The sequence below is a fragment of the Oenanthe melanoleuca genome, chromosome 2, assembly GCF_029582105.1.
Source record: "Oenanthe melanoleuca isolate GR-GAL-2019-014 chromosome 2, OMel1.0, whole genome shotgun sequence".
NCBI lineage: Eukaryota > Metazoa > Chordata > Aves > Passeriformes > Muscicapidae > Oenanthe > Oenanthe melanoleuca.
Window position 1 is genome coordinate 100,198,847 of NC_079335.1, and position 121,896 is coordinate 100,320,742.

At 38.4% G+C, this 121,896-nt stretch overlaps 2 protein-coding genes across 7 annotated transcripts; one reads left to right on the forward strand and one right to left on the reverse strand.

The window, feature by feature from the left end:
- Window positions 1-32,424: 32,424 nt before the first annotated feature.
- On the forward strand, window positions 32,425-84,819 carry FBXL2 (F-box and leucine rich repeat protein 2). Of its 3 annotated transcripts, XM_056485327.1 has the most exons (15): window positions 32,425-32,546; window positions 45,846-45,907; window positions 61,421-61,475; window positions 62,917-62,991; window positions 65,128-65,222; window positions 67,405-67,473; window positions 67,560-67,655; window positions 67,962-68,088; window positions 68,277-68,351; window positions 71,539-71,669; window positions 75,441-75,501; window positions 76,916-76,960; window positions 77,253-77,309; window positions 81,744-81,956; window positions 82,939-84,819. In XM_056485327.1, the coding sequence occupies exons 1-15, from the start codon at window positions 32,544-32,546 to the stop codon at window positions 83,044-83,046; spliced, it is 1,272 nt and encodes a 423-aa protein (XP_056341302.1). In that variant the 5' UTR covers window positions 32,425-32,543; the 3' UTR covers window positions 83,047-84,819. The 3 variants fall into 3 exon arrangements, with proteins under 3 accessions (XP_056341302.1, XP_056341303.1, XP_056341304.1); XM_056485328.1 differs by lacking the exons at window positions 32,425-32,546; window positions 45,846-45,907; window positions 61,421-61,475; window positions 62,917-62,991 and having other exon boundaries at window positions 65,134-65,222; window positions 67,541-67,655; XM_056485329.1 differs by lacking the exons at window positions 32,425-32,546; window positions 45,846-45,907; window positions 61,421-61,475; window positions 62,917-62,991; window positions 65,128-65,222 and adding an exon at window positions 65,352-66,313 and having other exon boundaries at window positions 67,541-67,655.
- Window positions 84,820-85,043: 224 nt separating this feature from the next.
- Window positions 85,044-121,073, reverse strand: UBP1 (upstream binding protein 1). 4 transcript variants are annotated; one of them, XM_056485323.1, is made up of 16 exons: window positions 120,424-121,073; window positions 110,785-110,936; window positions 104,675-104,751; window positions 102,390-102,495; window positions 101,720-101,826; window positions 100,382-100,534; window positions 100,115-100,225; window positions 99,473-99,580; window positions 92,891-92,994; window positions 92,142-92,196; window positions 91,864-91,954; window positions 90,500-90,590; window positions 89,737-89,843; window positions 88,259-88,401; window positions 87,634-87,685; window positions 85,044-86,919 (listed from the first exon to the last, which is right to left on the reverse strand). In XM_056485323.1, exons 1-16 carry the CDS (start codon window positions 120,534-120,536, stop codon window positions 86,882-86,884), a joined length of 1,608 nt encoding a protein of 535 aa, XP_056341298.1. In that variant the 5' UTR covers window positions 120,537-121,073; the 3' UTR covers window positions 85,044-86,881. The 4 variants fall into 4 exon arrangements, with proteins under 4 accessions (XP_056341298.1, XP_056341297.1, XP_056341301.1 ...); XM_056485322.1 differs by having other exon boundaries at window positions 91,864-91,957; window positions 120,424-121,072; XM_056485326.1 differs by lacking the exon at window positions 99,473-99,580 and having other exon boundaries at window positions 120,424-121,072.
- Window positions 121,074-121,896: the final 823 nt, after the last annotated feature.

The window sequence follows — 121,896 nt, forward strand, 5'->3', positions numbered from 1 at the left end:
AGCCCTTCTCTAAGGCTTCTTGCTTAATTCTTGACTAATTAGAGTGTAGATTTCCCTTGTAATTCCATCATCAAGTCCAAAAACTCATGGTTCAACTAGAGCATGTCTTTTCAACATGCATCCAGTCATGACTGAATGCCTTCAAGTAATGGAGAATTTATAGCACAATTTATAGCAAACTGTTCCAATGGTTCATTACTTTTACTCTACCTTATTTCCAGCTCCAAATTTTGCTAAACTCAGCTTCTAACAACTGCTCCTCATAACGCTTTCAAGACTTAAGAGTCTTGAAAGCATTACTCTACAATGAGATCCTCAGTGCAAAAAAGGAGTTCTTTAAAAATAAAACCAGTCCAAAAGCTGTTTCTTCATATTTAATGGAAGATAACTGGGTTTAACAGAATTCTATTGATTATCAACAATAGAGTTTGGCTTATTTACACTTTTGCACTAACAGACAGAACAAGTTCATCTGAGGTGCACAGGCACAGTTCAATACCCACTGAAATGGGTTCAAATTTCTCCATGTCTTCAGCAGGATTTGCATTGTGCTTGAAGAAGGAATATAAAACTGCATAGTCAAATATGCTTTAAAGTAAGAACATCCCTCAATAATAATATACAAAGAAAGCACTTTAAAAGGCATGCCCAGTGTGCTGACCTCACAACATGACACTTCTTATTTAAAAAAATAAAAATTAATCTGTTTCAACAAAACAAATTTGGTGGAACATGTGCAAATGTGGAGTCCAATACATTTTCACTTGAATGTTAAAAATTTCAAATTGACGTAAAAGAGAGCAGAGGAAGGGAAGGTCACTTCTGTGCTTCAACAGAAATTTAACATTCATTTCTATGGATGTGTGTAACAATGTAACTTGATCACAAGTGTAAAGGTGGAGGATCCAGTAACTCTAAAACTGCAGATAGAGATTTGGCTAATTACTAGTTCTACTTAGTGTTCTTGAATGTGGAGTTTATTTCTCTGAGGAACAACAGTGAATGATGTCTTCTTCAACTCAAAAAATACTATGTCATCAGAAAAATAGCAAAATCAAGATGTCACCTTTGAGTTCCTCCTCAGCTAAACTCAGCTTGAGTTTAAATTTTTATTTTACTGAACACTTTAGGATCAAATAGTTGGAATTGTTCATGCAAGAATGTGTGTTATTTTGCAAGCAGGAGAATGAAATGTGTAGATGCCTGCTACTGAAATGTGAGAGTCTAGAGAAAGCAGAAGAGAAAAAAAATATGTTTTTTCCTTTACTTTAAAAAAGGGATGCAAAACAAGCCAAATTAAATACTTTAGAAGTGGGGTTTTCTTTGGACATCATCAGTTTCTAGTTAGAGGCATGTCTCTCAGGTTCTATTTGTGCCCAGCTTCCTGGAATCTGTACCATTTCACCTGCAACCTCTGCAGTCACTCTGCACTATGCTCACTACTGATGACTGGCTTGATCAATAGGGCTTAATGTAATCCAAATTTAACTAAGATACCAGCTCGATTTTGCACAATTAGTAAAGCTTTGAAATCAGCACATTTTTCATTCCAGAGGTGTCTCAGTAAGGCAGATGAATCGCCATCACCCTCTCCTAACATGCTCTGTCTCAGAGCAAGTACTTGGCAGAAAACTATGGCTGACACGTGTGGATATTTTAGGAGTTGTGAAAAGACAAAGGAGAGAGGCAAAAAAAGTGGAGGCAACTCCTGTGCAGGATTCAGGAAGTCACATCCTTGTTCTCCTATTCCAGTGCAAATGGAAAACAATTTAAACCCCCAGAATTTGCACTGATACAATAGAAAACTGCCACAACACGTATTACACTCCAGTAACTGCACTAGCAGTGGCACACCATGGTACCTCAGATCATGAACAAGCCCTTGGGGGAGCCTTCTGTCCATCTGACCTGGACCTGAACAGCTTTGAGCAAGCACATTTCAATTGGGGAAAAAAAAAAGCTGCAAAGTGGAACAAAGCTATATTTTATTTCTGCATTTGCCTGGGTATTTCTGAAGCCTATTTGTGCTACAGCAATATGTGCCATGGTAAGTAACGGTCAAAAGAGATCAATTAAGTTCTGAGGCTTAACACCTTCACCAGACCTCGACAGCAGTCAGTTTTATTGCCTACTCTCTGTCATTATTATTGTGTGAGATAATAAAGTGAAAGTCTTCCTTAGGGAAATATGCTGCAACCTGTTTCAGACATTTGACTGTAACAGGGGCCAGTCCAAATTTCACAGTTTTTTTACTGGACATATTTAAAATCTTTTTGACAGTTTGCAACACAGTCAGATACCTTCAGTTAAAAATAACAAATACACAAACACGTATGTGCCAGTCTGAATAGTCTGTTGGCACTTAAGTGACATTTACATGTATTAGAAACTAGCACAATTATCTTTTTACCCACACCTTAAAAAATGAGAAGGTGGTTTCTGACTGCATCAGGACAGAATCTGCTATAAAAGAAAGTATTAGTCCTGTTTCATACTCTCAAATCTTCTTAAATACATAATGGTGAATTTTAAAGCTGATATACAGCGTTTTCTTCTGTTTTAACCCAGATGGCTTATAGGAGAATGTTACAGTTGTTTGCTGAAATATTAATATTAGGAGAACCCACTGAAGATCAAGTTAATAGCAGAGTTACACATCTTTCACAATGCTCTTTGGAAAAATTGAAAACCACAGTATTATAATAATGTTTGACAACTGTAAAGTACTTTAGATATTCTGCCCTTTCATTCTATAAATGTTTTTACCACATGTGAAGTAAACTTGACAAACTGTTGAATGGCAATTAAAATCTGTCATGCCCTCTGCCTTAAAATGTTCTACAACTTTTTTTTTTTTTTTTTTTTCTTTCTCTTTTAGAAAATGCTTGTTTAGGAATCAGTAAGTTAGTTTAGTTAATTTTATGGAAATAATAAAAATTGGATTGTGTCCCTGAAAAAAACAAGGCGATCTTCAGGTGAAGCATTCTTAGGAAGGGAAATTATGATTCCTGCCCTGTCCTTAAATTCTGTGAAGAATCCTTTTTCATGGATACGCTTTTCCTCCCTCTTCTCTTTTCAAAGGCAGTTTGCTAGGGAAGGCGTACATACTAAAAACAGAATCACAGTTTTGCCTACTGCAACATAGTGCAGTTGTCTGACACATTTCTTTTCCTTTATTCTTAATGAAATGCAACTCTCATAAACTTTACAAGACAGGGTTCTGTTGTATAAATGGTATGCATTTATACATTCTACCCGAAGCAGTAGAAACATACAGGCAGGATTAATTTTCTCCTTTTCCTTTGCCATACTTTGTCATCAACTGAAAGAAATTTTAAGTTAAACAGGAAAAATATTCTGAGAACAAGCAAGAAGAGATTTTTATTACCCTATAATGTTTGAGTTCTGTTCTCTGGAATAATGCAACAAACATCAATGGTAAAGGATTAGGGTATTGAAATAAAAAAAATCCTGAGACTGGGCATAAATCTATCACAGCTGTGAAAGTGGAAAAATGTGACCATTCAGCATTGCTGTCCCAGGAAAAGACAGAGTGTTTCAAAAGTAAGTCATGTTTTGGTTTAGACAAGTTGAATTGTCATTATCACAAGCTGTATCATTAAGAGGATGTTAGGCCACCGGAAACTTTCAAGGGATGAAGCATATCAGGATCACTATCAGCAAGTAAAAAGTCCCTTTTCAGAGTAACTGGTAGCTGGTGCTTCAGCCAAACCTGTGTCCTGACCATATCCCTCAGCAGTGAAGTGCAGATGAAGCTCATGTGCAGAAAGGTGAGCAGTCAGTTTCAGTGTGTGTGGCACTGAACAGAAGAGATTATCTAAGTCTTTCACTTCTTGGATTCCCTTCCTCAACTACCTGCATAAAGTAACACATCTGATGTGGGGCAATGGGAAAGTTCTTTGGAGAAAAGGTACTTTTAATTATAAGGAAATGTCTCCTAAAATATAGCTGAGTCTTCTTAATCATGTTCTGGCTCTGTTTCATTATTCTTATTTCCTCTGGAAAAGTTCACTATCCTATCATTTTGTTGTAATAAAATAATCTTAGCCTTCTGGGATCTTATTTCCTTTCTCTGCTTAACCCCAGGATATTAGTAAAGTCTCAAAAAGCTCTGAATCAGAAGTTTCCTAATGCAAACTGGGGCGTGCATTTCAGCTTCTTATTTAAGAAAAAAAAAAAAAAAAAAAAGGTTGGTTTGGATTTTTTTTTTTTTTTTTTTTTTTTTTTGGCAATAACACATTTCAACACACAGCTCTTATTCCAGCCATAGCAACCCAGCCCAAACTGAATGGGAGACTCACCATCAGCCTGAACAGAGATGATCTGAAATATGAAGAAGACAGATCCTACTCCCTGGAGAAAGGTGAGAAAGAATCTCTGAGAGCCTGGAGCCATTTCCCTGATTGCAAAGCCCTCAGCTGCAGGGGGTTGGCTGCTGAGGCTTTTTCTATCTCCTCCTCTGCACTTTCGTAGCGGGGTCTGTGGTGATGATTTCAAGGAGCACTCTCCCTCGGCAGGATCCTTCGTCTTGGGTTTGCACTGAAGGCGGGAGGGGTGGAAAAAGAAAGAGGCAGGGAGAGAGGAATCCTTGGCTTGGCTAGTGTGAAGGGGAGGGGAAGTTGGGTGGGGGAGATGTCCAACCAGCTGGGATTGGAGAGAGGCTTTATCCAGCCCAGTCTGCAGGGCAGCGCACACAGAGAACTGGTGTGAAAAGTCACATTATCCTGCCGGTAAATACCTAATGGATCACGGTGGAAGAAATGCAAAAGCCAGGAGGGGGAGAGAAGGGGGGAAAGGACAAGCGACGAGCAGCAGTAATCACTGTCTGAGAGGAGAACGGCAGCTACACAGCTGGTGGTGGTACACGGTGAGTTTAGCTGTGCATTTCCAGACGGATGGGTACAGGCGTGGGGAGCATTTTCCTCTCCACAATACAAAATCAGCCAGCAGTGCCTTGCTGAGGTCAGTGGCTGCTGCAGCAAGAGTGATGGTGCTCAGGTGAGGGCTGAGGTGAAGCGCCAAAAGGCACGGGACCCTGGCGACCCTGAAGATCAGCACTGGGATGGATTAATCCTGCTGTTTCAGATTCCAGCTTCATGATGGGCATGAGGAACTGGAAGTTGAAGTGGGGGTCCACCAGCTGATCTCTGTCAGCACTCCTGGTCCAGATGAATGGTCTTGGTAATTTTTGAACACTCTGAAAGCAGCTGATGAAGTGAGTTTCCAGTTCCCACTAGCACTTACAGAACTGACATCTGTCCCTCATTCTCATTCATCTTGTATTTGTCTCAACACAAGTCAAAAGAAACCCCCACAATGAGAGGAAACATACTTCGGGTGATGCCAAGATTTATTTAGCTAAATATATAAACAGAATAGTTTTGTGTTGCTGTTGGAACTCAGCAGAGCACAGAAATGTTGTTTTCATATTCCCATCCTATTTTGCTTTTATTTCAGCTTCTTAAAATTTTTCCCTTAGAAATTTGAAGTTGGGCAGGAATGTTCAGTCTGGCAAGAAACTATAAACCACCAGGAGTAGAAATAAGGAGCTGACCTTTCTCACTGCTGGAAGCCCTGGTGTCCTACAAGGCCAAACGCTGGTAGGCAGCTACAGGCATGGCCTGAGACTGATGAACTGCAAGGTTTCGGTCTCACAGAAATGACTAGCTCAGGAGCTCCTGTCTAAGAAATTTAAGGAAGCAGGTAACATGCTAGCAAAAGAAGTTTCTAAAATACCTACATTTGATGAATTTGGGGAGATGATGCTCTGATCCTGTTGACTTTTAAATAATTGTAGCCTTCTTCATCTTCTGTATACCCATAACTGGGATATGAATATACATGCTAAAAACTTGCAGTTAGGTTTTATGTAGCTTTGAATTTTACATTTATCTGGAGAATAGGAAGGGCAGCAGGGTTTTGGGATTTTTTTTTTTTTCTTTTTTTTTTTTTTTGCATTGCCTTCCCAGCCTAACAAGAATTGCCTCCAAAATTAGAAGGATGGGAAGTTTCTTTCTGACTTTATCCTTAACATAGGATGGTTGGCATAACGCAACTACAAAAGTGCATTTCGTTTCAACAGAAACTCCATGCTCTGTGTAACAGGAATGAACATACAATGTGACAGAAAGGGAAACAGAAAATTGTAACATGCTTTGAGTTTATGTTTCTTTTACTAGCAACATAGCTTATGGCATAAAATGCATTTTAATACTCTGATACACCAGTAGTTCTACCCCTGTTTTAAAAAGTGGTGGACACTTCTAGTGAAACAGCAAAGAGATTCCATGAAACTGAGTAAGTAAATACAGCAAGACTCACAGACATTAACAGAGACCTGACCTTACCACACAATGGCTGCAGGTTTCCCTGACACTTGTCACAGCAATGATGACTTTGTTGGCCCTTCGCTGTCCTTAGGAGTTTGGCCAAAGCAGACTGAGGAAAGGGCAGTATCTTCTGGATTTCCATCTAAAATTCCTAAAGCCTGTTGGGTTAGTTTTTCTATAATTTGCTCATTTCCTTGTGTTGTTATATGTAAAGGCATGTTGCCACTCTGGCTCCTGTCTTGGAAAATCTCAGCTTGTATTCTTGAGTAGAACATCTTATTGATTTTAAAGAATTACCACAAAACCACAAGATCTGTTTCTCTTTGAAGGCATGACCAGTTTGTAGAATGACCTGGCTTTTTCCTGCCATCCCATCTCAACTGTAAAGTAAGTCTGTAAGTTTGGAAAAGTGTGGATATTTACCAGTTATTAATTCCTGGAAGGTAAGTATTTCACTGCCAAACAGTTGTCCTTCTAGTCTTATATTTCTATCAGCAAAAATTCCAGATCTTAGTGTATTTTGGAAGACTTTTATAAAGCTCAGCAGAGTTTTTATACTTAGAGTTTTATACTTAGAAGATATGCATGGTTTTATATGGAAATCAATATTAACCAAGAAAAAAAATCCTGCTTTTAGAATCAAATCCCTCTTGGAACCAAAATCTCAAAATAAGATCTGGAAGTTAAGATGCTTAGAAAGAGATATAACCTTTTGCTCAGAGCCTCTGGCATTCATGGCACTATAGTAACGCATCAGTCAGACTATCCAGTGTATAAAATACAATGTATTATGACAGATTACAAAAGATTAATTGTGCCTGCAGCTTTACACCACTGATAGATTGTGCCTGCCTTGGGAGCAGTGAAGGTGCCAATGGGGATATTTTATAAAACAGTGCTTCCCTGTGTGCAAACTTTCATGTAGTAAGGCACGGGAAGGAGCTGGGTTATAAAGCATGTACATGCACATATGAATGCACACACACAAGACACTTGTGTGCTAAGAAGCACACAATAATGGTTCGGTCATCTACTACTTGAACAGCATCTGTGTACATTTGCATCTGGAATCTGTCATTCAAGTTAGAGTAATTTTTAAATAAAACACCTAAAAGAAATAAAAGTGAATAGAGACACATTTGCAAACAACTACATATGTATTTATAGTAGATATTACTGTATTTGTTCTCTTCATATCTACAACTAGGAATATTTACTTTCTGCCACTGAAAATTTATATATTGTAAACATTGCTCCAATTCTGCAAATTCTAACACATGATCTTGAGCCTTTTCAAAATAAAGACTACAGTCCTAAAGTCTTGAGCAAGTAGACACTCTGAAACATTTGCTTTCTCAAGCCAAACTGGGCAGATGTTGGGGGATTTGCTAGTGCCGCAGCTGGCCAAGAAACTGGTCTTTGAAGAATGCTGGAAGGTCATAGGAATGGTCACTTTTCATATCAGAATAAAGCACAATAGAAATAAAGATTCTGTTCAGAAAAAGATACCTCTGTCTTCCGTCACTAAAGCATGAGATTCTCTGCATAATGCAACAGATTCAGATGTTGACGATCTACATAATTTAGCTTGAAGAACTGAATTTAGAGGGTATCTAGGCTTTAGGTTTACTTATCATCCTAAATTTTCACTACTTTGTTTTCAAGAAAGATATCCAGATTAATATATGAGCAAGGTGGTGACTAAATTGCTCTAACCAGCATGATTATTAAAATTTACAAAATGGTATGGAAGTTCTGAAGTCCTGTCTTGAGCTGAAGTTGAAAGGAGCTAAATGCAGAAATAACTGAGGCATACAGTTTGCTCAGTGCCCTACACTCAGCTGCAGCGTCTACACAGAATTATGGCACTATAGGATAACTGTAACTATTTGTGGTGATCCATGCCCAGGTATAAGTTACCACTTCCAAACTTTCAGATACCAGTTGATCTATGCAACCAAATAACTGGTTTCCTATGGGCCAGACATGCTGAAAGTGGCTCTCTCTAGATACAGTGGAAACCAAGAAGATTTGGGTTCTGCAGCTTAGTAGCACTTCAACTTGTAAGTCTGCATAGCCTCTCCAGACTCTGTCTCTTCACATATTTACAGAGAGAACCAATTTTACACACCATTCTGATATGCTCTTATTAAATCAACATAGATTCTTTATAGATCCTTTCATAGTATCATATCATTATAATGGGGGAAGCCTACACCTTGTGCCCCTGCTAGAAAAGGGACATAAAGAATTACGACTTGGCTTCCCAAGGACTGTGTAAAGGGATCTGAAATACCTAATAGATTATATATTTATTTATTTTACATACAAGCACTGCAATGGCATCTCCTAAAGGATATGGAGTCTGTGTGACTGAAATGCAGGCAGGGAACCTTGGTAGTACTGTACACCTATTGTTTTCATGGATAGTGCACCTACTGTATACTGGGATCCAAACTTATTCTGCAGCTGTGTCCAAGCTTCTAACCCCCAAAAGCTAACTGGAAACATGAGAGAAAAAAGCTGGAGAGAAAGATTTCTTTGTTTATAAAATGTGAATTATTAGGCAATGGCAGCATAGACAAATATTTTTCAGTATCTGGCAGTCTACAACAGTCTACTAGCTGCAGGGAACTTTTAATTTTATTTATACAGAGTGTTTGCACCTAATTAAATGGAAAAGTAGAAATGTGAAGAACTACCTGAAAGTAATTCAAGGAGCTGACAAAAAAAGAGAAAATTAAAAAAAAAGTAAAAAGACGTATTTCCCCCACTTTGTGGATGGTGGGTTGAACACAGGGACCTGTGTCATGGAGCTGCTGACCTTGAGAAAGAGTGTGATTCTTACACTTACATCATGCTGTGGGGTCAGGCGTTGTCATGTGACAGGCCATGACCCTCATATAAATCATTGCCATGTAAAATGTAAAAATCATACTTAATTTGTTGGAGACTGAGCATCTCAAGAAAAGAATGAAGGTATCTGGTGATAAAATAGCAGCTGCAATATTAGTGATATACAAAATTAATTCAATTTTTTTTCTGACAAACAAAGGCAAACCGAACTTTTGGCTGCTCTTGATTCTGTTGTTTAGCTGGGGGAATGTGGTAAAATTTACTTTCTTCTTTTTTTAAGGCCTTGTAGTGGTTTAATAGATGGAAGTTAGGTAGCAGTGTAGAAAATTATGCAATTTTACCCAAATGGTTTATCTTTGCTCTTTGTGGGCATCTGTAGAAGTCTAGGTGGGTAAGAATCTAATACCTTGCCTAGATTGCTGTGTTTAGCCTGCAGACAAAACACTCCCACTTTACTATTTCATCCAGTTTCTCACACTCTCCAGCCTCCAGCCATGATCTGCAGCTAGATGAGAGAGAGCAATTAAATTCAAGGCTGCCTGCATCTACCCAGTCTATAGCTCCTGAATGCCTTACACTGTGGATATGTGGCATGGCGTGAGCATGGAGTGTGGCTCATCTTCTCACAGACCCAGAGCAACAGCCAGATAAAGGACAGTCCCTTCCTGAGGTCTAACTGATGCTGTGAGTCTCCTCCAAAGCAGGCTGCTCACGCCAGCACCTGTACCTGCATCAGCAGGTGCTGTGCTGCATGACCTGGACACACAAGGCCAACAGGGACCAACACACAACAGCTGATCTTCAGTATTTATCACAAAACCTCACACTATCTCCATTCACTCCCTTAGTGCCTCCAACTACCTGTGAGCCATGCTGTGTGGAGACAGGGCCAGTGGCAGGAGGACTCTGGCCCCAGAAAACTTGCCACCTCCCTGGCAACAGCAGGTAGCATGGAGTTTCCTTACCCTTGCAGAATTGTGCTCCAGCAGCTCTGCTCTGGTTTTCAAAGGGATATGTCCAGTCCTGCCATTTGCAAACAGGTCCTTACAAATATGGAAGAAGGAGGATTCTCTCAGAGCTTCAATTGCTCCCAACCAGCTGTGGGGAATAAGGCTATGGTTGTAGTGCTTGTCATGCTTCCAGCATAGCAATTAATTTGACATTTATTTCACCAGTCACCTAATATTTTGACATTTCTGTCTTAGCTTCCTTCTCCAGCTATTTCCTAGGAGTTCATTTAACTGCATTCTAAGGTATGCTCTCCAGCCTTAAGGCATCCTAATTTCTCTGCCCTCTAGTGCTGTGTACGACACAGGGTGCTGTGGCACAGAGCCATGACTGGTATTCAAAAGATGACTGGTCAAATGCTAAACTGCCAAAAACATACAAGTTGACTAAACTGATTTGACTTTTTTGTGCCTCCTGGGAATGGGTCACCAGTCTATTTCTAATAATTTAAACAGCAAACCTCTTAAACACAGCCTGCCTAAACCCCAGCATTTTACAGCACCAACTGGTTCAACTAAAATCTATTTATTGCACGTTTAAGTGGCTCAACCTGTGGCGCTGATCCACACCCTACAGGTTCTCAGCTGCTGGGGGTATGACCAAGTGCTGTGTTGAGCAAAGGCAACTGAAAAAGTTCTTTGCCTCAGTGCCCGGAATTAAACATCCCAGTGAAAGGAACAGCTGAGCCACAGCGAGTACAGGGCTCTGCTGAAGCAGATTTTCATGGCACACTGTCACAGTAACCAGCCATGGTATAGTCATGAAATGTGAGTATTGGCCTGGATGCTTTGCAGTTTGCAAACCTTATGCAAGAACTTGTGATAGTGCTTTGTGCTAAGCCAGTAGCATTTTTAAGTAGAGTTTTATGCAGACTCTAAAGTGCTGTGTCTTCCTAATTCCACATGGGGAAAATGATCCTGCTCAAAGGCATTGTAGCAGTTAGGATAAAGCTGTCATGTTTCCTAACTCAGCAGAACTGAGTACAGGGAGCTGAAGGCAAGGCTGTTGATATCAAAATTTGAAATGCCTTCCCTTCTTGCACAAGCCAAGCATGCCATTATTAAGGTCACTATAACTTTTGGTAAGACAATAAAGAATTAGGAAAAAGGGAAATGCTGAAGAAGTTTTGAGTCATAACTGCTCATCTGTACTTAGGAAGAAAATAACCTTCCACAGTCCTCATCTTCCCTGTAACCACACAGCATGCTTTCAGGTCAGACCTCTTTCACATCTCTCCATGATCTTTCCAATATATACAAGTACTTGAGAAGCATGGAACTGAAGCATTTGGGAGCATAAGGCTTCTGAGTGATATGTAAAGAGTATTGGAAGAATTAATATAACAGAGAGTAGATTAGAAAAGCTCATGCAGATGCAGATGTTTCCAAGCTACTGTGGGAGTTTGGAGAATTGAAGCATGGAGAAGAGAATAGAAGGAAAGTTCTCAAACTCTCTTGCTCTTAGTCTAGGGAAACCTAATTTCTGTTTTCTCAATTCCCCCACCTCCATCTTTTCAGAAAACATCAGGTTCCTCTCAGTCTCTTCTCCTGCATATTTTTGCATCTTTCCTCTATCACTTCAGCTTCTGAGTCTCATGGTGACACTCAGCTCTTCGGGTGGGATGTGTGGGTGGGGGTGTGTGTCAAACACCCAAGAAACTTATATCAGCAGACCTACCTGCCACTAGTTTTACAATACTTAGGGTGCACCTTGGAAGCATCACCTAGCATCTTCTCCCTTTCGAAGCACCCTTCACTTTGTGTAAGAAAAATGGATACACAACATCCAAACCGCGTTCACACTACCTGCCAAATACCATCCAAAACAAGTGAAGTTAACTGCACTTCCATCCTTGCAGTAAGTCCAGTCATCAGGAGCTGACTAACAATTGAACAACTGTTAAAGCAAACCCTGCAACACCCTAATGGTGATGGAGGCTGGGCAGTAAGATAATTTGTGTACCAAAATATGGTCTTAAAAGCCTATGAGTTACTGTCAATCCCTTGAACTGGTCAGCTCTTGCAAATGGGTTTGAGTTGAATAAGGTAAGAAGCTGTAATTGGTGTGCCCACAAATGCCAGGCTACTAACGTTGCAACCACTGATTTTTATTACTCACTACAAAAATACTAGTGGATTATTATTAGCTAAAAAACCCCTGAAAATAGAAATACGTTGTTACATTAAATTTAAATGGACACCAAAACATCTTTTTTAGCAGTGGAAGTAGCCAGGATATTTTTGATATTAAAATATTTATTTAGAAAAAAAGAGACCTCTTATCCCTCATTCAGTTAAGTAAAAAAAAACAACAAGAAGAAAAATCAACACTGTGCGTCCTCAAAGAATTGATCATTTTAACTCCATAATTAGAAGAAAATGTGTATTTACTCTGTACTCCTATTGAGAAGATGAGTAAATTTTTTAACATATTAATAATGTATTTTATTTGCAAACAAATTGAGCACTGCCCTAAAGTTTGGAACATCTGCAATTTGTAATTGTAAAAAGAAGCTGGGAGAAGGGAATTGAAACAGAAGCTTTTTGTTTGTACGTGCATGCATGCATGCACACCCACATGTGTGAGTGGGTGTGCTCATGTGGATGTAGAGAAGGCGGGTGGGAGGGAGGGAAGGGAAAAAAGAGAAATATTTTCCTTGTTTCTTTATTTTTGCAACTCAGGAGCTGGCAATTAGGTGATTTCCAGGCACGGATCTGATGTTGTAGACTTCATCATACGCTGATACCGCCAAAATTACAAATGCGGCTAAGGCTTCCCACTTGGAAAACTTTTGTATTTTTTCTGTGTGCCTCATAAGCATTAAATGAATGAAAAAGATACTCAAAATAATCAAATTAAGTTAGATTTAAAGTTCAATATTAGCAAGAAAAAAAAAGTCAAAGGGATAAGGAGGTTAAATAGCGAGCTATTTAAGAAAGAAAGAAATAAATATTTTGATAAATGAACCAGTATTTAATTATACAATAAATGTTATCTAATTTTAGTAGCTGAGGTATTGCAGAGCAAGTTACTTTACTAAAAGCCAATTTTAAATCAGCAATGAATTATTGACCAACACATAATGCCTGAAATAAGTCCTGTCTCAATCTTGTTTGGTGTTTAGTCATAGCATATTTATCATCCATCTTTTTATTTGCCTGATCTTTTTTGGTCTCTTTCAGCCTATTTGTTGCCTTTGCAGAGCATAATGAGTACTTATTACTAAGCCAAGCAATCTTAAGGGAGGAGAGATGAGAGAGAGCTTTGCATGTGAATGCCAAGTGCAAACATTCTGTGCCTTCACATGCAATAGAAAGAAGTTCATGAAAATTCAAGTTTTTTCTGTGTTTCAACCTTTTACTGGTCAGAGTTGTATCACAATAGCCATCTAAACTTCTCATTCAAGTCACAAAATCAATTCTTCTTTGGTGATATTCATCACTCTGTGAGAACACTCCCTTCCAGGTAGATGGTACACAAGGAGCATTATTATAATTTGGCTTTGCATTTGAAATTGGGATGGCAGGGGGGAAATCCTGACATTTAACAAGATTAATTATGGTTCACCAACTACAACAAAGCTAAATCCAACATCCCTATCTAATAACACATTAATTACTCTTCATTCCACAGGGACACAGGATATGGGGAGGGGCTAAGCAGGTACTAAATGTGACACATCTATTTCACAAGCTGTAAGAGTAGATGATTGCAAAGAGAACATGTTATGGTTCATGTTACAGAAATCTGGCAAACTCACTGAAAGATTTAGAAGAATATGGGAGGCCGTTCAGCACATTAATTAGAACGTCTCTGATTTTTGGAGCAGAGAGAGAAACATAAAAGAAAGCAATGGAAAGACAATTCAACATCACATGAAAGGGATAAGAATGCTACAGGAGACACAGTAGCAAAAATATACAGAAGAGTGAAGGGGGAAGAAATACTAAAGTAGAGAAGAACCTTTTACTTTGAAGAAATAGCCAGACTTGTGTGTTTTGTTGAATTGTTCCTTCAAATCTTCTGCAAGTCATGTATCACATATACTCAGGCTATCAAAAATCAAACTGTGATAGCCCTCATCAGAGTTGCATACCTGCTAAAGAAATTTTGCAGATTTCTTTTCAGACCTAAGAATTTTAAGTGTCCCTCCAACCCAACTCTCTAAAGATCTCTGAATTTCAAGTTAACATGGCCCTGTAGAAGACTCATAAATGCAGAACTACATAAGTGTGTAGCATTTGGAAATTTGTCCAAGGTCCACCTGCTGCTGCCCATTTGCTTTGGCAGCACCAATTCTTGCTTAAATATAGGCACAACTTCAAATAATTAATTACAAATACATAGCTGTTTATAGCCCTGAGAGATTCCAAAGCTCCAAAGCCGCTGTGATACAAAAGGGCAGGTATAGCCAGAATTATCTTTGCTCTTTGTTAGCTTTGCTTTCTCCTAAATCTTTCCCATGGTGAATTTTTCCATCCTCCAGCTTCATCTTTCCACCAATGCCCTCCTTTCTCTTTTTTATTTCCTTAAGTTGCTGCCTCTCCTTCCCTAACTCTCCATTCTTATGTTTTAATTCATACTAACTTGTCCACTTTCTTCTTCCTCTGCCCTAGTCTACAGCAAACAAAACAAAACACAGGGTGAACAAGATGAATTATTTCACCTGCAGTAAGCTTATTGCACAACTTATGCTATTTGGTACATGAAACCTTAGCATAGGGCTAGGCTTGGGAAATAGTAATTTTTATTTGGAAAAGAGAAAGCAGCTTTCTAGCACACACGGTTTCTGAGAAAACATTATCTGAGCATACCCCTGTTGGGGGTTGGGGTTTGTTCCCTTACTGTTCCACCTCTTTTGGAAAATTTTTCCCATTATTATGCAAAGGAAGCCTGCCGGGTTGCACCTAAGCTCTTCATGGCTCGAACAAAGGGGTGAGCGGGAGCTGTCTCCCGGGCGTTTCACTCGCTGGCAGGGCTTGAGGGAGTCTGGACTGCTCGTTTCCAGCCCACGCCGTCCGAACGCCGGGAAGCGAGCTTCTCTCCAGTGGGACACTGCCCGGCCACCTGCTCCGCTCCAGCCTCCTACCTCTGAGGACACAGGTGAGCACCAGGACCCAGACGGCGAGCAGAGAGCCTTTCCTCCACCCTGCTCCCGCCTGGGCCTCAGCGCGGCCGCTGCCGCCTCCCCGCTCCCGCCTGCGCTCCGCAGCTGCACAGGCCCTGCCCCGCCTCCACCGCCGGGACCAGACGCAGGCACAGCGTGTCTGTGGCTGAGAAAGGACTAGAACTGAGTTATGTGTTCTGTTTTGTTGTTAATTTCCATAGTTGCTGTTGTTTCTGTTCGTCCAATTAGATATATTAGTGAAGAGCTGTTATTCCTACCTCCACATCTCTGCTTGAGGGTCCCTGATTCAAAAATTACAATAATTTGGAGGGAGGGGGTTTACATTCTCCATTTCATAGAGAAGCTTCTGCCTTTATTGGCAGACACCTTTCCTTCAAATCAGGACAACCCTGAAGCCTAAGAAACCAAAGCCAAATAAAAGGAACCTCAAATTGATTATTTTTAATCCAGAAAACAAATAATAAGCAGCTCCAAATTAATTATTTTTAAGCCACCCTCATCATGTATGATTCTGGAACATTTAGAGCTGGCAATAGTGCAGCACAGATCAAGCAGAGGATTTGCTAAAAATCAGTCTGAGCTTTTTCATACATTTGTTTCCTCTTCTACTCTTACCTTAAACCTTTGTGCAGGATTTTTTAGGGCTGGCAATTAAAATCTGTTGCCTGCAAAACAGCAGTGTGTACCCTGAAAATTGGTGAAAAGAAGTGATGATTGAAATAAGGAATAGCGGAATTTTGTGACTGTTGTGCTTCCTCCTTTCTCAATTCTCAAGTGTGGATGGGCTCTGAGTTTGGCTCTGGAGACAATGTATCTTCTGCCTCATTTCTGTGACTTATCCCTGTCTTAGCTTGCAAAGCAGGATGTAACTAAAAGTATGTATTCTATCATCATCTGTTGAAACCAGGTAGTGTAATGATCTTTATCTCTGGGGAAGATATCTTCTGTTAATGGACCACCTGTTAATACCAGGTGGGGCAGTGCTCTTTATCTTTTCCACAACCCATCCTTTCTTCAGGGAGAAATCTTCGATTAAGGGGCCACTGAGTCCCACCTCACAACTGATAAAATTACATTATCCCATTGTGAGATACTCCACCAAGGGGGAGGAGCCAAGCACTTCCTACCTAGATAAAATCTGAGATTTGGAACATCAGATCAGCCTTTTTCCACTGGACTCCAGGGGAAAACCAAATCTTTCCACATCATCACAGGACCTTCAGAGGAAAACTGCACCCTTCTACAGGACCATTGCTTTAACAGAACCACATCTGTCATGCCAGGAGGGCTTCAGCCACTATTTAATCAGACTGCTACCAACATCCTGACCAACAGGGTGTTAGGTTGTATTCTGACTCTGTCAGTGTTTTGTTTCTTTTTTTTTTTTCTTTTGTATTACTGTACTTTTTAATTTAATTTTTTCTAGTAAGAACAGTCACTCCTATTTCCATATCTTTGCCTGAGAGCCCCTTAATTTCAAAATTATAATAATTTGGAGGGAGCCTTTCAAGAAAGACACCAGTCTTTCAAACCAAGACAGTCCTCTGGGCCCCCTGTCCTCTTGCAATCACAAAGACCGAATAATGGCAAAGAAGAGTGGCGGTGTGACAACACTGGCAAGTGGTGAGCAGTTTCCCAGGAACGAAAAGGGAATCTGCTAACCCACAGAGTCATCTATCTTCACCTTGGATGTGAGGTGTATTGCTCAGCTTTGTTTATAGCAGCCTCAAAGATGTCTCAGTAACAGCTTATCTTACATAAGAAAACTTTTCCAAACTTTACCAGATCTTTGTGTTGTGTGTTTAGCTACCATCAACCTTTGTATTTTCTATTTTGCCTTCTTATGAGAGGGACCAGAAAAATTACAAACCTGTGGCGATGTACCTAGTTCTCAGTTGTTTCCTTCTCTTTGTGTAGACAAGGTGTCTGGCACCTTGGTCATACAGGAAATACCCCACGACATGTGTCTCTCTGTGCAGCTGCTATCCTATTTTTCAATCACATCCAGGCATGAATTTTCTCTTCCACTCTGAGCTGATTTAAAGCTCAGAAATCAGAAATTTTGGAATCCATAAGGGAAATAGCACACAAAGGAGAAAAGCAGCTATTTACAATTACAGCGACAGGGTTTTTTCCAAGAAATTCTTATTTTGTGTATTCCTCTGCCCACAGCGTTTCAGTTTCTGCGGTGGATAGTTTGATGGGTCTGAATTGGAATTATGTGCAACACTGTCACGGCAGAAACCAATGCAGAAACCTTGGCAGTGCTGCTGTTGGCTGCCTGCTGGGGTTGAGCATATGTAGGCTAATAGGCAGTGTAGCTCAGGACACGGTGAGTTAGGACTCGACAGCTGAGAGCGAGCCATGGAAGGGGTTCAGGGGGTCCTGTCCAAGCAGGGCCAAGCATGAGAGTTTTGTGGGTGCACTGCAGAGGAGCGTGCCTGCCATGATTGCATACATGGTGTGAGGAAGACGAACATCTCTAAAGCCTCACCAGTGCTAGAAGATCACAGATTCAGGTTCACCTTTCCAGAAGTGCACCAAGCTCTTTCTGAATGTTAACGCCGCCCTGTTCCTCCTCTATGTGCAGGCACACCTCTCCCCTTCCTAAACATTCTTGCCATGTCTAAGTTTTCGCCATACTGAGTAAATGGGAATAAAACAGGCTCTAAATTTACTCTGCTTCTTTCCTGAGCTGCACAGAAAGATAAGGTGCTTAAAATCTGCAGTAATATCCAAGGCTGATTGGTGCATTTAAAAGCTGGCAGAAAGTGGCCTTTGAAGCAGCACCTTTTCAAGTGTCAAAGGGTCTCTCAGAGATAGAGCCAAGCTGTTAGAAAAATTCCTGACTGTAACACTCATTTGTCCAGTTCATAAATCTGTCTCCCTATTCTTCAAAGAGCCAAAAGTTATCTAGCCAGACATCCAGCTTTTATAAGACAGTCTAACAAGCTGTCTGGCTCAATTAGTTGAACTCTGATGGTGCTCCAGATTTTCGATCAGCAGACCACTTTGTAAGGAAAATACCTACTCCCAGACCCAGTTCCCTTCCAGTGTTGGTAGCTTAACCTACAATGTTACAGTTCTTAAATGTTTCTTTCAATGAACCACAAAAAGAAAAGCTCTGCAGTCCATACATAAACCACAGTTCCAGGTTCTCCATTCTTCAGCCCCTTTTTTTCTTGGCCTTCTTCCCTGTAAATGGTGGAAGCAATATTTTCTATGGTCTGGTTGTGCAAAACACATTGTGAAAAGATAAAAAAAGCTACATGCTTTTTTTATGTCTGAAAAATTCTGAGTACAAAAGTACTATTTGGGGTTTCTTCAGCCTGAGCTCACTCTGTTCTTGGATAATCCTGTAACAGACTGTTCTATATGACCACAGATGTAAATGGCCCCACAGAAGCTGGGCTCTATTATCAGGTTAGGCTGTATAGCCAAGTTATATCTAATTTCTGTTTCCATTATGACTTTTAGTACACAGCTGATATGGCTCAGTTAAACAGAAGCAGTCCTTATAGAAACACAGTTGGGACTTTTGATCAATAAAGAGAAAAATAACTACTAGAATTACAGACATGATGTGATGCCTCTTTCTAAAAAATGATGCGTGAAAGAAAGTAACTGTTTTCACTAGTTACCCAATTAACCTAATCTTTCAAGTTTTGCCTTTGTCAGTCAGCATACATACTGAGAGATTCACTGTCTCTCCAGGCAGACAAGCGGCAGAGATATTTTCAGCTTCTTGTGTTTCTACTGTTCACAACTAATGACTTCAGGAATATTCCCACCAGTGGTCCCAAGAACCCTTCTGCTCTGCTGGTGATCCCTCATTAGCCATGTAGGCATATATAAGGCAGCCACAGAGGCAAAACTTTAGGGTACAAAATCCAACCAGACACCTGAAAATTTGGAGTTTCATAATGAATCATTCCCCATCATTTCATGCACGATTTCCCTTTTTTCTTTTTAAATGTAGGCCGTGAAAAGCTTATTCAAATATGTTCTATCCTCTGACTGAAAGTTGACAGCGATAAAATTCTCAGTCATGCAAAACACAAAGGAAAAAGGTAAATAGACAGTAGGAATGCAGTGTTATTAGAGCATTTATATGTTCAAGATTTACTACATTTTAGCAAGAAAATTCAGCAAAATAATTTGGATTAATTTTTTGTCTGTGTTTAGTTTTTGAATTTTGAACAACCTTTAGCAATACAAAATGAATCCAAATAAGATGATACTTCTGCATAGTACATCGCTAACTTAATTCTGAACCAATTTTTCAACTAAAGGCTTAAAGTATAAGACAATGATTTATGATCCTGTATGAAGAAAATATCAGAAAAAATATCAGAAAAGCTATTTTTAAACTAGTTGCATTGACTTCAACACATCCTACAGCAGACCATATTTTCATAAACTTCACAAATCAATAATGTATTTATATGAGAGATAATCAGCAGGATTACGTGGAAAGATGTTGGCACTATAACACACACAGTAAAACAATTCTCAAAATACTAGTCACTATCTTCAATTTTGTTTTCTATATGATATTTAGGAGCCAATCTTGTTGATCCAGCAATATACACTTGGCTTTGCATCCACTGTTATTGCTTACTAAAGTCTTGGGAAATCCTGTGTCTTTGAAACTCCGCACAAATCATCTAAAAGGAGCCAACATTTACACTCAGGCTGAATTAGAAAATAGAAAAATACACGAAGAAAGTTGTTTAAGGACAAAGTTGTCTCCAGCTAAAATTAAGCACTGATTCACAGTGACATTATGAAAACACTGAACTGTACATTAAAATTCCTAAACATTGCTGCTATTCACAACAGGCCAATGCAAACATTTGTTACTTCTCTGTCTGAGAGGGAACTTGTAAGTTAGGAAAATGATGTCAGTACAAAAGAATTCAAAACTAATTTTATCTGATTGGCAAGTGAGTTAAAGTACTGAGATACTAAATAAATATTTGACAGCACCATTCCATAGCATAATTCATTTCACAAATGCACTAAATTAAAAGGAAAGCCTTCCTAAGCTGCAAGCAATTTCCAGGCAAACCACTAAGCAGAATGATGGTGATCACTGCCATTGTGTCATGGCACAGCACCTTCTTACCCTTGCAAAATTCACCAGAGTTTTGATCAAGCAATCAAAACCACAAGGCAGAGAATGGTACAGTAGGTTCAGTTTTGTCACACTTGTGACTGGAAACTTAATTTTATACCACTAAGCATTTCTGCATATGAGGATGAGGAAACAATGCTCAATGCTTGGCTTGTATTTGTCAGTAGGGCTATTGCTATTAATCAGGAGTTCAGAGTTTTGCCTAGCAATGGGAATTGCTGGGAAAATTAATTCCGGCATGATAGGGCTGTTGTTAATATCATATTTTAAAATTTTGATGTGTCTCAGTAAGGGAGTGCATGGAAATATGTTATTCATGCAATGACCAGTTCCCATGGGCACAATGGCACAGGGGAGACACAAGAGGTGTGCAAGAGCTATTAGATGAGATGTACAAAACAGACCTAGAACTCAGAAATATTTTCAGAGAGTGTTCCCAAGTACAGTGTGTGCCATTTCTTGTTGTCTAGCAAAATGGAAGATGAAGAGATGCTACATGTTTAGGTCCCCACAGTTTTGGCAAGGTCGATCTGTTCAGTGGTTCCTTCCAAAGTAGGTTTTCTATTAAAAGTTTGGTGATCTGAGAAACAAGCAAAGAAGGAGTCTCACATCATCACAAGGGTATAGAGCTGCATTTGTAATACTGTAATTATGGAGACATATTCAGCCTGGTTTAGACTTTGCTGAAATGCTAGGGTCAAAGTTAGAACTGAAATTCCCTGAAACGGAGAGGCTTTTTGCAGGATTTTTATTAAATCCCCTGTAGAGATAAGAAATAGCTGCAAAGTTCATCTGGTTTATACCCCAGAGGACTTGTCAAGGGCAAGGCTTATAACTAACTATGGGGAAATATAGGTAACACTTAAAAAACGCAATAGCTATATGTTATAGCTATACATTAGCTATATGTAATATAATATGGTTTGTAATATCATATGCTTTTAAAATTGCTGTACACCTTACGACAATGTTTTGGATACTAAATGCAAACCAAAAAGCATTCAATGCTAATTTCACTTACAAAACAATCACCATAAAATCTGCTTTTTTTTTGCGCTTTACAGAAAAAGGAGAGTTGTAGACATTTATTGTCAAAAAACCCAAAAGAAGTGAAAGGCAAATGAAAACCCGATTTATATGGTGAGATTAAATTCAGAATGGCAATTTTTCTTTTTTTTTTCTAAGTACATTTTACGGTTTTTATTTCATTTTCTTCCTTGACTTAGAGAAGCCAGGAATATCTACTGATTATCCTACAAATCATGAAACCTTAACTAACATGTCTTTAACATGCTTGAAGTATTAAAAGGAAAGTGAATACAGACAGCATTGAAGGTTGTGCATTAATATTCACTTTTGATCTAATAATTTATATAATATCTAAATATACATGCTCTCCTCCTCTTGACATACTTTCTGTCATGTACACAGGGTCATTTTTCTAGAGAGTGCTAATACAGAAACATGCATTTGTTGTGAAGCTTCCCTAATACAATGCTGGTTTTGTATGGCACTTTGGCATTGTTCTGGGTGAAAAGCATTACATGCACGTAAGCTGTGTCATTAAAAAAAACCACAATTTGGGAGATCAGAAAGCATGAACGTGAGAAAGAAATTGGTGATTCAAAATAACCCCAGTGGTCCTAAGAAGTCAACATTTTATCTTCCTAGGCTTGCAGTACAACATGATCACCAGTCTGAAGTAGCTGTTCACTTTATTAGCCACCATAAAATAAACTCTCTTTGTGTGCACATAGGCTGTTTTGCGCTTCGGAACTGACTACAAATCATATCTATGGAAACACCAGCAACAAACCATTTTCTAACAATGAGCAGGAGTCAGAAGGTTGACTCATAAGTCAGCACTTACTCAGTTACCTACTACTAGCCTTATTTCCAATCTTCAGAGGTCTCAATGTCTTCTTTTGTAATTTTTCCTGTTTTAAAACTTTTAGCCTAAATGTCCAGGTACAGCTGCCCTACATGCAATCTTATGGGCAAGTACACCAGTCCCCAAACTGGACACAGACTGGATACAACTGTTTGGTTTGTAGAATTTGAAAGAGTTATTTGAATGAGAGGTTTAGGTAATTAGATGTATAATTTATGGCAGATGTTTGGACTGTCTGTATTACCTCTAACTACAAGGAAAATAACAACTGTTAAATTTAATAGCATCTCTTGAGACTACGATTGCATGGTAAAAAGTTGTGGCATACTGAATGAGAGTTGTTTTAGTAACATTTTAATTAAACAGCTACTGCGAATGCCAAATCATGTGAGTGTAAATTGGTGAAATCCAATGAAAATATATTAAAGCTATATCTACCTGTGAACACACCTAGTGTGAGCTGAAGTATGATATATTCTGGTATCTGACTGGGCTAAAGTGCCACACAAGACCTGACTTATTCTTTGGTTACTATACAATTTTCAGAAAACATCTTGTTTTAACAAGAAATAACTTTAATAAAGGATATTGTCACCACAATACCTCACTGTTTTCAATGTAAATTTTACTGAGAAACACATTTTTGGTAGGTGAAAAATTTTACCATGGAATCTAAAAGCAATTGCCCTGCTCTTCTTTCTCTGATCTTTAAGTACACTGACTCCCAGCTTTTCCTTCATTGTTCATTCCTGTCATGACCCCAGTACAGTGCTGGGTAGTCCATCAAATTGTGCCAGTCTCTCTTCTGGCCTTTTTCTGAGCACAGGCTTCACTTTCTGCTGATCTACACAGTGCTTGGAGAACCGGTTCATTTTGAAATAAGGTTGGTTTACCAACCTGTGTTGTAAATGTCACTCTAAACAGTGCAAACACATCCATTGGTTTGGCTTATCCATTCTTTCAAATCCTCCATGTTATGCTCCAGTAAATTTCACCACAGAACATTTGCAGTAGGCACATTCCACTCACCCAAAGCCTAATTCTCTACAAGTATACTAATGCAAATGCTTTGCTTCTCAGTATCATTTCCTAGTCCATTTCTGTAGCTTGGCCATTCTTGCTGCCAAGTGTCATTTTCATCTAGAAAGGGTAAAAAGACAAGCGAAGAAAAACAAATATGCCTACAAAATTAAGAAATTGATAAAGCAACTGGGACTGATGTTTGTTTGTTAGTGATCTCAGTTTTGCAACAAGGGTGTGAAATTAAGATTCTCAGACTTTTTATCAGCTGAGGAAAACCAAGTGGTGGGAGCAAAGGCGTTGCTAAGAAAAATAAAGAGTCAGTGCCTCACTCCTGCTTCACTGAACAAGGAACCTGTCTGTCTCCATTCATTACAAAGGGAACACAGACACTGTGTTTGTAGAACTAACACAAGCAAAACATGTACTTCTGTGGCATCCATTACACAAAGGTTGCAGCTCATGTGGCAGTATCTGCAGCCCTAAACTATCCTTACCTTTTCTGAGAAGAAACGCCTTTTGATTCATCCATCTGCAGGACAGCTGGAACCTTCTGGCTCCAGGACCATGCCAACAAAAGAGGTAGGTGGAAGAGGTAAAACCAGAACAAAGTAGCATCCCCTCATCTGGGTCACAGCTGTCTTGTCATGGGGGTCATCAAGGCAAAGTATCAGCCAGCAACAAAGGAGGCCAACTGCATCATGGGCTATATTAACAGGAACTCATCCAGTAACTTCAGAGAAGTTATTATCTCCCTCTGCTCAGCACGTATTAGACCAGATCTGGAGTATTGCATAAAGTTTTTGATCTCCAGTACATGATATATGGGAGTAAACTTAGCAAAAAGCCACCAAAATGGTTAGAGAGAGTTGAAGTGCTTGTCCTGTGGGAAAAAGCTTTGGGGCCACAGCTTGTTAAGCCTGGAGGAGAGAAGAATTTGGACATAATAGAAGACTGCCAACACCTGTTGGGAGGCTGTTGAGAAGATACAGACAGGCTCTTCACACACAGGAAACACACAGTGGTACAGGAGGAAGCACAAGAGACAGCAGTTACAAGATTAGAAGCAGGCTTTTACCAGACATTTGAAAACCTTTTTTCTCTACTAGGATAATCAGGGAGTGGAACATGTTACCTAGAAAGACTGTGTCATCTCCGTCATTGGACATTTTAAAGACCAAACTGGCTAAAGTCCCAAGCCACCTGGCTCTGATCTCAGAGCCAATCTACTCAGAGAAGCATGTCAGACAGGATGACTGCCTGAGATCCCCTCCAAGTTGAATTACTCTCTGATTCTGTAATACTAAATCATTATGTGTGTTGTCCAGAAAAACAGCTGCTGGAAAAGGCAAACTTAGTTACCCTGTAAGTGTTGATTTTACCCGTCTGACATTCTGCACTTAGAAGAATACTGGGTTGCACTCTAAAAAAATTTAAGGCTAGTCCAAAACCATACCTTTCTTCCCAATTAATAACCTCTATAGAGCTGACTCTTGGGAAATGTAGAGACTTATTTCTGTTTCCATTTGATTTTTTTTCTTCCAGCACCCTATCTCCCAAACCCACACGTCAACCCTGTTCTGTTGCTGTAGTTGTGTAAATGCCAGAAATACAGCAGAAGGATGACCATGGATAATTCCAGTGCAACAACATAAAATCAGAGGGAAAACATCAGAAAAAATAATAATTTTGCAGAATGTTATAAAATAAGTATTTTCAAGGCAAGTAATTGGTATGTAAAAACCTTTCTTTCTACCTTCCTTGCATAAGAGGACCTTGTTTGCCACCATTTTAGGATTGATACTTTTTTCAGAACAGAAGATTGCACTACACAAAGTCACACTATGCATTATTGGTATAATAGCTTAGCATCAAACGCACACTGTTAACAATGATAACTCTTTCTGCCTGACATCTGCTATTGCTTCACCCTGCTGCCACCACTCCTCTGTAAAACATCTGGTTTTCATCCATCCTCACTCTCCTTCAAATTCTCTTGACTCTTCTCCCCAGAGTTTCAGAGATCCCAAGACTGCTAATTTTCTGGCTGCACAACAGATGCAACAAATGCACAGGCTTTGTAATAATCCTACAGATGAACGACACAGGAAGTAAGACATGCTCCAGCAAGTGACCTTAAATAACACATTAATTGGCATAAGAAAGAAGACATGGCAGTTGAATGTGAGACCTGGCACATGTGTTGTCTGTAGGTGTCATTTACATCTTCCCTAGAGGCAGCTGATGTTCAGACCTGCAAGGAACAACTTGGGGAGCATCTGTTTGCCTCCTCCCAGTCATGGGATATCACACCTAGGACAGATGGGACAAACAGCAATTATTCAAGGGATCAGGGCCCCTCCACACACAAGGTAAATGCTTTTCTACTACTTAGCACTGGATGTAAAATGTTCATGGACTTCCAAGAAAATCCTAAACCATGCCAAACCTTGACCCACTGATGTCAGTGACATTTTTCCAATGGACTTATTGAAATTGGGACATTTCCCCTAGAGTATTAATTGTTCCATTCTGCATCTTTGACATGTTTTCTCTATATGAGGTACACTGAGGGTGTTATTAGATGTAATTCTGGAAAAATCTCTATTCCTGCAAAGCACTCGTCCTCCAGAAAATTAAAACAGCATCATATTTTTCTGTTTTCCAAATAAAGTACAATAAAAAAAAAAAAAGTGAATTGCAGAGTATGAATTCTTGAACTAGTTTTATGAATACCAGTGGAACTAGAATGCAGATTAATTTAATTCTGTGACTATTGATGAAAGAAACTGATAAATTTTGTATATTTTTGGTGTGCCTTTATTTTTCTGGTAATGAGGGGACACAAAAAATATTCTGTATGGATTCCTATATATTGTCTAAATAACATTCAATATTAAGTAAGTGTGATTCGTGATTCACCTGTCATAGTTTATTATTCTCTTCACGAATGTGCTTATTACAACAGATAGTTGTAGTATTGCTGTTAGGATTTTGTCACCATTTCATGTAAACCAAACTGAAAGCTATTTTTATATCCTATGTATCCAATATTTAAGAGATTTTCCTACATTAAAATGTAGAAATTATGGAAATTCTTTAAAAATATGGTCTTGGCCTTGATTTGGTATGTTCTTCTATGTTATAGCACACTTTTTTGGATATGCCACAAAACTTCCAATCAACCACTAGTAATAGGTTTAGCAGTTGTTCCAGCCTCCCTCAAAATCCTTGTTCTCATTTTTATTCCACAGAAGGCAATTTAGAGATCCATCAGCAAACACTTGCTATCCAAAGCAGTGCTTGCTACCATTGAGAGTGCTTGTGAAATCAAAGTAACAAGTACTTTACCTAGTTATGGGAGTCTGGAGGACTGGAGATGAGGTTGCAAATGTTCATTTAATTTTGGGAAGGCATTCAGGCAGGCCATGTTTCACACTAGAAATGTAAATACCATGTCCAGTAATGCCATTCTTCTAGTTCTAACACCACCTCTGCCCAGCCGTATGACATTGAACAGAGGTCATACCGGACCATGCTTCAGTTAATCTTGATTTAGAATAGAAACAAGAACTGTTCCTGGGCATTTGGGAACAAAATAGTCCATCAGATAATTTGAGAATTAACAGTGCCAAAAAAAGTACACTGAAGTTTTCAGCGAAAATGTACGCTTACGAAAATCCATGAAAAAAAAAAAATTTAAAAATCTTACCCTATCCATCATTTATATATGGACATCTAAATGGGCATCCCATTTGTGACTCCCACTGTTTCTGTATACTGTGATCCCACCCAGGGGCCCATTATGCTAAACACTAAACATCCTGACAGCATTAATATTTATGCTTCAATTTGTACATTTAATTGCGTTTAGATCTTGAGGCATCTAATTCCAGGCTTCCTACACAGTCAATAGGGAGTTAGTGGATTCTTTACTTTGCACAGGTCATTATAAAGACAATATGTTCTTCTAGACTAAGCAACTAATTTAGATGCTTAAAACTCAGCTGTGTCCAAAACTATGAATTTAAGCAACTGAATGCCAACAAAAGAAAAACCTCAGGCATGAAGTTCAGAGTGGTAATTTGGAAAAGCATCCTCACCAAAAGGAGCAGTGATTATATAATAAATTAGATATCTTTGTTGTCTCTTAATCTGGGTTCTTTACTGTGCTCCAGCTTTTTGTTGGAGAGTCAGATGAGAAGGATCTCTCTGCATTTAAATCTAATCCAAGGAGTCCAGGGTTTCACAGTGTTTACTTTTTCAAGCACATTCTTCAAATTTAAGAAATCACAAATATATATACAATAATGGAAATAGTAGAGGCATGAAATATCTCTCCTGTTAAAGCAAGAGAATGTTTTCAAAGTTCAGAGAAAACAGACATTCTGCCTAGGCATCTGACCACAAAAATTTTCATTCTTCATTTAAAATTTTAGTATTTTTCTTCTGCTTTGCTCTTATCCAATAAAACTCCATTCAGGTTTCTACCCTCTGAGACAAAACAGATACAAGGATTTTTAGTTTAGGTGACTAAGAACTAACTACATTAAGAGGCTTCTATTTCACAGTTGCTAACTAACATTATTGGAAATTGCTAAGATACGATTTACAGCATAGAATGAATTAGTCAAACATAATTTTCAAACAGCAGAATTGTTGGAAGCTATGACAACATAACCTGAACTAAAATGTTTTGCCAAATTTTACAAATAATTTAAGTGCAACAAGCTGAGATTTTTTTCTGGTACTTTAATGCAAGTAAATATACATGCATTCCCCATAATACAAAGCTCAAGTAAAAAAGTCTTTGCAAAGCATCTTTAAGAAATCACATTTGTATCCTTTAGTGAGTGATTGATAAATGTCTTTAAATTGAAAATTAGAAGAACCAAAAAGCACTGCAGCTCAGTGTATAATCAAAGATTTTATTGTACTTTGCAAAAGGTATCCTATCCATATCCTATCCCATCACTGCTTCTGCCACCCTAATATATTCACATGACTGGAACAAATGGGAACTAATTGAAAGGAGTATTAAACAGTAAGTTTTATTGGCATTTATTATCACACAGACAGAACATTAGCACATGCAATAAAATACCACTCTGCTTGTGAATCTAAGTTTTAGTTTTATTTGCAACCATACAAATCTTACTACAGTGACTTTTTATACCTCTAATTTTGCTTCATTCTTTTAAACTTAGCTTCGAGCCAACTATGCTAGGCTACTGGGGAAACCATACACGGTCCAACTGCTACCAAATATCTGTACCCTCTGTACAGATAGAGATATACAACAGCAGCTAAACATATGTACTTTGTCCTTCTATGGAACCCAAGTTAACTTTCCAAACTTTTATCAGACTAGTTCCCCCAAACAAGTATTTTCTAAGGGCAAATGTGACAGAAATATCAACACCTCTTACTTAAACTGGAAATTAAATTAAAAACACCTGAGCAGAGATTCTTCTGCACAGCAAACGAAAGCGTGCTCTGAAATGCGATTTAAATATACCACATTAGAAGAAGTACATAGTGAGAAAACTCTGGAGCTGGATATGGTAGAACCCTTATAGCAGTCCTCTGGTTTTGTGCTTACCAAACTACATCAGTAGGTGAGAGTTATCAATTACACAGACACTTACAAGACTGGTGCTGTGGCTTATCAAAGTCTCTCATGCAGATGGTAATTGTTAAACTTTGCCAACACATTATTATTATTATTATTATTATTATTATTATTATTATTATTATTATTATTATTATTATTATTATTATTAATTTATTATTATTTGAGTGACTGTGGTAAAGTTCAAAAACCATCTGATTGAATCTTTACTCTTTGTTTGCACAAAGTAATTTTCTGCTGCAAAGATTCACTAACACAAAACTGAGTCTAAAAACACCACTTTGAATTTTCCTAAAATAATGAGAACACAAAACAAGGCCTATCAAAAATAGGAAAAATGGGTGTTATGGGAACGTCTTAAACACAAGCTATCATCTTTGTCACACATCATCTATCTGTGCCTGAAAATACTGTCTGGTTGACATTCAGAAGACTTCTTGTAAGTCCTGTAAGTAAGTGCAGGTTACTCATAACCTTGTCTAGCCATGTGCTGAAAATCTCCAACATTGGAGACACCACTGTCAATCTGATCCCTGTTCTAGTGCATGCCACTCTTATTGCTGCAAACCTTCTTATATCTAGTTAGAATTTCCCTTTTTGCAACTTGTGACTGTTATCTCTCAGCCTTTTATAGGACATTTTCAAGGAGAGTCTGGCTTCATCTTCTCTTAACCCCCATTTTAGGTAGTAGAAGCTTGCAATTAGATCCCTCCTGCTCTTGTCTAGATTAAATGAAGTCCTGATCTCTCCTTGTTTGGCATAGTCTGCAGTCCTCAAACACTGTAGTGCTGCTACACCTGATTCTCTCCATTTGTCAACACCTCTCTGATGATGAGGACCCAGACCTGCTCACAGCACTATAGATGCAGTCTCATGGGTGTTGAACAGATGGATATAATCACTTCTATTAGCCTCCAAGCTACTCCCTTGCTAATGCAGTTTTTTTTGCTGCCAGAGCTCACTTCTGACTCATATTCAGCTCATTGTCCACCAGGACCCTCAGGTCCTTTCCTACAGAGCTGCCCCAGCCTGTCTCTGGCAGAGGGATACCTCATCACAGATGCAGGATGCCTTTGCTGAGTGTCCTGAGATTCCCATCAGCCCATTTTTGCAGCTTGCAAAGGTGCCTCTGAATGGTTGCTCTGCCTGCCAGCAATTACACACTTCTCACGATCTAGAAGTGAGGTGGCTGAGGATGCACTGTGCCACTTTGTCAGTGTTGGCAGGAATGGGTTAAATTCAGAAAACAGGCAAGGACGGCTGTAAATCGCTCGATTGACCTTGCAGCTGGGAATAACTCTTGATGAGCCTATGTGAGCAGGAGCCCAGTTATCCATTAGCACAGATATGGTTTAACAGTGTTTGTGTCTCTGCTTTGGGTACCTCTGCCCAGGTGTTCCATTGAGGATCCCCTAGTTAGTGAGCTAATGGAAATAAATTTACTCCTAAATTAAACTTTCAAATAAATTACTTTCTAGCTGTGAGATTGTGGCTGTCCCAGCTGCCAGACTGTTTCAGCTCACAGGGGTTTTTTAATTAAAATTTTCTTGAATTTTCAGGTGATACCACAATATAGACAAAAAGGAACCCACTAGTTGGTCCAGACTCAAAAGGTTGGATTCCTGTCTCTCACATCCTAAAAAATACATAGGTGGCAAATGTATGGCTCTATTTTCCTTCTTGTGGGATCAAACAAGGAACTTCTTTTTGTACAGTTTTTTTATACATAAAATATTGATTCAAATCTATTTTGTAACAATTAATTCCTTTTGACAGATTTCAATCAAATTAGAACTGATATAGGCAATGGAGAATCTACTGACACATTTGCCACCTGTCTTGCATCTCTTGCAAAAACACTTCCAACTTTAGCTAATTATTCTGAATTCCTCACCATCAAAAATGGTGGATGTTTTGTAATGCTCTTTCTTTTTGCAAAATAAGATTTTTTTTCCTTCAGGTTGCTGCAACTATAACAGATTCTAATTCCCTAGACTTCTTTCCTTTTACTGTAGTGATAGGGAAATTTGTCACTATCATTACAATACAATCCAGAGATTTGCCAAATGAAACTAAAAAAAAAAAAGCATCATGAGGTAGTAAATCTTCCTGTTTCTTTAATGTGAACCAACAGAATTTAGAAACTGCTAGTCTGGGCCTTCTGCAATTCAGTGAACATGTGTAAATTGTTTATACATATTTCACATTTCTGAAGCTTTCTTCCCTACTGTACAAAGCAGATCAGATGTATCAACCAGGTCATTCTCCAAAATCTGGAGAGAAGACAACAGATTCAGAGATGTGCCAACAAATGGTATGTGCATGTACCAACTATTTCCATGTGGGTTCTGAGAAAGGATACTTTCATAAGAAACTATTTTTTACTGTTAATCAAACCAGAATGTTTCATTCCTTAAAGGAATGAACGCAGCCCATTCCAAACAGCAAACCCTGTTACTCTGCAACGACCACTTATGATTCTTAGAAACCTGAAGGACGGAATCAACAGAAAACAACACCTGCTGGGGAAATATTTTCCTCACAATTTTTCCCATCTCCTCGTTTTTGCATGGGGTATTGTGACTGCTTAACAGATGTGACCTGCAAGCATGCTACTAACAATGTTGTATTTGGCTTTGACAGTGGTTTCATGCAGAGAGTGTTTGCAGAAGCAAGCTGTGCTCTTACTGACAGCACACATTGCCTGAAAACTCTTGGCTGGCCGACAGACCAGCTTTTGTGAATTTTTCCATAGCGATTTAGGATGTTATCGTCCCCTGGTCATCTACAGTGGTTGCAAGTTGCAGCCCCTGTGGTGGCCAAGGAGGCATCTTGGATGAACTTCTCATTGCTCTCCACAACTACTTGAGGGCAGCTTGTACCCAGGCTGGAGCTGGGCTCTTCAACCTCCTTGGCAGTGAGACAACCAGATGTCATGGCCTGAAGCTGAGACCAGGGAAATTTAGATCGGATATTAGAAAATAAAAAATTCACTGTTAATGGGATCAGGCATTGGAACAGGCTGCCCAGAGAGATGGTGGAGTCCCCATCCCTGGAGGTGTCTAAGATGGATCTGGATCTGGCGCTGGGTATGTAGTTCAGTGGTTTAGAGGTTCCAGTGGTAGTGCTGGGTTGATGCTTGGACCTGATGATCTTTAAGGTCCCTTCCAGCCTTCACGATTCCATGATCCTGTACCTCCAGGAGGTCACTGTGCCCAACACAAACCCAACCCCAGGCTGCCGGCGGGAGCGCAGGACGCGGCCGCAGGCCCCGGAGGGCGGCAGCCGCCCCGGCCCCTCCCGCCCGCAGCGCCGCTCCCACCGGACGCCAGGGCCTTCCCGGGAGGCGGCGCGGGGCGGGCCGGCCCCACGGCGCAGGGGCGGTGCCGGTCACGCGGCCGCGCGGCGGCCCCGCCCCGGCTCCGTCGGCAGCGGCGGCGGCGGCGGCGGGGGCACCTGGCGCCCTCCTCGGGGCTCCTCGTCGCCGGGACAACCGGGATCGCCGCCGCCGCGCCTCTGCCATGGTGAGGAGCCCACGGCACGACACCGCTGCCCGGCCGCAGCGGGCTGGCCTGGCCGCCCGGGGCGCGGAACGAGTGTTGGCCGGACCGTGCGGAGCGGCCGCGGGGCCGGGCGGCTCAGCCGGGGCGAGGGTGGCGGGCGGGGGAGCGCGGGGCGCGGGCGGTGCGGGTGCGGGGCCGGGCGTGCGGCCCGGCGCGGGGCTGCGCCCGCCCACGCTGTCGGCGAAGAGAAAAGAGAGTGTCTGTCTGCCCCTCTGTCTGTCTGCGTGCCTGCCCAAAGCAGGTGGGGCCGCGCTGTCCCTCGCTGTAGCACATGCCTGCGTGTGTGTGGTGAGGTGTGACGGGCGCCTTTGCCTCCTCCTCCTCCTTCCCCCGTGTAACGCCGGAGCAGCCATGGCAGGGCTCTGCCTGGTGTGTGACGCGGGCCAGGTGTGTTGTCTGCCTGGATAACACAGGAGGGATGTTCTGTTTATGTGGGTGTGTAAGCCGGCTGGGGAATGATGGAATGATGAATGATGGTGTGTCGTCCCCCTTATAAAGTCGAGAGGAAAAGCCATGGCGTGTCGTGCACAGGGCAGGGGCGTCTCCGTGTGGATGCACGGGATGCTGGGTTTGAGCTGTATCCTTATGCATGTGCCGTGAGCCAGGGTGTGGCCTGGGATGTCTGTAGACAGCAGATATACGATAGGACGTGAGCGTAATGCTATGGCTCTGTGTGTGTCTGCTGTGATTTGGGCTTCGGGTATGGTGTGTTTGTGTTGTAGCAGAGATGTGACATTGTATGCAAGGCCATGACATGGCATCGTATGTATGTAGTTGTGTCTGCCTGCTGCTGTCGGGTATGGGTTTGTGCCTGTGTGTATATATAGTGAATATTGGGTGTGGCATAATCTCTGGATATTTTTAAAGGCACGTATGCTATGGGTGTGGCAAGGATTATCTGTAGTCCTATATGTACGTAGCAGATACAGGGTTTAGTATTTTGTGTGTATAGAGCAGCAGTGGCTTGTGTATGTGAGCATGCATAGCTGTGATGTGATGTGTGTGCACCCATGCATTTATAATAGATCTGTGGGGCGAGTGTGGCAGGCACAAGGTTTGTTTCACCTGTATGTGGGGATGGCACAACACGGAGCACGTGTGTGGAGGCTTGCAGCAGAGAAGGAAGAGGGGCTGTGGTTTGCTCTCTGGGGAGAGGTGGGGATGTGACACAGTATGTGTACGCCACGAGTGGCAGGGCAGAGATGCATCAGATGTTTGTGGAAGGAAGATGACAAGGCATGTAAGGGGGAGTGTGTAGGGACAGGCACAGCATGTTTGGGAAGATGATTGGTTTGAGCCCTGTTTTCAATTACAGCTTAATTGTCTGATGCCTTACTGCTTCACAGTTACAGTGATAGATGCAGCAAGAAGACACAGTTGCTGGCCTTTCCCATATGGGGAAGTACAGAGTGTTTGAAGGCAGAAGTCACTTTATGTGTAATGATAGTAGGTTTTCTGTATCATATTCTGGGGAGGTGGAGGTAGTGCTCAGGCTCACAAAGGGAAGAACTATATTCCTGTGGTGTTGCAACTTTTCTTCCTTTGCATGAAGGCTTGTTCATGTGCTCTCTCTTTCTTCCCCTACACATTGCCTTCTGTTCCTTCCCAATTCTAGCCTGCGTATTCTGAGCCCAAACAAAGCAACCTTGAAAACTAAAATGTGAGGTGGAATAAAAATATGGATAGACTGTGCATGATTGCAGTATGCTTCGGTGTAGAATCAGTTTGGATTGCAAAGATTTTAGGATGTATCTGTTGCTACAAGGTGAAGTAAACCTCAGTGGATGAGGCTGTGGGTGATGTAGCATAGGTGGAGTGGTTGTGATGTCACTTAGTGACATGTTCTGCATCATCAGAGAAGATGCAGTATCTTAAGTCAGTTGAATAAAATGGATTTATCTTATGCTCTAAATTTGAGATAGATTATAGACTGAAAAACAACTAACCAAATGTTTATGAACTGCACCAGGGGAGGTTCAGGTTGGATATTAGGAAAAATTTCTTCACTGAAAGGGTTGTTAAGCATTGAAAGGGGCTGCCCAGGGTGATGGCGGAGTCACCATCCCTGGAGGTGTTCAGGAAACTACTGGATGCATCACTTCCTTAGAGCTGTGGTTTAATTGACAATGTGGTGGTGTTCAGACAGAGGCTGGACTCAATCTTGGAGATGTTTTTCATTCTTAATGATTCTATTATTCTATAAGTAGATATTTTCCATTTACTGAACTCCAGGCACGGAGGTTTTCTTTGTGGTCCGTTTTGACATTACCAATGAGATTCCTTTAGCAGTCTAAACTCAGCCAACGTAGAGTCTGCAAAGTGGCCTTGGTGCTGTAATTGCACATGGGAAATCTCAGAAATTATACCATCTGCTGTGCAGGTTCCTGTACTGGGCAGCTTCTTAGTTGCACGTGACAGCTGTTAAGCTTTTACCTCTATTTTTGTTGCTATTTTAATATTTTTCAGATTTTTTATTCAATGCATGCTTATACTTGAATTGTTCTGTCTTATAGGGTTAATCCTATTCAAGTTGTTCTTTCCTTCTTAATTCTTCATAGCTTCATAGAATTAATTTTGAGCAATTAACACCAGACCTTTTAGTACAGGGAATATCAGTGTTCTTAAAAATCAGGACTATTAGCTTACTGGTTGCTTATTTTGACAACATGGAATATTTAGTCATCCTAGTTAAAATGAGGGATAACATGGGGTAGCAGGTGTAGAAGGTTGGAAATAAAAGTTAGGTTTTCAGTGAAGCATGGCAACTATTTTTAGGTAGATGAAGAAAAGTAGTACTGGTCTTGGCATTGTGACAGTATTGATCTGAATCCCAGGAGAAGGCTACTACACATTGACAGTACTTCAGCTGTTTCATCATTTGGAAGTAAGAATAACTGAATTAATTTCATGTAAATTGTTATCAACAATTAATTCTGGTAATTAATTAATTAATAATAAATATTAATATTCATATTAATTAATTAAAAATTAATATTCATATTAATTAATTAAAAATTAATATTAAATATTAATTAATTAATAATTAATTAATTCTGGTAGTCTTTCTACTAAATTAGAAATGCACATAAGTGAGATACATTAAGTAGGATGAAACCAGATGAAATTGTGACACCAAGTTCTCCCTCAAGCTAGTTTAGAGACTAGCCACAACATCCATTTGCATTCTTTCTAATAATTTTTTATGAAAACGATCCATATTCTCCATGGATTTCTGCTTTTACTTTGTAGTGGGGTTTTTTTTTGGTTTTTTTGGGTTTGTTTTGTTTGTTTGTTTGTTTGTTTGTTTGTCTTGTTTTTCTATGTGTTTGTGTTTGTTTTCTTTTGTTTTGTTTTTGTTTTAACTCCTCCATGTGCTTTAGGACAATGCAAGAACTGTTAAAATTTCTCATCATGCTTGACCTGTATATTTTGGGTGACTTGATGATGATGTGACAGGGCTTGTGTCCATCTGTTCGCTTGAGCTTTTACAAAACTACTTTCCCACTTGAACTTTTAATGCAGAGTGGAACATTCTCATTCTTTGTAAAGCTTCTGAGAAGGCAGATTGTAAACACAGAATAGCTTCTATATGATGAAAATCAGATTTGCATTCTTAAAAATGAAGAAAACATATACATGAGGCATTAAAAGTGTATAATGAACGTAAAATTCGCTACATACTGGTATCTCCTCTGTCAATTCAGTTTTTTTTCATGATCAAGAAATTACTTACATGTCTCTCAAAGCTTAAACTAATTGTTCTTGAGACTGAGGAACAAATGGTTTCTAAAGATCAAACATTTTTCTCAGCCTAGTTTTTAAAAAAATGTACTGTACTATAAATGTCTGAAAATCTGTGTATGTAGTGCAATTCTAAAGACTGTGTGAAACAAAATGGATTATTTTTGTGACAAAATTAATTATAATGCGGCTGCAGTCCCTGTGAATCATTTTCTGGTAGAAGCTGCCTTAGATTCTATTTCAGTATGTCTCTGTAGAGTCTCAAAGTTAGCTGAGTGGTCAAAGGAAAGTATCTTTCTCAAGTGTTTTGAACTTAGATTTTTGCAACTTACATTTGAGTGTTTAATACTTAAGGAGGGATTTGTTATTTACCTGGTCAAGGAAAAGTAAGCACAGGATCTGTAAATGCTTAATTTTTGCTGTGTCAAATGACTTCCTTCTTACGCAGCTGCCCCTACCCCCCCAAACCGAAACAGGACAAAACCCATCCAAACAAAACCACAGCATGAATTTAAATGTTTAAATGGATTAAAATAATTTCTGTTTGGTACAGGGAGGCAATGAAAATGCAGCAATAGTTGATGCAAGGGCACCCCAGCTGACGAAATCAACTACAGCCAATTTCTTGAGGGGTTGCCCCTGGATTGTTATTTTTCTGTTGGAGGAACCACTGCTAGAGGAGGACTGGAAATTTGCCCTTTTCTGGACTTGCACATTTATGACTGTTTGAAACTATGAGCACTTGCTGTGTAGCCCACAACAAAGTACTCAATATTTGGTATCAAACTGCAGCACTCAAAATATTTGCCCTAATTCTTGTTATACACTTCTTTTTCTATTCCACTGTTTTCCTGAGTTCTCTTTGGTAGGCAAAAGGAAACAGTAAATTTGGATTTCATTGGATTAGATTCCTGTTCAGCTGGTTACCCAGTATGTTCTATAAATTTAAATCAAGGAGACAAGGACATAATCAAATCTGCATAAATGTGAAACTCTACCAGTATGTCAAGTTTGTCTGTCTTCAGAGGTTGAAATTGAGGTCAGAGCTTCACAGAGAAAAGGCATTCCCATATCATAGCTTGATGTTATGTGGTAGTTATATAAATATTAAGGGGCAAAATGTCTAAGTATGCTTGTAGATTATAGACTATTTTCAGAACTTCTTCTGGAATGAAAATATCAAGAGAATTTTATTTCTGCAGAAATTCAAGAAGCATACATTTTGGCAAATACTAAATGTCCAGTTTCTTTCTAAATCTCAACCTATTACCTTTCTTGAAACAGTTTGAAAAAGATGTTTTGGAAATGCTACTATGATGCTATTTCCTTGGAAGTCAAGGGTAATTACTGCTTGTAGCCATGAAGAGGTATCTAATTTTGTCTCTTATAATTGAAAGCTTTTTTTAATAATGCAGTACATGTATAGCAGCTTCTGTTAATTATGAACTACATATATGGTGTATGTAGCCACAAAGCAGATTTTTTCTTGTTTTTTTCTTGTTTTTTTCTTGTTTGTTTTCTAGTGAGATTTGCCTTGCAGAGATGATATACCCTTCATAGTAAAGATTTCATGCTCAGTACTAGGAAAAATCTCAGTTCTGGCATAGTGTTTATGAGGCAGATCAAGCACTGTTTTGAAATGGCTTTGTACAAACTATAGAGTCATTCTTGTAATAAACCATACCTTTTATATCTCAAATGTGTTTTTGAAGAGCAGTTATGAAGGAGGAGGATTAGTACTCAAAATTTCTGTTTCACAGGTGCTTAGAACAAGCAGTTACTTAAACTGTGATTTCGTTTGCAGTTTGAGCTAAGTGCAGTAAGAATTGCATTTTTGGGTATGGGATTGCGTGACTGGAGGGAGGACTCTGTCAGTTCAAATTAGAATGTGAGAACTCCTGGGGAAATGGACTTGCAGAAGAATCTCTATGTGAACGCTATAGGAGGATTTAATGTCTCTGTTGTCATGCCACCAGCCTGTTAGTTTGTGTACTGATATTGAAAACTGGGAATAAAACTTAGCCATATGTATGTCAGTAAAAACAGCTATATGCAGAAGTGGGTTTCAGAGTTTTGATAGATGTTCTCCTAAGGGCTCTGAATCTGTGATGTGGATTCAATTTGGATGGCTGAAACTACATGTCTATCCCTAAGCAAATATTCCTACATTGAAATGAATGGACACTAACTTTTCTTTTGGTCTGATTTTGTTCAGAACCATAACATGTTCTGCATGCCTTTGAGAAATTTCTGAAATTCTCCCGTGAATTAATGGGTCAGTTGCTCTCCAAGCCCATAAGGATATTGATATGGGTTTCCACATATTCATCTTCAAAGTACTTTATAGATTGGACTGCTAATTAAATGCTTTATTTTAATTTAGTTTTTTTAGGAATGATGTCTAAATGCATCAAGTAATGGATAATTACCTGAAGAAGGAAATGTTCAGTCATTATTTTTTTAAGAGAAATCAGATTGAAGGAAAGATTTGCCAATCAGTATATGACTTACAGATGATGAGGATAAAACTTCATCATACCTGTTTTTTCAGCTCTCTGCATATGTTTAAAGAATATATGGGGATACAATTAACAGCTTTTCCCAGATTTCTTAGTGTTTAAATGGTAGTTGTTGGATTTTTATTTCATTTATTTTTCTTTCCCGATCTGAACTAGTCTCTAGTCATGGAAAATAGGTAAGAAATAGTTTCTTTTTCTGTGTGGTTCAGGTTTGTTCTTCTGTCTCTGATAGTGGTTAGAACATGATGCCTTGAAAAGCAAATGTGGGCTGGGTGCACCTGAATGAAGGGTTAGTCTTCCAGGTAGCTCCTATCTCAAGAGTGCATAGGAAAAGCAAAGCTTGCAAACTTTTTTTGTCAATAATAGTGTAATTCCTCTTTATTTTAGTGAAATGTTGGATTGGATGTAATGTTTTCTGCCATGCTGGATACCAAGCACATGATAGCAAGTATTGATAAAATGTTATCTTTCAACTGAATTTTAGGCTTGCAAGTAATTAGGTCAATCACTAATTCTGCAAACCATCGGATTTCCACTTTTTAACAAGCAAAAATAGGAGCTATCGCACTGGAGTCAGAGGATTGCTGTCTCTTTGGTGACTTAGTAGGAGACAAGGCCGAGTCTTGCATTAGGGTATGGGCATTTCAGTTGACAGGTCAGGTTAGCCTGTTAGACCTTAATACCCTGGCTGCTTGCAGGAATGAAGCTGTACTCTAAAAGGCTTGAGTGGTGATTTCCAAATATGTTGTTGGTAATAGGTGACTGCCCTTCAGAAAAACACACGGGTAAGGGTCATGAGAACTGTTTGAGAAACTGAGGATGGGCTGGTATGCTTGAGGCAGAAGGAAAAGCAACCTCCAAGCATCTCCTGCTCTGCACTGGGAGGCACTTGAGTTGGAACAGCCAGAGGCCTTGAGTAGAGTTGTGCAGCTGTGGACATCAGCTCTGAAGTTCACAAATGACCTTGTTCTGTCATCCAGTAGGAACAGGCCCTTTCAGAGCCAGGCTGATGCCCTCCAGTAAAATGTGAATGAGATGGTATGAGTACCAGTGCTGGCAAAACAAGAATGAAGGCTCTTCTGGAAGAGAATCAAACAGCAAAGTGGGCAGTGTGGCCAGCTGCTTCTGTCTGGCAGATTTTATTATGTTAAACAGCACTTACTCTAGGGAGATTTTAAAAGAATTATGGCCCTTATAAGCAGCCTTAGGTCATTGGAAGGCATTAAGGAAAAACAGAGGTGTGCTCAGGTGCATTTGATCTTCTCTGAAGATGAGCTTTAACTCTTGAAGATGACCAGCACAATAAGAACAGAAGTATTTGATATAAGGTGTTGCTTTTGTTCAGTCCATTTGTCATCACAGCGTTAGAAGAGAAAATACCCCAAGGAAAGACCAGTGCAGAAGATCCAGAGAGTATCTGGCAGCAAGGAGGAAGCTGTAAGGCTACGAAAGGCCATGGGCTCGAGCAGTGTGTGTCCAAAGGGAAGAAGCAGGCCAGAAAGGCTGGATTTTAAAATGCACAAAGGCAAAGCCTGAGCCAGAGCAGGGTGAACAGCTGAAGCATAGGAGCAAGAGCCTGGAGGGCAGACAATGTCTGTGTGTTGAAATAAAAGATTTTTCCCCATCTGTCTCTGCTGTAGACAAGCTTGGTTCAAGATGAGATTGCATTTCAAGGTTCACTTTGGTGTGTTATAATATTTATTGGTTATACAGAAAGTTTTACGATGGATTCTAGTTTAGCAGCAGTCTGTCATCAGCTGTTATGTCTTCAGTACCACTTATTTCAGTTCTGTTGGCAATGTATATCCTGTCTAACGCTCCTTTTCTTGACTGGATACGGCTATGTTTTGCCACTTGCGTGGTGTTAAATGATTCTGCCTGTCTGATGCATTGATTGTACATTTCTGAAGGAAGCCCTAGCTAGCAGCAATTCCCTGAGCATTAGAGAATTTTATACACTTACACTAAAGTGTAACGTGGGACAATCTTAAATTTATGGTAATTTAGGTTTTACCTCTTCTTCCTCCTTCATTTTTATGGTGTATTTAGAGAGCTTTTTAGGATGCCGTTCATTACCGTAGTTTGCTTGTGAGCTACTCTGGGTAGCAAAGACAATTTGGTCGCTTTCTTACCACTATAGCACTAGGTGCTTTCAATACCTTGGTAAAAGAAAAATTGCACAGGCAACAATTAGGTGTCTCTGCTGAGGAGGAGAGATAATCAGCAAACTGCTGGGTTTTGTGTTTGGCAACAAAAATCTGCACATCAAGCTACTGAATAAAACTTTAGTTTTATTTTCTCAGAATTTTCCTTTAAAATTTGGTGTTACCCTATTACTGCATGAATAATAATTAAAAAAATTGTTCACACCAGTGAAAACCTGAAAGACTTGATGCTTTATACATATAGCTGTATTTACAATTTAAGTAGGAGGTGTGCTGTGTCAACCATAGAAGGGAAGGAAATATATGGATTTAATTCCAGTCTACTGTCTCCTGCAGTGAAAATGGCCCAATGCTGGTTTTTTTTCCTGCATTGATAAAAACTTCAACCTTGTTTTCAGTACATATGCCTTTTGCTGATGTTCTTTAAGAGTATCTCAACTGTATCTTCCTCAAACCTACTTTCCCCCATAATTCCTGTAGCATGCTACTAAGCAAGGCTATTTTTGAGAGTCTGGGTTTTTAATAACTTCTGATATGAAGAGTTGACAGGTTGAAAGTCCTTATCTATTCTGATTTCAGTGGAAATTAGATGCATAAATATCTCAGTGGAACTGAGCCATAATGGATGAGCTGCTACCAAAACTGTTTCATCTGTTAAGAAAATAGTCCTCTTCAATAGAAGACTGAATGACAACTGAAATTGCATGCTTAAAAAAATATAAGGACTATCACCAAAATTAGTAGTATAACCTTATTTTGATCTTGAAATAACTCTATCAGAAAAGATGTCTTCATCTCATTAATTCCAGATGAAAACAGAAGACGTTTATTGCTAGCTGTTATACCAGAAGAGATTAATGTGCTGCTTTCAATGATGGCAAGATAAGTGTGATGTACCAAGAAGTTATGTTCTAGGACTAGTGGCAATTAGTATGTTTAATAATATGAAAAGGAAATTAAAATGGAGAGATTATCCTTTTGGGTTTCACAGATTTACACAATGGATGCTTTGTTTATATAATAAAGAGATTTTTTTAAAAATGTATTTGCTAAAGAAATTTAATGTAAGAAAGTATCAGGTAATTTTAAAAGAAAATACTCCCATTTTAGCTCATAACCACTCTTCCAAAAGTAATGTGAAGATATTACCAAATGAGGTCGGTTAAGCAATGTAAGAAATGGCTCAAGATTGAAGTAATAAGGAGTTACAGTTTTCTTTTGTGGATTTTGTTTTGTGTTATTTGTTGCAATGCTTTTAAGAATAAAGAGATCTTCTGTATCTCTTCTTGTGTTTACAGGAAATTTAAAAATGGTTTTAGAGTAATGTTTATTACATATATTCAGTTGCATCCTTTTCCTTGTGCACAGATTTGCCTGTTGTATTTGGAGATTTTATACCATACTTTTGTAGAGTTTGAGATACCCTATCGTTAATGCAGTCAAACTTGCTTCCAAATACAAAAGCAAAGAGAGGAGAAATATTCTTTCTGCATTCCAGGTATTCTTAATTATTATTTTGGATTACTGTGTACAGGTGTTCTGAGGGCAAGTTATTGTCAGCACAATCTGTAAGTAAAGAAAAGAATTCATATTTGACAAGAATACTATAATATTTTTTACAGAGATCAAGCACTTTCTTGACTGAATGTTTTTGGTGGAATTATTTTTTTATTAATAGAAACAGAAAACTAGAGCTTAAGTAATAAAAATTAGGTAAAAAATAAAAAGAACAACTGTGTGAATGTACTAGGGTTCTTGCTTCATTAATGGAAGTTTTAAATTATCAGAAACTGTTTTGTCCTATTTGCACTTTCTGTCTTCTTTCTCTGCTTGCATGCATTTGAAATCATGTTACAAATGTTTATCTAGAAACTGACTCCATTTGTTCTGTGTCTGTTCTCTGTTAGGGGGGGAAACTACTGAGGAGCCTTTAAAGCAGCCCCTCTTTCTCTTGAGATACAAATGCAATATCGCTCTAGAGGCTAGTAAACTTTCACAGGATAAAAGAGTACTATAAAGAGACACTTTCAATTTTCTAGATGTACTTACTCCATAATAATAATAATAATATGTTACTATATGAGAACTGCTAAAGCATACAAGAACACACAAAAGTTACTGTCTGAGGGAAATCAGCTTTGAATGTGTTTGTGGCCTCATCTGTGGCTGGTGTAACAGGCATGGTACTTTGTGTGACTGGGCAGGTCACATGCTTCTCGTAGTATGTAGTAAAAGCTGCATTTTTTCCTGTTTTAATTGGGATTCCTAAATGAACCATATTGGTCAGATAAGCCTTCATGTATTCAAAATAGTTTGTCCATTCAACTTTTAAGGTTGGAATATTCTAGCATAAAGGTTATAAACCTTTTTTCCTAAGAGTTGCTGGTTTGGTTGCAGGTTTAGCTTTTCAGCTTGACCTCAGTGGGGGAATGCTATGTGCTATGATTTGTAGTGAGATCACATTTTTGATGAGTAGTTGGGAATGCTGTTTAACAAAGAATGCTCAAGGCTTTAGAGTAACTTGCCTCATACCTTACTAACTTAAATCCTGTGTTATCCTTACACAGTGAGCATATATATCTCTCTCTGTATATATCTCCATGTTACTGTATACTTGAGAATCTGTGGGGTAAATAAAAAGGATAATTAGATTTTTTTTTATATAGGAATTATATAGCACACATGTGAACTAGTAGCAGTCTGCAAAGTAGCTTTATTTAAAAATACATGCTGATGCATATGTGTCTGCTAGATGATGTAACTTTTGAGGCATTATCTGCAGCTATTATTCTATAGCTGCAGATAATACAGAGACTATACTGCAGCTACAGTCTATACACAGACTTTGTGTGCTCTCATAGAGGTGACATCCTTTTTTTGTGGTTTATGTTCCTAACCTGCAATGCACAGGAATATTTCCTTACTTGACTCTTTAGTGATCCTAACTTCTATCAGGATAGTATATATGCCCCTTTTTTCTGATTGAGTTCTGCTGTAAACACAATTAGGCAAACAGACTGTAATTAAAAAAAAAAAAATCCCAATATATGCTGTTGTTTTCAAGCCACAAGCTGCAAACTTTGAGTAGCATATAATATAAAAATGGTGCACATGGGTAATTCATAGGTCATTCTGTCAAAGTCAGAAGCAGTCAACCAGTTCTAAAAATGTTATTGATGTACGTGGCATATTTCAGCCTAAAGGCTGAAAATATCAACAGCAATGGTTATTGGCTATAAAACAGCCAGAGCAAAGCTGAGCCTATGGTCAGCCATGTGGAACTGCTTAAAGCAAATGTCTCTCTTCTGAAGGAGCTAGAATTGTCCTATTGAAATACATATTCATGGTTGTTTTATACTTTGAATATCTGTAGTCCCCAGTGTATGAATAAATGTGCTGCTCCAATTGCTGGAAAAGGAAGCTTGATTAAACTTGTCAGTCCCATTGAAAGTTGACAGCTTTATTGTCTTTAGATGTGTGGATAGCCATGCACAGAAGTAATGGGTGAAGAAATCTGTGTCAAAATTGGAACAGTAGTATGCAGTTAATTTGAAATCAATCTAAGATGTACTGGAAGAGAAAAAGGGTTCTTGGCAGTAGCAAGAAGGAGGTTCAAGTCTTCAAATCTTACAATATTTTTTTAGGGGGATATTTTCAAAATATGTGTAATTTTTACTGTCTCTCTTTATGATGACAGAGCCAAGCTTATATTCAACTATTTTTTTTTCTTTCTTTGCTTTTGTAGACCTTTTTCTTTTTTTAAAACAAGAAGCAAAGCAAATAGTTTCCCAGTATTCAATGTGTGTGGATAGTAGGATGAACAAAGGGTAATACCCTTATGTCAAGAACAGCTTAATAAAGGGAGAAGATTCCTTTCAGTTGTTTTAATGTTTTGTGTGATTTTTGTATTTACCTTTTAGCATTCAGAAACTCATCTGTTTTGGATCCTTCTTCCTAGCTTTTGTTTCTGGTGTTATGGACAGAAAATGAAGTCCCTGAAGCTTTTCTCTTTACACAGGAAATTATTGCTTGTGACTTTGACATCTTCCAGTCTTTGCTATTATTCTTAAAATTCCATTTCACCTTCCCTTTGTTTATTGATTGTGTTCCTCTGGTAAAATTTCTCAAACCTAAATATGTAGACAAAGTTGTAAATCTGGTCAACATCTTTGTTTCAGTCTTTCTGTTTAGCTGTTGATTGTATAAACTTAGTATTGCCTGCTTTTTTCCTTGGGTGTTTTTTTTTTTACCCCCTTTTTTTTTTTTTTTTTTTTTTTATATGTATTAATAATATGAAGTTTGGGTGAGAGGTATTTTCAGTTTTTCTTGTAGCATTTCTTGACGTGCTTGTTTTGCTTATATAGCAGTTACTGCTCTGCCTGTGGCACTAAATTCTTTAAACGTGTAGATAGTTACATTCTATCCATATTCACATACCTGGGCCAAGTATTAGCGCTGTAGACAGTGAAAGGAGGGACCTGAATAATTGGAAAGTGTCCAGCTTGGTTTTTGTAATGGGACAGTTTTAGGACTGTACAGCCAGTGTGTTTGTATATGTCTTGCTATTGCTTGAAGTTTCATTACTGCTTAAAATACTTCTTTGTGAAGTGTTAACTGTGCTTGTTTCATGATTATTAAGTTGCGCCACAATTTTTGTGTGGTTAAATCTTTGCACTAGGGAAAATAATTTTATCGTATTGACAACTAACATGGTGAAAACTTGATATTAACAGTAATTTAAGAGAATTAAGCACCTAAGTAGAAGGTGAATAGCCTCTTTAAAATATGTTTTTCTTGTTGGTTTTTAAAATAGTGTTTTTTCTTTCTTTTTCTAGGTTTTCTCAAATAATGATGAAGCCCTTATTAACAAAAAACTACCCAAAGAACTTCTGTTGAGGTAATTCTACATAACATTTTAAGGAGTAAAAACCTGAGGATTGTATGTTGCTTTCGTGTATCTCACAGACTATCAAGTGCTATTCATTCTTCCTTAAATCCACGTGAAATAAATAACAACACACATGATATAGTTCTTGGAATTCTTGAGCTCATTGCCTTGATTTGTTTTAATGTGTTCAAGTTATGCTGTACCATGGAAGATGTAATTTAGTTGTGATTTTTGACTTGCAATGTCAGAAAAAGAAGTGAAATAAAATGTCAAAAAAACTTTGGTATACCAAGTAGTCAGCTCTTCTACACTCTCAATATTTTCTATCTGTCTGAAGAGCCTAATTCTCTAATGTAGCTCACACATGTGCCATGAACTTTATTCTAACAAAATGAAATACAAATTCAATGTCAGAGCTTCCAAAGAAGTCACTGCAATGAAAAGCTCTACCCTATTACCATTACTGCCAGTCTGTGTTGTATAAGGTAGAACCAACAGAGGGATCTTTCTTATTGCAGTCATTGGGTTACTCATAAATTTTATCAGCTTGCTGGTGTGTGATTAGATCATCTTTGCAAAAGTTACCTAGAACACCAAGATCAGTAAGTTCAGCCCATGACTGGTGGATGTCTTCACTCTCTCATATGGTTGAAGGTTGATTTCAAGCGAAGTATAAGCCAACTGTCAAATGTGGAGCTATTGCTTGGTTGGATGTGGCCACTGCAGAGCTGGAACTGAACCATATCAACAGCATCTTCTGTACCTAAAGAGAGGATTTGTTACAGACCAAACCCTAAGGTGAAAGAAAAAAATGAAGAAAAAATGTTCGGTTATGATGGTGCAATTACAGTTTTTAGTGATGGTGTTATTAAAATTGAGCTGGAGATTTTTTTCTTAATATACTGAAGAATTGTTTGGCTCAGCTTGTGTGTATGTCACTGCTTCCATTCTGATTTGAAGTGGAAGAATGTCTCAATGGTATTTTGCATCTTGTGCCCAAAGAAAATGCTCCTAAAAACATTGTGGCTATCACAGTGCTATCTCAATGGTATTAAAAAAACAGACTCTTGTTAAAGGGATTGAATTTTAAAAGGCTTTTCATTTTTGTTGAGATACATTCTGTATGGTGGCAGACTGTAATTAGACTCTTGGAACTGTTTAGAAAATGTAATTAAAAGAGACAGTCACTGAATGATACCCTGAACAGGAATTCTCATACCTTTTGCTTTGTTGAACTCAATGCCACACGTGAACCACAAGATAAAAATCAATGTAGGATGCTGCCTCCTCAGCTAAAAATCACTATCTGCCAACACTTCTTTTCAAGCATTAGGACTCCCCAGTTTGTGGAAATGACTGTCTTTTTCACTGTTATGGATGCTAAGTATCTCATTTATGTAATTGAATAGAATTTGTTTATATGGTTTAGGCAAAAAGTATCGTGCACAGAGATAGTAAGGATGTCTTTTGGAACACCTTTCCTTAGAGGCTGAGGGAGTTGGGCTTGTTCAGCATCAAGAAGAGATGACTGAGAGGAGACCTCATCAATGTTTATTTGTACCTGAAAGGAAGATGCTGAGAAGATGGATCCAGGTACTTCTCAGTGGTGCCTAGCAGTACGACAAGAGGCAATGACCGTAAATGGGAACACAGCAAGTTCCACTTGAATATGAGGAAGAACTTCTTTACTATGTGGGTGACTGTGCACTGGAACAGATTGCCCAGAGAGGTGGTGAAGCCTCCCTCACTGGAGATATTCAGGAGCCATCTGGATGCAGTCCTGTACCGTGTGCTCCAGGATGACCCTGCTTGAACAGGGAGTTTGGACCGCCTGACCCTCTATGTTCCCTTTCAACCTGACCCATTCTGTGATTCTCTGATTTTAAAGAATTCAGCAGGAAGAAAACCCACAGAAACAATTCTAAGTAATTAGACTCCACCAGTGGATTAGCTGTTTGTTCTTATATTCAAGATTGCTTCTTACAAAGCAACTTGAAGGATGTGCAGGCTTATCTTGGATTTGACCAATGAGGAAGTGGTGTAGCTAATCCCTACCACTACACTGTTATGTCAGTGTCAAAAGATGCCTTTTGCATGGTTGAAAGGCTTAATGGGGATGGAAAAACAACATCAAATATCCCAGGCCAAGCATATGTGGAACTGATTCAGCCAATCAACTGTTTTTTGTGCATGTATGTCCTTTTTGCAATTGCACAATGATTTACCAGAGTAGTGTTGCAGATGTGGCTAGAAGAGTTGATGATCTGAGAAACTGAACTGGGACTGTCAGCTTTCTTCATAAAGAGCATGATGATGTCATGCTGAATGCTGGGACTGGGTCTGCTCTGCCAGAGAGAAATAAAGTTCATATTTCATTATACCCACAAGACTGTGCTGATCACCAGGGTTTTAAAATGGAGTGGAAGGAGATGTGTGGGAGAGGTGCTCTAAAGAGCACATCTCCTTTTGAAATAGTATTGCTGCGGGGACAAACTCACAAGGCCAATGGCAGAGCATGTTAGAGAGAGGGACATACATCTGGGTTCTCATCCCTGCATGGTGTAGATATCAAAGAAGGTTTCAGGACACAGACCTGCCTGTCTAGAGGTTAATCAGTGGGAAATTTGTTTTATGAGCCTGCATGTAAAGGCTTTTTTAAGACTGAGTCTGAATGCCTTTTTGGCTTCTGAAAGAGTATCTGCTCATGCTGCAACATGTTTTCAAATTTGGCATAATTAATATTCAAATTATTTTTCCTTTATTAGCTATGCAGTCTACATTTTAATTAAAAGAAGAGTAAACCAGTTGCAGTGGAAATATTTTGCTCAGAGAGCTGGAACTGAATAGTAAATACCACTGAAAGTGTCATCAAATCCACTTAGTTTGCTGCTTGCTTGTATCAGATATGTATGAAAACTGTTAGCACTACAGCCCTCTTTAAAAAAAACCCTATTGGGCTTTGGAAAAAAAGTGATTAATAGCTTGTTACAAATATCTGGAAATTAAATGTAAATACAGTTTCTTCTATTGCCAGAATTGGCATTGTTCTCATTTGCATGAAGTATTTAAATTTATATAATCTGGCTATAACAAGCTGTCAGTCCTGTCACATCCTGAGGTGTCTCCTTAGACCTGAGATCACCTCTGGAGGACATGCAGGTGGTCTGGAACCCAGCTCTTTCCGATGCCCGCCGATGAGAGACTGCAGGAGGCTGTTCTTAGAGGTTTTCATGGTTGTTTATTCTTCCTTATCTCAGGAATGCTTTGTCCAGCTAACAGCGGTCTGCTCGCCAGACGTCCAGGGCAGAATCTGCCTGGCAGAGGCAGGACTTATCTTTTATAGTCTAAATTACATACTGGGTATTTACAAATGACCCCCAATACAATACAATCTTGTTACATGGTCCAGATCTGTTCTCATCCAATCTAAAAGTGCCAGCGTGTCACCCAGCATGGATGACACGGAGAAGAAGGAGGAAGAGGTATCCACACCCCCAATTCTCCATCTTGGCCACGTGTCCCTTATCACAAACATTCTAGAAATCTGCTAATTCTACATTCTAACAGTCTAATTTACACTCTGTTTATTTTTGCGGCTTGCATTTCTTCTCTCAATGTTGGTAAATTGTTCCAAGGAGCTAAATCCAGCCCCTGAGACACCTGGGTCTCATTCGAGGGTCTTTGGGGACCCCGCCAGGGGGGTCTTAAACCTTCCAGGGAAGCCAGAGGAATACTCTGGACTCCCACATCTCCCCCCTCTGTTTGCACTAAAAACATCTCTTTTTCAGCTTTCTCCATGGCATGCCAAGTGCACTGAATAATGCATGGCAAAATGACAAGAAGAACTACAAGCCCCACTAATATATAAAATCCTACTTTCAAAATTTCTTTTTACAAAGGTAAAAGATCAAAAAGGTCAAACAGACCATCCATCCTTGATCCAGTAACTTTTTCAAGCTTTGCCACACCTTTCTGCAACTGTCTTACATTCTTCTGAGTTGATTTTGAATGATCAGACAAGTTCATGCAGGCAGGGATAGCAGCCCAAATTTTTTCCTCCAAAATTGAAAAACGTTTTCTTGATGGTAGACTTATGAAATAAAACCACTTTGAAATTTATTCATAGAATAGTGTTGATATGCTTGCATACTTTAAAGTTGAACAAAGTAATCCCTTGGTCTTTTACTGCAGTTCATAATCATCATTATTAATATTATGATTGCAATTATTATTATTACTAATGTAACAACCAGAATTATATTGGAAGGTTTTCAAGCCAGTGTCATGACTGTTGCACATTTTCTGTGTCTACAGAATATCTACTATGCTTGTAAGTAAATTGTTGAGACCCCCAGCTTCTCAGGCACAAAACTTATTTGAAAGGACAAGAAATGAGTGATTATTTGTTCTTTCTCTAGTAGAGGCAGATAACTGGGCAGAGGAGGAAGAGGATATCTGATTAATATGGACAGTGGTGCTTTTGAAGAAGACCCTTGTTTGGAGGGCCAGTTATACTTTAAGGTTGGTAGTATAGCTTGAGTAGAGAGAGGGAGATATTTAATTTGTAACTTTTTCTGGTTTATGAACATTCATTTTTATTGGTAATATTGGAGTATATTTTTACCTGTGAAAGAAATAGTCTGTTTCTAAAAACTTTTTTTGTAGTATTCAGGCTAAAGGAAAAGTTGTCACTTGTGTTAGTTGTTGCAGTGCTATTCGTTTGCCAGTTGCAAGGAATGCTCTTTCTTCTCTACCATTACATATTACAAAAAGTGAAAGGTTGAATAAATGCTCAATTGTACGATGTTTAAGTAAGAATTGCGTGGTGGTATTATAAATCATGTCATTTAAACAGTTTTTGGATGATTGTAGCTCTGGTTTTTTTTCTTAGCCTATGTGTTTATGAGAAAGCATCAATTGAATATACAGGACATTCATTGTAGAATTGAATTGGTGTCTGAAATTCATAAACCCATATCTGTCATCAAAAGAATAAGTAATCAAATCAGGCTAATACAATTTTAATGGTAACTTTTCTAGTTAGATGTCACTGCCTTAAAGTGGCTAATTTTTTTTTTAATTGCTGGGGGGAAACTCTAAAACAATGAATTATTACAGTTACACTGTGAATTTGAAAATAAATGGAAACAAAAAAAATGAAGTCTATGTAATTAATGTTAGAATGCTCTCATATGTCAACAGCTTTTTTTTTTTTTTTTGGCTTGATAAAAAGTAATAATGCACTTTTGAAAAGGGAGATACAGCCAGAACTTTTGGCGTGTAGAAAGATGGATAGCATTTGTTCATTGTATTTTAACTGTTAATGCTCTGTACTATGAAAACTTAAATTTTTTCCCAAAAATGGTAAGCTTAAGGAACAGAGATGTTTGTCCCTTTCAGCCACTTAAACCATTTTCTGTTCCTTTCTACCTACAAAGTACCGACTTAATAAATTGTACCGCAAATATAGAAGCTATTGTGAGTTCTGTTATAAACCATACTATTTGAGTGCAAGAGTAGATCTTCTTGTAGGTGAGAATATGCAGCTTGAGAGTTGAATAATGAAATTTTTGTGTTTCTGTTCTTTGTTTTTATTATTGTATGCTCTTTTTGCTGAGCTTTTAGTGTGATCATTGTTATAGAGAAAAAGTTACTGTAAGCTTAAAACTGGTAAAGTCAAACATGGTATTTGATATATTTGAAGTGATGCTTTACTATCTATATGCTTAACTGTGAGGGAAATAGAAAAGAAGTACAGTGAAAGCTACAATAAGAAATTGTCGTAATGCCATGGGTATTTCTTAGCTAGGTACTTGGATGGCCCACAATTGCTGTAAAATTTGCCTACTGTATCTTAGCATACAGAGTACTAACTAGTGAGTCAAAGAACTGAAAAATGTGGAACTTTTGTCTGGAGTAGTTCTTGGTTGGTAAGAATTTTGTAAGCAGAAAAACAATATATGTGTTTTGAAGGGGAAAGGAAAAAACAATCTGTCATCTCGGATATGATTCATTTTCCCCACTACAAGGAGCTGTATAATTAAATAGGGAAATATTTCACCCTGAATAGCTGAGACTGCTGTTTAATGCTTGACAGTCTCAGGGAAACATCCAGTTTTATAATGCACATGCAATCTTTTATTTTGATTTTGGAATGTTTTGCAAGTCTTCGAAATCCTCTATAGTAGTCTGCCAAACAATTACAGTTTAACTGTTTAGAATTAGAAAGAGCCAAATTGATACAAGTATATAAACTATTCATACAGATTATGAATTGAAGTGATTATATTTCTTATGTAAATAAGACTTCTGTATATTCTTGTGAATCTGTGGTTTTTGTAAAGCAATTCTAATATTGCCCCATACAGGTAATTTTCATTAAGTCTTTTAATTTAACATGCCTGAAATACATCTATCCAAAGAATAAGTGCAGGGCAGCACTAATTCACACTACTCAGTATGGTGTGAATATCCTTTAAATGTTTGCTAACTAGAAATGTGGAGACTAACACTGACAAGAAGCAAGCAGAAACAATGCAACTGATGATGGCATACTAGCAAATCCTGACTCACTTCTGTGGAGTCATGTATTCATTTCCAGTGGTCCTTTCCTCCCAGACAGTGATCAGAAATTAAGCTGAGTAAGTGATCTGAATGAGCCACAGGCTCATGGACAGGTCATGGACAACATAAGGCCTTTGGAAATTATTAGATATTTTGATCTTTAGCTAGAAAAAACCCACAATTATAATTATTTTAAGACTATATAAGATATATAGGGTTCTTTCAGACTCCTTACGTGCTTTGGCAGCAATTAAAAAATATCACATTATCAACACTATGTTTGTTATAACATGATTTATATAATGTTATGATGTTTCTCTGTGTCTTCGGACTTCAAGATAGTGTATCTAACTTCAAATGTACACAGACAATGCACTAAGTCTGAATTTTCTCATTAATCTGCTTTTTTTAGAAAAAATTCCTTTTATTCTGAAGAGGGTTAGGCATTTAAAACTTTCTAGTGACTTATATTCAGGACAGAACTTGGGCTCTGCTTGAGGAAACTAAAGGCTGAATCTATGCTTGGTGGTCAGTATACCCCCTTCAGAGTGTGGAGAAGGTCTCATGTTGACCTTTTTTTTATCCTGTTACATGCATTGTTTGTCTGCTTATGAAATTCTTTCCAAGATCAATTCCAGATGCAAGTTTGTTTTTCAGCTCTGTGCCTCACCAGTCAGCACTTTGTACGCATTTTCTGCCTTCTTTGTATGAGATGCTAAACACTTGCAAATGATTATATGAACAATTCAGTTTGGCCTTTCAAAATTGGAGTAGGTAGCTGCCATCCTCTATTTAGTATTTTTAAGTGATTTGGTTTTGTTCACAAGCAAGTGCCAGTGTAAGCTCAGAACTGAATGTTTTGGGCAACAATATTTCAGATAGAATTCCTTTAAAAATGTGAATGAGAGGCTTGAAGAAGAGATGCAAAAAATTGCACACTAGTGCTCTTGTATACTGTATTAATGAGGAAGACGAGATATGGAAATGGAAGTGGGGTGCTAAGTAAAATTTGTGAATTTTGAAAGAGAAGTATTTTCTTTAATGTTTCTGCTTGGGGCTTCCTTATAATTGCAGTGCTTTAGCTTTATGTGGTTCAAGTTACAGATATTATCTCTCAGTAAGAACATGCTTGTGACAAAGGATTAGTCACACTGGACAAAACAAAAGTAAATAAAATAAATTTGAAGCAGGAGTAACTGCTAAAAGGACTATAGCAATTATTTACACAACCCTTGGAATTGTACTTTACCATTTATTTTGTTTCATTTTGTTTTTCTTTTATTTGCTACTAAACCTCTTTGGAATCTCCTATTTAATGAGATTAATTTGACTTAAGGCTTTATTTACCTTGAAACTGGAGTTTATTTTAACTAAGTCTCTTACTCATTTGTTATCAGAACTAAATATTCAGATGTGATATAATGAAGTCTGCTTTTTATATGGAGCAATGGGAGACAGAGAGAGAAATGTTCCTCATTTCCATGTGAAAAGTGCCACCAAAGAACAAAAAGGCAGTCAAAAGATACTCTTACTTTCTGAAGAGAAAAAAATGTTTCTTAAATATTGGTGCTAGACAGCTTAATTAGAAAACCATACATTAAAATGCTTAGACATTTTTGGTCTGTAGTTCATGAAGTATTTACAGAAGAGGTGAACGTTATTATCTGTGTGTTCATGATGCAAACACAGACATGAGGAAGAGAAGTCTTTTGTTCAAGATCATCCTCCAGGTCAGTAGCAGAGATACAGGTTGTATCAAGTCTGCTGGATCCTACTCCAACAACTAACCAAAGCACATCACATCTGTGGCAGTAATGATCTTGGTTTATGGGGTATCCCTAGGCTGCATGTCACCAGTGCATCATGTTATTTATCCACTTACCTAGCTAGCCACTAATGTGCAGGGTGGATATAGTGGATTTTTGGCTGTTCAGTGCCCAGATTATAATTCCTTCACTCATGTGGAAAAATAGACTGTAAAACAGTTGGAATGGCCAGGAAGTTGGATTAGGTCTGTGGGCTGCAATTTAAACCACTGTGAACTAATCATTAGGCTAACTGCTTCTATTTAGTAAGATGTGTTATAGTTGCTAAATTTGTACTTCATAAAATCACTTCATAGAAATAAAATCTATATTAAAAAAGTATAGACTAGCTGAGGCTGGAAAATTGAACAGAACTGGCCCTTTTTGAATTTATCATTAGGAATTTTATTTCAGATACTGGCAGTATCAGAAAAGATTGCTGTTGTGTTGTTATACGTGGTCATACTTTACAGATAAATAAAACTTATTTTAAAGAGTGAGTAATGGGATCCACTTGTCTTGCAAGTAAGATATAGACCATAAAAGGTTAGATGCTGCCCTCTCCAAAATGAATCCAGCAAAGCTGATTTCTGTTTAAATGGAAAATAGATGTCAGACATCCTGTAGTCAGCCTAGTATTTTGCAATTGCCAATACTTATGTCAGTGTTCTGTAGTAATGAGTACCTTGGTGACAGAAAAGGAGGTTTGGCTTGTACAGAAGTGGTTTTTGGTGCCACATTTGTTATTGAAAGACTTTCTGTGGAGATCAGCCGAGAAAGACCTGAGTTATTTACAAATGGAAACTGCAGGGTTAAATTACTGGAATGTTTTGGAGCACATAATGGAATTTCTAGTTTAAGTGCTTTACTTTACAAAATAGCTCGTCTGCAATGAAAAGGGGTTTGTTTTAATAATTGACCTGGAAGGTCAAGCATTAGATGAGTCAATGGATGTGTGCTTTGTGTAGCAATTGGTGTTCTTCAGACTTTTGCTACTGAAACAGGCCTGACAGAAAAGATACTTGTTTTTTGATAGAAAATAGTCAAATTCCATAAGATTTAAATATTCTTTGCTATTTATCCTCCCAGCACAAGTGTTATTTTTTGGTTTTATCGATTAAGGTGTTACTGGATTTAGCTGGAAAGTTGGAGAAGTTCAGAAGTACACCAGTATTAACATTGTTAATTTAATCATATAGATATAAGTTTATTTCTTGAATTTAATATTCATTAAAGACTCTGCTTTTCTGGATTATGGCTATGAATTATTTATCTTACCTGTATGTTTTCTAGCCTGAATATTTTTATTCTAGTGTTTGAATGCACTGCTGGACTGCACTTAACCGTGAGATGCCTCCTACCTTAGTAGGGTATTTAATAAAATGAAGGACATTAGGTGAAGAGAAACCGTCCATGTATAAATAATTGTAAATATGGTTTTTATTTAATGAGTATGACATTTTAGGAGAAATACAAGACAGTTTCTATAGTGTTTAAAAGACTTTGCCACTGCGTGTGTTCGAACATGACTAGTAGTGACCTGAGAGTGTCTGATGCCTATTTCCTCAGTTGCTTAGGCATGTGTGGAGAAAATCTGGAGAAAAAACTGCTAAAAAAGGAAAGTCAAAGCTGTGAAAGCTGTACTTCTTCTCTCTGTGATACTTTTCCATGTACATAGGCTTTACTCTTCCATATTGGATATTGTGAACAGATTTGCTGTGCTAGGAATTGTACAAATCAGTAAGAAATCCAGCATCTATAATGGGTAAGACATAACAGATTTGTTGTGTGCATATTTTGTAACAACTGAACAGTGTGGTAAAGTTGAAAGGATCTTCTAAGCAGATTATTTAGTTGATGTGCTGTCTTCAGTGAGGCATTTCTTATCCTTATTACTTTGGTTTTCATTTTTATAAAGTTTGTTATCTTCCTTGTGTGCAAAAGCACTGTAAATTTAAACAGCATGAAAAACAAAAGTTCTGAAGCGGAATTCCACTCACAAGTCAGTGATAAGCAAAACCATATCTTAGGATTTTATTGAAGCTTTTTGGGAAATTACCAGGTGTTTCTGTCATACCAGATTTTGGGGGTAGGGCCAAAATTTCTAGGAAGTCAGGTGTCTGTGTGCGGTACTCGCTGCATGCATCTTGTTATCCGCTTTTTATCAGTCTTTATAGCATTGTATCAAAATACCTTTAGTAAGTAATTGCCAGGCTATTGCTTCAAAAGCTTATTCTCCATGTGATCAAATGTGGAAGGGCCTTACAAAAGCAAAAGAGAAGCAGTTTGACTCTTGCACAAATTGATTTCTCCCTCTGTAGGAGGTACACTGTACAGTGTTGGGGTTTTGAGAAATAGCTGTTTCTTTCTGTGGCTCCTTAGGGAAGGAACTGTTAGGAGTTAGCTGTCTCTGTGTTTGGAAAGACATTGTTCTGTTTATAGCAGAAGGTAGTAATGAAGCACATGTGGAAATATGTGGGAAAATGATGGAGTCCGTAGATAACCACTTCTTGTTGGCAGAACCATGTAAATTGCAGTGAAAGTGTCTAGAAGGTCTGTAGCCCTCTTATGCTGAGTTTTGGTGAGTCTTGGGTATCAAGCAAATTCCAGACTAGAAGAATATGAATCCTAATTGCAAAAAAAAAAAAAAGCCCTTTTAAGCAGGCAAGAGAGAGATGGCCAGAAATCTCAGCCTATTCAATATGCAGTGGAGAAATTCACCTTAGAATCATTTGATTAAAGATTCAGAGAGAGGAGTGTGACTTTTGTGGTTTTGGAAAATAAGTTATTTGACAGTATTATTCTTTGAAATTAAAAAATTGGTTGGCTTTACCAACCAATATGACATTTTTCTACTTATGCCTTTGACTTCTAGTGTTTGGTGTTTTAATTTTAAAAGTAAACAATGTGTATCCAGTTTATCAGTGCATGTTAAGGGGGTTAAGTTGTAAATGACACAAAAGAACTGTAATGGTTAATCCTTATGAAGACATGACACTCCTAAGGAATTTCATTAATAACATGATAAATCGTATATGTTCAAAAAAGATTAATTTCTCAGATTAATTTTACATGGATAGGTATGCAGAGTAAGGAATGCTATGGAAAGAGCTGTGGCCTGGGCTGTGTACTCTCAGAGCATGGTGTGATGGTGAAATGGGTGAGATTCTGTAAGATTCTTGTCTAATGCTGTGTCAAAAAGGCTGGTGCAATGGCCTGAAATGGCTTTGAAAATGGGAGGTAGTGAAATCATATTTCATGTCTGTGTACACCTTTGTTGATACTAATAAATTTTTTAATGCTGCACATGCTTCTGATGTCTACATTTGAAGAAACATGCTGAAAAAATAATGGGCAGAGAAAAGGAGGCTTAAAGAACTGAAGTTAAAACAACTGTTAAAATAGGAATTAAAGATGGCATGATAAATGGTTTTTAAACTTGATGAGGAGAAAGTATGAACTGCTAAAGCACTCTTTTATTTGGTGAAGAAAAGCAGAAAACAGCATAGAGCTGGAAGTTGGACATTCACCTTGGAAATAAGGGAAACATTTTGACAGAGTGATTAACCAGTGGAACAAACTACCAGAGAAGGTGATGATTTTCTGTGTCTTGAAGGCTTTCAAATAAAGAAGAGATCCTTTTCTCTAAGTTAGGTTTTAGCCAAATGGTAGTTTGCCATGAGGAGGTTGAGGAACTCTGAACTTATACAACTCTTTGGCATGAAGTTCACATGTGCTGCAGGGACTGTTAGCATTGCAAGGTCTCCAAGGCCAAAGTCATGAGGCATGTGTCCAGAGTGGTGTGTGCCTAGGGATGAAAAGGCTTGAAGGGCACCAAGTGTTGGTGTGTTTTCATTCTTGAGCTCAATACAGGCTAACTATGGAGAACTGAATAGCGTGGGGCACTAGAACTCAGGATAGAGGATCCTCGATGTTACTATGAATTTATTAACTTAATTTCTATTTCCTTGTATTAATACATGCCAAAGACTAAAGTGGAAATGAGTCCTGCTGCTGGCTGCTTCCACCTGCATAGCTGTGGTCATAGAGGACAGAAGTGCTATACAACCAGCAGCTGCCCTTTTTAAAGTAGCAAGTGCCTGCCTTCACCCAAATGCCAGACAATGTCACTGTCTGACAGGTGACTGACAGTATCAATGTTTTCATCTCCTTTTGTTGGTTGCATTTAAAGTCTTTAAAGACACATGAAAGGCTGTATTATAGAGGGTAAATAAATAGAAAAACATGAAAAAACGTGTTTTCAAGCATGTGTGCAAGATGCCTCTTCGAAATTTTAAGAGTATTTACTGGCATCTCTTGCCCATTGTGCTGTTTAAGCGAAGGGTAATAATTGTGCTTTTGATTGCTGTTAGTGCGTCTTAATGTTGTTACCTGTTTTGATGGGGACAGCTTGGGCTGCCTTTCAGGAAAGTTCTTCTCTAAGGACAAAAAACCCTAAAAGCATCACAAATGCTAAAATATTTCTAAAATATTTCTAAAATATTTCTTCTCTTAATAGAGAGTAACCACTTTCAGTTTTTAACTTTTTGAAGTCACTTCATACAGAACAAAGCAAAAATAAATACATTTGTTCTCCATTTGATTTTAGTTTAACTTTTTCTTTTTAGCAGAAATCCTGCATCAGCGTTAATCTCTTAACAGCACTAAACAATGAAACATGAAGAAAGACTGCTAGACAACTCAAGAGTAGTGGGGGGTGTGTAAAATACCCTTTACTCAACATCTTACATCTTCTTCTGCTGCTTCTTATTTCGGTAGAACTGGATACCCCACTTCTAAAGCATGTCATGTTCTTATTTAGGCAAGAGTACTGTGTCATAAGTTCTTTCTTTGTTACAATTAACATGGAAATCTGTCTTTTCTGCTTCTGTAAATTTGAGATAACCCTCAGGTTCCACTCTCACAGTGGTTCCATGAGGAAGCTTCTGCAAGCCAAGAAGCTTTTGCTGCTCTTGTGTAATCTCCACATCCTCATCTGGTGACATTTCCCTCATGGTGGGTGTCACATCCCGAGGTGTCTCCTTAGACCTGAGATCACTCTGGAGGACATGCAGGTGGTCTGGAACCCAGCTCTTTCCAATGCCCGCCGATGAGAGACTGCAGGAGGCTGTTCTTAGAGGTTTTCATGGTTGTTTATTGTTTCTTATCTCAGGAATGCTTTGTCCAGCTAACAGCGGTCTGCTCGCCAGACGTCCAGGGCAGAATCTGCCTGGCAGAGGCAGGACTTATCTTTTATAGTCTAAACTACGTACAAGGTATTTACAAATGACCCCCAATACAATACAATCTTGTTACATGGTCCAGATCTGTTCTCATCCAATCTAAAAGTGCCAGTGTGTCACCCAGCATGGATGACACGGAGAAGAAGGAGGAAGAGGTATCCACACCCCCAATTCTCCATCTTGGCCACATGTCCCTTATCACAAACATTCTAGAAATCTGCTAATTCTACATTCTAACAGTCTAATTTACACTCTGTTTATTTTTGTGGCTTGCATTTCTTCTCTCAATGTTGGTAAATTGTTCCAAGGAGCTAAATCCAGCCCCTGAGACACCTGGGTCTCATTCCAGGGTCTTTGGGGACCCTGCCAGGGGGGTCTTAAACCTTCCAGGGAAGCCAGAGGAATACTCTGGACTCCCACAGTGGGGAGAAAGGTGATTTCAGAAGAGAGTTCCTGGTGAGTCGCTGATATTTATGCTGATCTTAAAAGAGAGATGTTCAGTGTTTATCTGAACAGTCCAGCTATTTACAGAGCACAATGTGTATGTTGTGCATTAAATCCCACTAAGTTTCCTGAAGTGGATAGGCCTTAAAAAGGATGTTCAAATGTCAAAATAGATGCTATCAAAATAAATGTTATTGACAGGATATTATAAACTGCTTCGTAGCTTCTGAAAACATCTGTCATTCTGTTTACTTGGCTATTAGTTTTTTTGAGAAAGTGTATTGCTGTATAGTAAAAAAAAGAGAAGAAAAAAATTTCCAGGTGCCAAATGAAATATTGGAAGACTACTATTTGAAGTGATCATCATAAATATCCAGAAGGTTGTTATGTTTAAGAAGTACTTTTATTACATTTTTTGCTCTTACCACAGCTAAAACAGTGCCTAAGATGTAGGCATCCATTTTGAGCTCTAGGTTCAGATTGTCATTTGAAACACAGTAATCAGAATGTTATGTGATTAAATTCAATATCTCTTACCAGTTGTTTGCTCCTCAATGTTAACATCTAACTATAATATGAAATTGTTCTTACTACCGTTCATGGTTTTGATGACTGTAAAAGTTCCTTGGCAAACAGATAGCAGTTTATCAGTTAATTAAAGGAACATTTTTCATATATTTCATAGCTTTCATTCTCTGTAATAGAAAATTATTTTTAAATAGGATCTATATTTTATGCTTAAGCTAATGATTTCTTTTTCACTGAGAACATTCTCTGCACCAATTTTATTGGTGTTTGGAAATGATATTTAGCAAAATTTATTTTGACAATGAAAAGTTTCTTACTGTAAACTGTTAAGAGTTGACAACCCTGAGAAATTGGTTCCATGATCAGAATACTAAATCTGAATTTTCAGCTGTAGTTGTTTCTTGTAGATTAAACTTTGTAAAAAGATACTTTGTTAGACTTGGTAGTCGCTGTGAAACCCTTTCAGAAATTTGTGTCATTGTCCCTTGAATAAATACTTAGATTTTTGAACTTGGATTTATCTGTGTGTTATCTATTCTCACTCTTCACCAACGTCTGAAATCTTCATCTGTATTCCTGTAAGTTATTTCTTTAATTGTAGCACAATTAAAATAATATAAGCAAGTTTCTCTGAATTAAGAAGAAAAAATTATTTGTTATAGTAGGGAGAGGGAACAGAAAATAGATTTTTAGAAGCAGCACCTGCTGAGTTCTCATACCTTCTCATATGTTAATTTTGACAGTTTTTAGATGATAGCTATGATATTATCCTATCAGTCTCAATAACCAAAAAAAATTTGGTAAAATGCTCATATAGCATTTAACCTGCTTCTTGTGTAACTGGTGTATTTCTGTAGAACTACACAGCTGTGAATTCATATGGTAGTCCAAATTTATAATTAAGTATTTTAATTGTAGTTGTTTTCCTTTCTTTCTAGAATATTTTCTTTCTTGGACATAGTTACTTTGTGTCGCTGTGCACAAGTTTCCAAGGTATGTATTTCTTTTGGAGTTTTTTGGTGTTCCTTAATTACATGCAAATAATGGGATTCATTGCAATCTGCTTCCTGTTAAAAAAAAAAAAATTCTCAGTCTCTTAGTTTATTAAAGCAAATGAACAGTCCCAGTTTTGCATGTAGTTGTGGACTTAGTTGCTGTGTATAGGAGTTCTGTCTAAAGGCTGTGGAAAAGATATCCAGTCATGTATGCACTGTATCTGGAGAAGGGATTAAGCCCAGTGTAGCATGATGGCATTTGCTTTTTATAAAGCATGTGGCTGTACAACACTATTCTTCAGGTGTAATTGCTTAAAATTCCATGTAGTTTCGTTGATGTGCACCATGTGTCTAAATACATCCATCATTTTCTTGCCAAGTACAAAAGGTGTTAAGCAGATGGATTACAAGTGGAGGAAAAAGGCACACACAAGATATTAGTGAAGGCATGCTAAGTAATTTTTAATGTTTAGCTTGTCTTCATTTTTTTCTTGACATAAAATGAATACTACTCTGTTTCTACATCAGCTGTGTGCAGTAAACTATATTATTATACAACATGAATGAACTTCATTTCATATTTTTCTTCCTTCTCTTACAATTGGGTTTGGTTTGGGGTTTAATTGGTTGGTTGGTTGTTTTAATGTATAATTAAGTGTGTAGTTATTTCATTCTTTACCCATATCACCCTGTCCTGCAACTTCAGTAAGTCTTGTGAGTCAGGTAACAACAGGTTTCATCTAAAACCTACAAAACTGTGTAAGAAAATCAAAGTGATTGAGTAAATTGTATCTTTCTCTGAAACTACCTATTAGTTGGATGCAGTATTCTCTTTTTTCTCATTTTCTGCACATATCTGTGTTTCTCTGGCTTTTAAATTTTGCATTACTTTGAATAACTATTGCTTTGACAATGAAGGACAAGTTCTCAAACATGTACATGTAACTTAGCACATGGAAAGGAAAGGCCTGGTCCGAATAGTGGAAAGTCAGCAGTTTTCTGAAAGGTTTCTCTTTTCTCAGAATAGTAACCAGTAAGGTTGAGGAACTGTGGTTTTATTGAAAGGAATCTCATCTGCAGCTGCTATTTTTTCCATTTAGATCTAGCAAAAGTAATTCATTAGGAAACTTTATAAAAGCTTTTTAAGAATGAAGGGATAAATCTTTCTTTGTACGTGCTTAACATTTAATGTCTTGCTTTCTTGTATGTCTTTTAGCCACAAGTTAACCTTTGAAATGTAATCCGTTTAGGAGATTGGAGATTAATTTATACAAATTCTGTGTTTTTAGCTACTTCATACTGTATGAGTAGTACTATCTACTTTTTTTTAAAATGCTGCCTGAAATTGCCAAGTTTGTAATATTTGCATTACTGAGAGGAAAATGAAGGGAGTGGGCAATACAGGTAATAAATAAATAAACTGTATTTGTTTTCCGTAGGCGTGGAATGTTTTAGCTCTGGATGGAAGCAATTGGCAAAGAATAGACCTTTTTAACTTCCAAACGGATATAGAGGTTAGTGTCTTTTTCATTTTTAGGGTATTTTTCATTCCTATGGAGATGTTTAAGAGCATAGCCCATTTTGAGTGCCCCACATACTGTGCTTGTTTTCACACATTTTAAAGACTAAGTTCAAGAAAATAGTACTGTGAAGGAGCAAATGAAAAAGAGCTCTGTATTTGCCTTTTTTTTTTGTTTTGTTTTTGTACTGGATGCGTGTTTCAGTTTTGGTTGCCAGCTGTGTATCAGATGATTTTCATGTATCATATACGTATAGGGCGCTAGAAATTCAAGCCTGCTCATTTCCAGAAAGGAAAGGTGTAAACAGTGCCTCTGGATGGAGTGAGATTCTTGGAATCACTTTTACAATCTAGAGGATAGTTTTGCTGGTCCCAAATCCCTCTATGAGGGGGCCATCTAGTGCTGGAAGCTCACTGGACACTTGGCTACAGGATTTGGAGATTGAAGCACTAAAATACTGGACAACCTTTCTTACTGTAGAATTGCCTAGATTTGATTTGTGTATCTAATTACTGTTTTATGACAATTTGTTTTATAAGGTTTGAACCTTGTGTGAAATGCAGGTAACTGTGAGTTAAAGTCATTTCCAGTATATAATGAAAGGTTTTAGGGCAGATTTTTCTTCTATAAGGAAAACATCTGCATTAGTGCTGTCATAGATGTGCTTAACAAAATAAAATACGACATCTGAAAATGAAGAGAAATATGATTGGGGAGCAACAAGTTCTTGATTCATTCTGAACTGGTTTATTATTTGTTGTTTGATACAAGTTAAATGTGGGCTACAATAATAGATTTACTTCTATATTTTATGTTTTAGCTTCCTAGTTGCATGAATAAAATAATTTGCTCTATTTTGTTTATCATGGTTACAAACTGTTCCTAAAGTTTTACAGTAACATAGAGGGTAAATTTTTTTCACCACTCTTTTAAAACTTTATTGCCAACTCCTGTGCTCTCCTCATCTTAAACAAGAGGATCTTTCAGAGATAAGAGAAAGATTTTTGGCATCTGCCTCAGTCTAAATGTGTCAAAGAAGACTTGGAGCTTTAATGTCACATTTTCAATTGCCTTTAAAAATCTTGTGTTCCTGATTTGGTAAGAAATAAAGTAAAACTCCCACAGGTCGGCAGGCCTTCCTGTTGATAGGCCTTTTCTGTGTTTGCAATCATTTTGGTATTTAGAAACACAGTATTGTATTTTCAAGTTTTCTGTATTTTTGTCATATTTTTGTCAAAATGTTTTGTCATTTTACCTAGTGGTGTTGCCCTCTGAGATGCTGAGATATTTGCAGCATGGGATTCAGGAGAAGGAGTGAAACTGAGTTACAATCTCAGTCTAGCTGTTTTAGTATTGTATATTTTTGTCCGTGAATTTAGGACAGGTAAAAGCTCCCAATTGTATTTGACAACTTTGTGCTCAGTTGGATGTCATGCTGTTTGGTGATTTTTCAGTCAGTACTTGATTTGAGGATATCAAAATATGAAAAATTAGGTTTTATGAAGTTTTCTGTATTTAAGACTTCACATGGTAGAGAATAAAGTGGGAGGGGGACCCTATAAAACGTTTTTCTTTTCTATCAAAAATGTGTGATCTTGAATTTAAATGTACCTTAGGATTTCCTGGTATGTGGGACCAATTGTAAGCTGGGGTAGGTTGAAAAACTAGTTCTTTTGAGTGACAAACTATTCAAATAGCTAGATGCTTTTGAATGCACTTAAGTTGTATTCTTTAATATGCTGGTTTTTAGGAGGTTTTATGTGATTAAAGAAATAGATGAGTTTGGGAAAACTTATCTCATTATTTGTTTTTATTTTCTTTGAATAATTCTTTAGGATTTGGGTTTTTTCTGCAATGTACATTGAACTTGTATGTTATTCATTGAAGAATTTATCCTTCCAGTAAAGGTATTTGGCCTTTACTGAGTATTTGAAAAGCTTTAAAAAATATATGATTTTCAGTTTGTTTGTTTTGGTGTAAATTCTTAAGAGTGATAAGATAAACGATGTTACTTATGGACCAAGAAACAAGCTATGATAAGCAAATATTTCCCATAGTGATGGCCAGGACGTTAGTATTAGAGATGGACAGAATAAAACTCAGCTAAATCTTCCTTTTATTTGGTTTAAGGGTCGTGTTGTGGAAAATATATCAAAAAGGTGTGGTGGGTTCCTGAGACAGCTTAGTCTGAGAGGATGTCTTGGTGTTGGAGACTCCTCTTTAAAGTAAGTAAAATTCTTGATTAAGACATCACTTGTTTCCTGATGTGCATACCAAATGCGATTAGATTACTGTTATGTCCTTTTGTATTTCTGAGTCCTGACTGATGACCAAAATGTGATCCTTGGGTAAGTACTAATTACCTTAATGTTAACTAAATGAGTCATCAGTTTGAGATCAAAATATAGCTTCTGTTATTTTCTAGAAATGAACTAAGAAATGAAAGCTGTGCTTTTCAGAAACATGTATTTTTCTTCCTCTAGGATTATGTTGATAGTGCTCCATTTTCAAGTGGTTAAAATGTTTTCAGACTATACTCTAGCTCCCTTCAATAGTCAGAGTATCAAGATTAGTGGTCATTTTACTGTCTGTCATCTAGTCTGGACAAGAGGTGACCCTAGCAATAGGAGGAAGGATAAAAATTGACACAATTTAGTGCCTACAAAATCAGAAAATATCTGAGATTCTCTTTCTTGGTCTAAATAAGAACAGGCAGGCAACAAGAACACCTTGGGAGGCTCTAGAGAGGAGAGTGTCCCTTCTTTCACACAGTATATGAACTGAACTGTGCAGTTTGTTCCCAGAAGAATGTTTGAATACGTACAAACTTTTTTCAATGCAAACTGTTTAGCCAGGTTCCTCTGGATATTTCTGTGAGTATTTAAACCCAAAGATTCTACCTCCAGCTGACGGGTCCCTAAACCACAAGTACTTTAGGGCTCAAAGAACATCTGGAGGAAGGCTTGGGGTATGGCTTTTTGCACTTATGCTTTCCTCCTCTCTTCCTGGAGCGTGGGCTGGATGGTGTTCAGTCTGATGTGAAATGGTCATTCTCAAGTGGAAAATACAAACAAATATTTTGTTAAGCAATGGGCATTAAACTAGTGTTGTATGACCTTTAGCTATTCCTAAAATTTATAAGTACAATTCATTCCCTTTTGTCTCTAGAGTAAATTCATGCAGCCTTAATTTTCAGATACTCATTCTGAAAGTGATTTTTCCTTTAAGGCTATTTGTGTTGAATTGTTTCCAGGTTGATTAGTTTTGTGGGTGACACTAATTTCTCTATTTATCCTTCTTCTACATCAACTTTTGAGTAAGTAGCCAATTACTGATGTAGGTATTGGCCATGTAACCACTTACTGCTTGTGGCAGGTCTGTCAGGATATGCCCCACGCTTGAATCTCAGAGGCAGTTTGCTGTTCCTTCGAAGTGTAAAATCTTTCCAAGTGATTTGAAGAGTGTCTTGATTGTAAATCTCCCTCCTATATGAATTTTGGAATAGCTGTTTTGAGAATTCAAGTGGAAACTCTCACCAGTATAACTGCTTGCTGGGGCTTTTTTCCATTGTTTTCAATCCATGCTGAAGAGCCAGAAGTGCATGTAGTGAGATCTGTTAACCAGGGCAAGCCTCCAGACAAAACTGGTTTTGTGTGTTTCATTCCCTCCTGCAATAAAATCCATGCAGTTGAAGGAAACAGGGGCATAAAAACAGTGTTCTGAAATGCAATGTAGCTGTAAATATTACTTTGCACAGATGAAAAGAAAGTTTATGTATTTGTTCAGGGTTATTAGTATAATGATACATGCAGGCTCTCAGCAGTATAATAGCTCCAATCATCCTTAAAATTCATACCCAGTAGTGCACACTGATGCTTTTTAATTTTTAAAATAATAAAGAAGCAGTCTGCAGCTACAGGGTTTTCCACTGGTAGTTCAGTAAGCTTAGGTCACACTTTGCTTTTGTTCCAGGTGTGTCCCTTTCCATTTGTTTTGGGAGCAATCTCCTTATTAAGACTTGCAAAGGCTTCAGTTATGAGATATGCGAAAACTCTCCCCAGAAGCCTGATGTTTTAACTGATGTTACACTTGAAGCTGTTTATGCTCTTTGAGTTTTCTGTTAGGGTATTTGAAGCAAGTTCTGTCTTATATATGACAGAAATAACCACCTTGCCCAAGTGGTGTTTGAGAGAGAACCAGCACTTGCCTAAGACCAGAAACTTGCAGAAGGAAAAGGAAAAAGCAACCACTGAGACAAATGTACTTGAGGCATACTTTGCAATTACTCTGTGGCTTGAAGATCAGGCTTTTTGTTCGATGTGGGAGGAGGTACAGGACAGAGCACACTCTAGTGACTGCATTGTACTCAGGACATTATAATAATCCACCTTTTTGTTGCTGTTTTAGGACCTTTGCACAGAACTGCAGAAACATTGAACACTTAAATCTGAATGGGTGCACAAAAATCACTGACAGGTAAGTCAGAGAGGTTTTTTGATTGATGGTAAAATTTGGAAAAAGAAGTAGCTGAAGGTATTTTTAGTGTGTCTGCTGTTTTGCAGCACGTGCTACAGTCTTAGCAGATTCTGTTCCAAGCTGAAACATCTGGATCTGACATCCTGCGTAGCCATCACAAACAGTTCTTTAAAAGGCTTAAGGTAAGAAGATTCAGTGTTCTGTGTTAAAGAAAAGTGTTTAAAGAGCTATTCAGCATTTAATAAAATTAAAAAATTGGTGCTGAACCTTTATATTATGAATCAGCACTGGCTGTATTCTATATCTAAGACTTCTGGGTTGTAGACTGTGGTGCTTGTGTGTGGTCTTTTCTCATGATTTTTTTATGGAGGCCTGGCACAGTCCACTGGCTATCATTAATTTCTAACAGTGTGTTTAATTTGGGTTTCCCACTGTTATGACTATTTGAAGGCTGGATTTAACTTTATGTATTTTTTTAATTCTCCCAGTGAGGGTTGCAGAAATCTGGAACATTTGAATCTTTCCTGGTGTGATCAGATTACGAAGGATGGTATTGAAGCACTGGTGAAAGGGTGTAGTGGACTAAAAGCTCTATTTCTTAGAGGTTGCACACAGGTACATAATTGCTTGGGTGATCCTTTAGGAATAAAATTTTGTTTTGGGTTTTTGAAATCTCCATGAATTAAAAAAATGTCATTTTTGTTATAGTATTTTGTTCAATATTACAAAATGTGTTGGGCTGCTTTGCTGTGCTTTTAATTTATTGTTTCTTTTCCTATATCCAATTTAATTACTAAATACAGTTAGAAGATGAAGCATTGAAACACATTCAAAATCACTGTCATGAGCTTGTAATCCTGAATTTGCAATCGTGTACAGTAAGTATTTGAATCTTCCAAAGGTACATTCTCTAAAAATCAGAAATCATTTTTGAATGCTAATGAATTGATCTGCTATCAGATCAACCCATTAAGCACTTCATAACACTAAAACGAGATAGTACATTTCTGCAGTTCACAGGATTTTGTGGGGAATAGTGGCTTTTAATGAGCTGGTTGTTTCTACACCTGAGTTTTGACTGAAGTGTTGGGTTATTTTTTTCCCCCTCATTACGTCTTTTAACTGGTAAGCTCTAGAATAAGAATTAACTGCATTCATTCAAATTTCATTAACTGTGTGACAATTTTAAGGTTTCCAGTTGAGCAGAAGTTATGTTCTGGCCTACATAATAGAGAGTAAAACGTAATGGCTTAACTGAAGATGATTCAGAACTGTCTTAGTGACAGAAGGGCATGCCTTTCCAATATTGATTTGTAATGGAATTACTGGGAATCATCCATGTATTTTTAATTCTACTTAGAGAACACAAATTTTCTTTGCTCTGGTTTCTGCTGGCTTTTTCGTTGTTTCTGATGTGACTTTTCAGGAATGGGAAAGGCCTTCTTTTAGATTTTAAATATATCTAAGTTGTTGTTTCCCTGAAAATAAGCCCTAAAAGATATTGAAATAAATTAGTGAATTAGTGTATCAGTCATGCAGAGTTGAATAATGAAATCATATTTTTGTTTGGTTTGGAGAAGTTTTCTAGTTTTATTGCTTGAAGGTAAAAAAAACCTGCAAAACTTTCAAGTCTGTTTTATGGATTATTCCAGAATGAATGTGGCATGGCAACATTTTTTGTTAGGATTGAACCTAATAGATTTATTTAAAGTGTTGAATATTTTTGAGTGTTAGGGATTATTAAAAGTTACATTAAAATGGCAGAAAATAAAAACAATACAAATACAAAGCTTGAGCTTCCATGATCCAGATATTTAGTGAAAGAGAACTTTTCAGTCTGAATGTACGTGCCCACTGAAGCTGGACACTTAAAGATAACGGCAGTGAAGGGAAGTTCCTTCTTTTGAACCACACTTTAAAATAAAGTCAGTATGTAATTTCCTCCCACTTTACTCTTCTTTTTGCTGTCCTTCTCACAAGTCTTTTTTTTTTTTTGTTGTGTTCTGCCTGAGATTAATGAGATAGATCAAGGCTAGCCTTTTCTGACTGTTTTTGTGGAAGGATCTCAAGAGGTCTCATGATAATCAGTTCCTATCTCTCCCACTTAACAGTGGCATTGGCACAGAAATGCACCAGAGCTTTCCCTTGGTCAGGATGTCTCTTGTTATGTAGTACAAACAAAAAAACATCCCGAGGGAAAGTATTCTTTCCTTTGAGTTTTTTTGAGTTTTTAGTCTGTGTGTCCTACTTAATTACATGTGCTTTAAAGCTGTATTTCACTGGAGGTGTGTCCTGCTTGCTATGGCTTGGACACATGCTTCCAGAAGCATCCAGGCTCCATATGATCAAAGGGATTTTTACATAGCATGTGTCTTTGTGCTTTATATGACCCCCACTGTAATTCTAGTGACTCTGTTTTATGGCCCCTATAAAATTCCAGGCGAGCTCCAGCAGCTATAGAATCAACTTTAGCTTGGAAACCACACATCTGAAAGGTACCATCTTTAGAGAAAGTTTTTGGAAACTTTTGCAGGGACTTGCAGGCATTTTTCAAACACTTTTCTTTCCTGACAGTGATATGGGCATTGAAATCACAGCAACTTCAGAGTGGAAAACTTTCATATATGACTTGACAGCTTTTTACAGCAGTGTAAAATTTACATAGTTCTTCAAAGCAGTCCCTTTTCCCAGTAAAAGCATCATTAGTATTTCTCAAAGGAAGGAGAACAGTTCCAGAAAATAACATGATTTTGGAGAATCAAATCCAGAAGTACCTGACTGATTTGGACAGAATCCAAAACTTATGTTCTTACCTGTAGATTATGCAAATTCTTCTAGATCTCCAAAAAGAAAACAAGACTTCAAGTTAATAACAATAATTTGACTGAACTAGTTGCAAGTCTAAACTTCTGATACTAAAAAGTCCTGGGCTGGGGAGGGGAGAGCATAAGGTAACCTATCTTTGTTCCCAGCTACTGCTATTTCTCATCCTGTTTTTATCTAGGAAAGGTTATTTTTGTGGTAATAGCCTCAGAAATATGCTATGTATGAGCGTACTCAAATAAGGGGCTTATACAAGGCCTGTGTATTTTCTATTACAGTGGAGGTCTTTGCTACTATTGCAGGAGTATTATTAAGCCAGGAAATAAAACAACCTGTTCCACACAGCATAAAAATTAAATTCATAATGTGAGGAGGAGGAGAGAGAGCTTTTTTCAGAATAGAAGACTTGTAAACAAAATTGTATTTGCACATACACACACACACACACACACACACACAGACACACACACACACAGAGTAATCCAGTTTCTGTTGCTATTTTGTGTGCAGCTGCAATGGGGTTATTTCTTATAGTTCCTGTTTCAGAGAGAAAACTTACTTATTCGTGTTCTAAATTTGGAGTTGTACCTTACAGAATATCTACTACAAAACATTTTTGAGAAATGAAAAGTCCTCTTCTGAGTTGAATCTTTCATCTAAAGACAACTGTACAGGGTAGGGCAAATCCAGCTTTTACACTTCTGTAAATAATGTGTAATTGTTTCTCCGTAAATCTTGCTTCAAAAATTTTCAGAAGGTGAAGGATTTTGCCCATGGGTCCTACTGCTCCAGGGCAAGTTAGGTAGTTAGCTCCCTGCTGTGGGGCTTTAAAATCTCTTTTGCACTGTTCACAAACTCACACAGTCACTGGAACAAAAGGCCTGGACCCCACCAATATATAAGAAGTGAGCACAGTTTGAAAAAAAAAAAGAAGATATGTGAAAAATTATGAAACAAAAGCAAAGTGAAAGAGGAAAACAAAAACAAACTACTCTCACTTTGTGCTTCAGACTGCCTTAGAGTAGGACTTAAGATATATGGAGAAATACATAATTAAGCAGGAGTTGTAAATGTTGATTATCTTCATTGTACGTGGTTTCACGACTGTATTTTTTGGTTGAAAATCCAGGTTGTCTTGGTTATATACAGTGTGACAATAGTAGTTCAGTAGCAGTGTCGTGAGTTTTATTCTTGGCTGATTACTTGATAAGGAAGTAACTTCAACCTTCTTCCATGTTGCAGCAAATTTCAGATGAAGGCATTGTGAAAATATGTAGAGGATGCCATAGACTGCAGTCACTCTGTGTTTCAGGCTGTAGCAACCTGACAGATGCTTCTCTCACAGCACTTGGTCTGAACTGTCCAAGGCTGAAGTGAGTATGTCATGAGTGTGTGTTATATGTCATGTTCTTACTGACCTGGTCTAAGAAATAAAAATAAGCTGTATTTGCAACCAAAACATTAAGTTAGAAGTGCATAAATTTGAGGGCTGGTCCTCTGTAGCTTCATATTAATGTAGTTCACTATATATCAGAAAAGCAAGAGTTAATATATAACAAATAAGATATGCTGAGCCCAGCAGTTCAATTCTGTGCTTCTAGCTAAATTTTTTAGTTACTAATTACAAGCGAGAAAAAAGAAGATATAAAGCCCATTACTTTTTTTAAGGCTAAAAATATCTGTGATTGTGTTGTGTCTTCTGATGTTTGTAATCTGATATGGTTTTATGTAGTCATTTGTCTTACAAAAAATAGCTAAATCATATCTGATAATTATATTGAAAGATTTTATTATAAAAGTGCATTTAATATGCTCTGCAGTACAGCCTGGTGTTCTTAAATTCATAAATAAAGTGTGCTCATGTCTTTGCAAGCATTGAGGACTGATATTTATGAGAGATGTTTTGAACAATAGGGACTTACCTGTTAAAAATAATAAAAATTTCCACATTGGTGTAATTTGTGCAAACATATATGTTATGGCAGGCTTTAAAACCGAAGCTCAGTTATGGGGAGCAGCTCCCTGGTTATGGAGACATATTGTAGAGACAGGTAATGCTTCTGATTTTAGTGTAAAGTAAGTAAAAAGATAAGATTTTTGGATGACAAATGGCCATTTATGACAGGAACATGCAGGAGTCAGAACTTGTTATCCTTAAATCACTGGTAGTGGAGGAGTGAGTAGTCCCTAAAAATTCAGGGATGCTGCATTCAAATGCCAGTATACCATATGCTGACACACAATGTTCCTTTAGCTGAATGGGTGAAAAAGAGCTTTTGTGACTGTAGAAAACCTGTCTTAAGACAATTACAGGCTGAGAGTCCCCTTTGTGTCCCTGTTCATGTTTATTAGGAGCTTAGGAGCCTTTTGGCATGCTTACTGGTGTTCCCTAGGAAGCTATGCTGTTACTGCTGGTCTTTTTCCACCATTTCTTTCATTTTCTCAATTAGCATCTCAAATGGGAAATAAAAGGATGTCTAAACTGCTGTTAGTTGTGCCGTTCTTTCCAAGGGCAGTACAAGTGCAGCAGGAATTGTTTTGACTTTGGTAGGTAAACTATCAGCCACGAGGGGGAAGGCATCTGCTGCTCTCCTCCGGTAATGAATAACAGCACAGGGAAAGAAAATGACCCTTTGCAGTGATTACTGCATGTTGGAAGGACAGAAGGTACAGCTGGTTACAGCTAGACTTTTGGAATCATGGGTGGAAAGCACTTGTTAAAAATTATGTTGGAAATCAAAGGGAAATGTAATTCCACACTTGTTCTGTACCTTCTGAATATTTCAGTGTTGAGTGTGAAAGAAAATTATGCTGCCTCTGTTGGACTTGCTGGACCTGTTAGGAAATTTTTGAGTATTTTCTATGCTGTGCTACTCTCACTTCAGGATCTTGAATGTCCTACTCTTCTGCTTTCCATTATACTGCTGCATTTCCCTGATTCATCTGTTGCCAGTCACAAATATCTTCTTGGACAAAAACTTAGGTCAAGTTTTCAGCAGACCCTTCAGCTGTATTTCTTATCTCACATCAATGTACAGATGTCTTGTCATCCCTCTTTACATCTGCTCTTTCAGGTGCTTCGTACCTTCTCTTTTTTTTCTCTTTATTATCACTTTTTAATGCTGAAATACTTAGAAGTATTTTGGCAAGGCTTGTCAAGAAGACCACCTGTGAACCATTAATGTATTTGTCTGGGTGGGACTGTTAAAGTTAGGATCATATTCTTTATAGCTCTACCGGCTGCTAATTCCACAGGAGGAGGGAATTGCTGAGTACAGAGACATTCCAGGTGTGCCCAAAAAGCAGCTGTATGCAATGAAAGCAGCTTTGAGTCTGTCTCAGAGAACATTTCTTCATAAGAGTGGAGAATCTGCTTTGGATATCATTTGCCTCACCAGTTCCTATGTTAGATACTTCTTCACAAATCACTGGATGGGAAATTTATGTCAGTTGTAACTGGAAAAAAGAAGAGCCCTCTGTATTTAAGCACAATCACTAAAACAAATGCAAAAATTATTTCCATGCTGCCCAGTGCCTTCCCACCTGTTTTTGCATTCTGGGGTCTGATTGATGCAGCATGTGTGTATACAGCTCACTCCTCGTTTCAGGAAAGCTAGAGCTGCTTATCTTTTGTTTTCTTATTGTTCTGTTTCAACTGGGTGTGCAGGAAGTAGCATCCTCACTACTTTGGATATCATTGCAAATGTCATTCCCTCTCCACCCTTTAAAGTCAGCCGTGTAATAAGATGGGCTGCATAGCAAGTGATTGATGAAAGGAGTTAGAAGGGTGACAAATGTGACCTGAATCCTGGGGAGTGTTTTGTAGTGGTGTTTTTCCTCTTCCTATTTGGTATCACAGGCAATTTTCAGAGTAGCTGAGAGTATTTTATGATAGGCTGCTAACTGTCCTTGATGGAAGGGCACAGAATTTCTGAAAGTAAGTCTGTAAAGTACGTCCCAGAGGTATCAGAGCCATATAAATTTTGGAAGAGGTGCCTGTCTTGGCTTGAGTTTCCCTCCTACTTCTGAGCCTTGTTGAAGACTGGAACTCTGAAAGTGGCTTTTCAAGCCTGTGGCTGCTTAGCTTTAAACTTGGCTGCCCTCTTGCTTTTGGCTTGGAAGAGACTGATCCAGCAAAGTCATAGTCAGAGCCCCACATCCTGTACTTCGGTGTACTTCAGTATGGCTTTTCCCTTTGCACTTTCTCTCTAGAGAAAGAATATTCTAATGACCTCCTAAACCAGTGGAAAGATCTGGAGGCCTCTCAGTATTGCCACAAAAAGGTCTTTTGTCCCTCTTTCCCTGCCTCCTCTCCGCCAGTCCTGGTATAGAAGCATTGTTTCTGTGATAAGTTGTACTTAGTATTTTGCTGCTTATCCCATGGCACTGATACATCTTGATACTTACTCCACCTCCAAAGGAAAGTGTTCATTAAAAAAGGACAAAGAAAACAAAGACAACGAATTATTAGTGGGATGGAGGCCTGTTATGCATACTAGTGGTACTATTTGGGGAGTTGACCTTTTGGGATTGTTTCTTTTTATTGTCAGTTCTGCTTCCCAGTGCCTCTTGAAAGTGTGTTAGGATTGTTACCAACAGGCCGCTGTTTTCTTTAAGGTTATGTTCATATAGTTTGTTGTTCTTACTGTGGGCTTGGGAGATTTTTAGCTCCTTGCTTTCTGGTAAACTGCTTCACTGTGCTTCATGCAGAGGCTCTGAGGGGATTTCTAGTAAGCACTTTCTCAGTTTTGTGGCTTCCCAGCAGCCTGTGTTTAGATAACAGGTTTTAGATGCAGGCTTCATCTGCGTTTTCCTTAACTCAGGGTTTATTTTCCCATATCTTTCCTCAGTTAGCACGTGAGAAAACTTGGTTACTATGCTTTTAGTGAAACAAGAGGTTAAAATTACTCTAATTGTGTATAATATTTTCCCACTAAATGTTGTGTGACTGTCAGAATCTTCTGATAAACTGGATTAAAAGTCTGGTTTTTAATTTCAAATCATGGTGAAAAGTTGTGGGGGGAGGTGTATATACACATACTTTTGCTATTGAGAACTTTTAAGTTGCAGAAGACAAGTTGTCTCTCAAATGCATTTGCTTTTCTCTATGTTAATATTTTCTTTAACATTTAAAACTTTTCCAGGATTTTGGAAGCTGCAAGATGTTCACACCTCACAGATGCTGGGTTTACCCTTCTAGCACGGGTAAGGGTCATTTCAGGAGGTTACAGCTTGCCCGGTTTCATTGCAGCTGAGCAGCTGTGAATTGATGTAGTTCTGCTGGGAAGCAGTGTGAGAAGAGGGGAGTTAAAGTGGAAAGAAGCCAGAAACCAGTGGAGGAGGGGACTAAAAAGCTATTTTATTTCTGGATTATACTTAGATCTGCAACTTGATCTGATTTGCCATCTGTCATTGCATTTTTCACTTTTTTCCTCTCTTTTTCCATTCGTTTTAATTGTTTCAATCAATTCAATACACTTAACGTAATTCTAAACTCTTCTTATGTATTCTAGCCAAATTTCCATTATATTGATGGCACAAGTATTTGTGATATTTACATCAAAAAAATCAGCATATAATATGTTGTTCTGAAGATAACTTTATATTTCAGAACACTTACATCATACATTATAAACCATAAGCACTTGTGCAGGATTTGTGCTGTAAGTATGTACAGTCAGCATATTGATGGTGTCAAATGCTTCATGTTAGACTTGTGTGCTTGCTGGTTAGGAAATCTGAACGCAAAAATTGTAAATGGGACTTATGCTGCTGATATTTCATGTGAATGAAAAGGGTGGGGGTTTTTTGTAGCCAAGTGGTTAAACAGAGTGGTTTTCTGATTGTCCAGCACTTGGTAGTCACCTCAAGCCTGCTCTTAAACCTTTTTTTCCTATTCCTGGAAAAAACAGTTTGGGAATTGAGCTGAGCTTTGACACTGTGTGGTCTGCTGCAAGGTCACAAGGTTGCATTCTTTTCTTAAAATTAGTCATGATTAGATATTGAAAGCACTTCTGAAAGCTTGCTGGGGGTCTCTCAAAATGTTGCTCCAAGAAAATTGCTTGTGTAGGTGTGATATGCAGCTTCCTTCTGCCCTTAAAGTAGACCCTTTTTTAATATTTTCAGCATTCATTGGCAAAGCAGTTTGGTTTTAAGGCTTCTTTCTAATGTATGATGATGATGAGAAATGTGCCATGGGTTTAAGTGTATTCCGGATGAGTTAGGTGCAGCTGATAAATGCAAAAGTTGTATGTGCAGATGAGTTGGCTTTAGTTCACAGGCTGTAAATACCATGGGTTTGGAGTAAGGGGGAAAGGGAAGTAGGGCTGCTGAGTACTGGTATGTTCTGTTCAAACCTTACAGGACAAGGAGGAGACATTTCACTTTGTAGGAGAAAGGCTGAAATTTAGATGTTTCAGAGGGAGGTGGGGTATTGCTTGTTAATTCGTCTATTTCTTTTAACAATTATTTTTGTCTTTTTATGATGATCAAATATTTGAAAGGATTTAGATAGTTTCCTCTTGCAAGCTGTGCTGTTCCCATATTATAAGCCCTGTGCATGATTTTATGTTGATTTATTTAATTTTTTGTTTATCTGCTCATTTTTTGTTTATTGTAGAATTGCCATGAGCTGGAAAAGATGGACTTGGAAGAGTGTGTTTTGGTGAGTTTTAATATGAAAAGGAATATTGAATGTCCAGTGCAAGAATGCAATACATTAACACCTTCGTCTAGATGTTCTTTGTTTTTTATAAATAGTGTTTTGTTTATGGTAGGAAATAAAAATAATTATTGGGAAATTCTATACAGGGAAATACTGAGAGAGTAACAGGTGATGGGTTGTTTTCCAGAAATAACAGAACCCTCATCTGGTAGAGAAAGAGATATCTTATTTGAGGATTGTCTCTTCTGCTGTCTGTTGCTTGTGTGTGATGTTTGGTTTCTTTTATTCCCAGATCACTGACAGCACACTGATACAACTTTCCATACACTGTCCTAAGCTGCAAGCGTTGGTAAGTGTAACTCCCAGTCTGTGGCCTGTGTTGCCCCAAAGGACATAACACAGACAACTCCTGCAGTACAAACCCAGGCTGTTCACTCTGTGTCTGGAAATAAGTCCTGATGTACAGTGACAGTGTGCAAAATATGTGCAAGTTTCATAAGTATTCTAAAAGCAGGACATTACTCCTAAAATATTTACATGCATTGTGTGATTAAAAAAATGTTACCAAATCAGTGGGTAATAACCAGAAAGCTTTTATTTTATGGTTAACATCCCTCATATTTGATTCCTTACATATTTGATTCAACTTAAAGTACTTAGATCCTTCATGGATATTCTCAAGTGCTCAGTGATTTTCTTAGAGAGTATGACACTTCACATCAAATAGTGAATAAACAAAACCACCCAGAGAAGATAAACATAGTCATTCTGTAAGCAGTTTTGCATGCAAGCTCTTTTTTTCAAGGACTACATTTATATAATAAATTATGGAAGGTTTCCTTGGACTTGACTTTTGAATATAATTGGAGAGGATTGAGAGTGGGCTACCCTGCTGGATTTCAAAGAACTGTTTTCTAGGGAGGGCTGACTTAGATCTTTCAGATCATCAAAACCAGTTTGAGGTAACATAAATTTGTCTGTTCTTAAGATACTTGAAAATTGCCAGTAGGAGCTTCTGTATTTCAGGCCAGTTGTCCTTTAGTGTAAATTTGTTATAACTACTCAGATCTATGTGAGAGAACAAGTATCTTTATAATCTGTTCTTAGATGGGATTAAAGGAAGGTGTTCTGCTTCCTTAATTAAATTGTTATGATTAGTGTTACTCAGTGTTACTAAGGTAGCAACATGAGGAAAGATGGCTTTTAAAAGGAGCTTGGGTTGCACTCAATGATCTTGAAGGTCTCTTCCAACCTAATGATTCTGTGATTCTTCACTATTTTATATTGTTGTTTTTTAAAATTTTTCTTTATCAACTGTCCAGCTTATTTCTGAACCATCATTCTTGATGTTAAACCAAATGAGTTGTCAGGAGATATGGAGCCATTTATATGGGACATGTTTTTGTATTGTAATACCAGTTGCAGCCAGTTCTTGCTAGAGATCTTTTGTATCAGTTCTGTCAGTGCATCAACAGAGATACCATAAAACCTCATAAATCCCAAGCATTTTTTTCTGAGCCTGCTTCTCTTTGTTGGCCTTTGTGTGTTTGCCCACAGACAGGGAAGTGTGGCATTGGTAAAACTTCACAACTTTTCTAAGTCTATATCTATATCTATATCTATATCTATATCTATATCTATATCTATATCTATATCTATATCTATCTATATCTATATCTATATCTATATCTATATCTATATCTATATCTATATCTATATCTAATATCTATATCTATATCTATAACCTGTGGGTAGGAAGGATACATACTCAGAGATTGTGTGTGAACAACAATGGCTGAGAATGACAGGAAAAGACAAGATAAGATAGGCAGGTGCCAAATGTAGTGCATAAACTAATCTTGGTGCTTCCAATGTCCTGTAAACTCTTAAGTGTATTTGCAGTTAGAACAAACATTTTGGAATTGCAGAGATCAACTTTGGATGTGCTTTTGTCATGTTTGATGACTCGGTAGATGGTGGAAATAGGCAACTCTTCAGTATCAGAGTGCTTTATTGGCTAATGTACTTAAGAAGTAATTTCTGGTTAAAGTATTTAATTTTACATTTAAATTAGTAGAGATATTGTGAAATATGATAGTACTGAAGATGAGAAGACAATTGAATTCTTCACAGCATGTGAAGTTCTCATAATATGTCCTGCCATACTTGATTTATGCACAGCATTTAGTATGTATTAACAAAAAAAATTGACCATGTATCTTTGTTCTTAAGATTTCAAACAATTGTCTTTGTAAAATTCCACATTATTAGTTAATATTAGGAAGGCTTAGGAAGTCAGAAAAATCCTACTGTTTAATATGAAGTGTGCATAATTTGGCATATTTGTTGTACAAAGTTCTACAAACTCAGCTGTACATCCTGTATTGTCCTTGCAGTACGAATACCGTGTCCCAGGAAAGCTGATTTTATAAGCTGCTTACTTGCTGGGTTGGAATACTCCTAATTAGCCAACAGCTTCACAGAACCTCCTGTCCTTCCTTGGAATAGTAGGTCTGTTATGAATGTTGGTTAACCCTGCAGCTGCTGATTGTTCTCAGGCTCTGAGCCAAACGAGGTGCTCAGAGCACGTACACAGAGGAAGGAGACACAGGAGAGAGAGCTGATGTGTTTAAAGACTTGAGAGACTGCCTGAATGGGTGTCAGGAGTTAAAACACTGTTGATATGGGCAAGCACTTCATTTCTGCTGTCTTTTGGAGACAGTTTGCCCTCATGGTGTTGCTGGCTGCTCACACTTGATGTGTAAAATTGGACCAGCGGGACCTAAAGGGAAGCTGCTGAGGTGGCTCCTGTCAGACTCCAGGGGAGATGGAGACCTGTCTCTCCCAGCCTTTCTTGGGTTACCTGTTCATTCTGCAGAGCAAAGATGAAAAAAGTTGAGGGCAAATTGTTTCAAAGAGCAGGACAGACCCCATGTGTTTGGTAGCAGGAAGCTCACGACTGTAGCTGAGGTGAAGTAAGGTTGGAAGTCCCAGTTCCTGTCAAGCTGGAATGAAAAGATGTGTTGTATCCAGAGGGGGGAAAGGCTATATATGTTAGAGTCAGGGGATTGGCAGGTGGTCCTTTTGACCACTGTTATTTGCTTGCTCTGAGTTAAAAAGTGCTTTTGGACTGCTGCAAGTGTTTCTTCATCAGTTGCTGTCTGAAAAAAACAACTTGGGGCAAGGAAATGCTACTTCAGAACTGGGCACTGTTAGGTTTAGGTACAAGTACAGGCAAAACACAGGGCTGAGCATAAAGCAGGGTGCTAGCTCAGAGCCCGGGGCAAGAGCAGTAGAGTTCACATGTCCTGCACATTTCACTGGGGAAGACTTGAGAGCATTCATTTCACTGGTGACAAAGAGTGGTTTTTTAAGCTGACTGTGAGGAATGTCTGTTTCCTGTTGTTGTCATCATCCGTGCTTCTCCAAAAGTCATGAATTCCCTAAAGAAATGAGGAGGGTGCTTTATGTGGTGCCACTGCCTGAGGTGCAACATCATTTTCCATGTTCTTGAAATTCAAGGGAGTAAAAAAATATGCTGAGGAGGAGCAGATTTTTTTGGTTTATTATCCTTACTGTTGCAGAAAAGACTGCTCCTGCAGCTGTATGAGATGTTTATTGCTCCTTGTTTGTACAGCCTGAGGTGCTAAATGTTCATGGCTTGTGTTTTTTTGAAACCATTATTTGGCAAATCAGTCCATTGTGGTTGTTCGCTATCTATGTGGACTTGCACAGGCTTGGTTCTGGTGTATGCATAAGAACGTGGCAGGCGTGAAACAGTAACCCTTGAGTAGATACTCATTGATTCCTCTATGTTCTCAATCATAATTTAAAGTTGTTTCTGGCACAGTGCTGTTTGCATTGTGTAGGACAATTGGAAAAGAATTCCCATATTCACAGAGAGCAAAGGGGCCTGTCCTGGTTTAGGGCAAATTTGGGAGGAAACCTCTGAATAATTGCCCTCAACTGGTTTGGGGAAAAAATATTCCCTCAGAGAGAAGTGGGAAAAAAACTGGTTATTTAACTGACAAAGCACTTCCCAGCACAAAAATGAACAATACTAAACAGCAAAACCTTTTGCTGCTCTGAAGGAGATGACACACTCAGAAGAGTCTCTTCCATGGGTCGCAGCTCAGCTCACTCAGTCTGTTCTCAGTCCCTCCGGTGCTGGGAAATGCCACAGCCCAGGCCAGGCCTGGTGGGCCACAGGTGTGAGCTCCCGGTGCTCCCCTGGGTTTCAGAGTAGGTTCAAACAATTCCAAGAAAAAGGAAAAGAACAGTCTGGGGGAACTCCTTTGCCTCAGCTAGCCAGAAAAACTAACTGAAACAAAAAACAAAAAGCTCTCTTCCACAGTCCACTGCAGACAACACAGTCTGAGTGAAAAATGCGGGGGAGCAAGTGCAGTCTCTGATAACAAACTCTGCACCTCTTTCTTTCCCCCTTCACTCCTGAAACCAGTCTTAAAGCTGCAGAATTCAGTATTGAACACCAGCAGATGATTTGGGGATACAAGCACCATAAAGTCACCCCAAGACAGGGCCTCAGGGTTTTGCCAGTGATGTGTTTTGGGACTCAGCTTGTTGTGAAGCAAAGTTAAAATCAAGTACAGCTGTTTTGTTAAGCAAAGCAGTTTCTTTTTTTACTCTGCTGGGTTTCAGCTGTTTGTTATTTGTAGCTGTTTAGTGACTGGAGTGAAGGAGATTGAAGAGGACTTCTGATGTCCAGAGGCTCTAATAACTTAGGACTGAGGGATATTGTTAATTGTTCGCCTCTCTCTTTTAGAGCTTATCTCACTGTGAACTGATCACTGATGATGGGATTCTTCACCTGAGCAACAGCACATGTGGGCACGAGAGGCTGCAGGTGCTGGAGCTTGATAACTGTCTCCTCATCACGGACGTGACTCTGGAACACCTGGAGAACTGCCACAACCTGGAGAGAATTGAGCTGTACGACTGTCAGCAAGTCACACGAGCTGGAATCAAACGGATCAGAGTATGTGTTTCCTGGCTTGTTCCTGTGAAAAAGCCAGAGCTGTTGGTACTGCTAGAGATTGTAGGAGTCCTACAAGTGTCCCAGGCAAGGAAGGCTGGATAAACAGTCTGACTGTCCTTCTGTTAGGTCCTCATGTGTAACTTCCTTGTATTAACAGCAATTATTGTCAGTTCTGACTCATGACATTTTGCTGTTGAAATGATGAGCTCGTCTTCTTTCTGGCTTTTTTTTTTTTCAAATACAGGCCTCTGATTTTAGGATGGTGTAGTGGCATGCTTTATCCTAAATATATTTTATATATATATATATATATATATATATATATATATCCTAAAATATATGTTAATACACAGAGCCAATAGTAAAACATCTGAATAGATATTTCAGTTGAGGGGCTGCAGGGCCCTCCAGCCCTGGAATCCAGCCCCAAACCTTTTCCCTGCATATCTCACCCATTAGGTCAGGACCCACTTACCTAGTGGGGGCAGTGTTTTAGCCTTGAAGTTAAAACTCGTCTGCAGCTTCGTATCCCAGATTGTGTCCAAACACTTTTGAAACTGGAAATCTCATACCTGATAGGGACTCAAATTGAGGCCAGAAGCACAATTCTGCTTCATGCTGCTTTCCAGGATGAGAACAGTAGTGGGAATATGGGAGATGAGGTTCAGACAAGTTGTCCCCCAGTAGCCAGGGTCCATTCCTCTCCACCCCTGTGGTAGATGTGCTTCTCCTGATGCAGAGTTGTCTGGGCTCATCAGTGCTTTGTTGGGGATCCAGGGCAAGTTGAGTGCCCAGACACACTGGATGGTCCAGAGCAATGACGTGTGAGGAGAAGACAGCTTGGCTGCTATCCACTGTGTAGATGTTTTGTTTTTAGCTAACTAACCTTAATGAGGTAGCACTTGCTGGCACAACAGTGTGCTGCTTCTCTTTTCAATTCTATTCTTTCTCTCCTATTATAATGCAGCCTTTTCACCCACAGGCTCATCTACCTCACGTGAAAGTTCATGCTTACTTTGCTCCAGTAACTCCCCCTCCGTCGGTTGGAGGGAGTGGACAGCGCCTCTGCAGATGCTGTATTATCCTCTGACAGTGAGTGCAGCCACACAGAAAATGTTGAAGAATGGGATGGCAAGTCAGCGGAAGGAGTTGGTTTCCTGACAGTTCTTAATGGTGGTGTTTGGTCATCCAATTTTGTGACAAGAAAAACGTTTTGTTTTTTTCCAGGTAAAAATCTTGACGTAATGTGCAGCTGTGGATTAAGTTGGTGATGCTTTGGTTTGTATTAGTAACTCCTTCCTTCTGTTGGCATGACAACTGCAGTACCATGTCAAGGGTGTGGGCATTGCAGCATAGCAGCTACTTGGTGGAAGTTCATGGAATTTGGAAGTTAATTTGCATTTGTCAGCACTACTTGGTGTGAAGCTCTGCTGTAACATGGGGCTCAAGGCTGCCACATCAAGGAACTGAGCCTGCTGTTCTGTAATATACACCACAGATCAAGTATCAGGTTTAAGGACAAATCAGCTTTAGCAGATGTTGACCAAAAAATACAAAGTAATCATAAGCTCTTACAGTGAAAAAGCAGCTTGTTCTTTTTTATGATTCAGCTTCATATTTAATTATGTAACAGGACATAATAGGTAATGTCAAAAGGTAAGGTAGTACCTGAAGATACCCACAGAACTAGAAATACTTCCCAAGTATTTTTTGGACTTGGTTCAGTTGAACTCTGCTCATACAAAGCTCAGCTGACACACATTCTGCCCGATGCCATTGGCCTTGAACGGGGTTAAGAAATCCACTGTGGTAGAGCCTGTGCACTCTGCTGTACCTGCTGCTGCAGCCATCCATGGTGCTTTTGCTAACACCATTCCCATGTCCTCCGGGACCACTACGAGGTGGAAGGAAAGAATGCAGCGCTTCCAGGAGGAAGGGTGTAGCACACGTGCTTTTCAAATGAATGGGAAACAGGTTCAGCTACAGAAAACAGGATGGAGCAAGGAATTCAGTTTGGCCCACCCATTTTAGGGACAAGCATATGGGCTTATCAGTCTGTAGGCAGGAGTTGAACCATACCAAACCTGTGGTTTTCAAATGTAGAAAGCCAAAATCTTCACATTGGTTAAGAAGCTGTCAACTTCTCAATGATAATGATAAAAATCTATGTATTAACTCTTAAGGCCATGCGTTTTTCAGTGCTAGATGATTAGGTAAACTTTTTTATATTAAGCAATTATCTGAGAGAAACTACTCGACAGTTCAGAAAGCTTTTTTTGTGTAAGTTTGAATCTGTGTGTGTGTGTGTTTTAAGAGTTCAGGACCTGTGTTTACTGAAAATTAAAAAGCAGTTGGAAAAGCTACTACTGGGACAGTACAGCCATTTCCCCCCTGCAAATTTTAAATGACTTCTAAAAAGGAGTGAGCATGAATTTCTGTGGCCAGCAATGGCTGGACTGTGTTCATAACTCAGAGACGATGGGGACAGTAAATTAAGACCTCAGCTTTCAGATTAAATTACACCTTAGAGTAAAGTACATAGATTTCTTTACTTCGTCTTTACGACGAAGTAAGCGAATCTGGGCTTCTTTTGCACAGTAGTGGAGTGGCTATTACAATCATACTTAGAGTTCCATTCAGACACTACTGATCTAAAGAGAGTTTTAACCAGATTTTATTCTCAATTGTACCAGGGCAGTCATTGGTACCAATATGTCAAGATGTGTTGCCTTTTGTTGGCTCTTTTTTTTTTAAGACCATCATAAACCTTGTAAGTCTATGGCATTGAAGATGTACAAAAACAAATGGGACCTACTCTGATATACGACACTTAAATAAAAAATCAGCTGATGTCAAACTTGAATTTGTTGGAATTATTTCAAATCTAAGCAAGATTTCTACTAGAAGCAGAAGACCCATGTGAATGCACTGTGTGCAGGATATACTGCAGGGCTGGTTTACATCCCTTCCTTACCTTGACCTACGATTCTTGCTAGGACAGGTCTTGCAATTAATCTGTTTCTTAACAATGGAATGTCTCTAATGTGGGTGTGGGAAAAAAAAGAAGTAAACAAAAAGAAAAGCACATTTACAAAATTACTGAAAAACATTTATTATACTTGAAATGTATACATCTTATTAAAAAAACAAAAGCCATTTGCTGGTGCCATAATTTAATTCCAATTTCAAGTGAGTTGGACAAACTACTGTACAACTTTCAATATTCTTTAAAATTAGATGTTTGGATACTTTGCAATCAAAGATTTTTCCACTTTTATAAAACATTTGGATTTGAATATGGTGTGAGCTAAAAAGACACAAGTGTCAGTTCAGGAAAATACTAGGACCAAACAATACCCAAAGATGAACAACTTATAGGCAGAAATGTTTTAAGTACATGAAGTTTTATGTTCAGTGCAGGAAAAAAAACCAACCAAAAATAGGAAAAAAACTAGATTTGATGAATTTAAAATTTTCAAAATGCTACAGCTTTCAGAAGCTTTTCTGCTAAGCACTTGAGCCATTTATGAGAGGGGAACTCAAAAAGTCGAAGTTGCTTTTTTATATGCTTTAGTGTTGGTTTACATGGAACACCGCAGCATAAAAAGCAAACTATTCCCAAGCTTTTAAGCCAGAGATCAAGTTGGAACTTTCCAAAGGCACAGAATAACAGCTCTGAAACTGTCACCTAATACCTCTGGAAATACCCTCCTCTAAGTACCTAACCAATTAAAACTTAATGTTAGCCTAGGAAATGCTGTGCCATGACTTTACAAGACACATCCAAAATACCAAGAAAGCACATTGCCTGTTTCAGAGAAAAGTAAATATTTGGTCATATGAAAGAGGCACTGTAACAGGTGTACAGTATGGATGGATGGAGGGTGCAAGAAGGTCAACTGAAAAGGTAAGAAGAGATTTGTCCAGAATAGAAGCTCCAGCAGGGCATTCACCTGCTGGGAAGGAGACTTACAGGGTGTATATTTAGTGTTTCTCAAGCAATTTATTCAATGCTGCTGAAAGCTATGACAGCCCTGTAGTGCCAGTGGGTCATGTTCCCTCATCAGCATAATTCCATTAAAAACCCCACTTCTCACTGCCAGTATTTTTAAACCCACAATTTTACAAGCAAAGAGTTAAAACTGCAGTAGTGCTCTGCAGAGAACCTAGGAAACTAAACATAAAGGATGCATAGGCAATTCTTTTCCATTAAATTCATTAAAGCAAAACACAATTACTTGGTACCCCACAGGATTTATATTAATCCCTCCAGTAAGGTACTATTGATAATGCAGTTTGCTGCATGCATATATTGCATCTGTCTGGGGCTTCTTAAAAGCCCTGTTCTGGATTTACATTTCTTACATACACTCTTATACACAATTTACACAGGAAGCTGTTTTGACAGCTTTACTCTCAAAAGACCTGACAACCTGATCACTATCACCTTAACTACTCATCTCCACACAGATTAGCATGTGCTCTGCTAACATCAAAAAATAAAACCAGCGTAAGGTACAAGCACGTAATAGACAAACTGGCACAGAAAGGTAAATGCCCCAAAATAAGTTTACATTCATCTCCAACTGGATACAGATAGCAGAAAAGCAGCACTGCTTTGCTTCTATAAACTGTATCTACTGGCCATAGTTTGCCTTATTTTAGTGAAGGGCAAGCACCTTTGCTTACATTGTCTTCCATGCCTGTACAGAAGCTGTCATGGCATTATACCTCTCATGAGGACACTTAGCTATGGCAGTGATAAGAAAGTTCACCTATCAAACAGCTCATTAGAAAGGTCATTTTGTTTTCAATATGAAACATCTTATACAGAGAAGTTAGATCCTAAGGGTTTGGATGATCTTCATAATCTTTAGGCAGGACTTCATTCTGCATTGGACTAGCAATCTAGCAAGCGTGTGATGTCACTTCAGAATTATATGGAAGCCTTCTCCATTTTCAGCTGAAAAAAATGAAGGCAATGTCAGTCTGTCTTTCTTGAACAGAATCACAGAAATTCAAGCCAATGCATCAAAACACCCAAGTATGAACTTGGTTTTGAAAATAAACTCATCAAGAACAGAAACTTAAAAGTTTTCTACTTGTGCTAAACAAAAATGTTATGATTAATGATTTGTAATTGGTCTTCAAAGAGGGACAGTTTCTGTAGGTAAAGTTTGCACAGAGTCAAACTTGTCCACTGATTAGAGCCATTTGCTGGCACCTTGTACCAGAAATAAATTGGAGTTCTAAGGGAGAGTGGGATTCAACAACAGCCTACTGAAGATGACTTAACTAGCACAGAAAGAACAGGATGTTATGCTCAGTTCTGCTGACTCTCAGGACTCAGTTAAGATTCAGTTTCTGAATTTCAGAGGTAGTACTGCCAGAATTTTAATTTTTTTTAAACCTATTTTTAAACAATCATTAGCATCATCACTGTCCAGTGATGGCTGACTGAATTTTATATAAGGTTTGTTACTGCATCCTGCAGTGGTTCTGAACTGAAAGCTTGGAGAAGAGCCTGAGATGCTACACAGAGCCTGAAATTTGGCTAGGAGAGGAAAAACTCCGAATATCTTCTGCCACTGTGTATGCAAAACTTTTGTAATTTTTAAAGAAGGCTCCTTGCTGGAATAAATAATTAAGTTTTAGACTTTCAGAAAAGACAACGTACCTTTTATTGTGGTGAATAAAAAACAACTCTCATCTTGAAAGTTTTGAACCATCTACAAAAAAAAAAAAAAATTACAAAACCCTCCTAGTATAATCAATGCAAAACACAAAACAAAAACAACCCTAAACAACCCTGATATTAAACACAGCCTTTTGTAAGCAACTGTGCATTTTTGGTTTTGTTTAGCAAGTGACAGGTATACACCAAATTAAAATCCATTACTATTAAAATACTGCTTTTTACTCTTGTGACAACAAGCTGGGAGTCTATTACTGCTGGCTGTGTTTTTGGAACTCAGTTGAGCAGACACTTAAACAAGCAGAGTTCAACAGTGTTTAAATGCTCCCTGCCTTTGAGTGTGCTTAAAATAAATATGTACTAAATAACATTGCTGTGGCTTCTTAGCTGCCTCTGTCTGTTCAGTTTCAGTTTAGTCAGGCAGAGGAAGAGTCACATTTAAAGAATCATTCTGGTAATTTTATTGTAAAGGAAAAAATACTTTAAATGTCAGAAAATACTAGGGTTGCATTATCAAACAAAAAAAGCAGTAAGAAATAAGCAAGCTTAAGAAAACCCTCCACTTTCAGTCATAAATAAAATGCTAAGAAAATAAAATTTCAATTACCTGATCACTAACAAGAATGTGGATGCCTGTGGGACCCTGTCTGTAAACTTGGTTGATTTGATGCAAAGGAATATTAAATGCCAAAGCAAGCTTGCGCGTGACTTCTGAGGCTGCCATCTCCTCTAAGTAGATTGCATGATAAACTGCAAGAAAAAAATCATTTACATAATCATAGTACTAATGGATAACAACAGCTATATGAAAAATGTCTGAATTTGTTTATACTCCAAGCTTTCAAAAATTTTAAAACCTAAAACTTTCAGTTTATTCTCTCCCTATTCTCACTAAAAGCATGAACTACCCTACTAACTTTTCTTTCAGGGAAAAGTTATAAACACAACTCTGATCAGGGGAGGCTTCTATTTGCTCTGAGACTTAAAGCAACTTCCACAATTTTTCCTGTATCCTGCAGAAAAAGGCACAGTCGTGTCAAACAGACTTAAAAATGGATCTTTAGAGAGTCACCTAAAGATGGTTTTGAAAGCAATTTTGTGCAGTCTCAAAATAATCACGTAATACCTACATCGCACTTACGTGCCTATGTTGTCACTTTAAATATAGATGTAGATTTTGGGTTTTTGGTAAATAAAGCCTTTTGCAACTCTCTGAATAAACTTTCTACAGGTCATCTCAGAGCTGAATGTAACACAGCAAACAGAACAGCAAGACAAAGCAACTGTTCCGTTTGAAGCTGTATTTACAGATCTAGATGTTTATTTAGCAGTGCATCTCCAAGTTTGCATATTCTTCTGGCTGAAGATACCCTGAGTGAAACATGTATTTGACTGCGGCAGTATTTTATTTACAGATCCTCCTCCAATTCTTGCATGGAAAATCCACAAGCACTATCTGCACTATAGCCTGTGCAGATTTCAGCTGTGAAAAGAGGTCTCTTAAAGCCAAGAGCAAGAAAAGAATAATTTCAAATACCTCCATTCTCTTAATTGTCAGAGTGACATGAATTTATGAATAAACAGTTATGTTTCCATCTATGTTGAATCAATGGTTGTCAAGAAAATAATACTAAAATCAAGAGCCCATTCACTACTTTTACAAACAAGGCTGTTTTTCCTTGTCCAGGCTGTACAGTTTTAGTTCAGCTGCACAGAAAATGACAGCAAAATCTAACAGAAAACGGGAAAAAATTGTTTTAGTTGCATGTAGCTTTTACATACACCGATATTTATATGGTTAATACCTTGTCTGTAACAACATGCACAGCTATTTCCAGAGCTCCTTCATTCATGATCATGTAATTACAGTTACTTTTATCAACGGACTGAAAATGCTCATTGGTTTAACCTTGAGAGGTTTCATGTTCTGTTTGCTCTGTGCTGTTAAAGCAGCAATACTGCTTTACTTCCCATGGTTGCTTTGTACACCAGAGCAGCCATTCAGCCACTTTACCGTTGCTTCCCCTTTCCCACCTATCCTGTTTCACTGCTGCAAGCCCCAGCCGTGAGCCCCACGTGCCGTACCGTATATTGCACCATTGCTGTCTCCGCTGCCCGTGTCCTGGCGTTCCAGTTGTATGCTCCGTAAGGGCTCCTGGCACACGTAGATTGTTAAACGGGGCCTCACAGACCTGCAAGCCAAGGAAATCACACGTCACACAAAAGGCTACATTCCCTGCAAATACAGAGGCTGATGGGCCACAACTGTACGTTTGTTATGCTAATAGTACACTTGATATGTTTTTTATCACGGAGCCCAAAAAATTAAATTAACCTCTAAGTAAGATGCTGCTGAATTTAAACAAAATTTCAATCCATCTAGAGCTCCTACGCATCAGAGCATCCATCCAGATGCTGCTTGTTGAACTCCTGTAACAGGACTAATGAGTAACAACAGCAATTCTTCCAGGAGGGCCAATGGTACCAAATACCCATTTCAGACAGAATGAGACATCTTCTGGGATGCTGCCTGTGTTAGCACTCAATACCTCAAAAGGCATCAGGTTGTTGTTAGCTCCCCAGATGAGCAGTTTTGTGTCTTGGCAATAAATCCATCCACATAAAAGAAACTGGCAGGGCCCAACTGCATTGGTGCAGCCTTACAGCCCACCTGCACTTCACCTGGGCCTGGCCTGGAGGCATGCACAGGAGAGTTTTAAACATATTGCTACCAACTCCTGAGGCAGATCACACAGGCACCAAGGCCCATCCTAACACTAACTTCCCAAATCTCCCTGTTCTAGAATCCCCCATCGAAACCCATTCAGCCTCGAAGTCAGCACATCACCTGGATTTCAGTGCATTATACAGCCGAATTCCGTCAGCTGGACCACAGATTTGTACCAGATCTTCTCTTGTCAGCTTTAATAAATCAGCACCTGGACAAACACATGAGGATTTAATGAAGAGTGCACATCAATTCTTTCTAAAATAAACTCTACATTCATTTAAACCAAGAGTGCCATGACAAAAATGGAATTTGGGACACAGGAATAAGTAAAATTCAGACCAGGCTCCAGTGAGTGCTAAATAAATCAACCTGTTTTCCAAAGGTGGTGAGTTACAGTTTATAGTGTTTACAGCTTTGAAACAGTACAAATCTGCAAGGCACACAATTTCTGTGGAGAGAGATGACTGTTCTAGAGACAAACAGTGATTTTTGCTGGCACGCAGGGTAGTGTATTTTGAACACATGCAAAATACAGAGCAAAAATATTCCATGGTTTGTCACACAGTGAATTCTCTCAGACATTCAACTACCCATCCATCACTTCCTCTGTGCACTTAAGTTATGACAATGCACTTGTGTATAGAAGGTGCTGCTGAAGCAAAAAATGAGATCTTCTGAGAAGCAGCATGAGTGTCAGCTAAGAAAACAACACTCTGAAATATCAGTCACTGTAATAGATGAGAGGGAAAACAGGAAAAAAAAATCGTCTTTATGCATAAAGATTCTCCACAGACTATCTAGGAATGCACAAATAAAAGCCAGTAAAAATAACTGATCATAGCCCTTAAATACTATAGGAAAAAAACCAAATACAGACCTGAGGTAGTATAATGTAAGTCACATATACTACACCTCTTGCTCAAAAAAAAGAAAAATTCCAGCTAGCTAGTACTTCACTTATATAAAGATAATAACAAAAAAGGAGTTTTCCAAAAGTTTGTCAAAAACTTGGTACTGAAATTTATTGAGAAACCTCAGCAACCTTCATACAAGAAGCACATGTCAAAAACTAACCACTAGCAGAAGAATGAATATTCCCAGAGAAAAAGCCTGGAAAGGGAATCCTGACAGAAGCATGAGCTAAGCCAAGAGGCAGAGAGCTAACATCATTCACAACATTGTCATCAAAGGAAAAGGAATTTACTTATGGTAAGTACTTGTGTCATGCCACCCTTTGCACAATTCCATGGAACACTGAAGAAGCAAACAGCAAAACACAGCCCCACACAGTCCATCTATTGCCATTTACTGCATTCAGACATGCACTGGGAACTGCACTGCTCTTTAACAAAGCTCTTACAGCAAATCAGTAAATAAATATGCATAAATATCTATACCATAATGTTCTTAGAGAACTTTTTTCCCCCCACACAGAACCTGCTCAGTAACACAAAGAAAGAAAAAAAGTAAACTATAGATACCTGAGAAATTTGAAAAAAGCCTTGTATAGGCAGAGAATCTATTCTTCAGCAACCATTGCTGAGTTTCCTGGATTGTGGCTGAAGGATGAAGCTGCTGTAAGAAATGAGATTGGATATGGTAATTTGGATACTAAAAAACCCAAACAAAACCTAAGCAATAAAAAAAACTCCCTAAGTTTAACCCTATTTTAGGACCTATTAAAATCAAGTGTAAATCAAATATTCTGACACAGCTATACCAATAAACTTTTGATCAATAACAGAAAGCAAACACTCACATCTCCTGACCCTTGAGAGGTTCCATCTCCTTGATGGTTTGGGGAGGAAGAATTGCTACAGATTAAAAAACAAAACCAAGTATTACTAGAATTCTATAAACCAAAATATTTAAACACTGTTGAAAATTAACTTGAAATTTCCAGAACAATAAATATCACAGTTGAAAGAATTAAAAGATTGCAACTTCTTAAACTTAAGAGAAAGACAATTCCACAGTATATGGATCAGATCACATCCCTGTCAATATTTTTTGGATGAAGTGCAGGTTTGGTTACAGTAGTTTAATTAATGCCTCAATAAAAAATGTTTTCATTAATGCAATTTTTGTTGAAAAGCTTTTGAATATATTTGTTGGGGCTTTTTCTTGCAAATTATACTAACTGTATATGTTACATACTAACTGTGTATGATGGAAATGAAGACTGATCTTACTGAAAGAAGCTAAAAATAGTTTCCATAGACAAGGACTAAATTACAATAGTGAAAAGGTAAAGTATTTGCTATATGACAAAGGACAAGAAGTTGTTTTAAAAAATGTATAGTAAGAAAGGAAGATGGTGAGGCAGAAGTAATTACCTAATAACTGAACTATGTGATACAAATACCATACTCTAAAATGAATATATAGGTCAAAACAATATTCCAATTCCCCAGTGGAAACAGAACACAGCTGAATTTACTCAGAAAACATTTTGAATAAGCCTGATTAAAATGTTGCCTTTAATGGGGATACAGAATAGAAACCTACCTGTCTGGGACACTGTAGGTGTTATGCTGAGCAGAGGTGAAAGTTGGAGCAGGAGTAGGACTGTTGTTTACAAATGTTGTAGGAGTATCAGGCCATGGTGAGCACTGAAAATGAAGAATTAAAACTTAAGTTTCTCTTGACAGTACCTTTTTTACTCTGATGCACACTTTTGTCGTTTAAAGCCAGGGATTTATGCACAGAGTACTCTGATTTGCACTTCCAAATAAAGACTCCCTCTATCCCACACATTACATGCAGATATTCCAGGTAAAAATCAGCTCTTTTTTATCTTGTTCTTTTATGAAGACTTCTATTTATACTGTCTTCTCTTTTAAAAAATGAAGGCATTATTGGTGAAAGTGACAAAAGACCTATACACACTATTCAGTTTAAACCAAAACCAACCAACTCCCAGCCACCTGCTGGAAAAAATGTCTTTTATCCTGCACAGGATGAAAGGGCTGTTTAAACTGCAGGAACAATGACACAAAAAAAGTGTTCCATAATAGTAAGTAAAGCTATGAAGCTAGATTGCTTGTGGATAAATTTAATGTGTCTGCCCTGAGAGCAATAAATACAAACAGAATTTGCAGTGGAAATTCTGTGAAGTCAATATTTTTAATAATTTACTGTAGGACTAAAATTACATTTATTTACATGGACTGATTTTTCTGAACTGCTTGGTAAACTGGAATTTTTTTTAAACAAGCTTAAATCATCACAAGTATATGATAAGAACGCTGTGCAATTTTGTCAGTCTTTTTTGGGGTATTTTTTTAAATTGCCATGATAAAGCTTTTTGAAACCAGGCTACCTTTTAGTGCTTCCAACAGTACTAAAAATCCAGTATTTTTAAGAAAAACAAAACCAAGCAAAAGAAAGCAGCCCAAGATCGGGTACGCTAAGACCATGCCTGTTAAAGACAACAAACACTCCTGATATACTTATCATGTACCAGCTAAATAGCTTGTAAGAAATTTCCAGATTTGTATCACAGCCTTGTAGAACAGGCTGGAGGGAAACAATCAAGATTTAATAACAATGGAAACTGTTTCAACAATTTTGTGTTGAAAAATCCTTCCTCGATCTGGAAGAAACAGTAAATAAGGGCAACACCAGCTGCCACCCTTCTGTAACAGTTAGCAACATTTCTGTGCTGGAACCCAGTCCTTACTTGTCAGTGTAAGATGGCAAGTTCCCCAGCATGGCACATGGAATCAAAATAAATTTGTCTTGTATAAAAATACCTTAAAAATGAGGAACTTTCTTTATCTGCCCAAGACTTGACTCAAACCAGCATTTTTGTTAGCCACCGTGTCCACAGTCTTTGATTACGTGGTCAAAGCCACCCTTTGGGCTACAAACAGTGCCCTCACACAGAACATGGTCCTCTGTGATCTGGTAGGGTGACACATTCCTCCTCCAAATCTGTATATTCCCACCTGTTGTCTCTCTTCTCAAGCTCATTTAATGTTAACCTCAAAAATGTTCCATCAGGTAGTTACAACTAGCCTTCATTCCCTAAATGAGAGATCCAAAGCTGTAATTTTAAAATAAAAGCTCTACAAAGTAGCATTAACTTTGTTCTTCTGAAATACTTTGAAAGTACAAATAAAATTCTTTAATTTTGTGACATTCTCTTCTTATGTTTTAATCCAAGATGTTCATGTGGACACACAGATGCACATCCTTGGCCACCATTCCCATACAAGATTCTATACACCATATATTTAAATTCGGGGCAGAGAAGAATGCACTGGTGCCAGAGAACACCTTCTGAGGTGCTGCAGCTGCTGTTTCTGTCCTTCAAATGCAGCTGAACTTTTTCACAACGAAGCTCTGGGTTTAAAACCAGGAACAGGCACATTTGAAGTATTCAGAAAAATAAAATTCCAACCCAAACCAAGTAGCCTTTCTTCTCCCATAAACATGCTTTCCTGCCTTGTCTCTTATTCCAGCAAAAACACCACCAACCATCCACTGAGACTCAATAGGCTGGTTAAAAAGAAAAAATAAATAGTAATTGTAATACTACTGCAACACATCTATTGCCTCTGTTCTCCTTGTTTCTGTCTTACAGGTTGGGGAGGGAAAAATGAGTATTTGAGCACTGAGATACTTAATTCTGAAAGGCTCAAGAAGCAAGAAAGTCTTCCAGCAATTAATCTGAGCTGATTATGCTTTTGGAATCACTCTCGTGCACAAATGTCCTGTGCTTCACAAACTGAATTAAGCAAATGCCTGGCCACCAAATCCATTAGCACTACAAAAACTAAGCAAGGATGTGAGGTTTTTTTCTAACATCCTGAATGATGATTCTGGATTGAGGGGGATGAGGGGTACAAGGGGAATGAATCACAGAAAGTGGCACTGTTTCCCTGAAAAAGTACCTGCCATTGTCACTATCGGTGAGAGAACACTGGACTTCATCCTTGTGGACTGATTAATCAGAATATTTCTTATATTCCTAAGCCAAAACTGAATTAACCAAAGGACATTCAGGAAACTAATGATACTAATACAGAAGTCCCTCACCAGTAGAGACAAACCTAGGAGAAAATGTCACAAGGAAGCATCCAACTCTGTAAAGAGCCGTCACAGACCAGAAAGAAGACTGGTATTGTATCTTTGCCTGTAATAAACAATTAATATATACTGATGAATTTACCAAGATCATGTTTTTGAGGTCTCAAGACTAAATGCCCTCCAGAACTGGCACACTGATACAATACTACTGATACTACTTTACTCCAGAAACTATGACTTATTTCCAAATGCAGATTAATTCAGAAGGAGAAAACTATTTTAGTTTCAGATGTTTAACAGCCTTCTCTAATGGCCATGAATGAGTTTTTACTGAGTTAAAAAGAAATATAAGAGATCTTTCTAGGTATGATTTATCACATTTAAGATATATAGAATTTAAACTCAGAACATTCCTAACTGCAGAGGAATTGCAACTCAAGTTATTCTAAGCCATGGTTTAATGTAATATCCCTTCCTACCTCCAATAAACTGGAGTCTGCCCAAATCTGTGCCTTACAAGAGAGTAAAGCTGAACCTTGGCAAAGAGCTCCATACTATTCAAAGACCAAATAATCATGAAAGCAAAATACAAATACCAAAATACAGTAAGTCTCATTTGTTCTCCAATTTAGACTTGATAAATACTTAGGCACACACCATCTCCTTAGAGGATAAAGCATCAATTTTCTTATACATGGTATGGAGCTTTTTCAATCTTTCCTGTCTACAACTTAACATTCCAATTTATTTCAAGGTCTATACCTGGAAGTCTTGAAACTTCCATGTACTCTATAATCAGTTCTATCTGGAAAAAATGACCTTTTGACCAAGTTCAATCAATTTTTAGTTTATATATTCAAGCTTATGACACATAAAATACAGTACTATAAAAATCAACCAAAATACCAGAGACAGAAAAAAGTGCAAAGGTCCAACTACCACAACACAAATTTTCCTGCTTTTACAAATTCAAAGCAGGGGAAAGAAACCAGTGGGTTTTTTTTCCCTTTTTCATTAGATAAGAACTAACTTATTATATAATAAGAAGAGAGAGAAATACAAAGTGCCTCCTTCATAAAGGGGCCCCTGAATGAAGGTCACATGTATGTAAACATCTATTCTGAGGTCCAGAAGGCAAGGCTAATTTTGTAGCTTTTTATATCTACAGAAAAAGTTAATGCTCCATAGATGTCTATAATGTCCATAGAGTCTAACGAGCAGTTCAACTGTGTTCTGTCTGTCTGGACAATACTGAGATAAACACTGCAGAAACTACAGTGAATGCACTGAATTTTGATACATAGGTGAATTCAGAGAAGTAACAGAAAAGCTTATCTAGATAGCATTCTGATGAAAATAAGTGATAAGGGAAAGACAGTGGTTAGGAAAAAAATCCCTCTGATTCTTCGAAAGGACAGAAGAACAGAGCAGAATGACCATTCAGAAAGGAAGTGTCACCAAATTCCTTACATTATGTTAGCAAGTCATGTGAATTAAATTGCAAAGAAAACATTAGATTCAATGTTTTCTGAAGGAAGCATAGTAAGAAACCAGTCTATCCAAATCCAATTGTGACTGAGCTGGAAATAATCACACAGGAAGGAGAAAGGAAAAAAAAAAAAAAAAAAAAAGAAAAAAAAAAAAAAGAAGAAAAGTATTGTAATATCTAACAAATAGAACAGCATAATCTTGGAGGGGTAAAATTAAAAAGCCAACATACAAAATGAGATACAAAAAGCAAGTAATGAAAGGTAAGGTTAGATGTAGCAGGAAGTAAGAATTCACAGCTTTAAAAACAAAGAGAACTATAGACTGGATCAATATAAATTTCTGGAATTCAAGAAAAGGTAACAGAGCACTATTTCTAGGCAACTTGTAAGCAACACTGACTAAGGAACTTAGTCTGCATCTAGTAAAAATACATTCCAAACAATTCCGGTTAGGCATTTTTTTCTGTAACAGAGCTACAATTCCTACAGGATATGTGAAGTAAGAAAATCCATCATATAGAAACATATAACATGTGAAAGAGAGTCCATCTCTTACTTAAACAGGGAAACAGGTCCTTACTTTTTGTGTCTCAGCACCTCTGTGACAACAGTACCACACTTATGGAACCCTTGATCTGCACATCTGAGGGAAGCCTGGAAATAGCCAAAGCTTCCAATGGCCACATTTGAGAAGACAGATTTACAAGGACAGAAGTGCTTTAAGTGGAAACATTTATCATCCCTGTCCATATTTACAGGGCCCACAAAAATAAGCCTGTCTGGTGACAAGAGAAAAAGGTCAATTAATTTGCCTTCAAGATGCAGATCAGATACTCCTTTTCTACATCAAGCACCAAGTTTTACATTCAGCTTCTATAGCTAAACCAGTACTGAGTGCATAGCAATAACCAAAGTTTTACTACAAGTAAAGAAAAAATAGTATTTCTTGGTATTTTTATGAGTTTGGTGATTTCTAATAATTTTGCTAATGATAAAAATCATTGTAATTTTATTGCTGGCAAATGAGAAGCAGGAATAGTGAGCTGCATGATGAAGAGAACTGGAAAGCTGTACACAGCTGCTATTCAAAATAGGCTGTGGGTCATTATCCTTTGTGTGCTTTGGGAAAGACATCAGAAGTCCAGTACTATCCTATCTAAGCTCTTCTTCACTACAAAAAAGGTAATGTAGAATTAAGGTAATTCATAGAAGCTTTGTATTTGAAGAGATTGTTAGACAACCTCTAGGTATGATTTAGCTACAATTTGTCCTACTCTGGACAATGGAATTGCCTAATCTATTTAAAAATAGCTTTCTCTATTATTCTTCCTATAAGCAACAGTCACTCAATGACTTTACACTCAAATACTTGTAATAGGAGGAGAAGAGAAAAATCACAGAAAGCCCTCCAAGGACAAGCTTCAAAAGATGCTTTATAAGCAAAAGTGATAAAAGTCTGTTGTCTCCTGCCTCTCCTCCAGGGCCAGCTGGAACAAGTAAAAGAATACACTATCAAAGAATCATAAAGATGCACCTTAAAAGAAAGAACAAAAACAAAAAAACAACAGCCAAGAACAGTAGAAGGTAAATTCAGATAGCTCATTGCACACAACAGTTTCGGATGCACAAAACAAAAAATCCAAATATCCTCCAAAGAGCCCACCTAACATTGCTTGTTCCTTCCCACCCATTTACATGGGTTATAAACAACAAGAGGCATACACTGAAGTATTTTATAACCTAAATATAAAACCTTTTATATCACTTTCACAGATCACAAATATGAACCAAATCATGCCTGAGGGACAGCAGTCACAGTCACTGCTTAAGCACTGCTGGGAAAGAGCTTCAGCACAGTATGCCTGTTCAAAGAACAGTCAAATTATGTCCTTCCACAGTCATGTTATTAATTGACATTTAAACTTGCCAAATGAAAGATGTGGAATTGTTCCTCCTTAAGGAACAGCATTTAAGAAATCTAAATTGCCAACCCTTGGCAGGATGACTGCATGGGACATATGCCTGGGAGAGTACAAGATATACGTCAGATTCCCTCTGAGGTGCACAGATAGAGTTAACACAGATTGTGAAGATGAGCTGACTCGTCTGAACTGCACTGAACCTGCTTGGAGTACAATATGTAGATGGCTAAAGGAAAAAATCACTAACAACCATCTGCAACATGACAGGGATTTTTTTTTAAATACTGACGTACATGAAAACTTCTACTGAGTATAAGTAAAATAGGAACAAACCACTAAATATCCTGTTCTTACTTCCACTAATTATACATGTATAGCAAAGCAAAATGCTATTTCATTTAAAGTCATATAAACTGAAAGCTCAACTCAAGTTACACAGTCCCTCTGCAACATTTTAAGTGTTAGATTTAGGAAGGATTCCTTTGCTGAAAGCAAAGATGGGAGTAATTGGGATACACAGAAGTGAATAAAATTAAGACACAGCAATCAAAGTATTTTTACTTTATATATAATTGAAGTTTCTCCTATATCTAACACTGCATAAGGTATCTTGCATAATCAAAAGGTAAGCAGAAGTCCCTTACACTGCCTCTCTTTGCCAGAGAATCACCGTAGTCTGCTGGCAAAGTCCGCTTGCTGGACTTTTTCTGCTCATGTTCAACTGCATCTTCAATTATAGGCTCAAGCCTCATCTGGACAAACACCAAAGATGTGGATCAATTTCTTTTCATTATACAGTGAGGAAAGATCTAAAAACCTTTTAAAAACTTGTCTATTTAGAAAACTGCATAGAACTCACTGATGTTTAAATAGAAAAACCTAATGAGGCTCTGGCCATAAATTCAGTAATCTCTGAAAAAACAGAATTTGAAGCTCAAATTTGATAAATATACTTTAAGAGTTCCCACCCCTTTTTTTTTTTGCTTTTCAGCTGCAAGATTTTGAAATCTGTATCAAAAGTCTTGCTCAAGGGTTCAGTACAGTTAGTCAAACAGTGTTAAATCGAAAGTGTGTTTCAATACAGCATCTAATGAGTATCTAAATCCAAGTTTACAAAAAAAAATTCTTAAAATTGAATGTTGCTGCTTGCTGGACAAGTTTGTCAAATAAATGTTTATCTCTATGCAGAACTAATTCTCCCCAAACCCTTCCAAGACTGCAGCTAAGTAATGTATATGTATATTGTATATTCTCCTTAGTGAGCAGATGCAATTTTATTTTGTTACCTCTGTAAGAACTGTGGTGTCATATGAAGGTTGATACTTCTCTTTTTCATGTGCAGTTCGCTTTTCCATCTTTTCTCTGTCTGTTTTCTGTTTTCTGTCTGCTCCCTTGGGCTAAAAATGAACAGTTACATGAACATGAACACAAATGGAAAATGAATTTATAACTGAAATCTGATCTCAGACATGAACCATTACAAGCAGTAATATAATGACTTCCTGTATCTTTATAAGAACTTAGAGACTTAAGGATCTGTTTTCTAATGTTACCTTAAAAACTTTGATTTGACAACTGGCTGAATGCAGATGATCTGTATATTCTCCATTTTCAGTCTGTTTAAAAGTGTCAACCTGAATCCTAAAAGGAACTCCTTTCTCTCCTCCATGTTTACGAGGGGTAAATTCAGTGCTGATACAATGTACCTGAAAAAAAACAACGACCAAACAAAAAGGACCCTCAGAAGCATTTCAGGCATGAACTTTTGTATATGTTACCTACATAACATGATCAGTTTCTTGTAACAATATAGCAAAGCTATAAAAGGTCACTGACTGGAACAGTTTTTCATCTCATGCACCCTCATCTCAGAGTATTTTCAAACATGTCCAACTTCGTTAAAAAGTCCACAGACCTTTCAATCAGTGTGTAATTGCTTCAGCTGCTACATCAGAATGAACACTGTGTTTACAAGCTATAAAAACCCTTTAAAGGTATCTAATGAGAAAATCAGTGCAATAGAAGGAGCGGTGCTCCAAATTGCTTCTTTATGGAATTTTAAGCAAGCCTTTAGAATAACTGAACTATACTGGCATAATATCAGTTCCATTTTCAGTCTGTTATAATTTCTTCTAAGGAAACGCATAAACAAAACTATTCCTAATTTATCTCACAGTCCTTCAAAAAGACTACATTTTAGCAATTATGTAACTCTTACTAAGAAAAGCATCTTTTATTGTCCTAGATCAAAGTTAATTTACGAACAATATAGAATTCAACCTATTTTGACAGCCAGAGTAAGAAATGTTGCTACCTGAAACTTTACAGCTATACTTTTTAATAGTAAAATCAGACCTGAGACAGTAAGCAATGCAAATATGAACATTCCATCTAAATAATTTCCAAAGAAAGCAAGCTCAGTTGCCCTGAATATCAAATACACAAATAATACACAAGTAATACTACAATAATACTACAAAGAAGCCTACTGACATAGTAAGAAACATCTGAGTGATTTAAAACCCTTTTCTTGTAGGACAAACTTTTAATTTTGTATCCTTAACCAAGCTTCTGCTGAAAGTAATAGTAAGAGTTACTGAGAGAAATGTAAGTTAATCTTATACTTCATACAACTAAATATTTTAACTATGACAGCTTTCGTCAAAGGGCTTTTTGAAAGCTTTTTATTTAAATTTTTCTATAAACCAAATTAAATAGAAAAACCTTACAAAGGACTCCGACAGACCTATCAACCCACGTTTTTTCATCAAGATGGTATTTAATGGCCATCCCACAAATAATAAACCAAGAAGCTTTGTAGTTCAAGTATACTGCTGTTTGTGACCTGAAAGGCACCAAACAGAGACATCCAGTCAAATAAAGTTTCAAACCTGAATAAAAGCAGATGTACATTTTGTTGGATCCCATAAAAATTCAACTGCGTTGAGCTGGCTTGGATTTGTCTTGATATCAATGACACCAACAGACATTGGAATATCTATTAAAATAAGTAGCATATATTTCAGAACAATCATACAGCAAGTAAACATTATAAATAAATCATAATATAAGGTTACCATTAGCATACACCAGGTAGAATGGAAAAATGTGGGCTTTAGTGGCATGACCAGTTTCTTAGGACTAATACAAAGAATATTAGTAGACTCAATATACACAGTACTCAAGGTTTTGGCTGCTATTTCATTCTCCTCCCCTGCTGCCACCCCTGAGGTTATACCCCAAAAATGATCAAGTTATGCAAAGTACAGAAACCATGGGTTTTTTGTTTTTTTTCACAATCTAATAGAGAAAGTTACTTCTGTGTTCTAATCACTGCAACACTTAGCAATCAAAATTAGAAACATCATTAAATGTGTACGGCTGCAGAGTTGCTATCTTACTTGGAAGCAGTAAGAATGTTTTTATTGAAAACACACACTATGACAAAGCAGCATCCAGAAATCTGGTCTGTCCTTTTTCATCAGCCTCAACATAAATGTGATCAGTTTAAATTTGGAAATTGAATTCCATACAGTGGCAACAAACAGAAACAATTTATACCTAAGTCGAGCAGCCTGTCCCCAGGGCGGTTCCACTTCCAACCCTCTAGCTGCTGGTGCTCAGTGTACTGCAACCTTCTGTCATGGAATACAACTCTTATAATACTCTAACAAAGAAGAAAACAAGCCTGTGATGAGCCACAGTCACTACACGTTTAGAAACAGCCTAGAGATAAAGTACTAAGACATTCCAAAATAGCCACAGCGCCAATAAATACATATTTACAGCAAAAATTTGGCAAGCATCAGTATCCCAAAATATTCCAAAACACAGAAATAGAACTGAGCAGCCGGATATACCCAAAAATGTGGTAAAAATGCAAGGGAGAATTACATCTTACTGGATACTCTAAAAGTCACTATGAATTACATACAGTGAACTCAGCAGCACTGGCAGCACAGTATCAAACTATGTAGGCAACACCAAATTATTGTAGAAAGCAAACACCAAAGATTTAATTTATTGTGAAAAGGGGTGAATATTACTTGATCATTTTTCCACCGGGAGTTCTGTGAACTTCTGTAGGACATTTTAAGAAATAAAATAGGAAATTCCCTTCCTAGTACTTATAAGATATTTACAAAAAATCTATTATTTTACTTAACAGAATTAAAAAGTTCCAAACTTTCTTAACTACTCTAGATGAAATATTCATCCAGAACAACAACATGATTAACTTTATTCAGCTAGAGGCAATTATCTAATAATACCTATTCCTGTGGGCAGTTTTGGCACTGCTAAATGAATGCACTTATAAAGAAATTTGTTACACAGAGGCTGGAAAAATATTGTACACACTGACTGTTACCCAACAAATAGAATGTAGACAGATTTGCGTATTTTTTTTTCTATTATTCTAGTCTTTCTTGTATTAACAGCAGCTAAAAGTGTCCACAAAACCCAAGAACTTTTAAATGGAAGTGCCTCTTCAAGATGGATTGCACTTCCTTGAGTTTATTTCAAAGGTAATAGAAAGCAAATGTGTGTGCCTGTGTGCATGGACACAAACAAATGCATACACACAAATGCACCATTCCTTCTGCACCGCAAACTGGCATGTTTGGAACTTGGAAATCTGCAGCCACCTTCACCTCCATGAAATGATTTTTTTGGTAAAATACTGGGATTCCAATATTTCATTGTCCAAAATGGAAAATTCATTGATGCAGCATTACAATACCTTGCTATGGTAAAACTGACTTTTCTAAATTTTTAGAATTTGCTTTGTGCTATTGTACCTACCAAATGACTCATTACCCACATACAAAATTACAGAAGAGAGACAACCCTAAGGCTACATGGAAATACTACCTAAGGGGACAGAACAGTCCTCATGCTTATTACAGTAAGTTACCATGCCAGGTTGTAAAAAGTTTAATTACAGAACTCCCAAATCCCACTTTTATGCTCATGCTTAACTCCTCCTACAAGCGTCCTACAGACAAATAAGAACAAGGTATAGGACTATACAAGCAAGTCAAAGTTCACAAATTACATAGCCCAAAACTGGGAGGTAAAGATTCAGCCTCCCACAGGCACACTGTTGTGATGAATTTATCAGCACCACTCAGAGTGACTTTAATTGAAGTTTTTTCCTTCTGTCCTAATACCTGAATAAGATTTTGTTGATCAATAATCATCAGGAGCTTAGAAGTAAAATTCAAACCCCCCCCCCATCAGTTTTTTTAATCATCTGTACTCCAAATTGGCTTAATTTTTCAGTTTGTCTCATTTTCACACTTCATACAATATCTTAGATCCACAGTACATTCTACTAACATTGAAGCACAAGGAGACATATCTGGAACTGAGGAAAAGTGGCTCAGCTGTAGAATAAACTGCTCAACAAGCAACAAAATTAGAGATCCATTTTCCTATGGATGTATCTCCAATATCCCACTGCTGCAAAACCCACAGGTTGTCTCCATGTAACACTGTTTCTGTGTTCACTTTTTAAACATACTGAACAACACTTCCACTATATAAATGATCCTCTTCCTCCCACCTCTCCTAATCACTTGAAATAGACAATGTGATGGCTCAGAAGACACTGGATACAAAACCTACAGACAACTATCTTGAGCTTTGCATAAATACTTAGGTGTTCAGTGTGCACAAGTGAGCCTTGGGTACTTATATCCATACATTTTTATTTGTAAATGTCACTGGTCTACATATTCTGACCAATACCCAGTCACAGAAGGAAAAAAAACAAAACAAAACAAAACCATAAAATATACAGTCTCTGGTTTGTTAGTAACACTATCTCATGAACTTAAATTCACCTTCACCAGTTTTCCATTGATCTCTGGTATGTCTCCAGCTTTCCGATTATCTAGCATCCGGATCTCATAGGACTGACCTTTAAAGAGAAAAAAACTGCATGGGTAAAAGAGTAAGAGCACAAGGTTATTTTGTGTTTAATGCATTTAGATTAGCTTTTGGTGCACAGTACACGAGAATACTAGTACCTGAAACCTGCATTTGAGAGATACAGATAGCAATATGCACTTCACAGCATGCAAATTAACAAAACAGTGACAGTTTTTAGTCCCCTTAAAAGCAAAGATATTTTCAAAATTTAATTATTTCATTTTGTGTCAAGTGTAAGAACTTGTTTCTCTATATTTTCTGAAAAAAAACCCCAAAAAAAAACCAAACCCAAACATTTCAAGGCTGGATTCCTTTATTTTTTGAAACTGCTGAATGGCAACGTACTGAGAACCATTACTTGGTCTTCCAAAACAAACTCTTGCACAGTTTTCATACTTTTTCCAAAACATAAATATTATTCCCTCATGTTTAATTTTGTCCATACACCTGTAGCCTTTGTATGATTTTTATGCTTTGTATGATTTCAGAAAGAGACCTTTAAAAGAGACAGTTACTGTTTCTATCAACAATATGAGCAAACTTATCTTTCCAGTGAATATGATAAACTGTTGTGCATCAAAAGAAGCAAAGCTTGCAGCAATTTATTTAATTACAAGGACTTTTTTCCTTCCAGAGTGAGTAGCACATATTCATTTGCAAAATCACATTTCCCTAACTAAAACATAGGACAAAATAAATTTCAACATCTTCACTAAGATGAAATGTAGTAAAATCATCACCTGCACTTCCCTGCAGGCTACCTTTATGATCCAGTGTATAACACATTTAAAACATTCCAACTTGCCCTACAAGGCAATAACCCTTGTGAACGAGCAAATGATTTCTTCATCTCCTTTCACTTTTCACAGGCTGATGTTACTTCCAACTATGGACCATTTCAGGGGGATGTTTTTGCTCAAACACAATAAGCATATTTATGTATATATTCTACACATGTAGAGGCTTTCTTTACCCAACCAGCATGTGAACATTGATATAGTCACTGCTGACATAAATCCATGTGAAATAGATGCTCACCTAGTGCAGCTGAGTATATAAAATATAAAATATATAATTAATATATAATTTTTCCTCCTATACTTAACAGGAGGAAACTTCTCCTGTTAGTGTGATTTGTTCAATTAGCAACGTTAATAAACTTTCTAAAGTATTTCTCTGTTCTCCATCAACTTTTTTTTTTGAGGGGTAGGGAAGTGTGTGAAGAAAAAAATTTGGATTGTTTCTTCAAGAAGTATGGCTAACCTTTCATAGGTACAATATAGTATTAAGACAGTAGATTTGATAAAGGTGAAAATCAAAGAATACAAGACTTGAAAATATAAAAACAGCTCTGGAAATTTTCAAGACAGAGGAACAGATACATTCTATTCTGGAGTTCGGGACACGTAACTGCCGTGAAAGTGTGAAAAGCACTGATTTTTGTCTCTACGTGAGACCTATATCCACTACTTTCTCTACTCTTTCTTGGAGAATCAGAGGAGGAAGGCAACACATGCTATGAATAGTATCTGCCCCCTGCTTCACACTGAATCTGTGATAGCTTCATTCACAAAATTCCCAGGATGTTCAAGTTTAAAAGGGACTTCTGGAGGTCATCTTGGGCAAATTCCCCTGCTCAAGGCAAAGTGTCATACAGACAATTGCCCGGCACTAAGCCTAGCTGGTTCTAAGTATCTCAAAGGATGCTCATCCAGACCATACTTCATAAGCTTCTCTGTAAAGATCTCAGGGGAGAAACCAGCAAAAGCCTTATTGAAGGAAATCACTTGTAAACAATACCTACTATCCTCTCCCTGTCTACCAAACCACCTAGCTCACCACAGATGTTTATCAAGCTGGTCAAGCATGATACCCCCTCCAGAAATCTAACTATTCCTGATGATGATCTTACCCTTATTGCACCAGTAAATAGTTACCAGGAAACACTGCTCCATCACCTTCCCAGGAAGTCCGTAGTTCCCCGAGTCCTCCTTTTTGAGGATCAGAGCAACATTAGCTTTCATGTAGTCTCTAGCACCTCTCCTAGCCATTGAGATCATTCAAAGCCTATCAAGGGTGGCCTCACAGTGACACAGGCCACTGCCCTTAGCACCTGTGTGAGCATCCCATCAGGACCGGTAGATTCAGTCTGCTTAAGTATTCCCTGCCTTCCACTAAGGGTACATATTCCTCACTTCAGACTTTCCCCTCATCTCTAATGCCTGGGATTCCTAAGGAACAGTGATACCAGAAAAGACTGAGCCCAAGAAAGCATTCAGTACTTCAGCCTTTTCCAGTCCCACGTCGTCATGGCCAATGTCCTGCTCAGCAGAGGGCCCACTTTCAATTATCTTCCTCTTGCTATTTATGTACTTATACAAGACCATCTTGCTTTTGACATTCCTCACCAGATTCAGTTTCAGCTGTGCTTTGGGCTTTTCTGATTGCATCCCTGCAGGCTTGGACAGTATCTCTGTACTCCTCTCAGATTACCTGTCCCTGCTTCCACGTTCTGTATGCCTAACTTTTGTATTTGAGTTCTCTTGCTTACCCACGCAAGCCTCCTGCCATTTTTGCCTGACTTCCTGTTCAATGGGATTCACTGCACTTGAGTTTGGAGGAGCTGATCCTGGAATGCCAACCAGCTATCTTGAGCCCTTCTTCCCTCCAGGGCTTTATCCCATGGGACTTTACGCTCCTGGAGTTCAAAGATGTGATCTTTGTCTTCTGCCTTGTTCTTCCTCTGAGGATCATGAAGTCCACCAACTTGAGCGGAGACAAGCCTGACTGACCTTGATACTGGCAACCCCAATGAGCCCTTCCTTGTTTCATGAGGTACAGCAGAGCTAACCTTTATCACTTGGGCTAGGAAGCTGTCAATTGCAATTTCCAGTTACCTTCTGGGTTGCTTGTGCCCTGCTGCACTGTCTCTGCAGGTCCTTCTTGAGGTCCTTCTACAATGACCATGGCCTGTGAATGTGAGGATACTTCCAGCTCTCCAAAAAACATCTCATCTAGTTCTTCCTGGTCAGGTGGCCTACAGCACATGCCCACTACAATGTCATCCATATGACATAATCCATCCATAATTCTTACCCATAAACTCTCAATTGGAACATCACCTATCCCTAAGCAGAATCCCAAAGATTCCAGCTTTTCTTCGACATAATGCTTAACTGCCCCACCCTTATGTTCTTGCCCTGCCTTTCCTTAACAGCTAATATTCCCAAGCTACAGCATGGCACTTTGCAAGCCATCCCATCATGTCTCCACGATCTCAAGATCACACAGATGTCTTAATTCCTCATCTTTACTTCCTATGCTACTTGCACTACTGATGTGTGTGCACTTCAGAGGCACCTCAACATGCTGACTTACCACAAAGGCCTTCGGTGTTTGTTTGGAATGATGGTCTACAGGCACTTACTTGCTCACATCCAAATGCTGGAGATGACTTTGTTTAAGCCTTCTCTTGTTGATGCTGTGCTCCCTTTCATGCTCTTTGCTTATCAACCATGGCCATCACTCCCCCACAGTGCTGCTGTACTGTTCCTACTTCAAAGCCCTCTTTACCAGGTCAGCCACAAGCCAGCAAAGGTACCTTCACTGCCTTTTCCAAGCTGGATCCCATCTCTCCCAAGCAGTTCTTTGCATTCACAGAACTCCAAGATTTGTGGCACCGTTTAAACCAACCTAAAAAATATTTCCCTTTTAAAAGCAATTATCTTTCATAGCACTTCTGCTATTCCATATACAACTAGCTGAATAGCAGCCAACTCAAAAGACTGTCCCACAACTCCCATATGTGCTTTCAATGGACCCATTTTAACAGATTTCACAATAAGAACCCTGTAAACCCCTGAATAACCAACTACCATCACTCCAAGATCTGAACTTCTAGAATCAGCTTCAGCTGAACATCTAATCACGTTAAATATTCCATTAGCACACACAGTATCTCAAGCTGCAAGGCAAACACAGGAATTGAGTACAACACCCTGCCCCTCACAGGACTACCAAACCTCAATCACATGACTAAGAACATCAGCCAGATGCTCCCTGAACTCTGGGTGACGCTCTTAGCGATACTAATTAAAATACTTACTGACAGAGGGTAAAGTCATGGCTTGTTTAAGTATTGCCTTAGGGAATGTCACCATAGCTTAATAGACAAATGCACCCACTGCTTCTGATATTCCCAAGCCAGGAAACTAAAACAACAGCTGACAAAAAAGAGGGTACTTCCTCTTGAAAATTATTCAAGGCAAGACACTGCATGAAAATGGGGCCAAACCTGAAACCAGTTATCTGAATAACCAGGATGTAAATAACTGTTTTGCTAGAGGACTCAATCTAATTCTTACACAAATGTACCTACAACAGAGTGTTGCAGACCAATCCTAACTTTAAGTTGCTTTCAGTATGAAAGAAACCACATCTCACAACTTATTTTTTATGTATCACAGAATCTGCTGAGTTGGAAGTGACTCAAAAGGATCACTAAGTCCAACTCCTTGCCCTACACACAACACCCCAAGAGTCGCACCATGTGCCTGCGAGCATTGTCCAAACGCTTTTTGAACTCTGTCAGGCTTGTGCTATGACCACTTCCTTGGAGACCCTGTTCCAGTGCCCAACCACCCTCTGAGTACACTCATATACACACACTAATAACTAGAAGAGAAATTCTAATGAAAACGCCTTAACTAAGGCAGTAAATGTACTGTCTTTCTGTCTGAAGCACTAGCACAGAAAGGAGACTGGCAAACGTTTTTTCTTCCCATATTAAGGAAAGGGTATACCAATGCCCTCATTTTTCAACATCAAGAAAACTTGACAGGACACTGAGAATCACCAAAACATCTTTTAATATAAAAATTTCATTGGCAAAGAAATTTTCAACGACAGATGAAACATTTACACTTATTTTAGATACTGTCACTTTAATGGTAAGCTCTTCTCAGAAACAAGACAGCCAGCACTTTCCTCCTTCAGCCTGCTGTCTTGTACTCTTGTCTTTAAATTATAGCACAATCTATTGAGATTTTGAGTCAAAATCCACAAGGAAAAGAGAGCTGAACTAGATACAGGATTGATGATTCTAGAGCATTAGAGCCAGAAGAGGAGTATGAAGAGGTGGGAAGGTATGAAGCCATTGATATGGTCCAAAAGAAATGATAAATGGTTTTGATTTCAAAATACTAGTTGATTAAACTTAGGACACCTAATATAATGTAATTCTCAGAGGTAAGGAAGGTTTTATCATATGGCAATGACTACATTCAGATTATTTTACCCAACGGTCAGTGCTCTCTCTAAAAAAAAAAAAAAATCAGTTTTCATGCAAATTAAAACCCGGGAAAAAAAGGGGGAAAAAAACCTCAGCCTAATTCACATGAAGTATTTATCTAGTTAATTTCTAAAAATGTATAGAAACTCCAAAGGTAACAGCATTTCTGATTGTATTCAAACATAATACAATTCTGGACAGACATGTCTGGCTAATTTGAGAGCAATTACAATGGTCTCTTTTGTGCAACACCTCAGGGACTGACATTTTAACATTTATTATGACATTTGAGGGCTGTCTGTGTGTACCTCATGCAAATATCCAATTAACTTGAGCTTATTAATCAAATTTAAACAGAAATGCCAAATTAGTCCAAATTTTTCAGCTATGAGTACCTTAAATTTGTCGCCTAAAAGCACTATTGGCTTAATTTTATGGGGCAATGAAGAAGGGCAACACACAACAGGAAAAGAAACAAACAAAACCAAACCAACAAAAGAAGACCCCACCCTCACCAGAATCCAAAGGGAAAGCAACACCATACTGTAGCTGAGTGCCTACAAGATGGACAAAAAAAGACTACTAGTAAGGCATCCTTACAACCTCAATGTCCACAACCTCATTTCTGACATGCGCAAATTTTGGATATACACACATGTATCAAAACATGAAATACCATTCCAGCTTCAGACTTGCACCACAAGCTGAATTCACATACGTATGTATACCAACCTTGATTCAAGTATGTGAGAGTTTCATCATATAATTTTACTGCTGGAGATGTTGCAGCACACATAACATACTGGAAAGGTGGATGTTTGGTCTCATTTTCTTGTGGAAGGCTGGAATCTTCCTGTTTGAAAATAGGCAGCGCCAAAACATCACTGAAAAGAAAAAAAACAGATAACTTTGAGACTGTTGGCTCTTTAAAGAAAAAAAGTTATTTGCGACTTTAAAAAACCCACGGTGAAATACATAAAGAATTTTATTACTCATTTTATTAGTAAAATCTACATGAGCAGTATCCAAAACATCTTCCACCAGAACTTTAGGCTAGGATAAACAATACCAAGGGACTTAAGCAGATAAGCAGCTGAGCTGATCCTCTGAAAATTTAATCTTTTTTCCTGTCTCCACATAAAAAATTCAGTTCTCGCAACTTTTCACCTGTCAACACAGCCAAGCTTGCCTAATAAACACGCAAATGAAAGTAAGGCTTTTATTTTCTTCTTTGAAATAATGTATTTCCCAAAGTAAGTTACCTACACTATGAAAGTATCTCTCTCCTCATTTAGTACCATTATATTTAACCTATTCATTCTGTTGATATTGTCAATCTTTTCTTAGGCTTTAGCATGCTGATAAGCTCAAAAATGATTAGGCAGCAGAATCACAAAACATAAGGTATAAAAAGTTTATGCCAATATTCACTCATCTAAGATTCACAACCACCAGAAAAACTTTGCAAGTGTTACGTTTCTAGAGAATAAAGAGCAATCCATATTGTCCACAAGCTGTGGTAAGAGACAGCTTCACCACAACCAGCAAACATATCTTCTGCTTTCTACAGAAATTAGTAATCTGTATTAGTAATAGTCTTCCTTCTATACAGAAATCCTTCATAAATTAAACTTCTAAGAGTTTTTCTTGCACTGGATTTATGTTCTTGATGAAATCATCTGCATATCCATACAACTTCCTTTAAAAATGTTTCTAAAGTGAATTAACATCTCACACCATCTCACCTATTTAGCATTAACCAAAACGTATCTTGTTTGTATCTCTTGCACTGATCACACAGATTTAATATATTTTGTAAAACAATTATAAATGCATGCATTGCACTACTATTTGTATGTTGCACCCTAAAATTTCTGAAGTAAAACTGGTTTTTTTACTGTTCCTCATTTCTGCAAGAGTCTGCTTTATTAAAGAGAACTAATTCCTCTTGAATTCCAGCTCATATCTGAAGAATCAAAAAATGTATCATAATAAATTAAAAAAATGAAATTCCAGCCATTATTTTTGTGTCACATAGGATTAGAATGTAAGACTTGGTCTGCTTAAATCTTAGATATGCAGACTGCAGGTGGGGCACCTCAACTTTTTTTCAGAGCAAGTGCCACATTCCGTTAGGGATGTCACTCCCCAGACTGCCTGGAAGACACTATATGGAATAAGAAAATATTTATGAAGGGTGAAAAAGTCTAATAAATTAGTCTATACCTTGTAGAGACCGAACAGCTAAAAAAAGACAGGTAGAATTTTAAAAAGAGACCAAAAAAGACACCCATGCAGGTTCCTTTTCCTTAGGAAGAAGCCACAGGAGATGCTACAAACACTGAGGTAAACAGGACAAGGCAGGATACTGTTAAAAAAAGCATTACAAGCCTACTGAACCGTGTCCTAACTACTTTTGATACCATCTCCCCAAACTGGAGCCCAGAGGAGACTTTTAGGTTACAAAGAAAGATGAGAAATAATCACTTAGGAAAAGCGGACACCCTTGAAAGAGTTTACTTATACAGAGACAAGGATCCATGAGTAGGACAGCAAAATCCATAGATGGGTGACTGCTCCTTGAGGATGACTCAGAAGAAACAAGGAGCTGCTTCAAGCCCTAATGTCATCTGGAGGGCAGCAAGAGCAGCCTAACACAAGAGGGAGTGCTGTGATAAGCAGAGGGAAGTATGGTCCCAATACAGGACTGCTATACTAGGAACCCATGCTCACCCCATACTTCAGAACCCAAAACACAAATGCTTTTATGAGGAGGAACTTCAAAATGGCAAAAACATGAAAACAATGGCAATGTTTAAAATACACGCATGTCAAAGTGCAACAACCAAGGCATGAGAAGTATCTCACCAAATAAATTACCTGTAATTCTTGACTAAGTTCTGCAGCACTTGCCTTCACATAGCACACAAGATTAAAGAGAAGTCTTTTGTGTACTTATGAAAAATATCTTTAAAGACTTCATCTTCTACTCACAATCTGAAGTTAAAAATGTAGCTGGTCTGGCTTAAGAAAGCATGTTGTGGTTAATGAATTATTAAGAGACACGGCACTGGAAGCCTACAAGCACACCAATTTAGGCAGCTTTAAACCAGCTTTTGCTAATACTTACAAGGCATAATGACTAACTGCCACTGCAGAAGGAAAAATAAAGACATCCAACTCTACAATCCCTACAATTTAGCTGTAAAGAGAGCATAACATTCATTTTTAAATGTCACCATTCCACAAAGTACTCCAGAAGACAGCACATGGCAAATTTTTCTTATAAAACTCTTCTGGATACTAGTACATTCCAAAGGAAAAGACAAGCCAATGCAATGTAAACGCCTTCCTAGAGCATGTTTAAATAAATACCATTAAATAAAATTTTGATTCATTCACTTGCAAAGAATGAAGTATCAGTGATTTTTTTGCAGTTCAACATACACTCTTTCCCCATCTAAAAACAAATTAAAGCTGCAATAAAAACAGTCAATAAAGTATGAGTAAAGTATTTCAAATGATGACCTGAAGTATCAGTTTAAATAGGGACTAGCTAAATTTCACAGCGACGCTCATTTTCTACAAAATAAAATTCACTGCAGCACAGCTGAAGAAAAGATGCAAAGATTCATAATGGGAAACAGATCGAGAAACAGAAACTTAGTATTTTTAATAGTGCCCTTTTGATGGCTTAGGTTTTAGCTTTTATATTTTTCAGAATCTCTGCCACTTAGTGTGCAACTCTGAAACTTCATATTAAGTGTTAGTAAGTTCTCTTCACAGGGTACATAGACAAAACAATCCATTTCTAGATAGAGAATCAAGGACAACCGGTGCCCAAAAAGCACAAACAATGGCGAGGGAAAGGGGGCAACCCAGGAGTTGTTACTTCATAGCCTGGGGCTGTGGCTGGATAATTGACCCCAATATGTGGAGGAACCAAAACTTAGAAAAGTGTAAGAACTCGTGACCAGGATCCATCTTGGATTTGATTTGGGTGTAGCCCCAGCTGGGCTCTTGCACTGCCCAAAGTGTATCCTTTCAATAAATACCTATTTTAACTTCTTTGCTCTGTGTAGTCTCTGTTCCAAGTCAGCTTTTCCAGGCATCACTTTACTTAAGCTAAAGATGATAAACTGCAGATAATATATGCTATTGTGTCAATCACATTTCCAGAAAGTGTAGAGACGTTGAATCAGTCTTTTTATCACTCCTAATCTCATATTGATTGTATTTTAATACTCAACAAAACAGAAAACAAACAAAAACCAAAGAAATCCCACAAAAACCAAATACAAAATACCACAATACAGAGAACAGATCAGCCTTGTCAGTTCCAATCGTCTTCCCCTCAGACCTCCACTACAATTTCTGCAGTTATAATTAGCCAATGTCTCAGGAGGACAAATCATCTGTCCACAGTCAATCTCTCGCAGCCTCCATGCTTATGTATACTTATGTAGGCATCCTTTAGTAATTTTTCTACTCACCTTATATTTTCTAGGCCTGCACAGATTAGAGACAGGGACTTGAAGTGGCAGCTTTGCTTAAGTTATTTCACACAGCAAAGATATTTCACAGCAAAGTTATTTCACACAGTTCTCTTACCTGAAGTGCCCACTGGCAGAGCAGCCCACAGGGAGGAAAAGCCAACTGTTCCAAAATGGCTACTGTTGAAATTATTTCAGACTACAGGAGAACAGAGAGCTTGAAGAGACTGATCATGTTTCTTTTTTGCCATTGTTAACTTTTGATCTTGTCAAGTAAAGACTCTTTTACTTCACTTGTCTCCTTTAAGTGAACTTTAGAAGTACAAGCAAGCTGATGTATGGGCAAGTAGTAACGTTGGGAAATACAAGTAGCATCTTTTGTTATATTTTTTAATATCATTTGAGAGGGGTTTACTCACCTGATGGAAGGAACTCAGGAATCAAGTTTTTGAAACTATTAGCTCTAGTATGAAAAGTCTTATCTCAGTTCCTCAGCATGCTATCTAAAGCATTCAAATGAAAGGCATTCTTCCTACAGGGAGGAGGAAAATTTACCCAGAAAAAAACTCAGTCTTCATTACACTCCAAACTCAGGCAGTATATCTATCCTCCAACACAAGTCTTAGCTACTTATGCTACAGAGGTGCATACGTGAAACATCATCATACAAAAGCAGGAAGGCTTAGAAGAGGAAGCAAGGTGAATGTTACCACTTGAACTAAAGCATTCAGTGGGATTTATCGCACGTGAGAAGCTGTTTTGTCATGTAGCCTACATGAGCATAGTACAAAAAGACCGAAAGAAAGTAATTTATCCCCCCACGCTTGTGAAATGTGTTTACAAGCCTTCAAAATCACTTTCCTTAAAAATTTAAAACCTTGTTTCCACATTTTATCCCAAGTGTTTAGAAAAACCCCCATCACACACAAACAAAAACCCCTCCCTAATAATAATAGTAGGGTCAAAAAATAAATTAAGAACTTCCTGTCCTGACTAGAACAGGAATTACTATGTCAACAAAATTCAAACTGATGTTCCATCAATCATCTGCCTTATCTATATTCTGGATTGTATACTTTTGGGTGTGAGTACTAAAGCATCCCAAGAACACACAGAGCTTTTGAAATTTTAAAGCATGATTTTTACGAGGACAAATAACTTTAAGAAAAATTTTTCTCAAGCAGTATTTGAATTAAGAGTTATGATCTCAAGGCCAAGCTCCAAACTGTTCAGAGGTGTGAGCAAGCCATAGGAAAATGTAATGCAATAGGAGACCTGGTACTTCCTTAACACTTTCACTATGTTAACAAAAGCAAGTTTGATGAGGGGACAAGACCCCTGGAACTAATTTCTAGGAAACAACCTTCTCAGCAGCAGCTGTCCAAGAAGTCCAACACAAATGAGAAACAGGTGCAAATGTAATGCTGTTCCTGGGAATCCCACAGACCATCACACAGAAACTCAGATGGAGAAGGGCTTCAATCTACAGGGAGTCTGGCACAAAATACAAGAAAACCACCAATCAAAGAAAGAAGAAAATGCCAACACCAAAACCTGTGTACTTCCTACCAACGAAAAGATGTAAGAATGTTCACCATGAGAAATACATTCTCTGACACAGGGAGGTCAGGCAGCTTCTCTAACTTACAGCGGCTCCAGTACAGATAGCTCCTACACAGAAGAATGCCTGAAGAGCAAATGAAGGCAGACTGGCTGCCCTGCTGTCAATTTGATATGTCCATCCAACATGACAGGTGAGAAGGTAACAAGAGAGGACAGTTCAGCACTCTGAAGTCTTTTCCTTAAAAATTAAACTGGCCCCTGACTTTTTCTAATGTATTCTCACATTCAACTTGGAAGGAAACAACAGCAAAAAAACCCAAACCCAAGCCAATATCAACGATCTAGAACACGAGGTTTATCTTTCAACATGTTTCATCTGTGGTACCCAAGTAAGGAGGCTTAGGTTTATGGAGTCACTTTTTCTTCAAATGCCTATTTCCTGACAGGTATTTACATATTTGTCTGCCTGCACAAAGAATCAAGCTCCAATTCTAATCAGTAACAGACATTTTATTTTAGAGTCTATATGTGAGTGAAAATTTTTTTTTTTTTACAGTGCAATGCATACAGAAATAAAACAGACCACTAAAATAGAAGCTTTATATTGTATTCTGCAGAAAACTTTGTACATCTAAAAAAGAAAAAAATCAGGATACAGTCAGTAAGCATTATTTTTTCAAAAATAAAAAAAATCAGCAGTAGAGTCTCAAAAAAGTGGGAGACATTAGGGGAAGCATAAACAGCAATTTTGTCTGTCATAATGTAACAGCAGCCAAAAACAGGGCCTGAATGAGATAACTCTTTTTTGATTTTGCACAGCAACTACGAAGTTAAAGCAGTAACCCAATCATGTTTATCAGAGCCAAAAAAAGGTGTGAGGGACCAGCTGTTAGAAGAGAACACTCTGCCTTTCCTCCTGAAAAAAGAGCTTTACCTTGTAAGACAATGTTTCCCCAACTCCTGACTGACCATCTCAGGGTTACTTCAGCCTGAACTGTGCTCAAGAGGTGGTGCACAAAGTCCCCTCAACAGACAAGGCTCTCCACAGCACAGTAAGGAAATAAAACTGAAGACTACATATGGCTTTCTTTTTTTTCAACCAAAGCAGCAGACAGCTGTATTCTCCAAAGACACTTATGTGTTTGGGAGAAGCAGCAGAGTCAAACTGGCTTGATTCTCCAAAAATGGAGGATTGTCTGGATGTATTTTCATACAGTCTTTTGTAGAGACTTTTCCATTTCAGAACCAAAAGTAATTTTTTTAATCTAGTTTGATGAACTTCGTGTTTTAACCTACAAATATATACCAAAACAGCTACTCCTGAAATAATTATTAAGTTCCCCATGACAGGCTTGAATTTTAGCACTACAAACACCATTGGAACTGCAAGCATTTAAATAAATCCATATACTAAGCTTTCAAATTACACATAAAAATTTGTCATTAAGGTACTTGTCTATTAATGCTCAATTAACCAAATTCATATTGATTCAATAATCAAATAATTCATTGATGAAAAATTAAATTCTGCTAGAAAGATGGCAGGCAGTTCTTTGAAACTTGTCTTTTCAATTAAATAGCCTCTATTTTTTTGCAGTTCATAGCAACCATCAGTGGTCCTCCAAAGTACACAACTACTGTGGTGTTAAAATGGATATTATGAGGGATTCATAAGAAAACATTATGGGTGCCATTATCAACTGAAATTAACATTAACTCCCTTAAATATTAACTCAAAACTCACTACCATTGAAAAATACAATGTTTTTATATGGGTTTTGGTATAGGTGTTATTTGACACATCTGACAACTGTTATTATAAACGGAATTTAATTTTGTGATTATAGGCAGTTTCTTATTGCATGAGAAGGTGCTAGAACAGCAACCAGAAAAAATGTGTTTCAAGACTTTATAAAGAAATTTTGGAAACTATTTAAAAACATGTGAATGGTTAAAACCATGTGAATTTAGGAGTCACTTAGCTGCCTTCTAACAAAAATCCTACAATGGATTAATGATCAATGAACATGTGCAGCTTTCTCAGGAAGAATAAACACAGGAGTAATGCCATATATTCTACCTAAAGGCACTGACTTCTCATCAACTCTAGGAAGCATCAACTCCTTTATATGTAACCCCAACAGTTAAAAGAATTATATGTAGACCTTCCTAACAAAATCCAGAGGGCATACACCTTGAGGAACTCTCCTCTAGGCAGTACTTAATTTTCTTCTTTTTTTTTTTTGTAAGAATGTGACAGGTAATTAAGTTCTACTGGCACACTGAACAGTGACAGAGCAGTATCTCTCCTGTTCATGCTTTGCCACTTCCCCTCTCAGATCACTTAACAGGCCATAATTTCTCTAAAGTAGAAATCTAACTAATACACGTTGAGAGAATCACTCTGAATCCAGCAAATACTAATGGCAATTAGGTGATCCCTTTAACTATGGGGTCCATGATTAAAGTTACAAATACTACTAGTACTATTGTGTATGTTTTCCAAAAATACTCTGCAGATGAAGTGTGTAACAAGATTCAAGACTAATGTATAGCTTACACAACATTACTTTTTAAGTGCTGTTTTTAATGGCTACAACTCTTTCTGTGGCAATTCAGAATGTCCTAATAGGCAAGTATATGTAACAAAAAGCCACTTAAGATTGCTGCCCACCATAACAGGATGATATGACCAGAAAAAACAATCCATCCAACAACAGTAAGGATGATAATTCTTACTGTTCCTAGAAACTGAAGTGTGTGCATTACTGGGATGACAAATAAAGTTATGAAAACACAGGAAAATATGAAAAAACCTAACAGACAAAATGCAGAATTTTTAATCACAAGAGATCTTAGAAAGAACTGTAGCAAAATAGAGAAGAGCAGCTCTTGAACATGAGCACATGTTCAATTTTCCATTTGTGTCTGCAGTTAGAACCTATCCAGGCAACAACCTGCCCACAAAAACTGGCATACCACCTCATGGGATGAATGTTTGAAGGTTTGCTAAGACAGAAATGGGACAAATCCAGACAAGCTGAATATAAAATCAGGAGTATTCTCATCAAGAGAGATAAATCACCTTGTTCTCTTGACTGGCAAATTCTCAATGTTATTTTTAATTACAAAACAACAAACCAATCAACCAAAACACAACCCAAATCCCACATAGAACAAAACCCCTATCAAACAGATGTCCCACCATAAACTCACCTGAACTCCCAATACTAAACGTCCAATCAGAAAAGTCCTCATTTCTATCCAGCAGAAGCCCTTTATCATAACTTTCAGCTAAGACACTGCACTTCCAAACATTTTACCTGAGACGTACTGCCTTGAAGAACACATAATAGATGAAGCCTTTGGTCACCCGAAAGTTTCAGTTTCCCCTGAGAGAGAAGGTGCTAGGTCATCAAGACTATCAAACGCAACTGTTTTGCTTCTCCGGACTTAAAAAACTGATAAACCCAGTCGAAAACCTTGGACTTAAAATGTCTGTCTTTGTCTCCAAAAGTTTCGCTTTTTCACACTAAGTCGTCACTCAGGAATCCACACATTCTGCCCATGAGCGAGCTAAAACTTACTCAAACAAGTACAGTTTTAACTTAGCTTGAAAAAGGCACATCCAAACGCAACTTAAACACTAACTTTGTAAAACCTGGAAAACAATCAAAAGGTAAGGAAACTGCCAACTTGATTATGAACAGAGCTACGCAGCAAGAAAAAAAAAACCCCATCACTAAAGACATACAACACAAAAAACCCCATCACTATACAGAAATACAGAAGAAACAGACTGAATAAAGTACAACCATACTACCACCCTATTAACTACAACGTTTACCTGGTCGAGAAAGAACGTTTTTAAACCTGGCAGGAAACACCTATTGTTTACTGTTTATCACGAACAAGAATGACAATTGTCGAGTGTAAGATGACCATAATTTGGAACGTGGGGTCCGGTTACACCCCGCAGGAACAGCGTAATGTCAGTTTTAGGGCAGGGATTTCACATATAAAGGGAACAGCACCCCAGCGCAGGCAGCTGCCCGCCCTTCCCGAGCGGCCTCCTGCCAGTAGCACGGGAGGGCAGGGCGGGAGCCCCTCCGGCACGTTCCCACTCCCTGGGAAAGCTTTCGGAATTTAAAAAAAAAAAAAAAAACAAAAAAACAAGCGAGGGGGAAAAGGAGAAACCTCGGCTCCTTCCCGCGCAGCCTCAGCCTGCCCAGCGGCACGGGTAAGGCTGCGCGGCCCGCGAAGGCCGGCGGGGACACGGCGCCGAGCGCCGGGGATGAGCTGCGGGGCGAGTTACCTCATGCTGTAGGCACCGGCTCCCAGCTCCTGCCCGATGCCCGAGAGGCTGGCATCAAAGTCGTGCACCAGCCCGGACTCGATCACTTCATCCATCTTCAGCACCCACGCCATGTTCCGCCGGCCCCGCCGCGCTCCCGCCGCGGGAGGAGCCGGACGGGGCGGAGCCGCTCGGCACCGTGCGCCGCCGGGGAGGCGGTGCCGGCCAGGCGAGGGGGCTGGAGGAGACGGGGGGAGAAGGGGAAAAAGCACGTGCGGGGCGGGGAGCCAAGGGCGACTCCGCGCTCAGCCCCGGGAGGGCCCTTTCCTCGCGGCGCGACTAGGGCGCGGGGTCGCTCTCAGCATCCTGCGCCCGCCCGGCCGCCGCGGGGCGCTGGGGACCGGGCGGCCGCCACCTCCTCCTCCGACCGGACACTGCCCAGCGCCGCCGCCGCCGCTTCTGCCGCCGCCTGAGCTCCGACCCAACCCAGCGGCGCCTCCCGCCGCATCATTCGCAGGGGAGAGGCTGCGGCGGCAGCAACAGCACCGCGGGCGCCCGCCGGGGTGGAGCCGCCGCCGCCGGAGGGTCACGGCCGCCCCGGGGGCTCGCGCCCGCCGCTCCGGCGCGTCCCGCAGCGCCGCCGCCGCCGCCGCTCACGACAACATGGCGGCGGCTTCCACCCCCGAACGCCTGCCGGGGCGGTGCCTACCGCGCTCGGCGCCGCCGATTGGCTGGGCCCCGCCGGGAGGGTCAATCAGAGGCAGGCTCGGAGGGGTGAGGGGGAAGCCCGGCGAATGAGAGGGCACTTCCTCACGCCAGGTGATGTCAGCGCTGACGGGCGCGGGCGGTCCCGCCTCTCCTGCCTCTCCTCTCCAGGCCCGCGGCAGGGCGGCAGCGCGCCCCGGAAGCGGAGGTGGAGGGGCAGGAGTGGCGGCGGGTCCCGCAGCCCGCCGGGAATGGCGGTGCCGGGCGCGCACGGCCGCGTTCGCTCCCCAGTGACCTCCGGGGCGGCGACTGCCCTGGGCAGCCGCGCTCGGTGTAAGGGGCCTGGAGTGAAATTAGCTTTAAGGTCCCTTCCCAACCCAAACCATGCGTGGTTAGTTTTTCCAGAAAAACACCCAAACCCCACAGAATCACGGAATATTTTGAGTTGGAAGGGAGGACGAGGGTCATTCAGTCCAACCTCCCTGCTCAGGAAGGGTCACCCTGGAGCGCACGGCACAGGATTGTATCCAGATGGTTCTTGGGTATTTCCAGTGAGGAAGACTCCACAGACTCTCTGGGCAATCTGTTCCGGAATTCCATCAGCCACACAGTACGGAAGTTCTTCCTCGTATTCAGGTGGAACTTACTGTGTACCAGTTTCTGCCCATTGCCTTTCTCATCCTATTGCTTGTCTCCACCAAGAAGAGCCTGGCTCTGTCCTCTTGTCACCCTCCTTTCAGGTAGTGATAGATATTGATGAGGGCCCCTCTCTACTCTCAAAAAAATGCC

What these genes read in the sequence shown, in the direction of transcription:
- FBXL2 (XM_056485327.1), top strand. An exon ending in TGCACAAAAATCACTGACAG is followed by an intron (nt 67,474 to 67,559) that starts GTAAGTCAGAGA and finishes GCTGTTTTGCAG; the next exon opens with CACGTGCTACAGTCTTAGCA. An exon ending in TGAATTTGCAATCGTGTACA is followed by an intron (nt 68,352 to 71,538) that starts GTAAGTATTTGA and finishes TCCATGTTGCAG; the next exon opens with CAAATTTCAGATGAAGGCAT.
- UBP1 (XM_056485322.1), bottom strand. Translation starts at nt 120,536, where the DNA reads ATGGCGTGGGTGCTGAAGATGGATGAAGTGATCGAGTCCGGGCTGGTG. An exon ending in GTACATCTGCTTTTATTCAG is followed by an intron (nt 100,535 to 101,719) that starts GTTTGAAACTTT and finishes GTTTTTTTTCAG; the next exon opens with GTACATTGTATCAGCACTGA. An exon ending in TTTATTCACCACAATAAAAG is followed by an intron (nt 86,920 to 87,633) that starts GTACGTTGTCTT and finishes CATTTTTTTCAG; the next exon opens with CTGAAAATGGAGAAGGCTTC.